General features: G+C 43.1%; 2 protein-coding genes and 1 long non-coding RNA gene across 4 annotated transcripts in view; 2 read left to right on the top strand and 1 right to left on the bottom strand.

The window, feature by feature from the left end:
• The first annotated feature begins 2,801 nt into the window (after positions 1-2,801).
• On the top strand, positions 2,802-32,720 carry Rpp30 (ribonuclease P/MRP subunit p30). Its single transcript, XM_042262851.2, has 11 exons — positions 2,802-2,955; positions 4,407-4,462; positions 6,087-6,143; positions 6,521-6,595; positions 8,824-8,895; positions 14,355-14,444; positions 28,063-28,179; positions 28,713-28,742; positions 29,106-29,143; positions 29,673-29,752; positions 32,275-32,720. The coding sequence occupies exons 1-11, from the start codon at positions 2,874-2,876 to the stop codon at positions 32,382-32,384; spliced, it is 807 nt and encodes a 268-aa protein (XP_042118785.1). The 5' UTR covers positions 2,802-2,873; the 3' UTR covers positions 32,385-32,720.
• Positions 32,721-40,218: 7,498 nt separating this feature from the next.
• Positions 40,219-48,436, bottom strand: Ankrd1 (ankyrin repeat domain 1). Its single transcript, XM_006989014.4, has 9 exons — positions 48,282-48,436; positions 47,542-47,721; positions 46,477-46,614; positions 46,123-46,230; positions 45,096-45,194; positions 43,855-43,953; positions 43,591-43,689; positions 43,369-43,467; positions 40,219-41,066 (listed from the first exon to the last, which is right to left on the bottom strand). Exons 1-9 carry the CDS (start codon positions 48,306-48,308, stop codon positions 40,956-40,958), a joined length of 960 nt encoding a protein of 319 aa, XP_006989076.1. The 5' UTR covers positions 48,309-48,436; the 3' UTR covers positions 40,219-40,955.
• A 77,728-nt stretch (positions 48,437-126,164) lies between these two features.
• Positions 126,165-144,179, top strand: part of LOC121823498 (uncharacterized) — a 20,987-nt gene continuing 2,972 nt past the window's right edge. Inside the window, exons 1-2 of one of the 2 annotated variants that reach the window (XR_013048270.1) lie at positions 137,647-139,102; positions 140,714-140,848. This is a non-coding gene — a long non-coding RNA (uncharacterized LOC121823498). Of the gene's footprint in view, positions 126,965-137,646; positions 139,103-140,713; positions 140,849-144,179 lie in introns of those variants that run through there. The other variant, XR_013048269.1, reaches the window with a different exon arrangement.

Consider the following 144,179-nt stretch of genomic DNA (forward strand, 5'->3'; position numbering starts at 1 on the left):
CTTTAAGTACAACATGTTATTCACTATCACAGGGAAGCCTGTGAGCTGGATGAGTCTGGAGTAGAGGACACTGTGAGAAGAGCCAGGATGCCAGCATGGGCTCTGTAACTGGTACTTGAGACGCTGAGACAGTCTGGAGGCCAGCATGCACATTGGTATGCTAGTAGGCATCACAATTAGCTATTTGTTCCTGTTTCTTTTGGACCTGACACTAAGTTCCACTACGGAAGAGAAATGTATTTAATAGGCACTATCCTAAAGCCTAAGATAACAGGAACCACCCTCACCACACCACCACCACCATCATTACAGCACCACCACTACCACCACCACCACCACCACCACCACCACCACCACCATCACCACCACCTCCATCACCACCGCCATCACCACCACCACCACCATCATTACAGCACCACCACTACCACCACCACCACCACCACCACCACCACCATCACCACCACCTCCATCACCACCGCCATCACCACCACCACCACCATCATTACAGCACCACCACCACCACCACCACCACCACCATCACCACCACCTCCATCACCACACCACCACCACCATCATTACAGCACCACCACCACCACCACCACCTCCATCACCACCACCATCACCACCACCTCCATCACCACCACCATCACCACCACCACCACCACCACCACCACCACCACCACCACCACCACCACCCCCTGTGGGCATCTTTTGAGAATTAAACCAGCAAGCATACAGTACAGTTGTGTTCCATTCAGGACTTCCTAATGCTTTCTTCAAACTTTGCATCTTGCAGCCTCTGCCACCCACCCAGACTGAAATCTGACATTTTATTCCCTACCATTTCCCTACCCCATCCTTTCCCATCTTCCCAATCCTGCCTCCTCCTCCTCCTCCTCTATCTGCTTCTCCTTCCTTCCCACTCCCTGCTTCCTCACTCCTTCCTTGACCTCCTTTCTTTCTTTTCCTCTTCTCTCCTTCACCTGCCAGCCACAACTGTCCTCTCTGCTTGCTTTTCTCAGGAGACAGTATCCTAGGCAGCAACTGGACCAAAATGCTTCAGTCCACCATTGTATCGCCTAAGCCTTCAGTTGCTCAAATGTCAAAAAAAGTGGGTGTTGGTTTTTAAAAAACAATACTTAATTGTTTTGAAAATTAGTAACACACACATAAGTAGTTGCAGGTGGTCTGCCTCATTATAGTGCTCAATGATATCTGTTCATTTATTTCTCACTCTTTCTTTTCCTCTTCAATTAAGCTCAGGGTATAGAGCAAAGAGATTTTAAATGGTGAAGTCCACAGCAACATCATCATGACTTTAAAACAAATATGTCCTCTTCAACCTAATCTTAGCATCAAATAATTAAAAATTTTAATCTTAACTAGGTCCACTACACAGTGGCCATACTACTAACCAATCTAGATTTTTTCCATCATGAAGATGCCTCTCTATGCCTACAAAAGTTAGCATTAAACATTCTGATGAAAAGCAGAAGTTGTTTTGTTGTCGTTTTGTTTGGGGGAAATATCAAGTATTGGAAACAACCAAATATTTTTTTCTTTATGTAAAGTAACCAAAGCTAGGTGTGGCAGTGCACAGCTGAAATCCCAACACCCAGGATGCTGAGGCAAGAAGATTGTGAATTTGAGCCCACCCTAGGCTACTGAAAATTCCCTGCTTCAAAATAATAATAACAACAATAATAATAATAATAGTCTTTCTGAAATCAGTAAGAAACTAGAGACCATTATGTTGAGGAGTATTACTTAAAGTGTGATCTGAGGGGGAAGACTGCATACTGTTTGTGATCAGTACAGAAACTGAAAATGTTTCTAAACATTTTCAGCACTTTGTTATGGTCCTGATGGACAAGTTCCTGATCAGTGGACTTTTCTTATTTGAGAACCCGGCAATTCAGATATCATATTAATGAGCTGCACGAGGCTGGAGCTGCTTATTGGTAAAGCATAAAGGATTCCCATGCTGGCCAACTAGAGACTGAACGGAAAGGAGTAAAGGACTGGCATTCTGCATCAAGTAGATTGAACATCAAGCCAGTATTTTATGTTGTCGGATAATTGACCTGTCAATATTCAAGAGTTAATTTTTAAAGTTGAAGCACCAAGTGATATTTGTATATTTCTCATGAAGATTTGTAAACACAAAGAAAAGTTTTCATTTTTGCTCCTTCCCATCAAACCTCTGGGCTAAAAGAATGCTGGCGGTAGGCGTTCATCTTTGAGAGCACCCTGCCATCTTGTGGTTGTAGATGTCGGCTGTAACAGACACTTAGCCCCAGAGCAAGCGCTTTTGAAAGGATGGAAAGAATGTTAGAGAACGGAAAGAAAAACAATTTCCCCTGTCTCTTCATTTATGTCACAACTCATCTACTCTGGAGACTTATGTAACGCGCACTGTCCTGGAACTCACCGTGTAGATCAGGATGGCCTCGAACTCACAAAGTCTCCTCACCCTTCCAAGAGCTGAGATTGAAGGCGTGCATCACCACACCAGGCTCTCCCAGCTCTTCAAATGGGACTTCAAGACCTTAGATGTCTGCTTGATCTCAGAATGCTCCACGGTTGTGTTCAAAATGTATCACAACTGTTGTGTGGTAGGATCATGAGGGAGCCCCTGCGGAGTCTACCAAACATAATGGTTCAAATCTCCACAAAAGTGAAGCTGTAGGTTTGAGCACACTAACTTTGGCTGTTTCCTAGAAGATAGGGAAGTCTCTGCAGAGACCAGACGATTGAGAAGGAAAAACCACAAATCCCAGGATGCCCAAGTGACAGCCTACAACTCCCAGCATGCTCTAGGGGTAACACGGCGGCGTCGCACACAGGCGCGCGGGTGCTCCTGGGCCGTCGGCATGGCGGTGTTCGCAGATTTGGACTTAAGAGCGGGCTCGGACCTGAAGGCTCTGCGCGGACTGGTGGAGACCGCTGCTCACCGTGAGTTTGCTGGCCTCGCGCTGCGAGCCCTGTCCCCTCGCTGCCACCCACACCGTCCAGTTTGCTTGGTAGTTTTTCCAGGTGCCATTCCGGTCTCTCGTAGACTCTGCCTGATTTCCCTAGAGGCAGGTGAAAGCTGCGGTGTCGCCCGGATCCCTGGCGTGGGAACCTCAGAGGCTCCTGAGGAAGCTGGTGTTGCCTGGGCTTGCCCAGTCTTTCATGCACAGGGAGAGAGCAGAGGCCAAAGGGGTCGAGAGATTGGCATAGGGTAGCTGCAAGCTGGTGAATGGTAGAAACTGGGACTGGACTCCAGGTGTACAGTCCCCTAAGCCGGTGCTTTTAAATATCAGTCCTTTTTGACTCACACGACATCTGTCAAATACAAAAAAAAAGCTGGTTCGCAGGCAGGAACTGCTGTGGAAGCTTAGAGGGTGGGGAGGGTCTTGCCTTATTTCTCTCGTGCATTGTAAATTCCTTGAGGATGAGCATTAATCATGTGTGCTCTCCCTCACCTGGCATAGGGCCTGTCAGATAATGGATGCTCAAATACCTTCGACAGGAAGGAAACTAGGGAGTTACGGGAGTAAGAGATAAGAGGAAAGACCGCTATCTTGTCATTACCATGCATTGTCTTTTAATATTAATACCCTATCACCTTGTTGGTATTTAGACAACTTGAAGACAGGAGCTGTGATTTAGATGTACTGGAGACATAGACACTTGTCCAAACGGTGCTCACTGTTGTGATGATGAGGCAAACCTCTAGTGTTCCCTGTCTCTTACTGTAGAGCACCTCAAAAGAGGTATAAGGGAGTCATCCCTCCATTGCGCCTTAGGAAAGGGAGGAAATCGAAGGAGCCTCGCAGAAGAAGTGAGTGATAATGAGGGCAACAGACACTTAAACTTGATGGAATAAAAATGAACAAAGGACCGGGCACGCCTTTAATCCCAGCACTTGGGAGGCAGAGCCAGGCGGATCTTTGTGAGTTCGAGGCCAGCCTGGTCTACAGAGCGAGATCCAGGAAAGGCGCAAAGCTACACAGAAAAACCAAAAAAAAAAAAACAAAAAAAATGAACAAAGGGAATGTTGTCTGGAAAGCAGAAGCAAGGTGTTTTTAGTATGAATCACAGCCTAACTATGTGCCTGGCAAGAGCTATTTCACTTAATTTCCCTGAACTTGAAAGTGCTGTCTGCTGTTAACATCACTTGACAGATGTAAGACCTGAAACCTAACGTTAAGTATCAGGAAACAATCGTGCTTAGATTTGCCCCCTGCCCCACCCCTTTATTTTCTAGGTGTGGGAATAGAACCCAGGGCTTTGTGTATGCTAAGCAATCATTCTAGCACTTAGCTGTAGCCCCAACCTCATCTCATACTCTTGAATCTAAGATCGGAAGGATCATTGTGAACAAGAAAGAATATTTTTTAATTAATCTATTTTTTTTTCAGTTGGATATTCAGTTGTTGCCATCAATCATATTGTTGACTTTAAGGAAAAGAAACAGGTAAAATAAGATTTCTCAGATTAATTAGTTAATAAATATTAAGAATTTACAAATGTTTGTGTCTGTGTTGGCAATATGGAACTAGAAATAAGTGTCAGTTACTTATCTTGTTGCTACGACCACATACTTGACAAAAGCATCGTAAGGATGGAGGTGTGTATTTTGCTTACACTTTGAAGGTACAGTCATCATGGCAGCGGAGCAGGAAGTGGCTGGTCACAGCTTCTCAGTCAGGTTCTCCTTTTTAGTTAGTTCACTCAGGACCACAACCCATGAAATAGCACAGCTCGCATCAGGGTGGGTCTTCCCTCCTGGGCCAATTCTTTATGGAAACACCATTATAGAAATACAGAGATGTGTTTCCATCATCGTTTCCAAATCCAGTCAAATTGCAGTGAAGGATAAGTCATTACAAGCATGCTTCTTACCAGCCCCCACCCCCTTCAGTTTTTCGAGACAGGGTTTCTCAGTGTTGAACTCACTCTAGCCCAGGCTGGCCTCAAACTCACAGAGATCCGCCTGCCTCTGCCTCCTGAGTGCTGGGATTAAAGGTGTGCACCACCACCACCCGGCACATACTTCTTTTTTTTTGAGACAGGGTCTTATACTTCCCAATCTGGTCTGGAACTCACTGTGTTGCCAAGGATAACCTCCTGCCTCTGCCTTCCAAGTGCTGAGATTACAAGCCCATGCCCAGTTTATGAGATGAGTTAGAAGCCAAGGCTGTGCATTTTAGAAAGCACTCTACCAGCTGAGCTGCATTGTAGTGAGTCTTTCTCTGTATCGCCAGCTCTCAAATAATGACACGGAGACTTATTATTAATTGTGAAAGCTTGGCTTTAGCTTAGGCTTGTTTCTAGCTAGCTCTTGTAACTTAACCCATTTCTATTCATCTACATGCTGCCACATGGCTTGTGGCTTTTTCTTCTCCTGCATGTCCTGCTTCCTCTGCGTCCTCAACTCTCCCTTTCTTCTTCCTAGAGCTCTCTCTGTCCAGAAGTCCCACCTATACCTACTGCCTTGCTATTGGCTGTTTAGCTTTTTAGTAAACCAATCACAGTGACATATCTTTATACAGTATAATCAAATATCTCTCAACACTGCATCTCCAACCTTTCTATCAACTGAGCTGCATCCCCGACCCTCAACTATATTTCTTTAAAACATCCTTATTATTATTATTGTGCTTATTATTTTACATTAATAATTGAACTGATATATATTCATACAAATTCAAAGATGTTTACAAGTACATTGCTGTTAAATGAACTGTAACCACAATATCTTGTTGTTTACTTTGTTGCCATGGTCTTATTAACTCGTTTACTAACTTTTTTTTCCTCTTCAATAGACTATCAAATATATATATTTCTTTTTAGATGAACAATTGTATCTTATAGTCATTTCTGTCTTCAAAATTGGTTATTTTTATTTTCTGATGTCCTTAGCAACTTCTCAGTTCTTTAATTTCTTTCCTTAAGAAAGAAAGAGAAAAGCTATTTAGTAAATTTGAATATCAGAAATTAGCTTTCTTTGATTTTTTTTTCTGAGATGCCCTTAAAGTGTTTTGTTGTACTTTGTTCTTTAACATGTGACTAGAAGTAGTGTTTATCATTTGTTATAGGAAATTGAAAAGCCAGTAGCAGTTTCTGATCTCTTCACAACTTTACCAATTGTACAGGTAGGCATTTTATTGTTTAAGTGTAGTGTCTGTTCATGTAATCCAGCACCTTCTTTGGTGTTCTCTAACTTCAGCGGCACCTGCCTTCGGCCAGTTTCCCCTTTCCATCGGGGCTCACCTCTTCACCAGTGTCTTACTGTCCGTCAGTACTTGTTTGGCATCCTCCTTTCCAAAAGTCCTATGGCTGTTAAATTTCTCATCGTGTAGTTTACTAGATGTACATAGTATTTTCCTCTGCTCTTATAAATTCCTGTGGAAAAGCATGCTTTGTTGAGCTTTACTGTTCTCTGTAACTTTTACTATTTTCCATTGGTTAAAAAAAAAATTGATCAATCAATTGTGTTTTATCTTTTTTAATAATGTGTTTTTGTTTATAGGGAAAATCAAGACCAATTAAAATTTTAACTAGATTGACAATTATAGTTACAGATCCATCCCACTGTAATGTTTTGGTGAGTTCATTATTTTTCTACATTTGGCCTTCTAAACTATATTAACTAATATTGTCCCATTTTATCTCACCCCATTCTTCCACCCCCTGTATCCCTCAAATCCATGACACCTTTCCTGCTCTCCCTGTGTGTAGAAGCTACACATATAATGTGTCTCTTCCAAAAAGTTAGAAGGTGCCAATGGACAGAGAAATATCATACATTTTTCCAGCATGCAGAGATTATATATTTTGAATATATTTTTCATTTTCATATACAATGTCAGGTTTGAGGTTTTCCCTGTAAGCAGTAACTGTGATTTACTGATATATTCTCCTGTCCTAGAACAAAAATATTTTCTTATACATCTGGCATTAATTTATATTGAGCAGTATTTTCATTGTGAACTTGTGTGTTACAGTCATGTGAATTACCCACAACACATGAAATAGTCTTATCTAGCAATGTCTAGGGGGGAAATGCTAATTCCATTGAAGGCTGTCTTAGTTAGGATTTCTTTTGTTGTGATAAAACATCATGACCAAAGCATCTTGGGCAGGAAAGTTGATTTCAGCTTACAGTTCCACATCGTACTCCATCATTTTATTAAAGGAAGTCAGGGCAAGAACTTGAGGTAGAAACCTGGAGGGAGGAACTAGTGCAGAGGCCATGAGGAACACTTCTTACTGTCTTGCTCCTCATGGTTTGCTCAGTCTGTTTCCTTATAGCACCCAGGACCACCAGCTTAAGAGTGGCACTGCCTATAATTAGCTGGCCCTCCTACATTAATCATCGTTCAAAAAAAATGCACCACAGGCCACTCTGATGGGGGCATTTTCTCAGTTGAGGTTCCCTCCCCCCCAAATGCCTCTAGCTGTCAAGTTGACATAAAATTAGCACAATTGACCTCTTGTCAGCTTCACACACAAACACATCGCTGTTAAACTATAACCTTTCCTTTCTTGTTCATACCCAGGATCTCATATATGTAATAGTAATCATAATATAAAACATTCCAACTTTTAAAAGTCCCACAGTCTTTAAAAATTCAAACACTTTAGGAGTTCAGTTTCGATGGGCAGTCGTGCTGCACTTCTTTAATCCCAGCACTCAGGAAGGAGAGGCAGGTGATCTCTGTGAGTTCAAGGTCAGCATGGTCTACAGAGTGAATTCGTGACAGCCAGGGTTACACAGAAAGACCCTGTTTTGAAAACAACAAAAAGCCAGTCTCATTAGGCAGTGGTGGCCCATGCCTTTCATTCCAATTGTCAGGAGGAAGAGGTAGGCAGATCTCCAAGTTCGAGGGCAGCTTGGTCTACAGAGTGAATTCCAGAACAGCCAAGGATACACAGAGAAACCCTGCCTCAAAAACAAAAAACAGGAGCTGGAGATATGGCTCATGGGTTAAGGGGCTGCTCTTCCATAGGTCCTGAGTTCAATTCCTAACAACCACATGGTGACTCACAACCATCTATAATAGGATCTGATGCCCTCTTCTGGCATGCTGGTATACATGCAGAGCACTCATACAAAAAATATAAGTAAATTTTTTTAGAAAATTTCACTCTCTTTAAAATATTCAGTCTCTTTCAAAGTTCAAGCTTCTCTAAAATATCCAAATTCTCTGTAAAATTCCAGTCTCCTTAACTTCAAAGTCTTAACTGTGGGTGCTGTAAAATAAAAAATAAGTTACATTCTTTCTTACTCCAAGAAACTTGGGATGAGCTGTCTCCATGTTCCCTTTTCCCATACACAGAAGGCTGCAAGCTTACAGCACTTTCTAGAGCTTAGTCATATTTATTATCATGGGAAAAAAAGATTAATATAATAATATAGATTAATAACTTTGCACAATATAAAGCTGTCTTGGGATTTACTCTTAGTTCTATTTAAAAAAAAAAAAAGAAAAGAAAAGAAAAACAAGTAACAACATTTCTCTGTATTCTCTGGTTTCAGATCTGGGTTAGAAAGGACCTTTGTTCCCTAAAAGGCTCCCACTTTTGTTACTTTTGAGTCAGTCATGAAAATCTAACCATGATCAGTGACTTTCATGTTTATGCTCTCCTGTGTCAGCTCTTGAGTGAGTGTTGTGAACACAGAGACTTGCAGCCAGATGTGGTAACTCAGACCCCAGGAGGCTGAGGCGGGAGGATTGGTTTAAGGTTGAGGATATTGGGTGTTGCTAGATGACCAGGCATCTGTTTATATTTTTTTGTTACTGTGTGATAAACATTCATTTTGTCTTATAGAGAGCAACTTCTTCAAGGGTCCGGCTGTACGATATTGTTGCAGTGTTTCCAAAGACAGAAAAACTTTTTCATGTAAGTGACAGGCGAAAGAGAATAATGGTTTCTCATGGTGTAAGTCTGTTGTTCTACCACAGTAGATGCCCTGCTCCTCTCGGTTCTAGTTTCATTTCTGTTGCTGGGATCAAATAACTGGACAAAAAGCCACAGGGAAAAAGGGCTAGTTACTGTTCGTCATTATGGAGAAGCAAAGCAGGACTTTCAAACAGCTGCTGACAGATGTCTACAGTCCAAAGCAGAGAGGAATGCACATATGTACACTTGGTTGCTTGAACTCAGCTCGATTTCTCCATTCTTTAACAATCCAAGACACTACCATCACCACACTACCACCTGCCTGGGGAATGATGCTGCCCACAGTGGGTTGGGTCTTCCCACATTGTCTTAATTAAAATAATTCCTTATAGACACAATCCATGACCAACTCAATGTAGATAGTCCCTCATTGAGACTGTCTTCCCAGGTTAAAGAGTTTATCTAATTATTCTTTATCAATAAAAACTTGTGAGTCTGATATCAGGGTAAGAACCTGAATGATCAGAGAAGCGGCAGAGACTTGAACAGTGACCTCCTCTCTCTGTGCTTCCTCAATCCAAAAGGGCTAAGACTCTTTCTAAGCCCCACCCTACTACTTCCTATGTCTCTCTATATGTCCTTGGTCCTCTAAAATCTCTATAGTTAATTTTTGTCAGCTAGTAGCTAGCTCCACCCTCTGATTCAAAGTAAACTTTGTCAGTCTTGGGAGTGTCAGGATGTGATCAAACTATCCCCACCACCAAGTGATTCTAGGTTGTGTAAAGTTTACAATTAAAGCTACCCATCACAGGCCTCATCTGGAAACTCTGTATTTTCTGTTTGCACCCAAAGTCATCCTAGTAGACATTTGATGGATTCGGTGTGAAAGAGTTCATGAATTTTCTCCCGTTTCTTTCTCTATACTTTGTTCATTTGAAATTTCTCCTTGGTAAATTCATTCCTTTCCACTCAGTAACCACTTCAGTTTTTGGCTTCATCTCCTCCTGCCTGTGAGAGAAGAAAAGGGCAAGCCCCTCTCTGGGCCAGCTTCCCCCTTTGCAAGCTCTGAGGTGTAACCCGTATGGCAGTGTACATGTCAGCCCTTAGTCCTCCAGACACTCCTCAGGGTCAGCCATGTACTAATGTGATTCCCCTTCCCATTCCTGAGAGCCTTGGGGACGTGAATTCCTTTTGTTCTTTTAGAATTGACCTGTTGCTTTTTCAGAAAAGAAGGAGCTTAGCACATGGGCTCGTTTTGTCTTCAAGATAAACTGTCCTGTTCTTTCAAATGATTGCAGTGGGGGTGGCGGGGGGCTGGGTGAGGGGGACACACTGAAATGTTCTTTTAAGGAATGGTTTTTTTAAGAAATACTGAGAAAAATGAGGTATAATTACTTTTAGGTAGAGTTATGAATGTTTTCCTAACTTAGTCTCAAAAAAGATCCCTCTGCCAAAACAGTATTGAAGGAAAAAAATAATAGTCATACATTTTTAAACTTTACACCCTCCCCTTTTTTTAACTATAGTATTTTCTTTTGTTGTTTATTTTTGAGATTGTGATTTAATTAGGTTTTTCTCTTCCCTTTTCTCACTGCAAAACCTCCTGTATACCCCTCCCCACTCTCTTTCAAATTAATTTTTATTGCATACATACATGTATTTGTATATACATATATATTCCTAAATATAACCTGTTGCTTCCATATAATGTTGTTTGTATGTATGTTTTCAGGGCTGACCATTTTTTTAAGCAAAATTTGTCCTAAAACTCGACAGCTCTTTTTATCCCAAGTTTATCCAGTAGAGGGAGCCATTGACTAAGGAGACTGATGCAGTGTCTCAGGGTTTAGCATCGATTGCTAATTATGTTGATAGAGAAAAACACCACAGAACCACAGATTATCTGGGATGCCTGTGTGTGAACACATAGACACACCACACTACCCTGGTTTTTGTGGCTTCTTTTATGAAATGAAAGATGATACTAATTCTCAAGTATTTTGTTATAGATTAAGGAATGAGTAGAAGCAAGTACTTAATCATCAAAGACCTGTGGACCAGGTGTGGTGGCACAGGCCTTTACTTCCAGCATTCCATTACCAGTGCTTCAGAGGCAGAGGCAGGTGGATCTCTGTATCTGAGGCCAGCTTGTTTACAAAGTGAGATCCAGGACATCCGCCATACCAGCAGAGAAGTAGCGTTAAAAAGTTGTGGTTTTGTACTGCTCCTGAAATCTTTCAAAGCTGGCCTTTGCAGGATGCTGTTGCAGAATGTCGGCATGAAGGCAGCATCTCTCAAGATATGGTCTGTGTCTTTCAGCTTCAGATTTATCTGGGACTGTTACTAAGTTACAGATTATTAGGTCTTAGTACTGAATGAACTCTTGGAAATATAGCCTAGCCAGCCATTTGTGATAGTTTTTAGGTGAATTTTGTACACATGTACAGTTGAGAGCTACTGTTTATGGGTATGGGTATGGCTACCTCTCTGCCTTGGCAAGCCTGACTTTTTCTTGTGTGGTATGATAAGTGCTGGCATCAATGAAAGACCTCCAGGGTGCCGGGCGGTGGTGGCGCACGCCTTTAATCCCAGCACTCGGGAGGCAGAGACAGGCGGATCTCTATGAGTTCGAGGCCAGCCTGGACTACCAAGTGAGTCCCAGGAAAGGCGCAAAGCTACACAGAGAAACCCTGTCTTGAAAAACCAAAAAAAAAAAAAAAAGAAAGAAAGAAAGAAAGACCTCCAAGGCAAAGGGATGGCTGAACCCTACCTTCCTGTGCCTTGTGTTCCCCAACAGTAAAAATATGCATATGTTTGTACATTTTTATAGGGACAAAGTTCTCTCAAACCATCATAGACATCTCTGCCCCTCCAAAAAAAAAGTTAAAGAAGGCTAAGTAAATTCATATACAATATACAGTCTGCCAATTTTCAGAGAGAGCTGAGATACTTAGCTCTAAAACTATTTTAAACATAATTCAGTCATTTTAATGATTTGGGGGAATATTAGATTAAGCCTCCCCAGTGCTGGGAATATGGGCGTGTGCCCCTGCTTCTCATAGTTCTTTGAATGACAGTTGAACGCTTAGATTGACGGGAAGGTAAATCAGAATACTTTGGTTAGGAACATTTTACATTCAAGAGGTCAGAGGAGCCAAAGGAAGCTGTCCTCTGTGGCTGAAAGTTCCTTACGATGCCACCCTTCGGCCAGTGCCGATTCCTTGTTTATCTGCCCCCCCTCCCCCCAGGAGAGAGGAAGAAAACAAAAATGTATGATGAGAAGAAACCCAGTTCAGCTTCATCAGGGGAGTCATTTAAAGCCATCGTTTCATTAAAACTAATGGTGTTCATGATAATAAATTCAAACACCTCGGAAGTGTATGTGTAAAAAGCATGCTGAAGTTTCTCCAGAGGCAGCCAATACTGACTTTCCTATGCATCTCCTCAGAAATGCCTTCCCGCTAAATTCCTTGCTTGTTCACTCCAGAGGCAACCACTGCAAGCATTCTATGGTATTTTTTCAGAAATGCTTGCCTGCTTCTTTGACTCATTGTCCCCTGTCTCTCCCTCTGTCCTTGTTGTCCCCATGCTCTTTGTATCGTACAGTATGTGAGTTCCATGATTACAAGTGTTCCTCGTCCTTTAAAACACTGGCACATTCCCACCCAGGGGATGGTAATGAAGTGAAATAGAAGTGTTTGTCTTCTGTCCTCTCTCGGTAATTGGCCTGGCAATGACTGTTCTCACACTATTGTCCCTGACCTGTGTGGAATTTATAGCTGTAGAATATAATAAAGTCCCTATAAAATATGTCTATAAGTGATAGTGCTGGTATGAACATAGGAATTATTAATGTTTACTGGAGCCATGGCTCGGCATTAGAGCATTTGGCATTCTCAGGACCCTGGTCTGGTCCTCAGCAGCAATGAAGTAAAATGTTGGTGGTCTTGCCATCAAGCTCTTTACTGTGCTCCTAAAAATGGACAGATGCTGAACTCAGCTCTGTTCCTCTGCAGAGCTTTTCTTCATTCTTAACAGTCTCTGTCTTTGTGAGGTAGACAGCTGGAGCAGTTGGATGGGCAGGTTCTTTAGGAGCCAAGTGCTTCTGCCAGAACAACATAGTTTCCCAGGCTTACCATATAACTATGACCATCTCCAAGCCAGATGGTCTCGGGTGACCACTGAGCCATGGGGCTAGGGCAAGAATGACCTAAGTTGGCATTCTGAGGAAAATGGGTGAGATGTGACATCTGTCACTGCTGAAGAGCTGTGCCTGTCCTAGAGGCATTACCAACACTTAGCTCCCCCTTGCTTCTTACACACTTTCTCCTCTTCTTGCTGCAGACACTGGCTTACCAGGTTTGCTCATGCAGCCTGTGTGCATCAGCATTCTAAGTAGGGGTGGTTTTCTCATCTACTTTTTCCTACGTCTATGAGTATTTGCCTGCATGTATGTATGTGTGTCACAGTTTGCCTGATGTGCACAGAGGACAGAAGAGGGTGTTGGATCCCTTGAAACTGGAGTTACAGATGGTTGTGAACCATCACGTAGGTTCTGAGAACTTAACCCAGGTCCTCAGAAGAAGCAACAAATAAATGTTCTTAACTGCCAAGCATCTCCCCAGCCCCAGTAGGACTGTTTTCAACATGGTACAAAACAGTCAACCTTTTTCCCTCTAAATCAAGTAGTAGCTGATTGATTGCTATCCAGACCTGTCCTGGCACTGTCTTCTGACTTGTGCTCTATAATCTGTCCACTGATTTGCTTCCTCCCTAATTTTTCTGTTTCTCCTGGTTGCCTTATCTGTTTTATTTATTTTGTATGTAGTTTATACAGTTACTTTCCAAACTCTTTTAGAGGTGAGTGCAGGGAATTAATCAACCAGCAATGATAAAAACGCATGCTCATTTGATTTCTCTCAGCTCTGCTTTAACCCTCTGTTAAACTATTTCTGTTAGTCTGTGAACAGAAGGCCAACAGCCATATCATGCTACTTCTTAGTCACAGTATAGTCTGGTTGGAACAAGAACCCTGGACAATTCCTGGTAGAAATGTGCTCACTAAATAGCTTGTGGAAAAGATGGACCATGCATGCATTCATTTTGGCTTTCCAATTCCTTGGATTCTGTCAGAACAGTTACTTTCTGCTTTCTGAAATAATTAAAAGTAATATTCTAGATACTGATCCTAACTCACCAACTCATTCATATATAAAAAAATTTATGAGTTAGAGGGCCTTCGGGCCCTGGCCTTTGAGAACTGAACCATCCAAGCCAAGCCTGAAAGAATAGTAAACAACTGGCCTTCTAATAGGTTGTTACAGTTCAACACAGAACCATCATGGCACCTATGGAATAAGCCATACTACTTATGTTTCTGTATATTGAGTATGAATGACCATGTTTCTCATTCCAGTGCATGCCAATTTTCTGTTCATCTGTTTTTTTCTTGTTAACAGGTTGCTTGCACGCATTTAGATGTGGATTTAGTCTGTATAACTGTAACAGAGAAATTACCATTTTACTTCAAAAGACCCCCTATTAATGTGGTAAGTGCTGTTTTTTCTACTCTAAACTTGAATGTGTAGAAACTTGTGTCTGCAGACTAGAAAAGAAGCAGGAGGAACATGTGTTCCTAGAGACCAGTGCCTGGGTAACTGGTAATTGGAGCAGATTCAGAAAAGAGAATTTTGGTTTTCTAAGCTGACTAAAAGAGAAAGTTAAAAATAGACAGTGTCTAAGCTGGGAGCTGGGAGGTGGCTCAGTGATAAAGTCTTTGCTGTGCAAGCCATGAGGCTAGGAGTTTGGATCGCCAGCATCCACACTAAAGCCAGGCAGCATGGCAACCTGCTTATACTCTCAGCATAGGGGAAACTGAGACAGGAACAATCTGGTAGCTAGACAAACTGAATCAGCCAGCTTTGGGTTCGAGTGTGGGCCCAAAACCCAGTGTTTATCCCTGGCCTCCACACACACTGTTCATGCACACATACACATATATGAACACACACACACACACACACACACACACACACACACGAAAGGGAAATATCTAAGCTGATTGCATTTGTACTTCCGGCTACTCAAGAGGCACTTGAGCCAGAAGTTGAAGACCAATAGTAACACACTGAGACCTTGCCCCCCCCCCCAAAAAAAAAGGTTTTATGAAGAATATTTCTCAAGTTGATATTTAATAATGATAGATATTTAAAACTTCAACATTGCATAAAGATGGAAAGAAAAGGTTAAAAAAAAAAGCCAGGTAGTAGTGGCACATACCTTTAATCCCAGCACTAGGGAGGCAGAGGCAGGTGGATCTCTGTGAGTTCGAGGCCAGCCTGGTCTACAGAGTGAGTTCTAGGACAGCCAGGGCTATACAGAGAAACTCTGTTTAAAAAAACAAACAAACGAATGAAATAGAGAAAAGGTTTAAAAAAAAAAAGATAGAGTCCTTGAGACACCCAAAAATTGAGATACAAAAGGCAATGGTGTGAAGTCAGCAGGGAATGGTGAATGGAATTATAGTATGCACTGTGGCATGCTAGCTCCCATAAAGAACCATTACAGCAGGGTAACCATGTGTTCAGAGTTCCTTTTATTTTCCCTCTTAACAAAGACTTTTGCTGTGGGCCGCAGGAATATATCATAAGAACTCAGCTGGTTATGGCAAAGTCACTACCTGGAGGAATCAGGGAATTCCTCCAGAGCAAGCCAAATCCCAAGGAATTTTTGGTGTTACTTGGCTTGTTATATATCAGCTGTATTCTGTTATGAAAATCATGTGTGCCTTCATAGTTTTTTCAATTGACTTTCCCTAAGAAGGACTAACAGTGTAGACTGATCACTCTCTGGACATACACATTCCAGGTATTTGGAGAACAGCCTCAGGAAAGGCTTTCTCTGGAATCAGATTATCTCCCTTGGCCACTTTCAAGGACTACAGGAAACACCACCCAGGTGGGTGCCCATTGTTAGTCCCAGGTGGACTAACAATGATAACAGCCCACATGCAAGTCTCCTGACTTACAATAAATTCCACAAGGAGATGCCGCCTAGGAGAGGTGGACGTTAAGTAATAGCTTTACATAATTTAGCTTGGACCCTCCCTTTTTATACCGGGACTTCCAGGGCACAAGGGAGAGAAGAGAAAAGAGAATGGAAGAACTAGATGGGTAAGAACTTGAGAGGAACAAACTGAGATGGGGAAGAACTAGAATGAAGGGCTAAAAGAGAGGACTAGAGGAATGAGATGGAAGATGAGGAAGAGCCAGATGGGGAAGAACAAGATGAGGAAGAGCCAGATGAGTGAGAAGGAGACGGGAGAGGAGCTGAAAAGGGAAAGAAATAGATAGATGAGAACCTAGAAGGAGCAGAACTAGATGAAGGAATTAAGATAGAACCTAGAGGGGACAGTAGATAAATATAGAGAAATTAGGCAAGAAAGGAACTAGACATGAGAACAGAACTGAAGCTGTGTATAAAGGATGTTATGCCAGAGGAATTAAAGCAAGTGGACTATAGAGCTCGGTGTGCTGAGATTCTATTTCCTGAAAATAGTCCTCGCCGTTAGTAGTTCTCTCTCCTGAGCCCCTGGGATGTATAATATTGAGGCTGATTCCTCTAATATTATACAGGAGACTTTTTCTCATTACCCTATCATAAGAATTTCTCTTTTCCTATGCCTTTCATCTTCCATCTGCCATATTGCCGTCTAAGTCTCACACCTACTCCACTCCACCTACCCCAGCCCCATTCCCATTATTGAATGGTAGTATTACCTCACACCAGCAACTGATTTATGAGGTCACTGCAGCTGGTAACTGTTTGCTTTGCTAGCCAGAACATGGGAATATTGTTTAGCATAGTGACTTCCAGAACTCAGTTATGTTATCAAAAACTATTACCCAAGAAAAAGTTTAGCAAGCAGTCCAAATCCCATGTCAGAATTCAAATATTGTTTTCAAAGTGGGCAAGTCCCTTATTCTTTAGCCTTTGTAGAATTAGATCTTCCTCACTTTTGTCTCCCTTTTTCACCTAAAGTATTTTGGCTTAAGCCGGGCGGTGGTGGCGCACACCTTTAATCCCAGCACTCAGGAGGCAGAGGCAGGTGGATCTCTTTGAGTTTGAGGCCAGCCTGGGCTACCAAGTGAGTTCCAGGAAAGGTGCAAAGCTACACAGAGAAATCCTGTCTCAAAAAACAAAAAAACAAAGAATTTCTGCTTGTTCCTAGGTATTAGGGGCAATAGTGAGGGGAGTAAATTATTTGTATGGTGTAGAAAAATGTAAGATGACTTAGGTTCTAACCCTAGACATATACTACTAAGATGGTTTTTGAAAAGTACAAAAATATGTAGGGAAAACTATGGAAGAGCTCTCCTGAGTATGCTGCAGAACCTGAACCCCAACTCTGATGGTGGGAGCACTTCTAGATAATGAAGTGAACATCCTCAACCCCAGGCATCACACCTCAGACTCGGGGATCTGTTATTCAGCAGCTCACTTCTCAAAAATGAGGAATGGTGGCTGTCAAGTCATCCGGCTTCAGTCACAGGCTTCAGACAGGTCTGATTGTGCCTGTCGGGTAAGACCTGTGTGTTCCACACATGGGAATAGCTCCCAAGCGCTTGGTACCTAGATACTGTTAGGTACAAAGGACCTAAGTTTATGGTCATCTTATTGACTTCTTGTATTCATTTTTTGTGTTGAAAAAGCCATCTCTGCCTTACAAGTTTGCATCTACTTACCAATGCATCCCACAAAATAGCTAGAACTAGACAGCCCAGCCACTGTGTATATTTTTTGTTACATTTAACAACATTTTCACCTTAATAAACTAGGAGGCCTATTTTCTAGGTAATTTGCCTGAATAAGCTTATGCACAGTTCTGTGTTCTTGGCTGGGAGGAAATGGTGACATGTGGTCAAAATATGGAAAGGAGCAACACATACCATATAATTCCTCGTGGCACATGACGATTGTCAGATTCCTAGAGACGTATGTTAGTGAGAGTTTATAACTGAGTCTCTTGTGAGCGTGCCTTACTATGAAAGCAGCCTCTCAGCTTCCATAGTACACCAGCTGTGGCAAGGCTTTTCCAAATACCCCAGTGCTGGCCTATGAGGCCTTCCTGAAGTAGACTGTTGAATTGGTGTATCTAATTTAAATTAGCAGTGAGCATTGTGGGCAGTCTGGCCAAGGTGCTTATGATTAGTCATTAGGAAGTTGTCAGTGTCGCGCAGGAACATAGGCATGAGAGAAGTGGGGTGGGTACTAGGGTAGATTAGGAGAATGACTCGCAAGGCAGGCACCAGGACACCACCATCTGCCAATTCCGTCTGGAAGTGCAGAAAGGTTGCTGATAAGTGTTTGATATTTCTCACATGATTCCCACATTTTCACTTTAGAAAATCTGAAAAGTTAAAAAAAAAATTGACAAGTAAAGGGTATATGCAATATTTAACACAGTATCTATTTTTTTTTTATTAAAAAAACAAACAAACCTCCAGTATGAGCATTTTGCATACGTTGTTTAAAAAGGCTAGATGGAGGTATGGATAGAAAGGCTGGCTGCACTGGATTACATTTAGTCTTCATCTGGTGTATAAGACTGCAGTGTGAGCTGGCCAGGAAGCAGGAAAGTCCCTGTTAATTTATTCACTTATTTTCATGAAAGAGAGAAAACTAGAAACAAGTGCCCATGTTTTTGTGTGGGGAAAATTGTACTGTAAGGTGTGTGCAGTGTGCAACATCGTAGTGAGAGCAGTGTGCTGCATGCACATCATACACACATTTAAAATGTAATAAAACAACTCTCACTTTATGATAGCCGGAAGTTTGAGAGAAAGAAAGGACGAGGACAGGGTCCTGACATTCTTCCCAGTCACATACCACAAAAGACATTTGCTCCTTCCTTGAGCTTTGTATCAGTTACTTTCAATGCTGAAATGTAACAAAAGCAATGTACTGGAGAAAGGGTTTGTGTCTGCCAGTTTGTGGGGATACAGTCCATCACTGTACTGGGAAGGCGAGGCCGCAGTGCAGCTGCGGCATCTTACGTGGAAATGCAGAACAGGAAGCAGGGTGGTCTATAAAACCTCAGTGACCCACTTCCTCTAGCAGAGTTCTGTAGCGGTAACGCCCGCTGCGGATTAAAAAATAGAGACAAGAGACAGCGAGTCATTCGTACGTTTGGATGTCGAATGCCGTTTATTGAAAGAGGGGAGAAACCTTAAATACGTACAGGCTTACAGCACAAATGGAGGAACCCCCGGAGGGCAGAAGTTCGCTGTCAATGGTCTACATTCCAGACTCAATGTTCGACCATCTAGCATCTAAGTAGTTAACGCCCAAAATGCAGGATACACAACAAGGAACTTCCCTCAAGCATTCAGAAGGGTGGATACCGGCAGGGAATCCGAATAGGGAGGAATTCTGATCAAGGTCAAGCAAGCAAGGCCGCAGCCACTCCCAGTCGGGGGCCAGGGCCCATGGCGCCCACAGTTCCCCCCTTTTTATTAAATGAGCTTCTGACTTAGGTTGTGTGGGACCAGCAGACCACCTTACCCGTCATAGAGACACTTGCCCAGGCCACACAAATGCTCTGTCTTAGGTTGGTGGCAGCCGCCCAAGCATTACCCGTCTCTGAATACTCATTATCATACAGACTCAACCATGTGAGCTGTAGAGTGACTGCTGCCAAAGATCTCAAAGTGGCACTGGGCTTGCAATCTGTGCGGCACAGAAAAGACCAACAGAAGTCCGAACCCACCCATAGCCAGGAGGCTAAAGGCAATTGAACCACTCCCTTCTAAAACGAGCCTTGCTGTAAATAGGAGTCCTTGTAAGGTGGTATCCCATAAGCAAATGGAACTTGAGTTTTAATAATTTTTTACAACTTACAAAGCCAATTATAATGTATAAAAGTGGAATTAAATTTGTCATGCCCAATAAGAAGAAAGATTAACTAACTGTGGTAGCTACTTTTGCTGCCAGGGTCTCCATTGTGCTAGCTGTAGTAACCAATTATGAAATAGCAATCCCAGAAACAATAGCAGCAGTGACCACCACTGCTAAAACAGCAACAACGGCAACAGCGATGTCAGAGTCTCTTCTGGAGCGTGTGAGCATCATCTGTGTCTAGCTGCCACGGTCCACTGGCATGGACACAGCTCCAGGAACACGAACCACCAAGGCTCATTTTTCTTGATCCCAGCACTACTTAGGCTGGCAGGTCTGCAAGAGAACAACTGAGAAACAAAGAAAACAGAAAACAAAAACAGCAAACAAGGAGTAGAACTAATGGCCTCAATAATGGCCACATTCAGGCTCACAAATTTTGAGGTATCTTCAAAAAGGCTAGATGAATTTCAGGAGGCAAATAAATGTTGCACAGAGCCATTCCTGAAAAGTAGGTACTACACCAGCTTGAGGGGGGTTGCAAAATGCGAAAAAGGCTTAGCTGGTATGCTACTGTTTACAACTGAAGTTCATTGACCTTCAGAGTTATCCTTAATCTCCAAGGTGTGGTACATTCTCAATGTTTTTTGAAAAAAGTTACCATACATTACCTTCTGAGGAATCCAACCACATGGCTACAGTTCCTAGGCTTAGAATGTTTGCCAAGGCTGGCCATATTGGGCTCTCAATCCCCATTGGCATAAGAAAGGGAGAGGTTTTTACGAAGGCCCAATAGGTCTCTGCCATGTTGGGATTCAGCAGCAGCCACAGGGCGCACACAGCGTTCAGGAACCCAGAGAGGAACTTCATTGTCCTGTGGAAAGACACAAACAGATCCCCGGGCCCACACCAACACCGGATCGGGTCCCCTCCGAGTGCCAGTAGAAAGATCTTTCCATTGCACCAGAGGATGATTTGCAACAGGAGCCCTCCAGTGCTTATCTGCAGCAGATACTCCAGCAGAATCCACCGATAAAAAAATTAAAATATATAAAACAAGGGAAAGAATAGAATGTGGAGAGGAAAGATGAGCCCCTAACTCCCCCTTTTTTACTTTAGCAATATAAGTTTTTAAGGTACGATGGCAGCGTTCTACTATAGCCTGCCCTTGAGGATTATAAGGAATACCAGTCTTATTAACAATAGAAAAATCTTGGCAGAATTTTGAAAATCCCGTACTACTGTAGGCGGGACCATTATCAGTTTTTATGCATTTTGGCACTCCCATGTAAGCAAAAGCATGAAAACAATGATTCTTTACACAAATACAATAAGGGAGAATTATGATCTATATACTGTACGTGAGCCTGTTTTAGGGCCTCTTGTACACGTTGTAGGGCTACACATCCTTCAGCTGTTACTTAACTGGGAGATGAAGGGTCAGGGTCGCCCTTTAAGACATCATACAAGGGGCGAAGCTGACCTCTTGGAATTTTTAAAGTGGGCCGAAGCCATTGAATATCTCCCAGAAAGGTTTGGAAATCATTAAGTGTGTGTAGCTGATCCATACGCAGAGTAATCTTTTGTGGGCGTATGCCCGTGCGTAACAATTCATGACCTAAATAATGATAGGGAAAAGATACCTGTACCTTTTCTGGGGCTATCTGTAAATTAGCCAAGCTAAGAACCTCTTGTAAATAAGAAAAGGCATCAAAAACAAGTTTTTTATCTTTAGCAGCCATTAATATATCATCCATATAGTGAATTATATAAACACCTGGAAAAGCTTTTCGAACTGGAGCTAGGGCCAAAGACACATAAATTTGACATATAGTAGGGCTATTGGCCATTCCTTGAGGCAATACCACCCACTGATATCTCTGATAAGGTTCCTTAAGATTTTCTGAAGGAACACTGAAAGCAAAGCGAGGACTGTCCTCGGGATGCAAAGGAATGGTGAAGAAACAATCCCTCAAGTCAACCACAATTAAATGCCAATGCTTAGGAATTGCCACAGGGGCAGGCAAGCCAGGCTGTGTTGTTCCCATGAGAAGCATGGTTTTATTTACAGCTCTAAGATCCTGTAATAGCCTCCATTTTCCTGATTTCTTTTTAATAACAAATATAGGTGAGTTCCAAGGTGAAGTGGAAGGAATGATATGTCCAGGATCTAACTGCTCCTTAACCAATGCATACACAGCCTCCAATTTTTCCTTAGCAAGGGGCCATTGCTCCACCCATACAGGGTCATCACTTTTCCAAGTGATTTTTATCGGTTGTATTATTGAAGGCTGCTGTGCAGTGCCCTATGGAAAAGACCCTAATCCTCTAGTATCGCCAGGACCCCTAGTGACACAGTTTTTGTCTGCCACAGGTTGTGGGCCTCCTTGCAACATTTTCCCTAAGCCTCTGTCCGGGCAGTAGCCCTGACTCTTTAGCATCTGTTGTACATGCTGTGTAGTAAGTACAGCTCCAATACCATCTAACATATCCCATCCCCACAAGTTTACTGGAATGTCAGGTAGCACAAATGGTTGAAAAGTTCCTGCATGACCTTCCTCATCCTTCCAATTTAAAAGTAGCTTGCTCTGTAATGGCGTCTGAGCTGTGCTGATACCTTGTAGGTTAGAGGTAGAATTTTTAAGGGGCCAATTGGGATCTCAGGATTCTTGTGAAATTATAGATATATCTAGCACCAGAATCCAATAATCTTCCCATCTCAATCCCACATAATTCTATTTTTAATTTAGGCTGTTTATCATTGATAACTGTTTGTTAAAACACCTTTTTCCCTGTACTTCCAAAGCCTCCAGTTCTATATATCAGCGCCATTTTGAATTTAAAATATTAAAGTAATAATAATTGAGAAATTTTATCAGCTTTTGTTTCCATGGTCCTTTTTACATGTGTCAATTATAAAAGCATTAAATATAATCTCTATAGGATTTGAAAAGGTAAAACTTTAGGTAATACTCTTGACTATTTTTATAAAATCTTAAAAAGAGGATCCTTTTTTATAGATCCCAAATAACACATTAGCACAAATAGCCAATTATTAACAATGTGGACCAAACAATTTACCTGCATTTTATTTACTGGAAAATTAATTTTGTAACCTCTTTATCAGTAAGAGATTATCATTTATGGGTTTATCTTAGTAACATTATTTAATAAGCTAACAACCCAAACCATTTCAGGTGTTATATTTTTTGTAGAATTAAACCAAGAATTTTTAGAAAGCAACTTAAATTGCAGAGCCAAATTTTCAGTAATGATGAACAGACAAGAGCATACCTAATATATAGTTCAAAATTATGAATCCTGTTCCTTAGTTTATCTACCATGAAAATCCAAACATTTATCAAGACAATCAAAAGAACAGAACATCCTTTATTCAAACAGCATTGACTTAGCATTCAATGTCCTGACCGAAACCATTTTTCACTAGAAATTAGGCCCGGTTAAACTTTTAGTGCTAGTCCCTTCCCGGCCTCAGCTCGCTGGCTCTGCCCAGTGCTCAGGCTCTATTGCCAGCGCCTGCCTGGGCCGCACTCCATCACGGCCCTGCCTCCCACCGGCGTGTACCTGTTTCGGGCTATCTCGTGCACGCCTTTGTCCGCCACAGCCACTGGGCGCGCCAGGCACACACAAACTCACATTTAAACTTCCTACTCCCATGAAGGGACTACCTAATAACGAGTTATTCCCACCATAAGGGAAAAACAGAAAAACATTTCCCACAAAGGGATCCTAAATATTGAATTATTCCCACTCTGAGGGAAAAAATAAAAAACATTTGAACCAAAATTAAGCAAACAGACAGCAAAACTTTAAGCTCTGGGTTCTCTTGCTGTTCAGCCAGCAGCAATGAGGCCTACCTGTCGATTCTTTGTAATTCAGATGCTGCCGCTCTGCACTGGCAGAGAGAGCTCAGAGTTTCAGCTATCCTGAAAACTCTACAACTGGAAACAGTCTTTACGTCCTCCATTACCACTGGGAAGAGGCTTCTCTCTTTCCTTATCTTTCCTCTACAGGGCCCCAATCTTTAGGCCTAGTTTCAAAAATTTTTCCCCTTTTTACCGGGAAAATCCTTTTTTCTTGATTAAAATTTTTCCCCCATTTTTAACGGGAAATTTCCTTTCCTTCCCTCTTCTCTATTGGGAAGATTTCCTTTTTCATTTAAAATCTTTAGCTGTCTTGCCCTTACTTAACTTTGGTGCCTTCCTGCTTCAACAGTCCAATTAACTGACTGTGAGCTACCTGCACCCATTTCAACATTTCAATCCACTCTTACCTTTAAAATGCCGGCCGGCCTTCCAAGAGTGTCCATCAGCTGGTCCTTCTTTCTCGGATCTCGGTAGGAACCTCCATTTGTAGCGGTAACGCCCGCGTTACCGCTAACCATTCACCATGTCCGAGCGAAGGGCTGCGGATTAAAAAATAGAGACAAGAGACAGCGAGTCATTCGTACGTTTGGATGTCGAATGCCGTTTATTGAAAGAGGGGAGAAACCTTAAATACGTACAGGCTTACAGCACAAATGGAGGAACCCCCGGAGGGCAGAAGTTCGCTGTCAATGGTCTACATTCCAGACTCAATGTTCGACCATCTAGCATCTAAGTAGTTAACGCCCAAAATGCAGGATACACAACAAGGAACTTCCCTCAAGCATTCAGAAGGGTGGATACCGGCAGGGAATCCGAATAGGGAGGAATTCTGATCAAGGTCAAGCAAGCAAGGCCGCAGCCACTCCCAGTCGGGGGCCAGGGCCCATGGCGCCCACAGAGTTCCACCTCCTAAAGGTTCCACAGCCTCGCAGAACAGCACCACCAGCTGGGACCAAGTGTCCAACACGTGGACTCGGGAGAGACATTTACACATTCCAAGTACAACGTGGCTGCAGGTCTGCAATCAAGGTGTGAGCAGACTGTCCTTTCTCCAAAATCTATGAAGGGAGCCTTTCTTTGAGTCTTCCGGGCCGGTGGTGACTTGTTGACAACCGGTGCTGTGCATTCTTTGTCATCAGTGTGGTTTCCTGTGAGCCTCTGGCCATCTCATAAGAACACCAGTGAGGTTAGGAGCCTACTGTTTTCAGTATGACCTCCGCATCTTGGTTACACCTGTACTGACTCTCCCCAAAAAGGTTACAGTCTGAGATCTGAGATACTGCGGGTTAGGAACCTTTTTTGGGTAGGGACACAATTCAGCTCACAGTACCCAGCTGTCCCACCCTAGTGTTTATCCTGCTGATAATTTGAAACAGCCCTCATCTATTAGTAAAGGCTTGTTAAACATTGTACCTGTTGTACCCCTACAAGAAATGCTAGGCAGCTGTAAAAGAAAATAAAATTTACAAGCTGACATGGGAAAACTTTCAAATCAGGCAAGATAAGAACATAACAAGCCACCTTCTAGGTAAGAAAAAGGAAACTATGGTTTGTATTCACAGTTGCCTGTATTTGTGTGAAGAAACTGGAGGAACACATAAGAAATAAATGAAAGCAATTACAGCAGAGGGGTGGGGCAGTGAGAGCAGGTTCTGGGAGAACTTCTGTGGCTTTGATCAGTGAGTCAGGAGATCTTAACAGTGATATGCTGGAAGGCTGTCTACTGCAAGTTCAGCGTGGGCACTGATTCTTAAGGCAAGCAATCCAAATGCTGCCCTGGAATCAACTCTTGGTTTCCATTCTTTCTCCTCCAAAGCTTAGCTTAAGTTTTTAGTGCTTAGAACTTTATTATCATTATTTCCTGATCCAAGTTTCACAGACTGCCCTTGGTGACATCATTGTGACTATTATTTCTTCTTAGTAAGAAAAAAAAATCTCATCATCTGCCTATTCAGGCACGTCTGTTCAGACGTGAGAACAAAAGCCAATCAGGCAGACACTGTCATTCTCTGTAAAGACATTATTATGAACAATCATATGATGTGCTTACAACAATTTACATAAAAATGCTCTTAGGAGCAGGAGACCAGGTAATGACTGTATTTTTTTCATCTAAAACAGTAAAGTTTTATGAAAGAAATGCTCACAGCCATCAATAGCACATTATCTTTAATCTCTCTCTCAAGATTGTTCTTAGCAGTTTTAAAGTGAACCTGATTAATGTACCAAGACCGGAATCATATGTGAAAGAAATTAAGCTGGCAATTCTATCCTGTTTTCCCCAGTTCTCTCCCTCAGAGCGGTTTTGATTTTGTTGTGATTCCCATACAGGTGTGGAAATTTAAATGGACTCAACTAGAAACACTTAGGGATCCGATCATCAACACCACATTGCTCACATCCTTTATTCCTGTCTTCATCCTACTGCCCTGTGGTTTACTTCTGTAACTAACTAGAAGGGCGGGGAAATGGGAGTCAGGCTCCTTTGTCCAACTAGCTTTAGCAAAAGAAATAGCTGAGGAGTAACTTGAATTGGCCAAAGGGATGCTTTCATTTATCTGAATCTCCTTACCAAGTGCATCCCAGTTCCTAGATAATCCAGAGTGAACAACATTGTCATGTGGCCTCTTTTCCACAAGCGGTCAATCACTCAAAATATACTTGCTGTTGATGATGATGACGATGACGATGATTTCAATTACAAAGAGGAGTTGTACCAGCTGTAAGAAGTGGAAAAGCTAGGCAGGGAAATGAGGTGTTTGTTGAATTACACTGCCAACATTGTGGCAGCAAATGCCATTCCTAGAAGGAATACAAGCTAGAGAACTACAAATGGGAAAATAGATGTCCGGAGAGTGTTTGGAAAGTGGTGTTTAAATTCCAGCTAAACCTAGAGATGGAGGAAAATCTAAACGCTGCTGGCTTTAAGATCAGAAGGAAAAGGAAAGAAAGTAGCTGGGGCGGGACACGGACAAGGAAATCTTTCAAGAAAGGACAGAAGGAATCATCAGTAACTACCTGTCGAGACTTCAGGTCTGTGAGATCAGTCCCTCCACTCCCGGGGACCCTGAGTAGTGAGGCCTGTAGAACCTCAGCTACAGAGACTGAGACTGTCCTTCCTGGACTGAGCCATCCACCCTCCCTTTACTTCAGAGGGTCACCATAACCTACATGACTTTGGCAAGTTTCTGTCTGATTCCTGCCTCCAGGGCAAAAAAAAAAAAAAAAAAAAACCTCACATATTTCCTCTTGCTGGCAAGACTGATTAAGTCTTGTCACCAGCAATTAAGATCTACACACTGGCCCTTCCCACTCCTTGTAGCCTTAGTTCCCACCACAGGACTCGTGCTCATCTTCTCCAGCCTCTGGCCTTCTCTCCATGCTCCAAGCCCAGAGCCTGTTTGTGTTCTTCTGCCCTCTGAAAGTGCTCTTCCATCCACCATGCAGTTGCTAAATTTCTCTTCCTCACACTCCCCTTGCTCTCATGTACCAGAGCTCAGAGAAGGCCTCGGCTTTGACAAGTAGTGAGTGGTTTAAAACGTGTCTGTTATGAATGGACAAGCACTGCACCCTTTAACCTAGGAAGCTTGGATTACGTACTGGTGAACTACAGTCCCACTCATGTGCCTTGCAGACTTTCCAACCTTAAGAGTACACTAAATGAGAAAGAACTTTTTCCCTCATGAAAAGACCGAGCCCATGTGGCAAGCTGGGCAAAATCCTGAAGGGCCCAGACCTCTTTCACCTTTTCTCCTGAGCTGCAAGGAACTTTAAACAATGTTACTTAAACAGAATGGGCTGAGGGATGTATTCGAGTCTCAGCCACAGTTCTTTTCCAGGTACCTCAGCCTCAGTTAGCATGCTCCTTGGACTTCAGTTCAGTTAGCCATGGCACTTGTTCTGTCATTCAGCAGTGTGCAGTAAACGACTTAGCTGTAAGGTTTCCCATTCCTGCTCCCCAGACCCTTCAGATCTTCTCCTCCTTTTCCTTCGTTCTTGGGTCAGGTTGCTCGGCTCCCTGTTGACTCAGTTTCCCTGCACATGGGAAGCACATCTTTTTCCTTGGACCACTGATGGAGTAGTAGCCCTCTGGGCCACTGCACTGAACTGACTTTGCTGTCCTCAGCTTCTGTGATTCCTGTTTTTAGAGTTAGCGTCCCACGGCTAACTTAAGCTCTGTCAATCAGGTAGAGCCTCGAGTCTATTCCTCACTTTGGACAGGGTGCAGAGGTGGGCCCACCACCTCATTTAAGCCAGTCTCTTGCTGTGTAGGAGGTGTGCATAGAGGGGAAGGAGGAAGGTGGAGAGAGGCTTCAGTGGAAAGGAAGTAGTTTCGTGCTTGTCTTTGACAGTTCACAGTGTCTCTTCTTTATCTCTGGTGAAGGCAATTGATAGAGGTCTGGGCTTTGAACTTGTCTACGGCCCTGCTATCAGAGACGCGACGATGAGAAGGTATACAATTTCCAATGCCCTCAACTTGATGCAGATCTGCAGAGGAAAGGTATAGTTCCGGAGCCAAGGACACTTTTTACCTCTGGCGGTCACTAGTAATGTGCGGGTGCTGTCAACTCTCCCATAGCCTTAAGCAGAAAGTTCTACGACACTCAATTCCTCCATTTCAGTGAGTCCTACAGAGTTTTGTGATGAAAACTCCCAAGGGAGAAGTAAGATATGGAGGGAAAAGCTGTGCTGAAAGCCTTCATTTTTGATGAGGGTTTGCAGTTGGCCACAATGAAAAGACTCCTAGATAACAGTTGTTTATCTCTGAGTGAATTAAACTTACAGCTTTTAAACTTCATTTATCTGCGCTAAGATTCCTTCTCAAGGCTTATTCTGCTTTTTGAATTAGCTGCCTTGAGTGTGACATGAGCATTTTTAATATTTTCACATTAAGTATTTACCTTATCTTTAAAAGAAGTTGGTATTTGAGCCTGAAATGTTGGGAGGGGAGTGGTTGCTGGTCATTCGTATTATACAGTTCTTCAATTATTTTATCATTTATAAGATTAAAGTTGCTCACTTTCTGTTTTATAGAATGTAATTCTGTCCAGTGCTGCAGAGAGGGTAAGTATGGCGTGTGGTATTTGTCTTTGTAGTTACTGAAATAGCAGTGTGATGTATTGCCTGTCTGTGCTTTTACTGCATTTTCCATAGCCATTGCTAAAATGTATCCCATTCATGTGGGCTTCATGTTGGCTTCATGTTTTGCCTATATATATTTTTATTTGTGGGTTAATTAGAATAAAGTGATTTTATTTTTTCCTTTACCTTGTTAGAAATGCTTTACATCATTTATTTATATTTTTAGAAACCTATCACAATTATAAGAACCTTATGAAATTTACCTGTCTTTGGATACTTAGTTGTATCTTATTTATTGTAAATAATTAAAATGTTAACATTTTATTTTCCATTTTCTTATTTTAGCCTTTGGAAATAAGAGGACCGTATGATGTGGCAAACTTGTATCCTCTCAGTGTTCATTTTAAAAGCCTACGTTCATATTAGGTGGAAGGGTGCATGTGTCAGTCAGAAAACGACTTTCAGGAGTCAGTCCCCTCCTTCATCTTGTGGGTCCTGAGCATTAAACTCAGACCGTCGGAGTTGGCAGCAGGCGCCTTTTCCTGCTCAGCATGACACTGGACTGGAATTTTCCCTTAGAAAATTGAATCAGGAGTGATATTAGAGTTTAGGCTTATGTCTTCTTACCCTTTAGTTGTAAGTTTACTATCAGTAGCCTCAGAAGCAGATTTGAGCAGGCTGTAAATGTCTTCATCCTTGTGGTTTGGGATTAAGCAGCAGGAAAGAGAAACAAGGGACTCTGCATGATAAACAGTTAAGTGAGACTTCTCAGATGCAGGTTTCCGTTGTGCTAAGAATTGCTGTAGAGTTAACGTGTCTGCCACAGACCAGGTGAGCTGTCATTTTCGTCAGTGTTTGTGTGGTCTCTTTCTCTTGGCTGACTCTGAGTTGAAATCCTTAATAAGCTATCAGAGGGCTGCTGTTTGGGCTGTCTGAAAGCGAAGCCAAGGCTGCCGTGTCCACAAACTGCCGAGCTGCATTTCTCCATGGAGGTGAGCATGTTACTAGAGTCAAATCTGAATGGTCATGTTAGAGTCAGGCTACTGCCAAACAATTGACCTGTGCCTGCTTTATTATCCTCACTGCAGAGTTCCTACAAGACTGTCTTTTCTCAACCCGTTCTAACCACACACTCTGCTCCTTACCCTCACTTAAGTTTTACTTTCTATAGTGTGTACATTATATATAGTTTGCATTACCGGAATGACCATTGAATGTGTTCTTTCAAACAACACAGTGTCCCCTGCCTACATTTTCAGAGGCTTTTAACATCCATCCTGTTTGCTTCTCTCTGGATAGGCTTGCTCCCTGCTAAAACCAATGAGTCAGAAACAGAAATGGGAATAGCGGTGTTAGTTTAACAGGATCTAAAAGTGCCCAGCTTCGGATTCTTTCGTGAGGGGTTATCTAGACTACAGTTAACCCTGAGAATGTAAGATCGGGTTAAAGGGTATGAGAAGACCCACAGTGGATGGGACCACTCCGTGGGTGGGAGAAATGGGGAAAGCAAGCTGAGCACCAGTGTTCCTAACCTTCTGCTCCCCGACTGTGAGTGTGATGTGGCCAGCTGCTTCCGGTTCCTGTCTCCCTGAGCTCCCCTCCGTGATGCTCTCTACCCTTGAACTGTGTGGGGGCCGAAATAAGTGGGAAAAAATAAGTTGCTCTTAGTAGGGCATTTTATACCAGGAACAGAAAAGTAACAAAAACAGTATGTTAAACCATTAAGAAGAAAAACAGAAACAGATTTCTTTTAGTTTTTTTTTTTTAATCAAAGTATCTAAAGTCAGTCTATAACTTTTGCTTTTATTATAACTGAGAATGTTTCATTTCTTATTTTGGTTGACATGATCATGTATCTACTGATCATATATTTTGGGTATATTCCCCCCCCCCAGGTGTTTTGTTGCTTATTTGAATGTATTATACTAAGTTACATAAGGCCGTTTCTTTGTAACTATAATATATGTATTTTGAACATATTCCTCCCATACCCCTCTACCCACCTTTTTCTCACCCCGTTAGTCCTTTTTGTGCACATTACCCACCACTAAAACACACACACACACACACACACACACACACACACACACACACACACACACACACAGCTATTAGTTCCTTTTGCTCACATTCCCCCCCATTAGCCCTCTTTGTGCATAGTCCCTCTGCTGTCTCCCACTGTCCTCTTTGTTCACATTCTCCTGCACTAACCCCACTGGTCCCTTTGTACGTATCCCCCTCGTACCCCCATTAGTCCCCTGTGCTCCTTAGACAGTGTCCTTAGATCCCGGACTTCCACTTCCACGTGGTCTGCACAGGTATGATGTATGTGCCCACCCGTGTGAAATGGAAGGCCCACAAGGGAGGCCGAGCCCGCATTGCCTTGCAGAGGCTGCTCCTCCTCCGTTTCCTTGCTGTGGCCTTCTGGTGTCACTTTTCACGGTGCTTCACTAGTTAACCCAGGCCGTTGATCTCCTGGGTGCCTTCATTTCTAATGTCTATTTCTATGTACTTATCCCAACAGTCTGAACACTTAAAAACCACTGTTAGGAATTGTTATATTCCCTATATGGCAGTGCCTGGTCTGTTAACATGTTTTAACACAGATTAACTAAATTTAAGTTCAACTCTGCTGCCAAACTGACCTGAGCATTCAAAGTACCTCTTTAACAGTGATGAAGGATGGATAGACCAGAGTTTGATTTTTTTTTTTTTGTTTTGTTTTGTTTTGGTTTGGTTTTTCGAGACAAGGTTTCTCTGTGCAGTTTTGCGCCGTTCCTGGAACTCGCTTTGGAGACCAGGCTGGCCTTGAACTCACAGAGATCCGCCTGCCTCTGCCTCCCGAGTGCTGGGACTAAAGGCGTGCGCCACCACCGCCCGGCCAGAGTTTGATTTTATTGTTCACTCAACAGCATTTGTTTGGTGGATGTTGTATATCAGGCCATTGATGGTCAATACTATGTAGTGTTCAGAGGAACATTATCTACTGAGAGTGAATGGCATGTGCTGTAAAGTAAGGTCAGCAGAGCCCTTGCTGTGGGAGCAGTGCAAGTGATTTGGCCGTCTTTTTACCATATATAAGCAGTTGCTAGACCGGTACCTATGGCTGGTTCTGACTGCATAAGATGTCATGGAGAGAGCAATGGAGAAGCCCTGCTCTGCAGTTTAACCTAAGAGGTAATCCCTAGGAATGGACTGGATGTTAAAAGTACTGCTTTTTGTGTATGTTGGGAAAAAACAACCATTGTAAATAGTATCAACACTTGTAAAAGCTCTATCTATGGTTTTCTTATTTACTATGCTATAGGACAAAGAAATGGGGTGATGCTGGTTAAACCACTTCTCCTTAAATCGTATCTTACACTAGGTATGGGGATGCACGCCTGTAATCCCAGCTCTCAGGAGGCTAAAGCAGGAGAATCGGAGTTGGTTGGACTGTAGAAGGAGTTCAAGGCCAGCCTGGGCTACATAGTGAGATCCTATCACTTCACTCAATGTCATTTCTATTTTACAGAAACTAGAAAAACTGCTTTTGGAATTATTTCTACAGTGAAGAAACCTCGGCCATCAGAAGGGGATGATGATTCTCTTCCAGCTTGCAAGAAAGCTAAATGTGAGGGTTGATGAAGCCCCAGTCTCCATCAGCTGCCTGCTCCCTTTACAGCTCATCAGTCACAGTGAAAGCAAACTTCTGCTGAGTTGATACTTTCATTAAACTAGAAGCCAGCAGTCTATAAAAACAGCTTTATATTCAGACCATTAAGACAGCAAATAAAACACAGTGAGGCATTTTCTAAAGACGAACAGTTTAATTAATTTAGATATACTTTAAGAAAAAAAGCTATTTTATCCTTTATGTGAGTATAACATATGTATAACAGTATGTACACCAAAACAAGATGTTTCAGTATTTTAAGACATTGAAGATAAATAAATTAATGTTTTTCTACTTGATAGATACATATGGATTTTTGTATTTTACTATCCAAGAAAGTAGTTATTTTGAAGACTTAAACCCTATTATGGGGGTCACTTTTTATTGAGTTAGAGTTGTTCTAAGGACTGCTGACCTTGTAGAAGCAGAAGGGACACTCACATGAGGTTGCTTGTCCCCTCCATTTGCTACCTTCTACCTTCGAGCTGTGCTTTAAATAGCTTCCTCCTTTTAGGTAGAAACTCCCCATACCTAATAATGATTTTCCTAATTGCTATACAGTTCCAAGTATTTGACTCAAAAAAAAAAAAAAAAGGCTTTGGAATAATTTATTTTTAATAACAAGTTCACCAGGCTAAGTAGAAGTTGTTATTTTTGTAAAGATCTGCATTTATGCTATATTGATGAAAGGACCCCCAAGACATAGCGCAGTTAACTTGGGGGAGGGGAGAATGCAGAGCCCTGAAGATAAGGCTAAGTAATTGCTTACTCACGGGAATAGGTGCTGAGAGCAAACATTAGCAGCAAGCAGATCATTAAGATGTGAAGCTTTAGTCCAGGGATGTAAGGATATCTCAGTTTAAACAATTGGATCTATCAGTTCTTTCTAACGCATTATACTTTACCATGTTAATAGGAGAAATGAGAGGGAAAAGAATATTCAAATAGATGCCCAAAAATGTGATAAAAATCAATCTCTACTCTTTAATTTTATACAAAGCAATGAAAACCCTTGACAAGTTCCAGGGGTGGAGGTTCCCAACTGTAATCCCAGCACTGGAGAGGCTGGAGCAGGAGGATCACAAGTCTGAGGCCAGCATGGCCTACATAAGTACAATAAAAAAGCAAGATTGGTGGAGAAATGTCATCTAGGCACCCCCGTGGAGTTTGTGCACACATGTAAAGCGTGATGACGACTGTAAAACCAACATCAGTGACTGTTCACTGCATACTATTCACAATGACCAAGAAGAGGAAGCAGCCTAGACACCCATCAACAGATGAGTGGATAATGTGGTACATTCATTATGATTGTTAACATCGATAATCAACTTGACAGGATCTCAAACCAACTGAGAGACAAGCCTATGAACATGCCTAAGAGTAAGTATCTAGTTTGTTGAGAAAAGTCACCCTGCCACGAACTGAAACCTCAGATCTTCATAAAAAGGAGTTATAATATATATCTATCTATAAAGGTTAGCACGTACAGGCATTCATCACTGCCTGCTTCCTGACTGGATGCAGTTGACCAGTAGCCTCATGCTCCAGCTGCCATGCCTTCTCCTCCATGATGGACCTTCTTCAAGTGCAAGCTAAAATAAACCTTTCTTTCCTTAAATTGCTTTAGACAGATACTTTGTTGCAGCAATGAGAAAACTAATAAAGACATACAGTGGAATTTTATTCAGCCATGAAAAAGAAGGAAATCAAGACTCCTGTACCTGCTGCTAGTCCTGATGACCTGATGTGGGTCCAGGACCCACGAGTTAGAGGCAGAAAGCTGACCTGTGACCTCCACATAAAAGATGTTATAAGACAAAGAACCTCCAAAGATGTCATTGGGTTCATTTTCTGTTGGCCATCTGTGGTGGTATTGTGTTCCCCAAAATATTGTGCATCCTAATAAACTTATCTGGGGTCAGAGACAGAACAGCCACCTAGATACAAAGGCTAGAAAATGGCATCTCCAGAGGTAGAAATCCCTCTGGATCTCTATGAGTTCAAGGCCACATTGGAAACCGCCAGGCATGGTGACACACAACTTTAATCCCAGAAAGTGAGCCTTTAATCCCAGGGAGTGGTGGTAGAAAGCAGAAAGGTATACAAGGCATGAAGACCAGAAATTAGAAGTATTTGGCTGGTTAAGCTTTCAGGCTTCTAGCAGCACAGTTCAGCTGAGACCCATTCTGGATGAGATCTCAGAGGCCTCCAGTCTGAGGAAACAAGACCAGCTGAGGATCCAGCGAGGTGAGGTAGCTGTGGCTTGTTCTGGTTCTCTGATCTCCCAGTTCACCCCAATACCTGACTCAGGTTTGATTTTATTAATAAAAACTTTTAAGATTCCTGCTATAGCCATCTGCTGCGGGGCATGCAGTCTACTCTTGAGAGTAGTTTATCTCCCCAGTGAAACTCCTTTGGAGAAAACTATTTTTTCATTTGCAAGTGGCTATGAATCAGAGATTGCTTCTGGGTTAGAGATGGGGGCATGTGTTCATTTCTTTTAGTTCTAGGACCCCATCTGGTGCAGAACCATGCAGGTCCTGTGCATGCTGCCTCAGTCTCCGTTTCATATGTGTGTTGGTCCAGTTGTGTTTAGAGGGCCTTGTTCTCCTGGCATCCTCCATTCCCTCTGGCTCCTACACTCTTTCTGCCTTCTCTTCCACAGGGTTTCCCGAGGCCTAAGGGGAGGGATTTGATGGAAACGTCAAGTTTAGGGCTGAGTCTTCCAAGGCCTCTAGGTAGTGTCTGGCTATGGGTCTCTGTATTTGATCCTATCTGCTGCAGGAAGAAGCTTCTCTGATGATAGTTGAGCAAGGCAATGATTTGAGTATAGCAGAATATCATTAGGGGTCATTTTATTGTTACTTTTTGTTAAACAGTAGTATTTGGTTTTACCCTAGGTCCCTGGGCTATTCTCAGAGTCTTGGCCACCCAAGTAATAGGTTCCATTTCATGGCATGGGTCTTCAGTCAAATCATATATTGATTACTCCACAAGCTTTGTGCCTCCATTGCCGGAGCCTATCTTGCATGCAGGACACCATTGTAGATCAAAGGATTTGTGACTGGTTTCTCCTTTGGTAGCATGCAGAGTACCTTCCTGTACCAAAGTCGCTGTCATCTAGGAGTGAAAGATCTATATAGGCACCAGCTTGACTTCTCCATGTTCAATGAGTTGTGTGGGTGTTGTCTTCAGCAGTGAGGCCTCGCTGTCAGTTTGTGGAGAGTAACCTATAGTCTTGGCAACAGCCTGGATTGTTTGAAGATCCCTTGGGACCTCTTTGGCCAAGAACTCAAGTAGATGTAACTCAATTCTGGTATTGGAGGCTTCAATTGGTGACGAGAGATGGCCAGTTGGGGCTGTCTTCCTCATTATTTGGCAATTTCATTCAGATCACCTTCATATATGTGTATATTTCAGAAAGCTTCCACTGTATTCAGTTTCCATACCACCCCTCAAATGACCCTTCATTGTATCTGTCTCTCCCCATCTCCCCTCCCTTGTCCCCCTCTTCCTTCCCAATCTCCACTTGATCCTCCCATTCCAGCCCCTACCCCAATCACATCCATAACTATTTATAACTGCTCTATTCCCCCTTTCTAGGGAGATTTATCTGCACCACCCGCAACTCCCTGACTCTCTACCTAATCTTCTAGCTTGATTATCATTTATTTAATAGCTAATAGCCCCAAATAAGCAAATATGTATATTTGTCTTTCTGTGTCTGGGTTACCTCAGGATGATTTTTTTTCTAGTTCCACCCATTTACCTGCAAATTTATGATTTCATTTTTTTTTTTGACAACTGAGTAATGTTTCTTTGTGTGAATGTACCTTTCCTCTGCCCAATCTTCTTTTGAGGGATATCTAGATTGTTTCCAATTTCTGGCTGTTATGAATAGACCAGCAATGAACATGGTTGAGCAAGTGTCTTTAGTAGGATGAAGCAGCCTTTGGGTATATGCTCAAAAGTGGTGTAGTTGGATTTTGAGGTGGATCAATTGCCATCTTCCTGAGGAACTGCCACGCTGATTTCCAGGGTGGCTGTCCAAGTTTGCTCTCCCACCAGCAAAGGAGAAGGGTTCCTCTTCTTCCACATCCTCTATAGCATGACCGGTCACTTGTTTTGCTGATCTTCAGCCATTTGAGTTTCTCCTTTTGAGAATTCTCTGTTTAGATAGTGGTAGTGCACACCCATAGGATGTACTAAAGGAGGTGGAGGCAGGAGGATCATGAGTTAAAGGCCTGCCTGTGTTACATTTTTTTATGATTAATATAATAAAAAAAAAATGGCCATCCTACCAAAAGCAATCTACAGATTCAAAGCAATCCCCATCAGAATTCCAACATAATTCCTCACAGATCTTGAAAGGAGAGTTCTCAGGCTTTATATGGAAACACACACATACACATGGTAGCTAAAACAAAAATAATAATAATAATAAAAAGCTACTGGAGTTATCACCATCTCTGACCTCAGATTGTACTACAGAGCTATATATTGGAAGGCCTTGCTGGCTAGTCAGAGGTTGCAGTCTATCATGGCCTGGCAGCTTTTTCCAAAAACTTTATGATACAGAGATTCACTCCCTCCCAGTGAAACTTCCTGCTCTCTACCTGCCCTTATCTGGAGAATGTCCCTGGGCCTGGAGGACTGACCTTATCTGAAAGCTGTCTCTAAGCCAGATGCCTAATTTATCTTTAGCTTGACCCTTGGCACAGATCCCTGCTCCACATAACCAATACTTGTGCTAGGAGCTCTGCTATATGGCTCTACTGCCACCTAGGAAACTTTATGATAGGAATGGTGCCACTTAATGCAACATTTGTCCCCAGGCTCATAAATCCTATATGTTTCTTATACTCTGGGATAAAGTTAAGCTGACTCACCAGCTGCCTGGAAGCACAGGCCTGTAATCCCATCTACTCAGGAGACCAAGGTGAGAGGGTCACAAATTCAAGGATTGCCAAGACTACAGAGTGAGTTAAAGGCCATCCTGGGCAACTTAGGGAGATCTTGCCTCGAAAAGCAACAAGCGAAAACAAAACAGTAGGTTGGGATGGGGATACAGCTCAGGCTTAGGGCACTTTCCTGTGTGCATGAGGCCCTGGGTTTAAGCCCCTATATTGAAAATAATAAAGATTAGCAGCAGCCAAATTTTAAAGATATTTTAAGACAAGTTAAGGAGTTTGCATTTGGTCCCAAGAGAAATAAGACACCACTGAAAGGTTTAATTGGATCAGATTTGCATTTTAGGAAACTTCTGGCTGCAACTAAAGACAACAGAATAGGGAATGGGGCTGGAGATGGCTCAGCAGTTAAAAGCACTTTCTTCACTTCCAGAGGACCTGGGTTCAGTCCCCGGCACCCACACTGGGTGGCTCAAATATCTTGTAACTCCAGTTCCAGGAGATAGCACACCCTCTTCTGGCTTCTGTGGGCTCCTGCACATGCATGGTGCACAGGTGTACACACACACACACACACACACACACACACACACACACACACACACACAAATAATTTTTTTAAAGAGAGTGGTAAGTAAACCTGAAGGCCAGGAGGCAGGAGGGATTTTTGAATAATTTTGATGTTGCAGGCCTTGCCTGGATTGGAGGGCACAGATACAGGGCATTCTCACAAGATGTCGGCATGTCTGATAAGACTTGGTCGCTAATCAAAAGGGCTGAATGAAAATAAAATCAAGAACAACTTCCAGAACTCTCCATCAGCCCATGAAGTATACCCTTCAGGGAGAAAGGGAACACACAATAACAGACCATAAGCAGAGCCGGTTCAGGGGAAAGACAGGAGCTTCTAAAATCTGTGATAGATATGGGATTTCCCCCTTAAGTATCTCTTTCCCACTCCCAAAGATAGAACCAGAGCTGGTGTCCATCTAAATGGACTCATTCTATGCTGTCTCTTGTGCCCTCCACTTCCCTATTAGGATAAATATTTAAATGGGACAATGCAAAGCTTGCCTTTAACTCTTTTTCTCCTTTTAACCTCCAGCTCTTGGGGTCAAAGAGGCTCAAATAAGACACTTTGGTCACATACTAACATATCCAAGTAATAGCAGTCAAATGTCAGCATGAGCAAGAGAAACACTGTCTGCATTGGGAGCACTTACTGGATCCCATAGCTTAGATTACTGGTTTTCAACCTGTGGGTCGCGACCCCTCTGGACCCTTTCATAGGGGTCGCTGGAGATCATCAGAAAACACAAATATTTACATTATGATTCGTAACAGTAGCAAAATTACAGTTATGAAGTAGCAATGAAAATAATGTTATGGTCGGAGTCATCACAACATGAGGAACTGTGTTGAAGCGTTGCAGGTGGAGAACCACCAGCTTAGATCTCTGGCTAGGATACTATGGGGAAGTCAGAAACAGAAGGGTTAGGAGAGAGAGTACTGAGAGAATGAACCTGCCATTCAGTTCTCGATGTGAGGGGGGAGCTTTGTGGGTTGGTAAGAAAACAGATGGAGAGGAGCCAATAACATTTCAGATCATCCTCACAACTCCATGAGTGCCCACAGCTGGGTGATTGGAAGATGTCTTGGTGACAGAGAGTGCCTGCACTCTCCCACAAAATGGCAGAGGCGTGTGTGAGAGGTTGGTGTATACAGTCCTACTTGGCGTGAGTTTCAGGGGAGCACGGTGCTGGGGTCTAACATGAGTCTTCCTCAGGCAACAAAGGTCCAAGTTCCAGGCATTCCCCACACCCATGAGCTTGTCCACTCTCTTCTGCTGCCTGCAGAACTCTAGACTTGAATAAGTCCTGTTCGTCTTTCAGCATCTCCCTCAAGCTTGACACCTCCAAGAAGTCATAAAATCCAACTCCACCACATATGGGCCTCCACATTTTAGACACTGAAAGAGCACTCTAGAGTTCCCCTTCATTGGACCTAAAATGACTGATGTGATCTATTTGTTTCTACTTACTTTAACACTTGTCTGTCCCAGCGGGGCCGAGACAATCGTGTTTCTCACCAGAGGTCTTTAGCTCCTTGCTCAGCATTTGACAACAAAATTTCCCATTGGAGGTCAAAAGACATCGACCCAGAATGTTCTCTCATGGAAGGCCTTTAGCCCTGTCTGTGCCTGTCCACAGTACAATGATTGATAAGCCCCTAATTAGTGAGTCAAGCCCTGATGAGCACTCAAGAAGTGCTTGTTTAACGTGCAGTAATCATTCTTCCCACCAGGGGTCTCTTTTTCCACACCATTGGAGCCAAACAACATCCTTTTTTTTTTTTAATCGTTTAGTTCTCAGCCTCCTACCTGGTAAGGCAGGAGCTTGTAAGAAATGCAGATTCACAGACCTCATCTGAGACCAGCTGAGGGCAATTCTTCAGTTTATCAAAATACCTGGTCAACCTGTCAGCGCATTAAGTACTGAGACTGTAGTTTCTACAGGACATTGCTTTTTTTTCTTCCCTGTCTCCTCCTTCATTTCTTATTAATTTAGATTTATTTTATATTAATCTGTATGAGTGTTTGACTGCATGTATGTGCACCATGTGCATGCCTGCTGCCTGTGGAAGTCTGAAGAGAAAATCTGATCCAGTGGGATTGGCTTTATGGGTGGCTGTGAGCCATTATTTGGTGCTGGGAACCAAACTCAGGTCCTCTGCAAGAACAGCAAGGGCTATTAACCCCCGAGCCATCTCCCCAAATCCCTAGATGTTTCTAATCTGAAAAAGCTGGAAAACCCTGATAAACAAGCATCTTCCTAAATGACTCTTCTTAAGTGAGAAATTCCCACCACTGCACAAAGAACTTAGAACAGGATTCAGAATTTGTTCGCATTTATTATGAATATAAAATAGACATACAACACAATACACATTTACACATTTACAGTGTCTTTCCTGTTGCCTTTTATTTCATCGGACTCGGTTTATCACGGCCTCCCTGCCCACTCCCTCCACCTCCCTGCACCTACACTCAGGACGGTCTCTTTACCTGGGGACCTTGTGTGACCTGGTAAACAACCGATCAAACCAAGTCTATGGGTGAAGGCGGGCTCCGTGTCTGTCCTGCAGAACTGCTTCCATTCCCTTCCCGACGCCACATGCCTTCTGTCGGTTCGTTCAAATGCCAGCGGCAAGAGTTCCGAAGAGCGCTGGCTGCAATAATCCCCCTTTGCCACTTAAAAATGCCTTGAATAGCTCTATGCAACTGAGGACAAATGTATGCAATTAGACATCATTCACCCACAGGGTTTAAGATCTATGGGAAGACTCTGAATACCGCATACAGGTTAAGTTTTACTCCCCCCAAAATGCTCGTGAAAGCCTGAATACCAGTGTTCGGAAATAAATAAATAAATAGAAATAAATAAATATGGTGAGCATCACTAAAGGAAATTTTGGCACCTATAACCCAGTGCTTTCTTGAAGCGTCTTTAAAGTCTATCTCTCTACCCTCTGGCAAACAAAAGCTGGATTTTATAACTGGTGGTTGCTCTTCCGGTAGGCAATGCTTCGAAAATGCCTGTCAACAGCTCCTGTTGAGAGTCTCCTTCCTTAGAATGTAGCTATGCGAGAGGTTTTGTAGCCATTCTCCTTCAGGCTGTCGAATATTGCTTTGGTTCCATTCTGCCAGTGCAGTACCAGATCCATGGGGGTCTTCCCAGCCTGCACAGAGAAAAGGGCAATGTGACTTCCAGGTGGGAGACATCTGTCAGCTCACACGCTCTGTATCTATGCTCTATGTTGATGAGGTATATCATCAAAGTATATGCTTTTTACTATGAGTGGTCGGTCTACTGTTTATTCAGACTATCCGGTCACTGATGTTCATGTTATTTTTATTGGCTTCTCCTTCCGCCATCCACAGAACTATTCCAGGTATTGATAAAAAAAAACCCTGGTCCTTAGGTACTAAAGTAACAAGAGCCTCAAGTTACTGTGAAATTCAAAAATGTATACAGGTGTTTCCAGGACCTCGCAGAAGAGCTCTAAAGACTGATGAGAAGTATTCTGCCACCAAGCCATGAATAACCAGCCAGTTGCCGCCTGGCTGCTGGCTGCTGGCTGCTCTGCATGTTTTTCACAACTTCTCAGAATTTTCACCAGGGCTTCTTATAAAATTTACTTTCTTTGAAATTGATGTTAGTGATATGTAAATAAATAATTTTTCAATCCCAAATTTGATCTCCCTTATGCACATGTCTCAAGATATTTACACATATTAAAACCACGGCACTTCTCAATTCTTCTCTTTACATATGAGAAGTCCCAAGTATTTCTATCTGTATTCAGCTCAAGAGTACTCTTGATCCCAGAGGTTGTAGCCTGGCAGCTTTGATATGCTAATCAACGCAGAGACTTGGTTTTGCTCAGGTAAGGAGAGAAAGAGAGGGAGGAGAGGAGAATCAAGGTATTTTCTATGTGAATTTATGACTTTAAAAAAAAAAGTCAGGAAAGACTTCTGATTCCACAGTGCCTCAAGGTACTGGATTGGAGAAGAGCCACCATCAAGTAAACTGCGCAGACTCTAGTAGCCACTCACTGATGTCATTTATGTGGCCTACCTGGCTCTGGTGACTATATATGCATACCATTCATTTCTGCTTGTAGGCCTTCATAGCTTGTAAAAAGAAATAAACAAATAAGCCCTTATCTTTTGCATCTGTGAAGATTTCCTTGAATGTACTTTAGGTTCACTTTTAAAGAGAGAAAATTTGGGGTGACACCAGTCCCAATGCCTAGCACAGGGGACCCTACTGCTAACATTTCCCAAGCCAAGCAGGCTCCATCTAACCACTTCTCATCTATTATTCTTTCTTCCAGTCCCATGTACACCCCACTCCACGTAGCCCACGCTAGCCTGGAACCTAAGATCCTCTTCCTCGGGGTGTCCAGTGCTGCTGGGACTGGGGGCACACTCAGCTTCCTTTTTAATTGTCCTTCCAGCCTCACCGTAACACAATAAGAGGAAGTGGCCATTTGCCTCAAGAAGGCCTTTCCTCTTTTGTAATGGTTCTCCAAAACCCTCAAGAGCACTTCTTTGGTGATCTATGACTGTTCCTCCTGCCGATCTTCTTTAAACTACGTCGTCTGGGGATTGCAGCCATGAGAGTAAGCTGCTTACATTCCCCATGTACGGATGACGCTAAATTAGTTTGTATACTTAGGTAGGAATTCTTGGGACCTAATGTAGGAAATTATTTCAAGACATGTGCATATAAAATGGAGAATAAATGGTAGTTATCTTTTTTTAAAACATCAGAAAAAGCATAGTGATCCCTGGAAGAGTGGCGACATGTTATATTATTGTAAGGAAAGCAGGACTATTTGGAATTCCCCAGATTGGGTATTAATTAATTTCAGTCTCTGTGTAAATTGGAGCTATTTCGAGAAAGCTGGGTACATTCATTCCTACCAACTCCCAGCTCTACTCAGCCAGGAATGACCAAGGCAGATTAGAATTATCCAATGTGCTTTTGATTTATATTTTTTAAGATTTGTTTATTTATGTACTTTATGTATATGAGGGCTCTGTCCACATGTATGCCTGCATGATAGAAGAGGACATCAGATCCCATTATAGATGGTTGTGAGCCACCCTGTGGGTACTGGGAACTGAACCCAGGTCCTCTGGAAGAGCAGCCAGTGTTCTTCTTAACTGCTGAGCTGTCTCTCCAGTGCCACAATGTGGATTTTAAAGGTGACAGTTTTGACCATCTTTTATTCAAGACCAATCTTTCAAAGAACTATTTAAGCTCCAAAGTCAGAGCAGTTCTTTGTAAGTTCCCTATAACTGACCCTGTGACCCCAGTCCTTGCCAAGTCTCACCCTGTCCTCATGGAAATAGACACGCCTGAACCATCAGTGTGCCTCAAAAGTTACTACCATGGGAATAATATTTTCAAATATTTGAGAAATTCTGGAAAGTAGGAAGCTGACCAGTGATACCCTTGCTTTGAGTACTTACACAGTTCTTGACGTTGAGGTCTGCCCCGAACGTCATCAAGAGCCGAATCATCTTATAGCGGTTCAGTCTCACAGCATCGTGCAGCGGGGTATCTCCTTCCTAGAAGCAGGGTAAGCAAGTGTGGTAAGTGTGAAGCCAGGAAGTGGGTCCTGCCAGGGTACCCCAGCTCGCCTGGGTGATTTTAAATACGCTTATGGTGACTCAGCCTTGTCAGCTACTCACTCGGTCCTTGGCATTGAGATCTGCCTCGCAAGCGATGAGGTGCTCTGCGCACTCGTAGTGACCAGTCCTCACCGCCACGTGCAGCGCTGTGCTGAGCAGCTAAAAAGTTCGAAGACGGAGAAGGAGTGAGAACAGACGCTGTCCAAAGCCTCAGGGCACGTGCAAATGGCGCGTGTGTGGCTGAGGTGTCCACAGAATGAGGGCTGGCAGAGGACCCCCGTGGGCAAGCAAGGAGCAGAAGCCTGAGGAAGGGCAAGGAAATACCTTGTCTCGGGCACTGATTTTGGCGCCTTTGTTCAACAACAGTTTCAGGACATCCGGGTTTCCTCCACGGCATGCCCAGTGGATGGCTGTGGATTCAAGCTATTTGGGAAAGAAAAAAACACAAGACAAGACAGTGTGAAGGAGACTCTTATCAGGGTGGGGGATGGTCTTTGGTTTCAAAGGCTGGGAGAATATGAGCAACGGATAGTTCTAGGTGCTCCTGGTCTTGAGAACCACTTCTGAGGGTCTTCTAACTCTCTCAGCTAACCTGTGTGAGCGTGGCTGGATTTGTGTGTGTAGTCAGGAAGCTTTTAATAAGTCTGATCACATTCCAGAATATCTTAATCTGGATCCAACACCTCATCCCAGGTAGCCTTGTCTTTGGCCATCGCCGGCTGGCTCTGTGCTGTTTTTTACACTGGCACAGCCTAGGGACCTCAGCTGTCAATCACTGTGGTCACTGTACACTGCACTTAGAAGAGATTGCCACCTCTCGGCTTTGTTTGGTTTATCTCTGGTGTGGGCCTCTCTTCATCCAAACTTTGTTATTATTAATGTCTTAAATTTTTTCAATATATTGTCCTTTGATTCAATTCAGGCTAAGTTCTTTAGATTTTTTTTATTCCTTTTCCATTTTACCATAATGTCAAATTGAGCTGCATATAAACAAATGAAGCATTTTCCAGTTCAATCTCGAGGGTATAAAATATATTGTATACTGGTCTTTATGGAAATCAGAGCGGCTGATTGTTAGGGTCTGAATAGCAGCCACTTTCCTTAGTCGTGAGTCATTTAGTATGCAGCCTGACTCCAAATCTCCTCGGTGGCAATTGGCATCCATCATATAAAGTATGCAGCTAGGAAATTCTCATGCATTGCTGGCAGCTGAGGGGCCAGGAGCAGGCTGCACCTTCTGACGGAAGGAGTGGGGTGGAAAGGCCAGGGATGCCGCTGACTTGACAATGACCCAAACTCTGGTGAGGCTGCTGAATTCTGCTCAACAGCTCTCACTTCCTCTCTTCCCTGCACCACCCCTCTCCTCTTCAGTCTGTCTGGAAAATACTTTCCACATGACCTAGTCTCATCGCCCAGCCTCCCTTTGTACGGAGAAATGAGCTTTTCACTAGTTTTCTCAGATCAATTTTCAATCCAATTGGGCCGGTTTTTTCATTGTACGTTTTCCTGAGCTTTCAGATAGTCTGTTTATTTTGGCTCATGTCCAAGCAAAGAAATATATTTACCATATCACGGAATTCAATCTGGGCTCCAGCCTCCATTAACTTCTCCACAACTGCCAAGTGTCCTTCTAAGCATGCTCTATGGAGAGCGGTCCGTTTATACTGTCAAAGATTAAAACAAGAGATAGTGGTGTGTATAAAAATGCACATAATCCTTTAAGAGCTGTGAAGCTGGGACTATGATGACCTAAGTGATAGAAAGGCCAGAATTTTTTTTCTTTTTTTTTTAATGAATCAGAAGGCCAGAGCTCACTGAAATTGCAGGATTAGAATAATTATCTGGCAGCTAACCTGAGCTTCCTGTCCTAGACCCTTCCTAAGTGCTAAAGGCCAAGGCAGAAGGATGTGGACTTCAAACCTCAAAAACCATCTCAATGCTGAAATGTCCCTTTTCAAATTTGCACATGCCAAGTACAGCAGATGGTTTTCTTCCATGCAGAATTAGTGCTAGATTGAATATCAAAAACCATTAAATCCATTTTTGAAGAAAGGAAGCTCAGCTTTGGCGGGAGCTGCCCTCTCAGCTCACGTACTGGAGAAGCAATACAAAGTTGCGATTTCTGACAAGTTGGCTTTGTAGCAAGGAGCCATTAGGCTAACAGAATGAGACTGTGCTTACAGGTGGGCTGAGAGGAAGACAGCGCAGGGAAGCTACTCCAAATCGGGTAGTGATGGAGGTAGACTGGGAATTCCATCTTCCCCTCCTAACGCTGAACTAGTTGGGTTTGATAAAAGACACTGCTAATAATATCTTTCTCCAGGAGAAACTTGTTGACCTTGCCCTTATGGAAGTCTATCTGAAGGATCTAAGAACTTAAAGGCAAAATGTCTTCAGATAAATCGGACAGAATTATATGAAGACAGGAAAAACTCCTCGAAATCCATAATGCTAATCCAGTATTTGGGGGTTGTGGGGGCAGGGAAGAACCATACATTCATGTTTATGCTCCTGGCAGATGTAGCACAGCTGGGGGAACTTAGGTGGGAGACCGTATTGGCCAGCCTACAAGAAGGCATGAGCCCTACTTACCTCATCACAGACGTCAGGGCTGTTCTTGTCTGACAGGAATTTCTCTACAACTGGCAGTTTGTTCTCCAGAGCAGCTTTCAGAAACCTCGGCACATCCACGGGTTCAGTCTAAAGTGAGGGTGGAGGAGGGAGAGGAAGAGACAGAGAGAGAGAGAGAGCAGGAGAAGGCAGAGGAGGGTGGGAAAGAAATGGGAAGGAAGTGGAAGAGAGCAAAGAAGAGAAAGAGATTGAGGAGAAAGGAGGGAAAAAAAGGAGAGAAAAGGAAAGTGGTCACGGGCTTTGCAGTCTTCCTCCACAGCGCTCAGCCCTGGAACCCACGTGGATGTACAATCCTGGAAAACCAACAGTCCTTACAATAACTTCAGGTTCCGGTTCCTTCACAACTGGAACTTTAGTTTTCTTGTACTTTTTTCTTTTCTTCAGTTGGACGATTATTTCAAGGTCCTCTAGGTTTTCAAGCTTTGATCTTTGTTCTAATTTTTTCTTTTTGAGCTGAGAGAGAGAGAGAGAGAGAGAGAGAGAGAGAGAGAGAGAGAGAGAGAAGAAATCAGACGTTTAAAAATATGGTGAGTTCTAACTGTGGTGGTGTATAAACAAAACCTGTAAGGTCTGAGGGAAGTATGTGAATGGTTTTCTCATAAAGGAAATTTAAAACGCTTTTAAGTAAATGTCTGACTTCAGTGATTTTTTTTCCATTAATGTATCTGGGGTTTAATTTTAATCTGAGTCATATTTACTTTCTTTGCTCGTAGAACTAATTCTTGACTAATTGGATGGAGGCACAATGGAGTCTCTCAGTTATCACTTTGTAATTAGTACTGGCAGAAAGAAAACTTCAGATTTCTATGGAATTTGTTTTCTTACTCTCAGAAACTAAAGTATGTTTTACCTAGGAAAGAAAATACATATTAAGTTCTCAAATACCGATGCATTCTCTCTCAAATGGCCCCCACTACTCAGAGTCTCAGAAACAGAGATCATTGCCAATGAGTGCACATCTTTTTATATTAGTCAGCTAAAACAATTTCAATAAAAACTTCAACAAAAATAAATGTCAATAAATATAGCAAACTTGTTCTGACTACGATCTATGATAACTAATGTTATCAAAAAGAAGAAATCCTGGTTCAACATTAAGTAAACAGTATGTGCCATTGGGGCTTCCCTGGTTATGATTATTTTTCTGTCTTTTGATCAAAACATGGCCATAGCACAGAAAGTCATTGATTCAGAATCCAGAGGTCATGGTTTCATCTAAGAATCATTTCCATGTATACTGATTCTTTGCATCTTTGTGGGTTAGAATTTGATGGAGACATCTTTCGAATGGTTTATTTATTTATTTTCCATCTCTTTTCCCTTCTCCTTCAAGGACCTCCACACCCCAGTCTCCCACTAGTAGATTCCATGGGTCCTCACCTCCGTCTCTCGCTGCTTCTCACTTCTCTGTTGTTGCTCCTCCAGGCTCACACGGTGGACTGGAAGCGTCTTCAGATCCTCCTGTTTCTCCAAGGCAACGGCAGTTTCATATTCTCCATCTCTGAAATCCCCAGGAAGGAATTCTCCTGTGGCTCCATTGCTATTCTTCTTCCCTGTTACCTATATGTGAGGAAGACGGTGAGGTCAGAACCAGTGCTGCCCATCCCAGGGTCACTCTTCACAAAAGATGCTGCAGGAGGTCCTCAGCCCTTCCTCCCTGAGGACCGCCACGTTCAGGCAGGGCACTGTCAGAGGCACAGAGTAAGACAAGGTGTGCATCAGGTTGTGTTTACTTTTAGCCACACAACCCACTTTCTCTTAGGAAATTCACTAATACACCCCCACTTACTTTTCAATTCTTTCATTTGAGCCTTGAGTTGTAAAGTGTCCAGACATTTATTTTTGCAGTAAAACCTGTACCCCAAGTTGTGATAACTACATTATTGCATATCATAGTAATGAAACCCAAGGAGAAGACAATAAACAAGAAAATACATTGCTGTCCAATTTGTTTTTTTTTTCCCCACTTTCACTTGTGTATCACATAAACAAACCCTGTTCCATACTTGACATTTGAAGACTTCCCTTAAATTACACCCAAAAAAGAAAGAGCATCTGAACTTTCGAATAAAAGCCAAGATGAACCGAGCTTTGTCAGGCAAGAAAGATGTCTTACATACCAGCTCCTCCACTCTCAGCACCATCATCTCGGCAGCCGTGAGTCTGCGCGGTTTTCTCTCTCGTGGATGAACCCCTGGAGCTGGCCCTGCGGAGCCCCTCCACGCCAGCTGCTTATATAGTTAGGGCTGGGTGAGATAATCTTCCAACCTGGGAAGTCAAGTATCACCCCTGCCCCCACCCGCGGCCAACTCAGAGGCAGGTGAATTTTCATTCCAGACTCAGTGTCTGGGAAGCCCAAGAGGGAGGAGATGACAAGCTGGCCACAGTGCATACGAATCAGGGGGAAATGTGAGAGGGCCATTCCTTTGGCAGTGACCGCATGGCTCAGCAATGCGAGTCATCCTACTTATCGGGAAGCCAGGGACAGCTGTCTGTTAATATTGCACCACATCGCTGCTCTTTTTCCTTCTTTGCCAGCTTTCATATGACTAACCTATCAAGAAAATGCAAGCTCTGTGCATCACACTCACAGCAATATCTTTCTGATAACTGGACTTATCAGCACTCCAGTTGGGGGAAGTGTTGCTTCAGGACATCCTATTCCTGTGGATAAGCAGCCCGAGGGGAAGGAGATGGGTTTGGGTGGCACTTGTCTATATCTGTTTGGAATTCTCTGGAGTGATGTCTCGGGCTAAAATGGCCCCATGACATGCCACCTTACCATCATTATAAGAAGTTGAAAGCATTAAGTAATGCACTTTTATTTTATGGTGTCACTGACCATAATTAGCACATGGCATGCTTACTGTGTTCTAAAACTGAAGGCTAATCAAGAGTGTTTCCCTCAAAATGGATCAGTGTGGTCCAGAGAAAGATAGGAGGTCAGTTATTAGCAGAAACACGACCTTGACACTGTCATTGAGATAAAGTTTTCAAAAGCTGTGAGGGAAAGTTTGATTGAGCCTGAGAAAAATGCAGATTTGAGGCTGGAGATTTGTGGGCTAATGATAGAGCATTTGCCTAGATGCATGAGGCTATCATGTTCTGTTGCTCACACTGAAACAAAAAACCCACAAGTTTTGCCCCTGTGAGAGGTAAAAACACGTGTTTCTGGCTTCTCATCGCTGAGGTGTTAAATTATGAACAATATAAATAGTTAAGTCTTTTTATAGTTCAAGGAAAAGATTCTATCTTCAAAGCCACTTGCAGGACTTTTTTTATTTTTTTAATGAAAGAAGAATGAGAGGAGGGTGTTAGTACTGGAGGGAAGTGTTAATTAGGACGTTATGTTTGTTATGTTGACCTTTTATGTCTGTCCTTCCTCAAATTCACCATTCATCAAACGTGGTTGCTATTCTCATTCTTCCCTGCTTAAAATGTCCATCCAATAAATTCTGTTTCTAGAACCTTCAGAATGAGACATTGTCCTGAAAACCAACACACTGACTAATACCTTGTATTCCAGGAGTTCACCTCTCCAATGTCCTGTCCTGAGAGAGCTATCGAAGGACAGCCGCAGCTCCCTTACTTTTCATGGCTGACACTGTTTCCTTTGGTCTCTTGAAGTGAAAAGCTGCTCTGTCGCTTTTTTCATTCTTGTGGCCTTCCTTATATTCCAGGCCTGAGCATGAGAGCTTTCCTGTGAGAAAGGACTCTGGGTTGTTGAGCAGTCTTGAATCCCAGAGTTCTTTGTGCCTTCCAGGCTCAGCAAAGCCAAGGATCTGGTTTTACAGAGAAGCAACCGAGGCACAGAAACACTCGGTAACTTGCTGTAAATGCCCAGCTAGATAGCGGAGTTCTCAAAGTTCCACCCCCGAGAAGCAGAAAATCACGAGACCAGATCAAACTTCCTGACACAGTTCCTACTCAGATTTACTCAGAGCCCAAACACAACTGATTAAAGGCTTTCTGTGAGCACACTACTTCCAAGAATGCAAAATGGGGAGAAAGGCTGACCCAAACTGTTGCCCTCTCCACTCAGGTGGTTTCCCCCTAGAATCAGGCTGGTCCCGAATGAGAAGCTCCTAGAAATCCCAATGAACACTTTGTAGAGATTGAACTTCAAGGGCTGTTGGAATGAGCTGAATTTCACAAAGGGGATGAACTAGGAAGCACCCAAGGCTGGCAAAGCCACTGCCAGGCTGACTTGTCCCCACTGGGTTAGGTTTGTCATTATTAAACATGACAGGATCTTTTGAGTGCTTATTCTGGTTTGGGTTTTGGGTTTTCACAGTAATGGGCATGAACACAAGGCCTCGTGATACCTGTGCCAGGGCTGTACCACTGAGTTCAACTTCAGTCCTAAGTGTAGATTTTTTAAAGCCTAGATGCAGTTAGGTCCCTAACAACAGATAAGGAAAAATTGTATTCATCAAAATCGAGGGCAAAACTTCTTAACTGGAAGAGAAAGCTCCCATCACTTGATTTTTAAGGCTCTTCCTTCCTATAAAAGTTCACATAGCAGATGTGTGGTTTGTATGTTTGGCTTTATCACAGCCTCTGGGCATAGCTTTTCTTTGCCAAGATGGATTAAAGCAACAAATCTCTTAGTTGAATCTCTAATCATTTAGCAATGTATTATCAAGCACCTTTGCTGAGGACCAGCAAGAGAATGACCCTGGAGCTCAGCTGGTGGGACTGTGCTGTCTTCTTGGGATTTATGCATTGATGGATGAAATGACAGATGATCAAAATCCTCTATAGAGCAAGAGAATATGTGAGGCAGAAAAGCATTCACTCCTAGTACTCAGCACTTGAAAGGTGCTCAGACCCACCTAGGTTCAGGTGCTATATATAGTTCAACTCCAAGGGTAATTTTGTCTTTCTGCATGAATACCAAATATTTCATTTTCGCACATCTGGCTCTATTTTTAATTGCATGAGTAACATGCACATCATTTTAAAAGATCAGTAACCTAGAGAATATTGTTCTCTTGAGCTCTTACTGAGTGTTGATTTGATGTATGGCTTTTTCCATTACTAACAGGCCTTGGAGATCATTCCCTACCAGCACAAACAAATCTACCTCATTCTTTTAGGAAGCTGGATGATTTTTGCTCTGGAAATGCATATCTTATTTGACTTCTGTTTACAAGCAGGGCACTTTTTCACAATGGTTGCTTTTATTTGCTATAATGGGAGGCATTTTATAAAGCACATCAAATGTTATTGTTGTTAACATTCCTTGACCTTAGACAACCTGACTCAACACTCAAAGGAGAGCCCCAAGGACTGTGGCCAGAGCCTGACTTGGAAGACATCTTGTTCCACTGTCGCACTTACACTTGGTTCTTTGCCTCCCAGTCCCAGCTCCTGCTCACCTTCCTTGGCTCAGACAAATGCCCTGAATCCAAGCGTCCTCACAGCCAAGGGTGACTCATTGGAAAATGCCAAAGGGAAGTCAGGAAAGCAAGCAAACAAGCTTTGAGGTTGCTTCCCCTCACCTGCCAGCCAGGAATGAAATCATCCATATATGAACAACACAAAAGTGCTAGGGACATTTTGAGCAGAACTGTGGCATCCACTGTCAAGAGACAAGCATGAAAACTGAAATGCTTCTACTCTGGGCTCTGGATAGGACTGTCTTGAGTGGACAGAGAGTTCCTGTTCAGAATACTAGATGCCTCCTGACACTAGGTAAGTAAAGGGTGGAGGTCTAATCCCAGGGGCCTTGATACAGTCTACAAAAGAAATCCCAGACAAGCCCCCAAAGTGATACAGTCTGAAAATGATGCCACAGTCTAGGGTTTCTGACTGGGTTCGTTTTCTCTGCCAGTTAAAGAATTAAAAGGTAGGAAAATTCTGAAGCACAACAGGCAGTAGTAGAGAATTCTTACCACAGACAGAATTAGGAGTAAAGGCATTTATTGGGGGTGAGGAAACACACACATGTAATAGACACACAGAGAAAAAGACTCTCTGTGAGTAAAGGGGAGACTTGAGAAACCAAAAAGATCTAGTCTCTCCTGGAGGCCTGGGGGTTTTAAAGCCTCTGAAGAGTTTTCCTCCCTTAATTTAGGGTTGGTCAGTTTGAAGATAGTCAGGATGGTTGATTGGTCTGCCCCTGTTGTATGACATGTCCTGATCCAGCCTTGAACTTGTTGAGCCAATCCATCCTCAGGGGGCCTGCTGGCCTGAGACAAAAGTTGCCAGGCTTTTGTCTTAAGTCAGGAGGCTGAGGAAGAAGCTGGCCACCTTGGAAATTCACCTTTCTTACCTAACCATGGCGCCTCTCCCCATCTGTCTGACTCCTGGTCTCTCAGCCTGGCAGCAGGCAATGTGCAAGAGTGAATAAAGCAGCTTGCTATAAATTCTGCTGATCACATAAACTCATCTCAGCCAGTGGGCACAACGACACAGACACTAGAGTCAGGGAAGTCTAGTCAATGGACAATGTCCCCTGGAAAAAGTTTACTTGAGGCAAATGCAGATAATTCCATTCTAGCTAACTTTCAAGATCTGACTGAGTCTTAGTATTCACTAAGGGCCTGGGACTTCAAAGGCATAGACAGATGCTAGGCAAGCCATGGGGCTAAATAAATATTTAGCTGAAATCCAGTGAGATCCTTAAATTCATTTCCAGCCAAACCACATAGCTTGAATTCTCCTTTTAGTGTGAAATAAATTGCACCATTTCTCATGGTAATTGACAGGTAATCCTGTAGTAGTAAAGAAAGTTAAAGGTAAATGCTTATGGCTGAGGACTCTGAAGGGGAGCACTTCATTATATTCCTTCAAATGCCAACAGACCCTAACGAGTGCAACCTCCCAGTTAGAGTCCCAGAGATGTAAGTTAACATTTCCTAGGGGGGGTGGTTCTGAGGACTAGTGCATCTTAGAGGGCCTGAAGCTTAAAAAACAAACAAATGAAAACTCACACTCAGGATTCCAGATACCCAAAATACAAATCTCTGCACTACAGAACAAAAACCAATGTTTAAGAAAACTTCCTACCTGTTTTTAATTTCCACTCAGTTTTCATAATGTTACTTTAGGATGCAGATTTACATATGGGTGTGCTCTTTATTGGACAGTCCAGCTGTCCTGATCTTGACCTCAGAATTTGATTATTAATGACTGCCTTTATGAAGACCATGGGAAACAAACAAGTTAATAAAATGAATTCATTCCAGGCTGAGAGTGTAGCTTGGTGGTTAAGTTCTCACATGTCCAGTCCCAGTCCCTAGGTCTGGTTCCCAGTACTAGGGGGAGAGAGAGAGGAGAGAGAGAGAGAGAGAGAGAGAGAGAGAGAGAGAGAGAGAGAGAATGAATAAAAAGAAAATTACTTATCTAACATTTATTTGGCCCTACTGTGTGTCATATATTTTTCTCTTCACAAGAAACAGACTTCTCTGTCCTTGTGGGGTTCATAGGTTTGCTGAATTATTTAAGAGAAATTGCACTGTAACACACTTCGTCTACCCCAACTCAAGAAGAGTGAATGAAGGCAGAAGTTATGGTGTGTGTGTGTGTGTGTGTGTGTGTGTGTGTGTGTGTGTGTGTCTTATGAGACACGGAAACTTGTTTCTCCATGTTGGCTTTACACTCTTCATCTCTATGTGTGATGTGAAAGTACTCTTCAAATCTCCAACTCCTTTCAGCTTTGTTGACTCACAACACACTTCTCTCTGGTACTGGTTCTACTCCCTTTTAGGAGTTTCCTCAGCAGGTATTCCATGACTCTGGCATCATCAGCATTTTGGGTCTTCAAGGCACTCTAGGCTTCACTTTCATAGCTTCATGCAATGGCCTCTCAAGGCTTTCATGCAGTGACCCCACTGACACATGCCTGGCCTCAGTGGCTTTCCTTAGTTGTGGATAGAGATTCCATAACCCCTTTCTTGTATCCTTAACTCTAGAGCCAGAACCACATGGCTGAAGCTGATAAGTTCTGCTGCTTGCTTGGGCTGAGACATACACCCCACCCTGCTCCCTCTGCCCCCCACCTCCCCACCCTCCCACTCCCACCCCCCACCCCGCCCCCATTCAATTACATCTTCACCAGCTTTGTTTTCAATGGTTTCCTTCACTGCCTAAGTGTTCTGTAACTTTTTCTGTAAACCAGGCTGGCCTTGAACTCTGGAATCTGCCTGCCTCAGCCTCCTGAGTCCTGGGATTAAAGGTGTGCACCACCACACCCAGCCCTAAACTTTTCATTAATCCCTTTTCACAGCTTGGAAGTTCAGCTGGGTGGGACCTTGCCCTGAGGTCACCACCCCCTTTATTCCATTTAACAACAGGCTTTTCTTTAATCGGTCTCTCTTCTCGAACACAAGATTTAGCTCTACTTCACTTCCTGGTGCCCCTTTCTTCCTCCAGCTATACATTGCGTGTTCTTTCTTGCTCAGCTTGTTCCTTTTCATCATAGGTCTGCATAAGAGTGGAACACTAATAACCACATGACAGTCAATACTAGGCTGTTTCGAGATTTCTTCTGCCAATGTCATTAATACAAAACTCCTCAATTTAGCCTCCAACAGACTTTTCAGATGAAGGTGAAAAGCATCTTACCTAAAACATCAGAAGAGTATGTATGTGTCTAGAACACATACAAATACTCTTCTCTGAAACCTCTTGAGCCAGCCCCCCATAGTTCAAGTCACCCTCAGCACCACTGCCTTCCATGTTTCTACTAGGATGTCCCATTAAGCCCCACTTAAAGTGTTCAATTGCTTTTCTAATCTGAAAGTCCCAAAGTCCTATCCTCCAAACAAAACCATGGCAGACTTATTACAGCAATACCCCACTTCTGGTACCAACTTCTGTCTTAGTTGGGGTTTTATTGCAATGAGGAAACACATAATAACTCTTACAAAAGAAAACATTTAATTGGGGCTGGCTTACAGTTCAGAGGTTTGGTCCACCACCACCACCATGGTGGGAAGCATGGTGGCACACAGGCAGACATGGTGCTGGAGAGGGAGCTGAGAATTCTACATCTGGAGCTGCAGGCATCAGGAAGAGACTGCTACACTGAGTATGGCTTGAATTTTTGAGACCTTAAAGCCCGCCCCAGCAACATACTTCCTCCAACAAGGCCACACCTCCTAATAGTGCCACTCCCTATGGACCTACAGGGGCTATTTTTATTCAAACCACCACGGGGGTCTAAAGTTTAATTGAAACCTTAGAAATCACAGAATCAAAAAATGGAAATAAATGCCCATAACTGCAACATCATGTATTGATCACAACAGTAATTTTCCAAAACCTCAAAAAAGGAACATGGTTATAAGGCTTTCACCAGCCAAGAGAGCAGCCAAGGCCAAACCCCTCCAATTGGAGTTTTTTTCAAGTCACACCTTCTATTGACATGAATTAAAATATCAACATCAAGCTGACACCCAAACCAAACCAATCATAGGGATTACTTTGAGTATGTCTGTTTTCTCAGGTTTACTAAGTAGCCCAAAAATTGGAGAGAGGAGGAGGAGAGACAAAGAAGAGGAAGAAGGAGAAGAAGGAGGAGGAGGAGAAGAAGAAGAAGGAGAAGAAGTCATTGTCTCACTGTGAGGTCCATACTGGCCTTGAACTCATGATCCCCCTGCCTGATTCTCCTTGAGTGCCAGGATCACACTGCAATTAGATATTTTGATCAACCCTCCAATTTAGTGTCTCTGCTCTGCCTCTGCAAAGTCCTTTCCTTTGTGATAAGAGTCAGAAGGATTGCCTGTGACTTTCTATTAAAATTCATATTTCCCTCCAAACAATAGGTTATTGTTTAGACGTCTTCACTAATTTCCATAGTTTTAGAAAGGCAAAAATCCTTAAGAATCATTCTCAGGCCATGATAAGGATGACTTTACTATCTATTGCAACTTCAAGAAGAATCAGTTAAAGTATGATTGCATAATTATTCCCCCTCAACTTTTTGAAAGGCCAAATTTATTGTGGATGGTGAAAAATTGGTAATGAAGCAAGGCTGTTTTTTTTTTTTTTTTAATTATATTTTCAAAAGAAGTAATTGTCATAGCAACGCCCTGAAGAGATTCTGATGCAACTTTGGAATTACTTCACACCCAATTACATAGGACATCTGCTTGGGGTGAGAGATAAATGCTTCTGTGACTGCAAACATAGAAAGAAAATCCATCTTAACATTTTTAGCCATTTATTAAAGCAGGGGAAAATCGTTTTTAAAATGCAATTTCTGACTTCAAGAAAGATTATTGCAAAAAAAAAAAAGTGTCTTGGTGCAGTTTGTAGTTCCTAATAAAACAGAGACTGCCATAACTCATCTCCACTATAAATCTTCTGCAGTCAAGAGAGACACTGGCAAGGCGTTGTCTAGCCACAGGCCCTTTGGAGTACCCAGGGGCAGGCAGGTAGACACCAAGGACTAAGACCTCTGACACATTACGGCTGTGTTGTGACACAAGTTTCTTGTGGCTCACCTAAATCTTGGCAGTTAGTCTGTTGGCCTCAACATCAGGGAAGACTATCACCATCAACAACGATTTCTACAGTGATTAAAAGGATTCCTGCTAGTCAAAGTAGAGAAAAATTGAAAACTGAAGTTCTTGCCATGGGATCTGTGAGAACTACCACGTTCCCTCCATGGAAGCAAAACTTTCCTCAGAGGTTACACCTGCTGAGCTTTAGGTTTCGGAAGGTAAAAAGGGCTTTGATATTGTCACATCTAGTCCCCTAATTTCACATGTTGAAATAAGTGACTCCTCAAGAGATCACACAGAGACAAATTATCAACTCAGTATGTGTTTACTTAACTTATTCTTGTCACATTTCCCAAAAGCACAAATTTCTGAAACTATGACAACTAAGAAACACAAGCTATTGCTTGTGCAAAATCCTTGCAAAATTGTCTAACCTGAATCTGACCGCAAGGGAACAGGCAGACAAATGCCAGCTGCAGGACGTTCCATGAGACAGACAGACGACAAGGGTTCTTCAAAAGGCTCTGTGATGGGAAAGAGGGATTTTCCTAGACTGAAAGCAACCAGCCTCCACTAGATCTTGTCACTTAAAACAGAAAAGCCATAAAATGTGTTCTTGGAACAACTGAGAGCTATGGGTGTCATTGCAGAGAGCATGGTTGAACTAAAGAGAGCCCCGCTTTTTTTTCCCCCCAAGACAGGGGTTCTCTGTGAATGCTTGGCTGTCCTGGAACTTGCCCTGTAGACCAGGCTGACCTTGAATTCAGAGATCCACCTGCCTCTGCCTCGCAAGTGCTGGGATTAAAGGTGTGCCACTGCCTGGCCAAAGAGAGTCTTTCTTGAGCATGACAATGGCTTTGCTGGTGATGGAGGAGAATCTTATGCTTCCAAGATGGTATTCTGAGTGCTTAGGAATGAGGTACTTGCTCTAAACTTTCAGAAAAAGAAAACTGAGGAAAAAGTGAGTGCACATGAACACCACACCAAAGGAAATAAAATCACTAACATCAAGGAATGGCAAAGATGGTACAGGCGCACTTAGTACTTTTTCTTCGACTTCCTACATGTTTCAAAAATTAAAAAAAAAAAAAAAATCAATAAGGGACCCTACGACTTGGGTTCCCTGAAGCAAGAGTATCCGTTTCCCTCTACACCGAGCTCTTACAGCAACAGTCCTGGCACCCACTAGGCACTTAGTGCTTAGACTAAAGAGAAGATGGTCCCATTGGATACTCATTGGAAGGGGCAAACCGGTGAGTAGCCAGTGTGCTCTCCCAAAGCAGCAGTCACGTTCCCGGAGGCACCACGGAGCCACAGCAATGGCCAGAATCAGGCTCCTCTGGGCACTGGGCTCTCTCTGTGGCAGGACAGCCAAACGGATTAGGAGAAAAGACCCATCAGACCCGCCATGACCTGTTTTCTTGTCACTCAATGAGGCTAGAAATGGTGTGGGGAGAATTTTGAGGATGGTACAAGGACAGCACACTGACTTACCCGACCACTTTATATTCAGGAGAACATTTGACTCTTAGCCCTCAGGGACCATGAAATGCATCATCCCCAGTGCAGAGGCTAGAGCTGAGTTCTTTCTACATTTCTTCCCACCAAAATGACATCTTATTTTAAAAGGCCAGTCTTCTGAGATCCTGCCAGGTGATAATTAACCAGGCCACTTTCTGGGTTAAAGGAAAGACATATTTTAAAGATTTACTTATGAATATGGGTGTGTCCAAATCAGTTTACATACACCCAGTGTGGGCAGTGTCTGAGGAGTCCAGAAGAGGGCATTAGAACCCCTGTAACTGGAGTGACAGTGGGTCCAGAGCCAGCGTGTAATGCTGGAAACCAAACCCAGGTCCTCTGAGAGATGAGTAAGCACTCTTAAAACAGAGCCACCTCTGCAGCCTAAGGAAATGTATGTTAATTAACTGCTAAGCTGGAAATAAAATGTTCAGGAAGGAGGGTAATGGGGGGAGGTGTGAGCTACACAATCAACCTTTCTCCTATTATTTATTTTTCTCCCGCCCACCCCCTTTTATCAGACAGCCTCTCTCATTATGTAGACGAAGGTGGCCTTGAGCTCACAGAGATCCACCTGCCTCTGCCTTCCAAGTGCCGGGATTAATTATCTGGTGTCCCACCTCTAATCCTCCAGCTCAGCACTTGGAGGGCACATTAGCCTCCCGGGAAGTGGAATTGGGATTCATCTTCTGATAGTGACTGGGTTCAGATCCTTTTAACTGTTCCCCTCCCCCTGATACTCTCCAGCTTGTCCTTTTCCCTCGGTAGATCTGCAAGTGCGAAGTCAAGGTGATCCAGTCTCTCTCTTTGAAGGAGCCTGCGTGAGCTTTCTAAGCTGAATCCAAGAAAGGAAGGGCCTATTTGCAAACACAGACTCTCCTGATGCCAGGAGCAGAACTTTCAGGGAGGAGGGAGCCTGAAGCCCCTTGGGGATTTCTGCTCTCCTCTGGAGACAAGGATCTTGGGTTTCACAAAGGAATTCACAGAGCCATTGATGCCTGGGGGGGTTGGATCGGCTGGGGACGAAGTGGAGCATCTGCCAGGCGCCCCTCTCAGCTGTGGCAGGCCGGGGTTGTTTATCAGGGATGAAAAAAAAAAATGTCCTCTCACTGAAAAGGAATGCTTGGCAAGGAAACGGCCCCTGGAAACCTACCAAAAGGCTCTCCGGGGAGCCAGTTTGGCTTGGCAACAGATCAGAATCACCAACCTGGGCTAGTCACACTTGGGCGGGGCGGGGTCACCGGAGCTTTGGGAAAAGGACAGCTGTCCTCTTTTTTAGGTTAATGACGAATGTCAACAGAAGGAGGAGGTAAGAAGGGAAAGGACAGAAATCACGGGAAAAAGGAGAGGAGTGTTTGATCTGTTTGTTTCTTGGCTGCACCTCTCGGCTCAAGGCAGCACCTAGGTCTCTTCCAAACCATGTTTGGGGATGCTGCCGTGAGTGAGGCAAGTCGCTCTGCTCACTGGCATGCACACAGATAAGGTGGAGAAAAATGATGTCCTTCCTTATTTGGTGGCCCTCAGAGCCACCGTGCTTCTGCCTCTCCTGGCCAGCAGCAGAAGCCTGCAGACTGCTTAGCACTTCCTTATCTAGGAATTCCAAGGCCCACCACAGTCCTCCGGATGTGCTTCAACCAATGGCCTGCCACTTGCCTCCTCTCATGATGACAAGCAGATTACATAGCTCACATGCCTTCTGCATACCAACCAGATCCCAGCTATGAAAAGGAAGCAGCCACAAAACGATGGGGACGCATTTTTTTTTTCCCCACAGACGTGGCTCAGACTCTGCACTGAGCCTAGACCCAAGGGAGAAATGCTTCCGGCTCCAGGTGAGCTCTTCAATCACTCTGGTAGCTTACAAATGAGGAAATTAGCAGGTGCAGAGGCCAATTAAATACTCAAACTCACACAGCGAGAGAATGTGGAGGGAGGGGCTACAATTCAAAGTCAAGCTGACTCCTACCTAGTGCAAATGGCAGTCGCTAATCAGAGAGCTTTGTCAAAGTCAGCCTTTGTTGACTTGAAGACAAGGTTCCTTTCAGATATTGTGTCTAAAGGTGCACTTGGACTGGGCATCAGCATCACCATGGTTACAACCAAAACTCATTTGCAGTCTCCGAAGATCCTGTATCTGAGGATAAGAGAGTGAAGAAAATACATTTACTGAATATACCAGTAAATACATGAATATAATATATGAACAAAGGGTCCAGTGAGATGGGTCCAGCAAATAGAGGATGAGCTGCCCATGCCTGATGACCTAGGTTTGACCTATGAAAACTACATAAAGGAAAGAAGAGAACCAACTGTGTAAACCTGTCCTCTGACCTCCACATGCGTGCATAGCAAATGTCCACAACACACACACACACACACACACACACACACACACACACTGACCCCCACATGCGTGCATAGCAAATGTCCACAACAGACACACACACACACACTGACCTCCACATGCATTCAATAGCACATGTCCACCACCACACCAATAATAATAAATACAAATTTTAAAATATGAATTAAAGTGGAAGGGATATAAGACAGATCCATTCATAAATCTCTAAACATAAATGAGTTACATGAGCCCTTTAAGTGACAGCTAGTCTTAGGAACTAGCAATTCTACCTCTGGCTATAAACCTAAGAGGATTGAAAACAGGATCTTGCAAATATTTTTGTTTTTTTTAAACATTTATTTATTTATTAAATATTTATTTTATGATTGTATTTGCATGAGTATTTCACTTCCATGTATATATGTGCTCCACATTGGTGCCTGGTGCCAAAAAAGACCAAAGAAGGTGTCAAACACCCTAGGACTGGAATTACAGACTGCTGCGGGTCACATGTGGGTGTTGGGAATGGAATCCCTGTCCTCTACAAGAGCAGCCATTGTTCTTAACCGAGAAGCCAACTCTCCAGTCCCTTGAATAGATATTTATACATTCACATTTATAGCAGCCTAGGCTAACATGTGGAAACATTCTAAGTGTCCTCAAGAGAGAAAAAGAAAAGACCTGAATAGTATTTACATATAATCAAATATCATTCAACCTTGGGAAGGAGGGCTCTTCCAGCATAGGATACAATATGGATGAAACTTGACAACTTTATGCTGAGTGAGGTAAGTCCCAAAGACAAGCACTTTATTATCTCACTTGTCTTTGGCACTTAGTTTAAAACAAAACCATGGAGTTGGAAAGTCAAGTGTACTCAAAGACTGGGGAAAAGCCAAGTAGGGAGTTGGAATATGGAGTTTGGTTTTACCACGTGTCAGGAGTCATGGAGGTGAGTGGTGGTCACAGTTGCATGCTATGACTTTAATAGCACTAACTAAACTGTACACTTACCCAAAGTCAACGAGTAACTCTCATGTGTGTCTTACCATAAAAAATCAAGAGGAAAAGTGAACGAAACACAAATTATCTTAAGGACATAAAAAAATACTCTTATTTACTGTAAAACAATGAAGTCCCAAATCTATGCTGTTTATGAGATGCTTATGCCAGAATGACACTGAGGCCAGGCTTGGTGGCTCACGCCTGCGATCCCAGCACTCAGGAGGCTGAGGCAGGTGGCCATGAACCTTGAGGTAAACCTGGGCTGCAGAGTGGGACTCTTGTCTAAAAAAAGAAAGAAAGAAGAGGGCTGGAAGGAGATAGCATATAAATGCTACTAAAATATATAGAAAGGACAATAATAGGACCAGGCAGAATGAAATCCAGAGCAGAAAGCGGAAGTGCTACACTAATTATTCTTTATCAATAAAAATTCAAGAGTCAGCTGTTGGGTAAGAGCCTGAAAGATCCATGAAGCAGAGAAGCCACAGTCCTCCCTACCTGCTCCCGTTCCTTCCTCTAAACAGAGAGCCAGATCCTTTTCCGCCCGGCCTTACTACTTTCTGCCCTAGCTGTCCTCGGTCTTCCAAAGCCTCTGTGGTTAATTTAGGTCGGCCAGTGGCTAACTCCACCCTCTGACTCCAAGCAAGCTGTATTTGTCAGAACACGATCAAAACACCACACAACAAAAAGCAATACATAGAACAGCAAAGAAAAGACACAACACTGGAAAATGTTATACTAGTAGCATTTTTTTTTTTTTTTTGCACAACATACAATACAGCATCAAAATATCTTCCAAATCCATGTAGCCAGGCATACTAAGAATGAGTAAATATAGTAAAAAGTACTGCTTTAGCCCAATAGGAACTTGCTGTCTTGGAAAAAAAAAATCGTCTGTGGTTTATTTAAAGCAGAGAGCTCAGGCCAGATTTCCAGATTGGAAAGTTCTGGGGGATCATGGGGAGGAGTTATTTATGCTGTATGAGTATTTTACATCAGGGAAGCATTACATTACAACAAATAGATCATGGAAGTCACACAGCATCATAAGGAAAGAGACAAAAACCCAGAAGATTCTTGGAGTTTCCTTTCAGGAAATCCCCAATACTCGGGGCTCTTACCAGAGCAGGTGGTAGGAGGGCGGGAGTTGGGGGTAGGTGGGGAGTTTCCATAATTTTCCCCTAACAAACACATTCCAGCATCAGAAAATGACAAGTCAACCGAACTTTAGGGGATTAATAGCTGGACAGTTTCGGAACTACAGGGCATGATTCAGGGAAAGAATTCATGCCAGAAAATCGAACCCTGTTCTAACCAAAAGACTAAGAAATAAAGACAGAAACGACAACAAAACAACCAGACAGGTACTTTCAACTAAAGCGTACCGCAATTTAAGCAAAAGAGTTGGGGTGATGTTTAGAACTTTGCACTCGTGAGCTGAAATTCCCAGCGAAGGTGAGGCAGGATCTCTGTATTTGAAGGGGTGTTGATGTAGTCAAGCTCATTAGTGTCTCATATTCTATATGCAAACTACACAAACCAAATTACCATGTCCACACTCTGTGCCAATATGGTTCAGGTCTTTCTGGGGCTGCCGTTATGTTGGTGTGTGTGTGTGTGTGTGTGTGTGTGTGTGTGTGTGTGTGTGTATGTGTGTGTTACTTTTTTTTGGTGTGCGAGTGAGTTGAGGACACCCACACATTCTATACTAATGTACCTATGTGGATGGATAAGCAGATATTAAGCTCAAGCCTCTGTCTTTCTGTCTTAAATTGGCCTTTCCTTTCTTCCTCCCTGGTCTGGGTAGTGGTTTTGGGGTCTCATTTCCTTTGTACCCCTGAGGAGGGTGTTCTTGTCTCTCTAATGGGACTCAGTGTGTCTCTATCTCTCTGGCGTCTGCCCCTTTTTCCATCTCCCACCTTCTTTTTTTTCTTTTTTTTGCTTTCTGTGTTGGCTGTGGCTGCTGCTTGCTGTCTGCTACTGCTGCTCGGGTGCATTTTCTGTTGATGGAGTGAGCATTACAGAGGCCCAAATATGGTCAGAGGTTTCAGTCAGGGCTGAGATCACCATAGATGAGCAATGCTTGCATCCTGCCCAGAACTAAGGAAACCATGGGCTGTCAGAGACGATGGTCCACTGAAATCCAGACACCTCAGGTCAGGAAGGAAAGGGATGCAGCCAGAGCCCTGTTTATAAAAGGCAGCAGAGGCGTTCTGCTGGCAGTTGCCTCTTGGTGTGATACAGTCAATTTTCCATTCCACATCAATTTGCATTCCTGCCTGTATTACGATCACTTTGCTAAGCACACGCTGTCTTCCCCAGCTCCCCTTAGATTAGTAGAGCAGATACGACAATGAAACTATTGAAAGATTTTTTTTTTCTGACACACTCTCTTTTTCAAAGAATGTCCAAAGAAATTGGCTACCTCAAGGTTCTAAATGTCAAAAATTCCTATTATTTCCTGCTGTGGCTATAGCCAAGAACCTTCTAGAATGCTAAGATTTCTTATTCCGTGGAGTAAAAGATAAAGGATAATTTTATTTGCCCGAGACTTAACCCACATGAGAAATATTCCCCCCCCCACCCCCGTAGTGATCTTTGAGTAAAAGGCTGCTTGAAAAATTTCTAACAGACCATGGGGAAATCATTTTTTTATTAAAGTATTTTGATTAACTAACTAAGCACTCAGAAGGCAGACTATTAGAATGTACAGAAAACCTTCTGAACTGAGCCAACTTCAGCCACAATGGACAGCTGCCTGCTGTTGATGGACATGGGAGAGAAGCTACTGAACAGTATGTTGGGACTACCGCCCAGCTTTCTTTTTATTATTATTACTGTGTGTGTTGTACATATGTGTGTACATGTGTATGTGGGTGTGCTTGTCCTGTGTGAGCATGTGGAGGCCAGGGGTCAATATTGGTGTTTCTTTATTGCTCTCCATCTATGGTGATGATGATGATGATGATGATGATGATGATGATGATGACAACGATGATGTAGGGTCTCACCTTGTATCTCTAGTTGACCTGTAACTCACTATGTCGACTAGGCTGACCTTCAACTCTCAGAGATCTGCCCACCAAGGGCTGGGACTAAAGGCATGCACTATTATGCCAGGTTCTCAGTGAACCTGGAGCTGACCATTTGGGCTTGACTGGCTGGTCCGTGAGCCTCCGGGATGTTTTAGTCTTTCTGTCCCACCCTCAAAACTCAGTACTGGGGTAACAGGATCTTGCTGCCATCAGATGCTTTTATGTGTGTGTGCTGGGGATCTGAACTTGGGTCCTCAGGCTTGCACAGAAAGAGCCTTAACCACTGAAGCATCTCGCCAGGCCCCCAAAGCCTGGTTTTCTGTTTTCTTTTTACAATTTTTCTAGGGCAATCAAAGCCAGAAAAGCAGGGATACTTTCCTCTTCAATTCACAGCTCATGAAATGGATTAGAAAAGGTTTTAAAGTCTTCAGCAAGGCTCTGTGGGGATGTAAAAGTTCCTACCGGAGACAAATTCTAAACAATATAATCTGACTTTCTCAGCCCTGCTGGTTTCATGCCATCGATGGCCACTTGCCAGGTGACAAGCTTTGGGATGTTTGAACGGTTCATTTTAAGAACCTCAGCGTAACCCTTTAATTTACCTCATTTTCCATTTTATAGATGAAGAAACTGAGTTCAGTACTTTAAGCCAATTTGCTCCAAGCCTCCCAGCTGGGAGGAAGAGATCTGTGATTCAAACCCCGGTGTGCTATCCTTGCCATCTGCCCTTTCAAGTCCTGTGCTTATGGCTAAGCCCCCAACTCTGAACGCAGCTGGAGAGAAAACTGGCAGCAAATGTCATCTGTCTGCCTTCCTCTGAGTGTGTACAGTCATCTACACAGCACACAGTCTGGGCAAGACTTCACCGAGACCACAGGAGCAAGAATTGGTCAGATGTGCCCAACCACGCCATTTGCAAAGCCTGATGTCTATGGTCTCAGATGATCATTTTAAGAACTGTGTAAAATGGGGTCATTGTAGCTGAATTTCTAAGTGGTCTTAATAAATAAAAAACATGGAGCCAAATATAGGGGTGAAAGCCTTAGAGATCAGGGAAATAGGGAGAGCCACCAACCAACCTTACCTCACCAGCTCTGCAGTTTCTAAATGCCACAACTTCCTGTCTACCCAGGCTTTTATTGCCTTGATGTTCTGCCCTCTCATTGGCTTTTAGCCCAGCTACCTCACTTCCTTGTCACTGCCTGTCTGTACAGACACCCAGGTCTCTATGATTGATACTGGGATTAAAGGCATGTGTCACCATGCTTGGCTCTGTTCCCTAGTATGGCCTTGAACACACAGAGACCCTGGATTAAGGGTGTGTGCTACCACTGCCTGACTTTTGTGTTAATGGCTTGCTATTTCCTTTGATCTCCAGGCAAACTTTATTTATTAACATACAAATAAAATATCACCACATTTTCCCTTTTTTTGTCTAATAAAAATAAAAAAATTAAAAAAGTTATTAACTAATATAAGAAAAACTATATACAATAAGTACAATAACTATATACAATATATACAAGCAATAAATACATCAACAATGTCTAGTCCATTTGCATTTGACAAACTCAGAGGAAATATTCCATTATCTATTCTATTTTGGTAAATCCAAAATGTACCTGATTCACTTTCTATCCTAACTTATATTACTAACAGAGAACTATCTTATAATGTCTTTCAAATTAAGAAATACATATTAATAATTAGGCTTCTATGATAATCAAATTTATAATCATGTTAGTTAGGTTTTCTAGGTGTACATAGATCTATTTCAATTAAATAGGTAATCTTCAAACACTTCAAAGATCTACAGAATGTGGCATTTAAAATGTTTTAAAAACTTAGACTTTCTGGACAGTGAGATACGTCTGCCCCTGGCAGCACTGATTTACTTCAAAGAGAAAGATGGGCATCGAAGACACTCCATATGGAGTTTATCTTCTTCTTGGCAAAAATAACCATTTGGGCAAGAAACTGTTCTTGCCTAGACTGCTTAAAATATGTTGTATCAACTGGATATGCAGGACCCATAGAAAGGTGACCACTGAACTTTGCAAGGTGAGATGGTCCTTTAGGTTCTTGCTTCACAAAGGAAACTTCCAGACGTTCTACAGGACACAGAGAAAAGTGACTGAGAGACTCTAGGCCTGTGGGCTGAAGATGGAGGCCCCAACATTACAGAGGAACTTTGGATAACTGTCTAGGCAGGCAGCTGTCTCTGTCATTCTAGATTTTTGGAAGTTGCTTACAATACATTTCCTGTTTACTTAGGTAATAGTATTACATCCTTCTGAGGTCTTTGATGTAGTTGAAGACTAGATAGTTATAATTATAATTTTCCTTAGTTCTCATAAAAGTTAAGTTAGATATGAAAACTTAGCCTCACAAATACAGGATAAATAGAATATTTTCTTTGAATTTGCCAAATATAAATAGACTAGAAATTGTAACTGTAATTCTTGCTTGATAACTGTTTTGTTATTTATAATTTTACTATGTTAAAGTTAAAACTTTCCTCTTTAATTAAACAGAAAAGGGGAAATGCTGTGGAATAATGCTTTTGTACACTGGTTTAATAAAACACTGATTGGCCAGTAGCCAGGCAGGAAGTATAGGCAAGATAAGCAGAAAAGGAGAATTCTGGGAAGAGGAAGGCTGAGTCAGGAGATGCCCACCATCCAGGGAGCAGCATGTAATGGCATACAGGTAAAGCCACGGAAAATGTGGTGACATATAGATTAACAGAAATGGGCTGAGTTTAAGTGTAAGAGCTAGTCAGCAGTAAGCCTGAGCTAATGGCCAAGCAGTTTTAATTAATATAAGCCTCTGTGTGTCTACTTGGGTCTGAGTGGTTGAGGACCAGGAGAGACACAGAAAAAAATCTGGCTACAGGTCGTTTTTTAGATTTAGATTTTAACAGAAAAGGTGACTAAGAGCTACAGTGGTTAAGTGATTTCTCAGTGTCACATGGCAGCTGACAGAGTTGAGACTTGGGTCTATGATGGGTCTTACTCCCTGCCCAGTGCTCATTTGGCTTCTTTGATGGTCATCTGCATTAATGGATCATGACTGGCTGGAAGCATCATGTTGATAAAGAGTCCCAGAATGTGTTAAGACTTAACAAGAAAGGTGTCACTATTGATTAAGTTTGTAAAAGAATACCAGAATTGGGAGTGGCAGCAGCACACTTGCCACAAACATCTCTGACCTATTTTGTGCAACCCCATCATTCTATAGAAGTGAAAAATGGAGGCCCACCTTAGACATTTGGAAAATTTGCTACATTCTCTCAAGAGTTAATGGCAGAGGCAAAAAAAAAACAAAAAACAAAAAACAAAACAACAACAAAAAACCCAAAAATACTCTTCCCATAAGCAAGCAAGCAAACAAACAAACAAACAACAACCAACCTATTAATTTGAAAAGTTCAGATCACTTGCGATAGCATTTAAAATATGAAGCTCAGGTTTTTCATGTTTGTGCTCATTCAGTCACAAGTTTCATGGTCTCTTATGTGTGGATGGAGGGGAGGAATAAAACTGAGCTGGAATGTTTCCAGGGAAGATGGAGATTAATCTCGCAATGCTCAGCCTTCACCAAGCATCTATATCCATCTTTCTCTTTCCTTCTCTTTTATTAGCACCAGCACTGGCCCCTCTATCCCAATCCTTGGCTAATCCTCCTGTCTTTAAAGAGTTGTACCCTAATTTTTCTTACAATCATGAACTGTTCAGTGTTGGCTGAAGACATTATCTTGCTCATCCACAGACTCTTCTTGGCTTTGCCTGACCTTGTACACATCCTCACTGCCTTGAATTAAGGTCAGCCAGGGGTCCAGCAAGATGGTCCATCTCATGAAGACACTTATTACCAAGCCTGGTGACCGGCGTTCACTCTCTGCCACTGTCACGGAAGAACAAGGGAAAACTCAACTTCCACAAGTTGTCCTCTCATCTCTATTGGTGCTCTGTTGCAAGAGTGGACACACACACACACACACACACATACACACACACACACACACACACACACACACACACACACACACACTCACACAGGATGATGTGGTTCATAGTTCCAGAGGCTCAAGAACTGATGTTGGTTGATGGCTTTCTTTCTGGCTGAGTTCCAGAACCAACAGAAGGCTATCATAGAATGAGACTCTCTCTCTCTCTCTCTCTCTCTCTCTCTCTCTCTCTCTCTCTCTCTCTCTCTCTCTCTTTCTCTCTCTCTCTCTCTCTCTCTTTCTCTCTCTCTCTCTTTCTCTCTCTCTCTCTCTCTTTCTCTCTCTCTCTTTTTCTGTGTGTGTGTGTGTGTGTGTGTGTGTGTGTGTTCTGGTCTGTCTCTTCTTGGAAAGCCAACAAAATTTAGTAATGAGAGACACACTTACGTCTTGTCTAATCCTACTGATCTCCCAAAGACTTCATCTTTAAATACCATAGTTAGATTAAATTGGCATATTTTTGAGACCTCTGGATGAGGATTACAGTCCAACACATTCAAATCACAGAAGCAAGTTAAAGCAATATCTGATATTCTGATTCTGTGGTCCAACAGGACTTAACTCCCGAGATGATTTTGTTCTACCACAGAAAGGGGGCTGAGTGTTAGGGTTTGATGATGAGGTCAAGCTTTGTCCTTCAGGTTGATTATGAGGGCACATGAAAGTCAACATTCTCATCTATAAAATGGAGGTAATAAATCCTGCTGTGTAAAAATGAAGATGAGAATAGATGTGTTTAAAAAAAAACAAAAAATGAAAATAGCTCTAACTTGAAATTAAAATATATAGCATTATTTTCCTGGGTTAAATATAAATGATGAGGAGTCATTTGAAAGAGGACCAGGCCAAGGACAAAGAGATGGAGACATTTGCATAACCCAGCTCCAGTGAGTGACCTATGACTGGAATTTTCTGGCTTTACAAAAGTCATGCATTTTTAAAACATTTTCTACCTCAGCTATTAAATGAAATAACGCCAGATGTGATCAAATGCCACTTTTTGATTCCTGAATATTTTGGTTTCTGGCTGTTGGTTTGTTTCAACTTATGTTTTCATATGTGTATCTGGGGGGGGGGTGCTGTGGGACGGTCTATATGTCAAATTGCTCTGATTGGTCAATAAATAAAACACTGATTGGCCAGTGGCCAGGCAGGAAGTAGGTGGGACAAGGAGAGAGGAGAATTCTGGGAAGCGGAAGGCTGAGGCGGAGAGATACCGCCAGCCGCCGCCATGACCAGCAGCATGTGAAGACGCCGGTAAGCCACCAGCCACGTGGCAGGGTATAGATTTGTGGAAATGGATTAATTTAAGATAAAAGAACAGTTAGCAAGAAGCCTGCCATGGTCATACAGTTTGTAAGCAATATAAGTCTCTGTGTTTACTTGGTTGGGTCTGAGCGGCTGTGGGACTGGCAGGTGACAAAGATTTGTCCTGACTGTGGGCAAGGCAGGAAAACTCTAGCAACAGGGGGGGGGGGGATATAAATTAAAATCGTGAATATTATTGCCTGGATCTCTCTTTTAGAAATGTGTGAATGATGAGGGTTCCCAGCTGATGGAGTCTGTGACTAGCACACATAAAGTCTCTCCAAGCGACTTGTAGAGTATTTTGAATCTGTCAACAGATTTGAACTCAAGCGTCTGGGTCTAAGCTTCAAGTTGTCAATGTGGTAAACAAGCCACAGGCTGGAGCTGTAGTTCGAGCTCTTGCAAAACCGGCTTCACTACTAGTAAGTTCTTGGGCTGCCACGATGAAGACCACACATTGCAGAAATTTCTCTTTTAAGTCTGGTGACTGGAAGTCTGGAAGCAAGATGTAAACAGGGTTCTCCCATCTGAGAACACTGAGAAAGTAAATTCTCTCATGGCTTTCTGGCTTATTGTAGGTTGAACTATGTCTCTATAAAAAATCTTATTTTGAAGTCCTAACCTCTCATGCTTTAGAATGTGAACTTTTCAGAGATAAAGTAGTTACGGGGCTAAGTTATAGTGAAATCATGAGGGAGAACTCTAAATCAGTATGAATGACATCCTTCTAAAATGAAAGAATTTGAATACACACTCATAAAAGGAAAGCAATATAAATACTTAGGAGACTGAGGCAGGAGGATTGCTTAATGTCAAATGTTTGAGGTCAGCCTAGGCAAGACACATGGAGGGTGATGGGGAACTGTAGATGTAAGCAACCGTCTTATTAAATAAGAAACACAGAAACAATATAAAAGAGAAAGCCGAGAAGTCAGAGCTCAGAGCTAAAATCTCACCCTTCCTCCTGCTGTCCCAGCTTCGCGAAAAGAGACCTACTTCCTGTCCGTTCGTATTTTTAAAGTATGTTGTTCTGCCTTCTCATTGGTTGTAAACCCAAACACATGACTGCCTCGTCACTGTCTGAATGTACAGCCCCCTAGGTCTTAAAGGCATATGTCTCCAATGCTGGCTGTATCCCTGAACACACAGAGATCTTATGGGATTAAAGGCGTGTGCCACCACCGCCACACTCTTGCTATGGCTCTAATAGCTCTGACTCCCAGACAACTTTATTTATTAACATACAATCAAAATAATAATTCAGTACAATTAGATTATCACCACATTTCCCCTTTTCTATTTTAATAAAAAGAAAAAGAAAGCAAAAGGTTATAACTAACAAAAGAAAAACTATATACAAAAGTACAATAACTATATACAATATATACAAGTAATAAATACCTAAACAGGTATTTGACAAATCAGAGAAAATAATTCCATTATCTATCCTATTTTGGTAAATCCAAGATGTATCTAATGCACTTTCTATCCTAATTAATTTTCAACTATAACTAACTAATCTTCAACCATAACTAACTAATCTTCAACTCCCTCAGAGACCCAAGAAGGGAATAATAGTAGCTAACAAAAATAAAAACAGGAAGTGCATGCAAGCAACTTCCAAAAAATTTTGTGAGTTGATAGAAACAGCCAGCTGCCTGGGCAGTCACCTGAGGTTTCTCCGCAGTGTTGGGGCATCATCTTCAGCCTATAGGCTTAGTGTATCTGACAGACTCATTTGTGAAGTAGGATGTACACAAGGTCAACAGTTCAACCTCACATTGGGTGAGAGCAGTCCACGTACCAGAAACACTTGAATTCCACTAGTGTCCTGTCATGATTCAGGATTTTAAATTCTGGAAATTGTTGACAGTTTTTTAATTCAGCTGTCCATTCTTCTTGGCTGTGTATATATGGCTTCATCTCAGCATCCTCTTCTTCTCCACATCCCTCTATTAAATGCCAGTCTACTTTTGAGAGGCATGAGCTTTCAGCTGCTGTTCCATTGTACAACAGAATCCATCGGCCCTCTGCCTGTTAAGCTGCCTTCGAAGAAAAGGGCACTGTACCTTTTCCGGATGCCAAGGCCACTTCAGGGGTGGGGCCATATTGTCCTGGCCTCAGAAGATGCCTTTTGATAAAGCCATAACCACACTTGTTTTGGCAAGAATCAGTAGTCCCTTGTTTCGTGATCTGTCTGTCCATTTTGTCCTGTTGATTCGAGGATACTTTGTTGTCCAGTGGCTAACTTTTGCCAGAATGAAAGTTGACTCCATATGCAGTTTCTTCAATGCCCATATTCTCTCTAAAGTAGATTGGTACTGCCAGGAGCCAACATGTCTCAAAAAAGAAAAATGTTCTAAGTTATTAAAACATTTTAAATGCCATATTCTGTAGATCTCTGAAGGGTTTGAAGATGACCTGTCTAAAACATCTCTGCTCAATTTTTAAAACATATCTAATATGACTACAAGTTCTATGATAATGTCTAACTACTAGCTTTCATTTCTTTATATCCTAATAGTTGATAATAATAACATTCAAGGATCAGAAATTTGCATTACATTGTTAAATGGATGGAATAAATACAATTAGAAATATACATATAGCATTTTCTAACAATATCAGTTTCAAATTTGTGTACAATATAAAACAATTCAATCCAATGTAAAGTATTTAAAACTAGTAATTGTCTTTTTCTTTTCTTTCTTTCTCTTTTTTTTTTAAACAAGAACCTTAAATCTAATCTCCTTTGCTTAGCCTTTTTCCTAACCCTTGACAATAACTTGTAACCAACCCCCCTAAATACTGAAAATTATCCCAGACCCAAAACCCATTAAAAAGACCAAAAAACCACCCGCCCCACACCACCTCTTTGGGAATGTGGGCGTCGTATTCTTAAAATTGCTTCCTGCTGGGTATGGGCGAAGTTTTCTTTATCCTGAAAGAAAAATTTTAGGTTAATTGTCAAATTCTAGGAGAGGTAACTATATCCTTCATTATCCAGTCTGTGTATAATGCCAAAGTTGAGGGTTTATCTCAAGTCCTTATTCAAGTAGTCTTTGAGACTGGATCATCTCAGCTAGTCATCTCAAATTCGCTCTGAGCACCTTGTAGTTCAAAGCTGATCTATGGATGATGTTTGTCAGCTTAATGATATTATTATTGTCCACGTGGAATTGTTGTTGTTGTGGGGCCCCATCTTCTTTCTGGAGACTTCAGTTGATGTTAGGCCTGGCCATGATTTCCTGCAGAAAACTGATAAGAGACTCGAACACAAAAACATATATATGCAGCTAGCCTTTTTTCTGGAATTAATTAGTACTCTATGTGACCATTCATATCTTAACAAAGTTTAAAATGTATATATATATATATATTAATCTTGTAAATTTTGATATAAAATTTATACTTTGAGAAAAGTTTAAAGAATCAGAATAGAATCAAAGAGTTGAGATTAGTAATAGAATAGTCCCTTAATTAATTTTGCTTTTGTCCTGTACCATAGCAGAAGATGGCTCTTATTCTGGCATGATACAGGGAGTTTGCATTTTCCTTTTAACAACATGCTTGATTTTAAAGAAGGAGAGAGCCATTCTCCAACTCCAAAGTCAGCTTTAAATTTTAATTGAACTGGGACTATTAGAAAACCAATAGTGTTAAATCTTTAGAGAAAAGCAGAAACAAACATTTAGGAAGACATAAAATTTTTTTTAGATAATATATACCCATACACCGTTTCACTCTGTTTCTTGGGATAGATGATTTGTCCCTTTTCTTCAGTTGTCTCATTTGTCCAGTGTTCTTCAGATTCCTTAACCTTCATTCTCCTAAAAGACAAAAACAAAAACCTTTCCCCAAGACTAATTTTGGGGATGTTCCTTTTTGGCAAGTTATTATCTGATGAAATGAAAAGGCATGTTTTATTGATACAAGTTAGTTTAAATTGGATGTTCATGCTGGTTGATGAACTATCACCTCCTCTAATTAAGAGGTCTCTCTTGTTCAAATCGAACCTTTATCAATTTTGATGGTACCCACAGCTTATCTTCTCCTGTAGAAACAAAAGCAAAACCACGTCCCCAATGTAATACATACCCTGGTTTCCATTCTGAGGTCAGCACATCCTTAAAGTATATAGGCTGATTTAATTCTGTAGTTTTTTCTATTATCCAATGTCTCTCTGCAGCTGTTGTTCCTTTCTCATTGGCATTCAGAAAATTCAAAGTTAGAAGAGCATTATGCAGTCTATTTCTGGGGGTTTTTGTTACCCATTTCTGTTTATTTAGCATATCCTTTAGAGTTCTGTTTGATCTTTCTATAACTGCTTGACCTGTAGGATTATGTGGTATGCCTGTAATATGCTTTATATTGTAATAAGCAAAAAACTGTTTCATTTTAACAGAGACATATGATGGAGCATTGTCAGTTTTGATTTGTGCAGGTATACCCATGATGGCCATAACTTCTAGCAAATGAGTGATTACAGAATCAGCTTTTTCAGAACTCAAAGCAGTTGCCCATTGAAATCCTGAATAAGTATCGATAGTGTGGTGTACATATTTCAATTTTCCAAATTCTGCAAAGTGAAACACGTCCATCTGCCAGATCTCATTTCTCTGAGTACCCTTTGGGTTACATCCTGCTGGTAATGGCGTTTGATTGTAGAAGGAACAAGTAGGACATTTCTTTACTATTTCTTTGGCTTGTTGCCAGGTTATGGAAAAATCCTTTTTTAAACCTTTACTATTGACGTGATGTTTTTTATGAAATTCTGAGGCCTCCAGCACATTTCCTATCAATAATTTATCAATCTCATCATTGCCTTGTGCTAGAGGGCCTGGCAGACCAGTATGGGATCGAATGTGAGTTATATATAAAGGATGATTCCTTTTCCTGATTGTATCTTGTAATTGAATAAATAGTGAAGTTAATTCTGAAGCATCAGGGATAAATTCTGCAGTCTCAATATGTAACACCACTCTTTCAGCATACTGAGAGTCAGTTACTATGTTGAGAGGTTCTGAAAAATCCATTAATACCAACAGAATAGCATACAATTCTGATTTTTGAACTGAATTATACGGACTTTGAACCACTTTACTTAAATTTTCTGATTTGTAACCTGCCTTTCCTTCTTTGTTGGCATCTGTATAAAATGTACGAACTCCAGATATGGGTTTTTGCTGTACAATTCGAGGCAAGATCCAATCAGCTCTCTTTATAAGATCAATTCTATTGCTTTTGGGATATTTGCTGTTAATTTCTCCCAAAAAATTACTGCAAGCTCTTTGCCAAGGTTCACTTTCTGTCCATAATTTTTCAATGTCCTCCTTAGTTAATGGTACGACAATTTCTGCTGGGTCTATGCCTGCTAATTGACGAAGTCTCATTTTTCCTTTGTAAATCAAGTCAGAGATTTTTTCCACATAAGTTTTTAATTTTTTATTTGGTTTATTTGGTAAAAATATCCATTCCAATATAATATCTTCCCTCTGCATTAATATTCCAGTAGGAGAACGCCTAGAAGGTAAGATAACCAAAATGCAATCCAGCTTTGGATCAATACGATTCACGTGTCCTTCATGCACTTTCTTTTCTACCAAGGCTAATTCTTTCTCAGCTTCAGGTGATAATTCTCTTGGACTATTTAAGTCCTTGTCACCTTCTAAGGTTTTGAACAAATTAGTCAGTTCATCATTTTTTACCCCAACAATAGTTCGTAGATGAGAAATATCTCCAAATAATCTTTGAAAGTCATTAAGAGTCTGTAGTCTATCTCTCCGAATTTGCACCTTTTGGGGTCTAATTTTTTGTAGCTCTATTTTATATCCTAAATAATTAATAGAATCTCCTCTTTGTATCTTTTCAGGAGCAATTTGTAATCCCCAGCGAGGCAAAATTTTCTTTACTTCTTCAAACATTATTTCTAAAGTATCTGCATTTGAGTCAGCTAGTAAAATATCGTCCATATAATGATAAATTATAGATTTAGGAAATTTTTTACGTATCACTTCCAATGGCTGTTGTACAAAATATTGGCACAGAGTTGGGCTATTCAACATTCCCTGTGGGAGGACCCTCCATTGAAATCTTTTAACCGGTTGAGAATTATTATAAGTAGGCACTGTAAAAGCAAATCTTTCTCTGTCTTTTTCTTGTAAGGGTATTGAAAAGAAACAGTCTTTTAAATCAATAACTATGAGAGGCCATCCTTTTGGTAACAGAGTAGGCAAAGGCATCCCAGATTGTAGAGAGCCCATTGGCTGAATTACTTTGTTAATTGCTCTAAGGTCTGTTACCATTCTCCATTTACCAGATTTCTTTTTAATAACAAATACAGGAGAATTCCAAGGGCTGGTTGATTCTTCAATATGCTGAGCATTTAACTGTTCTTCTACCAGCTCTTCTAAAGCCTGGAGTTTCTCTGTTGTTAAAGGCCATTGCTGGACCCATACAGGCTTGTCTGTTAACCATTTTAAAGGTAGAGCTGTTGGTGTCTTTGGAAGATCATCAGTTATTGTGCCCTGTTCTTGTATAATATGGATGGCTGGTGACCACTCATTAGAACAATATCTTCTAATATTTCTCTCAGTAACATGTGCTAGTTTATGATTTGTTTCTGAGATTGGAGGGATGTTAATCTGAGTATTCCATTGTTGCAACAAGTCTCGACCCCACAGGTTCATAGTTATGTTAGCCACATATGGTTTTAATTTTCCTCTCTGTCCTTCTGGACCTATACATTCGAGCCATCTTGCACTCTGTTTCACCTGAGATAATGTCCCAATTCCTAACAGTTGAACGTTTACCTCCTGAAGAGGCCAAGTTGGATGCCAAAATTCTGGTGCAATTATGGTAACGTCCGCACCTGTGTCTACCAGACCAGACAACAAAACACCATTTATTTTTATCGTTAATTTTGGTCTTTGTTCATTAATAGAAGTTTGCCAAAAAATTTTCTTTATGTTTTCTCCTGAATTTTCTATTCTCTCTGTTTCATCATTCTGACCAGCATGATTTATTCCAATAGGCATTTGGTTATTTAATCGCTCTCCAGAGCAGGCATTTCCTCTATGGCTGCCGGAAAAGTTTGAACTGGATTTGCACTGGGGGCCTGCCTGAGGCCCCTCTGGGAGTTTCCCGAAGACTGAGGCAAAGGATTACCCTGTCTGTCCTTTGTTGATCTACATTCGTTGGTCCAGTGTTTTCCCTTACCACACCTTCTGCATACTCCAGAAGGAAGGGGCATTCTGTTGCCATTGTTCCTTGAAGAAACATTGTTTCTGGAAATGACCTGTCTACAGTCCCTTTTCAAATGTCCTTGCTTTCCACATCCAAAACATCTAACACTCCTCAAACCTTTTGAAATTACTTCTCCTACCCATGTATCATCATGCTCATCAGCTTCAACATTAATTGTTTCTCTAATCCAATCTTCCATAGGTGCAGATCTTGCCCTTAATGGCCTGATTATTCTTTTGCATGCTGCATTCGCATTCTCAAAGGCCAAAGATTCAATTATTGCCTTACCAGCTTCTGAATCCGAGACCGTTCTCTTTACTGCTGAAGCCAGTCTTTGTAAAAAATCTGTAAAAGACTCTTTTGGGCCTTGCTTCACCTTTGTAAATGACTCAGATTTTTTTCCTGGTTCCTCAACTTTGTCCCATGCATTCAAGGCTGCCGTTCGACATAAAATTAGGGTTTGGACATCATATAAACATTGTGCTTGTGCTGAAGCATATTGGCCTTCGCCCATAAGCTGATCCTGGCAAACTTGTACTCCTTTATCCCTCCATTGTTTTTCTATGTTTTTAGCCTCCTCCTTAAACCAAGTCAGAAATTGAAGTCTCTGGCTGGGTTCCAGAACACCTTGTGCGAGGTCCCGCCAGTCCTGTGGTACTATCCTATTATATGTTGACCAAGTGTTTAACATTTGCTTTACATATGGGGAATGCATGCCATAAGATACTATTGCCTCCTTAAACCTTTTTAAATCCAACATTTCAATTGGAGCCCAAGTATTTTGTGTAGCCATTTGATCAGGCATCTGCTGTACTGTTACAGGATAAATTAAGGGTGACTGTGTGAAAACAGGCTTTCTTTCTGCAACCTTATGATCCCGACTTGAAACAACTTCACTGTTAATTTCTTCCGTCTGAATTTTTACAGGTTTAACAAGTTCTTCTAAAGCTGTTATCCTGGCACTTAAATTGACTATCTTTTTAAATATTAAAATGTGGATAATTATAGTGATAAGGTGCATAATTCCACCAATACTAATATTATATAGTTGTTCCATTGTCAGACTGCCTAAAATTTCGAACAAAAAACAATTTTCTTCCAATGTACACATAAAACCCATTTTTTTTTTAATGTGGAAAAAAATTCTCTTTTAGATAGTTTCCTTTAAAATATCTGATATATTATGACTTACCAAATCTGCGTAGAACAGTAGAAATCCGAGGGGATTTTCAAAGCAGCCACCTAGTGTCCCAGGTGTAAATCCAGAGAGAGAGAGAGAGAGAGAGAGAGAGAGAGAGAGAGAGAGAGGAAAGAGAGAACGCACAAGAAAGCGTAGCCGGCTAAAGCTTAAATGCAGCCACGTGTTCCCTCTTGTGCCGAGTCAAGGCTTGGGTCTGACTTCCTTAAGCTCCGACCACGTGCGTTGGCTTACAGCAGGGCCCTGTTCGGCAGGGCAGGTCTGAGTTGTTTGTAGCACCGGCTTTAGGCAAGCTGCTCACAGACCTAGGCCCGGGCTAGAAGTTGCTACCCGGACTAGGACGCCGGCAGCTCGGACTAAGAAGCCAATCGCCGCCGTGTGCCGCCGCCGCCGCGGGCCGCCTGCCGCCCTTGCGGGAAAGCGGACCTGCCGCCAAGCCAAGCAGTTTTTAATGGATTCTTGTCACGTTGGGCGCCAGATGTAGATGTAACCAACAGTCTTATTAAATAAGAAACACAGAAACAATGTAAAAGAGAAAGCCGAGAAGTCAGAGCTCAGAGCTAAAATCTCACCCTTCCTCCTGCTGTCCCAGCTTCGCGAAAAGAGACCTACTTCCTGTCCGTTCGTATTTTTAAAGTATGTTGTTCTGCCTTCTCATTGGTTGTAAACCCAAACACATGACTGCCTCGTCACTGTCTGAATGTACAGCCCCCTAGGTCTTAAAGGCATATGTCTCCAATGCTGGCTGTATCCCTGAACACACAGAGATCTTATGGGATTAAAGGCGTGTGCCACCACCGCCACACTCTTGCTATGGCTCTAATAGCTCTGACTCCCAGACAACTTTATTTATTAACATACAATCAAAATAATAATTCAGTACAATTAGATTATCACCACAGGGAACAGATCTCTCTCCCCAGAGAGCAGAAGAAGCACCTGCTGATTGACACCTTGCCTTCCAACCCGCAGGACTGTAGGAAGGTAATTTTCTGTTGCTCAACCTGAGTGTGGTCCTTTCTTCTGATAGTGCTACCATGCTAACAAACTAGCAAGGTATGGTGTTCCAAGGTATTTAAGGCATAAGGACCAGGAACTAGAGCTGCTTAAGCTTTTAGGATTTTGAGCAGCAGTTTAGCTGAGATCCATTTGGATGAGGACTCAGAGGCTTCCAGTCTGAGGAAACAGGGTCAGTTGAGGAATTGGCAAGGTGAGGTGGCTGTGGCTTGTTCTGCTTCTCTGATCTTCCAGCGTTCACCCCAATACCTGGCATCAGGTTTGATTTTATTAATAAGAACTCTTAGGATTTATGCTACAACAGAAGCTTCCAGGATGCTGGGAGACAAGGGTCTTTGTGGAGGCGACCAAAGGTGGTGCAACAACCAGCAGGCTTGTGGGTGAACGGCTCGGCTAGCAGACAGCTGTGACACAGTAGCTGTTCTTGAATGGCCTGTTACCTAAAACTATTTTATTTCATGTGTGAGTGTGTATGTGTGTGTGTGTGTGTGTGTGTGTGTGGTCTGCTACCTAAAACTATTTTATTCGTGTGAGTGTGTGTGTGTGTGTTCATATATTTGTATGTGTTACCTAAAACTATTTCATATGTGTGTGTGTGTTTACAAATACATATGCATATACATAATTTTCACAGCTTTCATCGTGAGAAAAATAAAAGGAACAATCCTATTCCCAGACACATTAAGATTGCACACAGTTCAGGTTGTAACAAACAGAGCGTTCTCAGAATACGCACTCTTCAGGCATTGTCTGATCACTTCTGTCTAAGACAGACGTGAATATTGGCTACAGAGACCGAATGGCAATCAAAACCTAATATACAGTCTGCCCTCTGTATCCTTGGTAACCACAGAATTAAAATATTAGGGAAAAAAAGTGTGTCATTGCTGAGCATATACAGAATGATTTTTTTTAACCACCATTTCCTAAATGCTGGGACCAAGCAGCTGGCCTTGGCATTTACATTGTACTGAATAAAAATAATCTACAGATTATTTAAGATGTAGGAGCGTGGACACAGGTCATATGCAGACACTATGTTGATTTACACGAGGGATCTGAGAACCTATGGGTTTTGATGACCATGGAGGGTTAGATACATTTCTCATGCAGTCCTTCACAGATAAGGTTTTCCAACCTCTGTCCTATATATAGTTCTTCAGCCTAACACAGACACACTAGTGAAATCTAGAGGAACCAGTCAGGAGTGTCCAGCCAATCCACGGCTCAGGCAAAAAGTCAATTCTGCTTTAAGTCAATTTTGCTTTAATTACTTAAGTTTAAGGATGTTTTACTATGCCATGAGACAGAATATTTTTTCATAGTTCTATTAATTTGTTTTTGATTTTGTAATGGTTTACAAAGAATTAGGCTTTATCGTAGCATTTTCCAATCAAAAATTGCAATAATTGTTTCTTTCTCCCCCTTTCTTGCCCACCTTCCTCCCCTTCTTGTGCCTTGGACACCCTGTAGCCATGCCAGAGTCTCACGATGTAACCCTGGCTGGTTGGGAACTCTTGGTATAGATTAGGTTACCCCCAAACTCACAGAGATCCACCTGCCTCTGCCTCCCAGAGTGTGGTATTAAATGTCTGAGCCACTACTAGGCTCAGGCCACATGTGACCTTTTGCACAGCACCCTCCTTTTTAAAACACACCTCTTATTGTCCTCTGGAGGTTAGCTATCTAGTTAGATGACCATCTTCTAGAGAATTTATTCACTTGATTTTTAGTTAAGAACAAAATAATTTTAATATCTGTTTTTGGAAAAAATGAGTTTGAGAACTAAATATTAACCAAATATAAAAATTCATATGAATGTCTACATTTTCCAGGTAACATATTTAAATAAAATATATAGAATAAATTATTTTTTAAAATACTTTATTTTTAAGTGTGTGTGTGTGTGTGTGTGTGTGTGTGTGTGTGTGTGTGTGCGCACAAGCATGTGAAAACAGGTGCCCACAGAGGCCAGAAGAGAGCACTGGATTCACAGGAGTTGGAGTGGTTGTAATCTACCAGATATGGGTGTTAGGAATCAACTCCATCTTTTGCAACAGCAAGTGCTCCTTACCACTGAGCCATGCCTTCAGCCCCCGATTATTTATTTATTTATTTTTAGACAATGTAGTGTGTGTTCCAGGATGGCAAACCTGATATGCACCAAGAATTATGTTTAGCTTTTGATCCTCCTGACTCTGCCTGCCAAGCATTGAGTTTGCAATTATGTTCCACTCTGCCTGGTTTACCTGGTGCTGGGGATTTAACCTAGGGCTTTGGGTATACTAGACAAACACTCTATGTGAGCTTTATTCTCAGAGAAAGTGATTAAGAGGATGAAAATTCCCCATTAAATGTTGTTAAATTCTGTGGTTCGCTTTGAACTTTATTCTAAGTCCCAATTTTCTGAATTTTGTGCTATTTGGCTAGTAGCCTAAGATTTGGACAAGATCTTTAGACTACTTATGGAAACTCTTTTCTTCTTGCATACTGGTGATGAAGTTGAGCGGCTCTGAGATGAACCTATGGAGATATCAATTGTGCTATGCTGTTTTCTAAGCAAGATATGGTCAACTGACTTCCTGTGTAAAAGACAGAGCTATGGACTAACCACAGAAATGTGCAGTTGACAGTAAGAGCTGGAACCATGAGGTCTGGGAGAACCTGGGCCTGCATCTTCTCATTTAACTTAGGATCATGTCTCAACCACAGCACTGAGGAAATCACTAAATTAAGAAATAAAGTACCTAAGTTCACATCTGGTGCCAACCGAGGCATCTCCTCCACAAACCGGGTGAAAGATGATATTTAACCCATTCTTTATTGTGCTGAATGTTAACCATGTGCTAAGCACTATGATGTCTGCAAAAACACAACCAAATCCTTAATTCCACGAAGAAGAGAGAATTCTACAGTGTGTGTGTGTGTGTGTGTGTGTGTGTGTAAACAGTAATCATATAATCAAGAATGTACTGTAATGCAAAAGTCCCAAGAAGAAAAACAAACCAAGGGATAAAGTTTTGCTTGTTTGTTTGTTTGTTTGTTTTGCAACATAGAGTGATATGGGAGGAGTCAAAGAGAGGACTGAGCAGAAATTGACTTGGGTATCTGGTGGCAGAGCCTTCCAAATAGAGCACACAGCATGTGAACAATCCCTGAGGCAGAAGCAGGCTTAGTGCTCTGAGAACGTCCAAGAGGCAGATGTCTGTAGCCCAATGAGGCCAGATCATGCAGAACATTCTAGATTATTGACAGTGTATGGATTTATTTCGAAGGACAAGACAAACACTAGGAAGCTTGGAGACAGGAAGGGCTTTTTTAAAAATTGCATCGATATTTTTATTTAAGCGATGCTTAAAGTTGTAGGGCCCTGGCCTACCATATTGAGTAAACTGTTGCCTGCTTGTCGACCTTGACCAGATGTCCTCCCTATGCTGATTCCCTGCCGGTTTCCTTCTTCCTGAATGCTCACTGGAGAATCTTTGTTTGTGTATCCTGCATTTGGTATAAACAGCTTAGATGCAAGAATGTAGAACATTGGGCAGCGAACTTCTGCCCTCCGGGGATCCTCCATTGTGCTGTAAGCCTGTATTTAAGGTGTCCTCCCTCCTTCAATACACGGCATTCGGCATTCTGCTGTGTCAAATGACTCGCTGTCTCTTGTCTCTATTTTTAATCCACAGCCCCTGGCTCGGACATGGTGAATGGGTGGCGGTAGTGTGGGCGTTACCGCAACATAAAGTTTTAAGGATCTTCTGTCATTCACATTGAGCGTGGACTGCAGGACAAGGGTGGAACCTGGGAGACAACCGAAAAGGTATTAGAGTAGGCCAACTGGGTGTTGTGACTGAGTACAACAGACATGTAAAAGGTCCATGAAAAATGGGTATGCTTGAAGGCAGAATCTAGCACTGTTAGATGGAAAACGTATAAGGTGTGAGAAAACAGAGTCTAAGATGACATCAAGTTTTTATTTGAGCCATTGGATAGAGACATGAGCTGACATTCATCAAACAGGGAAGAATGTTCCAGGTGAGAAGGAATTGGGGTTGGATTTGGGGCCCTTTGAACCTAAGGCATCTATTGGACATCAGAAAGTTATGGAGAGTATATATTTTAATTTGAGAATTTGGAGTTCAGGGGAGTAGTTTATACTTGGAGAGATACTTCCAAGTCAGTAGTATAGGGGTAAAATTTGTTGCATAAAATGTTCGGCTCCATTGGGCTGGTTGCCATTGTGAGCTACAGAATGGGTTATTTTGGGCGACAGCATATGTAGTGAACCAAGGGCTGATGTGTGGCTTTGTGGCTTGAGCAGCTGTAGTACAAGTGTCTGGGAACCGAAGACAAGGAAGTCGGTTTGGCACTGCTCACACACAGAAGAGGCGCTTGTAAGGAAACCATTCTGCTTCTGCAGAGCAATCTCCCTGACATGATGCTGCAGGAGGACCACCTCCGAGTGGTTTGGCATATAGTAGGACAAATGCCTTCCATGGTCCGTCAGATAAGACGGTATCCTCACTGTAAGGTAGGCTCATTGATCTGTGCTACATGGGGCCAGCATACTGACAAACTGGGCATTCTGTGGGACCTTAGAAGTGGTGTGTGGAGCAGTACTGGAGGCCGAGAAAAACAAACCCCATTCAGAAGGAGCAGATGTCAGTCAGGATAAGGGTGGATTACTGCTTCCTCCAGTGTGGAAGGCTCCAACAGAGCCCTTTCTAATAGACTAGTAATCACACGATCAATAATCAGTGCTGTCATCTGACCAACTGGCTCCCTCGCCATAGAGTGACATAGCAAATTCTTGGTGTCAGTCTCTGCAGCTGTCAAGAAGGGCATTTGTGAGTGACAGTGATTAGTGGAGTCTCAAGGAGAGGAATACCATTGGTAACCCATCCCTGCTGTGATGGCACTCACAAGCCCACTGCTCAAGGACCACAGTGGCTGAGAGGAGGAACAGGCTTCCTTCCACAGAATAATGTATTCCTCTGACTATTCAGTGTTGTTTTTGTTGTTGTTTTCAAGATGCAGGCAGGTTGCTCTCATTTCCACATGACTCCCAAACTCCCTTCTCTCTGGTCTTCCAATTGCTTTCCTTCTGGTATCCATGCCAGACAGACCAGACCTTTGTACTTCTCTCTGGCCAGTGTGTGTGTGTGTGTGTGTGTGTGTGTGTGTGTGTGTGTGTGTGTACCCAAGCTGCTGTTTCTCACTTTATGTAAACAGAGTCTTCTGAATGAGAAGAGTGTTCTGTAGTAGTGTCCTTTAGGGTATCTCAGAAGAATGCCAGGATATGGTCTATGTACATTAGTGTCACCCATTTATGAAACAGACTATGATTGCTTCTCCTGTATTACAGTGAGCTCCTTGGAAGTTCATAGGTGACAGCAGGAATGAGGAATCTCTGCAACACACATCGGTCTTGTACCATGACTACAAGTAGTAGTCTATTGTTTGTTGTAGATGGCACAGCCTCACTCCAGAATCCCTGTATCTGCTTTCAGCCTGTTGGACTTTGGCAGATGCTCTACAAAGGATTGATATCTAGCACTCAACAAGAAGGAATCCATGCCTGGTACTGAAAACTTTGCCACCTACCTACAGCTGATGAAGTCAAGGATCTTTAGGAGAACCTACAACCACCACTTCATTAAACCAGCATTATCCCTAACAACAATCCAAATATTTGTCTTGTGCCTACAGATAAGCGTAGTCCTTACCTCCTATCAAGGAAACTTCTCTTCACAAAAGACAGGGACCATTAAGAAAACCACAACTAAAAAAAAAGAAAAAATGCAGAGTTGTAGAGCCCCGTCCTAATTACAAAACTACTCCCATACCTAAGGATCAGGGAACATTTGAGGAGAGGGACAAAGAGACTGTAAGAGCCAGAGGATCAGGGAGTTTTCTATGAGACTGTGTCTTCTAGGAATGTCAGAAGCTATGCCCATAAAGTCTCGCCAACATGACTGCCTAAACAAGAGCTGAACAAATAGATAGGCTAACATGGATGGGAGAAAGTCCATGAGGCCTCAACTCTACCTGAAGACCTATGAGCAACTAAGGAAAGCTGAGAGCAGGAGAAATAGTCTTCCCCAGCGAAGATAACATCAACTGGTTGTTCAATACCAAACAGTCAGTTCTGAAAACATACACATGAGTAACAACATATAGACTGAGCAGGTTGTATTAATGTACATAGAAACATGCATGCATATACATATGTCTGTATCAACAACTAATGAAAAAAGAGGCCATGATTTGAAAGAGAGCAAGTAGAGATATATATGAGAGTTTGGAAGGAGGAAAGGGAAGGGAGAAATGATTATATAATAATCTTAAAAAAATAAAGAAAATAATTAAAAAAGAAAAAACACACTAAATTTTAAAGTGAGAAAGCAAAACCAAATGGAAACTCACTCATCAAGTACTGAGAAAGACAACTGTGTGAACAGATACACATTGTTTTTAGGTTTTCAATTTCACTGGAGTAGTTCCTGGTTAAAGCAAAAGGCAATAGCAGTGGGAAGAAAATGACTTTTTGGCCATGAGTAGATCCCATTCCTCCCCAAGACATGGGTCCTACCCCAAGCAATCAGAAAAAGTCCTACTGACAGAAGATATACACAAGTGTATCATGTTGTAATGTCAAGGCTAAGGGTAGTCACTAGGTTAAAAAACCCTTTCATAGAAAGGGGGCCGAAATGGACTCTCGACCTTCTGAAAGTCCACGTCCTGAACTATAACCAAGAACTGAGTTCGTCTGCATGGTTTCTCAGACCCGAGATTTTAAGAGTTGAGATAATGGAATATGCTGATGTTTTATAAGTAAAAGAAACAACTGTTATATAAATAAGTGCTATTTGGAAATCCCCTCTCAGCTTGCAACTAGAGACAGAATTTAGATTTTAACCAAAGATGATCTTTCCAATCTCTCCAAACATTTACAATTTGCTCTTTGGCTCACTGCTTATATTCCATTATAGATCAAGCCAAATGCATCTTGGCCTGATTAAATAAAAGGAAGACTGAGTACCTCGAGCAGGTAAGTGAACCCATAAAACTGGAGATGCTAGCAAAGATGTAAACTACAGACCACGGGGACAATAAAGGACTCCAGTGACACATGGATAAAGAGCAGGGTGCCTTTGTCTATTAACATGACCTCAAGACTAAAGGGACCTATAAGATCTCCCAGCACCCAAGGGCAGGCAGGGCAGCAGGCAGAATGGGGGCTGGCACTGTTCTTCTGCCAACTACTGGGCACACCGTCTCTCATTGTCACTTCTCACTGCCTCTCTACTTCCCCTGTGATTAGGAGCTGTGGGTCCCGATGGACAAACTGAGGAAAAGACCTGTTAAAAAGTACAGAAATCCCAGGGAGGCTTTGTCATAATAACATCTAATCTTTGGGTTTAGTTGTCTGTGGGTCTGCTTTTAAATGGTGTTTGCTGTCTTGGTTATGAGCTGCCATGTGGGTGCTGGGAATTGAACCTAGTACCTCTGGAAGAGCAGCCAGTGCTCTTAACCAATGAGGCATCTCTCTAGCTCCAGTGGCTTGATGCTTTACTGCTAGAGAAAGGTTGGGGACCCTGGCTCCATATCTCTTCATATCTGTGCCCTGATCTATGTAACTTAGTCTTTCTAAAGCACCCTCTTGAAAGACCTGCAACATTTGCTTCTTTTGTATGTTTATGTGTGTTCTCCTATCTCCTGTATTGTGTGTTTCTCACCCATATACTATAGCCCATAGTGTCTACCAATATGAGCACAGTAGCAGACTGTGTGTAGGAAGGTAAGTCCGTAAAGTCTCACCAATACGACGGTCCAAACATGAGCTGAACATGAACAATACTAATAGACATGCCAAAGTGGATGGGGAAAAGCCCATGAGGCCTCAGCTCTATACAATTTTGTTTGTTTTCAAAACAAAGAACTACAGGCAACTAAAGGTGTGTGTGTGTGTGTGTGTGTGTGTGTGTGTGTGTGTGTGTGTGTGTGTAAAAAGCACATGTAGTTGACATTGGGAGCCTTCCTCAATTGCTCACTATCTTAGTTTGGGTTTTTATTGCTGTGAAGAGACATCATGACCATGGCAAGTTGTTGTTGTTGTTGTTGTTGTTTTTTGTTGTTGTTGTTGTTGCTGTTTCGAGACAGGGTTTCTCTGTGTAGCCCTAGCTGTCCTGGAACTCACTCTCTAGACCAGGCTGGTCTTGAATTCATAGAAATCTGCCTGCCTCTGACTCCCAAGTGCTGGGATTAAAGGCGTGCGCCACCATTGCCTGGCTGACATGGCAACTCTTATAAAGGAAAGCTTTTAATGGGGCTAGCTTGCAGTTCAGAGGTTTAGTCCATTATCGTTATGGCAGGAAGCATGGCAGCATTCAGGCAGACATGGTGTTGGAGAGGTAGTTGAGTGTTCTACATCTGTATCAGCAAGCAGCAGGAAGAGAGAGACACAATGGGCTTGGCTTGAGCATCTGAAGCCTCAAGGCCCACCCCCAGTGACACACTTCCTCCAGTAAGGCCACACCCCCTAATACTGCCATTCTCTATGAGCCTATGGAGGCTATTTTCATCCAAACTACCAAACTCACCTTATTTTTTTTAGACAGGAGCCCTTACTGAACCTGGAACTCCCAACTGGCTAGACTAGTTTGCAAGAAAGGCCCAGGAGTCCTCCTGTCACTGCCCTCACAGCACCAAGGTGACAGGTGTATGCCACCTTTCCAGCTGTTTACATGGGTGCTGGAGATCTATACTCAGACCCTAATGCCCAGCAAGCACTCACCTTACCCATCTTCCCAGTTCCCTGGGATCACTTTGTTGCCCACTTCTTCCAAGTCATTTGTCTGCACCTCTCAGGCCATGGTTTCTACCACCTTCTTCAGGATTTGGTGAACCTGTTGGTGCTAAGCATGGGAAGTCTATCTATCTCATAGTTGTGCTTTTAAATAAAACTAGCATAGGACAGGTGGAGAAAAATGACCTATAGCCAGAAATGTCTTCCTCCCTGCCCAGCTCCACAGTTAAGTGGTTAGGACAAATCTCTCCTACCTGTGGTCCTGCAGCCACTTATAAAATAATCACACAGAGGCTTATATTAATTACAAACTGTATGGCTATAGTAGGACAGGCCCATAGGGTTGAGGAAATTGGCTCAGACCAGTAGCCAAGGCATGCACATAACGTACTCCTTAAGAGCCAACCTGGAGTCTGCCTGAAGGCCTAGCAACAGTCATTGTCAGAGATCCTAGTCGCTGTCAGAGTTCATAATCATGCCGAGTCTGCCTGAGGACCTAGCAACAGTTGATGTGATATCAGAGTTCCTGATCATGCCCAGCCAATGAGGGATGACTACACAGACTGGGTGCTGGGAGGAGGGTATATAAGTCCTTCCCTGTTATTGAAAAATGAGTTCATTATTTGCTTTCAATGGACTCCCAGTGTCTGAGTCGTTGACACCATGCTTTCTCACCCCCTCCCCCTGAGGGAGCTGTTAGAATCCAAGTAACATATGGCTATGGCCTATGGCCCAAGCTTCTTGCTAACTAGCTCTTATAGCTAAACTAAGCCCATTTATATTAATCTATATATCACCCTGTGTTCCATGGCTTTACCTGTGTGCCATCACATGCTGTTTCCTGAATGGTGGGATAATATCTCCTCCACCTCTGCCTTTCTTCTTCCTGTCTCCATCTTGGATTTCTCACTTTCTCCAAACTTCCTTGTTAGAGGTCAATGCAGAAAGACATCCCATAGCACTTCCCTTTTTCTGTCTAATCAAAAAAGAAGATTTTAACTTTAACAGTTATAATATCTAGTCTATTTTTATTTGGCAAAATTAAAGAAAATACTCTATCATCTATCCTATATTTGTGATTCCAAAGTGTCATATTTAATCACCTTTTATCATAACCTAGGAAAATTATAATTATAACTATTTAATCTTCAACTATATCCAAGACCCCAGAAAGATAAATTATTACCTAAGTAAACAGGAAATGCATTGTAAGCTACTTCCAAAAATCTAGAATGACAGAGACAGCTGGCTGCCATGTTGGGCACCAGATGTAAGATGAATTGCTTAACAGTCTTACTAATAAAAAACCTGGAGCCAGATATTGGGGTGAAAGCTAAGAGGTCAGAAGTACAGAACAAGCCACAGCCACAAGTTCTCACTCTAGGAATTCCTCAGCCCAAGAGAAAGCCACTTCCTGTATACTCACACCTACATCCTTTCTGGCCGTGCCATCTCACTTCCTCTCTCCACCCAGCTACATCACTTCCACTTTCTGCCCAGCTCTGTCCATTCCTGTGTGTCTATACTGACCTCTAGACCTTTATGATTAACTAGTGTTGGAATTTAAAGGCGTGTGCCACCACACCTGGCTCTGTTCCCAGTGTGGCCTTGAACTCATAGAGATCCAGCTGAATCTCTGCCTCCTGAATGCTAGGATTAAAGGCGTGTGCTACCACTGCCTGGCCTCTATGTTTAATACAGTGGCTGGCTTTGACCTCTGATCTCCACACCAGTTTTATTTATCAGAGTACAAATACAATATCACCACAATGACCATCAGTAGTATAGGTGACAACAGGCGCTTCAGTCACAGTAGGCCAGTTTTTAACAATGGAACACATTAGACAAAGGTAAGAGCCATGCCATGGAAAATAGTCAGGTTACTAGGTTTTTCCTTCAACATCCACAGCAAATAGCTGGAATTTCGCAAATGCCCTTCAGCATTCTGCAGGTCAGCAAGGCTCACTTAAACATCAGGACCCCAAGGCCATCAGGTACAATTGAGCAGAGCAAGTGATTTCACAGCCTACTACTTTCTTATAAATGAGATCAATATTGTGTGTCTCTTGACCTTTACCAGTTTTTGAAAGAATGAACATGTTCAGGGCTTCACATGACCTTGTTAAATGCCCCTAGGGCCCACAAAGGTCCATGTAGAGGTGGGGTGTAGGGCTCTGTGTGGACAACAACCATGGTTTCTTAAATTTCTCTTCTTAAAGCGACATCAAAGCTTGCAGAGTTTGAATTATATTACAGAGCTCTGATAGCAAAACAGTATGATACTGTGCCAAACCAGATATACAGGCAAATGGAATAGACTATAGAACCCAGAAATAAGTCCACATTGTCACAGCCACCTGATTTTTGATAGGGATCTCAGATACACACATTGTAAAAAGAACCTCTTTAACAAATGGTGTGTGGAAACCTGCCTGGATTTCCACATGAGGGAGAATGAAACTGTATATCTCTCACCCTGTACAAAAATCAACCCATAATAGATCATAGCTCTCAAAGTAAAATATGACATTTCAAAGCTTATGAATAGCAGAGGCAGGCAGATCACTGTGTTTTCAAAGTTCCAAACCAGCAAAGGCTAGATTGTAGGACCCTGTCTCAAGGGGAAAAAAAGAAAAAAGAAAGAAAGAAAAGGGCTGGTGGAAATGTGGAGAAAGAACTCTTAAACACCTTAAACACCAGTGTGAGAATGTAGACTAGTACAGCCATTGTGGAAGTCAGTGTGGATGTTTCCCCCAAAATAAAACCCCTATATGACCTAGCACACCACAGAGATACTTGCACATTCGTGTCTATTGGTGCTTTATTCACAATAGTAAAAATGTGGGACCCACCTAAAGGTCAGTTTTGTCAATGAATGGATAAAGAAATTTGGCACATATACACAATGGCAATTTATTCAACTGTAAAGAAGAATGAAAACTTGACATTTGCAAGAAAATGTTTGGAGCCGGAGATCATTGTACTCCGCAAAGTAAGTCGGATGTAGAGACAGCGCCATGTTTTCTCTTTTGTGTGATCTAGATTTAACTTTATATATGCATATACTCAAAGGTAGAGATGGGCTGTGTGAGAGGAAAAGGCCTAAGAGGTGGATAATGAATTATGAAAGTGGAATTACTTATTCTAGTCTGTATTTTAACATGGAGGGACCTGAACTCAAATGTACTGGGCAGCAGGGCGGGAATGACGCTTAGTGAGTGGGTGAAGTCCTTTACCACCAAGCATGAGGACCCAAGTTTGGATCGTCATTATGCATAAAATCAGGGTGTGGTGGCACACTTCTGTCACCCCAGCACCAGGGCTGGGAAGTTCAGGGGTGGAAAGGATTGAGGGGTAAACAGACAGGCTGATCCACTGTGTACATATTACAATTTCTTTATCCATCCATCTGCCAACAGACAGGCTAACACTACAGTGTGACTGTCATAAATAGAGAACAAACATAGATGTACAGGTATGTCTATAGTGTCTGACTTTAGAAACTTTGGATAACTAACCAGGAGTATGGCTGGCATACAGCACTTGTATTTTCAGGGTTTTTGTTTTGTTTTGTTTTGTTTTTTGTTTTTAGGAACTTCCATTAGTGGTTTCTGTAGAGGCTGGACCAGTCTCCATGCACATCAGCAGTGTACAGTTTCTCTTGCCCTGCATCCTCGCCAGCATCTGTCATCGTTCTCTTGCTGATTGACATTCTAACTGGGGCGAGATGGAATCTCAGTTGAGTTTTGATTGTCCTTCCCTGGGTGTGCCTTCATTTGCTCACTGACTGTACTCCATCTTTCCAGAGCTGTCTGCTCATTTCATTAGCTCATTTATCATGTGGAGTGTTTGCTATGTAGATTATCGAGTATTTTTAAGGTGTGTGTCTATATTCACATGCTAGGATGTGCCTGTGGAGGCCAGAGGACAGCTTGGGGGAGTCAGTGCTCTCCTTCCACCGTGTGAGTCCCAGGGATGAAACTCAGGTCGTCAGCTGGGCAGCAGGTGCCCTCACCCGCGGAGCCATCACACTCCTCATTGATTAGCTCTTTACATATTTTAGATACTAATCTCTTCTGTCAGATGTATAGCTAGCAAAATTTCTTCCTATTCTGTGAGCTGTCTCTCCCTTGATGATTTCTTTTACTGTGTGGAAGCTTTTTAATTTTGAGCAGTCTCATTTATCAGTTCCTGGTTTTAATCCTTTCAGGGTATTCTCAGAAAGTCCCTATTTTTGAATCTTGAAGTGTTCTCTTCCAACACTTCAGAGATCCAAGTCTTCGATGAAGACTTTGGACCAACTTTGAATTTATTTTGTGTAGGAGAAGAGACATAAACTTAGTGTCATTTCTCTAGATGTAGATATATATCTAGAGAAATATATCTCTATTGGCTGTGCCTTGCTCCTTTATTCCACACATAGTCTGTATCTGCTTTTGTCACTGTGGCTCTACAATGTGACTTGAAGTCAAGGCTTTGACACCTCCAGCATTATTTTCCCCGCTCAGTACACTTTTGACTATCTGGGATTTTTGTTATGCATCTATATGAATTTTAGGATTTTTTTCTATTTCTGTGAAGATTATCATTGGAGTTTCTATGGGTACTATGTTGAACCTATAGATAATTGTTATAATGTAGCCATTTTATGACATTAATTCTATTAGTCCATGAAAGAATTTTCTAGTGTAGTCTTCAATTTCCTCCTTCAGTGTTTCAAAAATTTCATGTTAGAGGTCTTTCAGTTTCTTGCTTAGGTTTATTTCCAGACATAAAAATTATTTACTTTATTATTTTCAATTATGTGCCTATGTGTACTGTGTGTGCCTGTTGAGTGTGTGTACATAAGTGCTGGTGCCCTACAAAGCCAGAGAAGTCAGAGCCCTAAGGAGCTGGAATTGTGAGCCACTGGATGTAAGTTCTGGAACTCGAACTTGGGTCCCCTGCAAGAACAGTGTATGCTCTTAACCACCAAGCCATCTCTCCAGTATAGCTAGGTGCTTGTTTGCTTGCTTATTTATTTGTAAGGTATTGTGAATGTGTTTTTTTTATGTCTTTCTCAGTTATATATGTTGATAATTTGACAAAACTGGTCATCAGTTCTAAGAGTTTTTCTGTGGAGTCTTTTTTTAAGTATAGGGTCATGCTTCCTCCAACTAGGGATATTCTACTTCTTCCTTCCTTTGTGTCTGTTTTAGCTCTTTCTTCTATATTATGGCTGTAGCTAAGAATTTAAATCCTATACTGAACAACAATAGTGAGAGGATACCCTTGCTTCACTGCTGACTTTAGAAGAAATGCTTTCAGGTTTTCCCTGTTTTGTGTATCTTCATTAGGTGCACACAGGTCATATGAAGTCTTTATCAGGTACATGCTGGTCATATGCAGTCTTCAGTAGGTACATACTGGTCATATGAAGTCTTCATTAGATACATGCTGGTCATATGAAGTCTTTATCAGGTACACACTAGTCATATGCAGTCTTCAGTAGGTACATGCTGGTCATATGTAGTCTTTATTACGTACACACTGGTCATATGAAGTCTTTACTAGGTATATGCTGGTGTGGAATATTCCTTTACACTGTGTTGTGGTGGTAATCTAATTGTACTGAAATATTATTTTGATTGTATGTTAATAAATAAAGTTGTCCGGGGGTCAGAGCTATTAGAGCCATAGCAAGAGCCGGGCGGTGGTGGCACACGCCTTTAATCCCATAAGATCTCTGTGTGTTCAGGGATACAGCCAGCATTGGAGACATATGCCTTTAAGACCTAGGGGGCTGTACATTCAGACAGTGACGAGGCAGTCATGTGTTTGGGTTTACAACCAATGAGAAGGCAGAACAACATACTTTAAAAAAACGAACCGACAGGAAGTAGGTCTCTTTTCGCGAAGCTGGGACAGCAGGAGGAAGGGTGAGATTTTAGCTCTGAGCTCTGACTTCTCGGCTTTCTCTTTTACATTGTTTCTGTGTTTCTTATTTAATAAGACGGTTGGTTACATCTACACTGTGTAAATTACAGTGTGATTGATTTAATAAAGAAGCTGACTGGCCAACAGCTGGACAGGATAGGGTTAGGTGGTACAACCAAACTAAGAACACTGGGAAGAAGAAAGACAGCATCAGAGGGGTAACCATCAAGATACAGAGAGAAAATAGGAGGAGCAAGATGAAAGAGAAGTAACGCCATTAATAGAAATGGGTTAAGAACCTGGAGAGTAGGGCACCCTCCTGCCCTAGGACACCAGCTAGTAAATACATTTAAAAAAAAAAAGAAAAGAAAGAAATGGGTTAATTTAAGTTGTAAGAATTAGTTAGTAATAAGTGTGAGCTATTGGCTGAGCATGTATAATTAGCATTGAGTCTCCTTGTTGGTTATTTGGGAATTGGCAGGCAGAAAGAGAAGTCTGCTTATACATTGGTCATACATAGTCTTCACTTTGTTAAGAAATGTTCCTTCTATTTCTAATTTCCTGGGGGATTTTAGAAAGAGATGTTGGACTTGGTCAAAAGCTTTTTCTGCATTTATTGTGATGATTGTGTAAATTTTGCCCTTGAGTCTATTTATGTGATGCACCACATTTATTGATTTACCTACATCGAACTATTGTTGCTTCCCTGGAATGAAGCCACTTGTTCATGGTGAATATCATTTTCAGTGTGCTATTAAATCCTGTTTTCAAGAATTTTATGAAAAATTTTATGAAAAAAATTGTATCCATGTCATCAGAGAGATTGACATTGTGTGTGTGTGTGTGTGTGTGTGTGTGTGTGTGTGTGTGTGTGTGTGAAAGGGAGGTAGGTAGGGAGAGAGAGAAAGAGAAATAATACCAAGTCACTTGTGTGGAGGTTAAAAGACATCTCTGTATAGTCAGTTCTCTCCTTCCATGTAGGTCCTGGTGACCAAACTCAGGTCACCAGGCTTGACAGCAAATCCTTTTATCCACCAAGCCTCCCACCAACTTTCACTTTACATATTTTTCTCATTTCTGCCTTATTAATTTCTACCCCAGTTTTTAATTATTTCTCTCCATCTACTGATGTGGAGTCTGATTTGCTCTTGTTTTGCAAGACCATGAAATACATTATTAAGTTATTTGGTATTTTTCTGATTTTTTTTTTTTAGTGTAGGCATTTATAGTTATATTTATACCTTTAGAATCTCTTTCATGATACCTCCCAGTATCTGATATATTGTGTTTTCAATTTCATTCCATTCCAAGATTTTTTTAATTTTCTAGCTTATTATTTTTTAATGACTCACTTAATAGTGTGTTTGCTCAATAACCATGAGTTTAAACATTTTCTGGAGTTTCTTCTGTTGTCTATTTCTAGTTTTATTCTGTTATGATGAGACAGAATACAAGAAATTATTTCAGGTTTTTTTTTGTACGTCTTAAGACTTGCTAAAATGTAGCCTATTACTAGAGAATGTTCCATAGTCTGAGTAGAATGTATATATTTTTTTTCCAAACTTTCAAACAATTTTTATTCCCATACAATCCCGAAACGTTTCCTTTGCTTAAAATATACACAGGGAACATGATTCTTTAATGTGAACAATAACTTATGTCCTGGCTCCACTACTTGGGTGGCTTCATGGCTGGGGTGGAAGGTATGGGGCCATCTAGGCCTCTAGCCTGGACCTCTCTGAGGCGTCCTTAGCTGGCGCAGTCCCCGCCCCTCCCCTGCGCATGTGGTGGGTGTGGACTGGAGACCCACCCCTCCTGGACCTGCCATCTGTGGATGACTTTGGAGAATGAGGATTGCAGCTGGCCCACAGTGAAGTCTTAGAGTCTGGGGGCAGAGTACAAGGTACCCTGTGGGGTCCTCACTCAAGGGGTGCAGGCACAGATCACAAGAGGGCTCACCCCACGTAGTGGTAGACAGTGCGAAGGTTCTAGAAGTCTATTGCTGCCACCGCCGCCTGCCTCTCCTGGGGAAAATGGAGAGCACAGGGACAGACACAGCACCAGACCTTCCATGTCCCTTCAAGGGCCGAGATGCGAAGGGTGAGACAGTACAGTTCTGTCTACCACCCAATGTGCAGCACAAAACCCAGCCCGGGGAGCTCTGGTGGTGTTGGGTGGCACTAGGCTGATGTCACCTCCAGGGCTGCTTTCCAGGCAGGGCTGCAGCTGGCCTGGCCACCCACTTGAGGCCTATGAGAGCACACCCACCCAAGCCCTGAGTGCTCTCTCTTCTGTAGGGCCCCAGGATGCCTTGCCACTCAGTGCCTCAAGAAGCAGGAGTGAGGTGTCCAGCCTGGTGTTTGCAAGGTGAGGATCCAGGCAGGGCTCTACTGGCCATGTATATTTTGTGGCGTTAGACTGGAGTTTTTGTAGATGATTGTTAAGTAAGTCCATTTGGCCTATTAATGTCATTGAAATCTGATGTATATGTGTTGGTTTTCTTTGGGGTTCTACATGACCTACTAGTGAAAGTGGAATATTGTGGTGGCTCATCACTGTGTTTAGGTCAACCTGTGTGCCTGCATTTACTGCTGTTTGTTATATTAAATAAGCTCACCCAATGTCCAATGAATCTATGTTTAGGATTATAATATGTTCTTGATGAATTGTTTTCTTCATATGAAGTGGTTTTATTTATCTTTCCCAACTAATTTTGATATGAAGTCTATTTTGTGAGATAACCAACTTGAAGTTCCATTTGCTTGGAATGCCCTTTCCCATCCTTTCAACCTCAGGCTGTGTTTGTCTTTGCTAGTGAAGTGTGTTTTCTCACAAGCAAAAAATAGTTGGATCCAGTCTGTTAGTCTGTGTCTCTTGATTAGAGAATCAAGATCATTAACATTCAGAGCTGTTATTGAAAGACATGAATTGAAAAATATCTATTGGGAAATAAGTTCTCACTGTACAGCCAAAGCTGATTGCTAGTTTGTGACCCTCCTGTTTCAGCTCTCAAGTACTGGAACTATGAACATGTGCCCCATGCCCAGCCTAAAACAGAAAATTTAAAGATTTTAGTTGCTCAAAATATTAAAATTTAAATTAAAAAGGTTCAGACTTCTGCTTTGGGGGAAGCCAAGTGAAAGAACATCCATTAAAAGAATGCAGAATAATGTTGCTTTCTAAACTGGAAATAATGTTAGGTTCAAGAAGCTAAACTGCTCTGAAAGACAACAGGACATTTTCTTTGAAAGACAGAAAGGTTATGTGCCTGCAGCTATGTTTTGTGGTGGTATTGTGTTCCCCAAAATATTGTGCACACTAATAAACTTATCTGGGGTCAGAGAAGAGAACAGCCACAATATTAAACAGAGGATAGGCAGTAGTAGCACACGCCTTTAATCCTAGCATTCCAGAGGCAGAAATCCCTCTGGATCTCTGTGAGTTCAAGGCCACATTGGAAACAGCCAGGCACAGTGACTCATACCTTTAATCCCAGAAAGTGAGCCTTTAATCCCAGGGAGTGAGGCAGAAAGCAGAAAGATATATAAGGCGTGAGGACCAGAAACTAGAAGCATTTGGCTGGTTAAGCTTTCAGGCTTTCGAGCAGCAGTTCAGCTGAGACCCATTCTGGATGAGGACTCAGAGGCTTCCAGTCTGAGGAAACAGGATCAGCTGAGGAACTGGCGAGGTGAGGTAGCTGTGGCTTGTTCTGCTTCTCTGATCTTCCAGCATTCACCCCAATAACTGGCCTTGGGTTTGATTTTATTAATAAGACCTTCTAAGATTCCAGCTACAGTGTTTACCTTAAATAATACTCCCCCCCTTAAATACTGTTTACAATAAGTTTTGTTATGTAAACTTTACTAAAGTAAATAAATAAATTTTAAAAAGTGAACCTGATCAAATCATGTGTTTGGTTTTTGTTTTCCTTCATTTTGGGTAGTTAATATGGCCATATTGTTTTCAATAAAAATATAAACAGTACCTCTGCAGTCAGCTCTCTTGATAATTCATTTTCTTCTCCAGCGGCAAACAATAATACCAAAATTTTGGAATTCTTCCAGAGGTATTTTATGCATTCCCAGGCAAATACAATTTTCAAAAAATGTTTTTGACACAAGTGATATTGTATTTCACACACTGTTCTGCAATTTGCTTTTTCAACTTAATGAAATTTGGGGGGGAATGTGCCATATCAGTTGATCAGTGTTCCAGAATTTGCGGCTACAGTTTTTGCCAATTCATTGGAAGTTTCCCCCTGTGGTGAAGTGTACATGTTTTGAATCGTGTGCTATTCAAAACAGTGAATAGTTTTTTGCACGTGTCATTTTTCATATATACTTATTCATAAGATAGTAATACATGGACTTGTCTAGCTATGGTTTTTAATCGTCTTTATCATAAGTGAGCAAGCTCCTACTGCTCAAACATTGAGTGGACAATTCAAACTGTGGTGCTGACAAAGTCCTTACATTCAAAGAGTCAACCAGAAAAGAAATTATATTAATCCCACTCAGAGACCATTTGTGTCTGTTCTTTGTGTGTGAGTTAAAGTTAGAAAACCATAAATCAACCCAAGAAGTAACGTACAGTGAGTGTGTATGTCCATGTGTGCATGTTCTCATGTGTGCACATGTGTGTACAGAGAAGCACATCCATGTGCTGTGCTGAAGGCAGAGGCCAGAGGAGAACATCCGGTTTCTTCCTTTACTGCTCTCTATGTTATTTCTCTGAAACAAGATCGGTTTCTGAAGCTGAAGCTTGCCATTTCTGTTAGGTTGGCTGACCAGTGAGCATTTGAGATCCATCTGTCTCCGTATCCTAGGGTTGGAGCTCCAGATACACATGGCCACACATGACTCTTTTTTCTTTTCTTTTCACGGGTGTTGGGGATTTGAATTCAAGTCCTCACGCTTACACATCAATTACTCTTGCTCACTGAGCTACCTCCCCAGCTGTCTCCCATAATGTCCATTCTTTTCAAAAGCAACTCTGTCTAGTAGAGGTGCGGTCAGTCCATACCACAAAGCTACCTGATTATAAGCAAGCTTTCTTGGAATCATTCCTTATGTTTTCTCCGCTGTGATGTTCTATGTTTACCTTTATGCTATCCATTCCTGTTGCAACTAAGATACCTACTGGGTAAGCAAAAGTAAGAAGAAATATTATCTGCATAGAATAGGCAAGAAAGCAGAGGGACAGAGGCTAACAGAAGTTGCACCTTGCCCAAATTCACCAGCAAGTGTGCGGAAGAGTCTGGAGTAAAATCCAGGTCACCTGGATCATCCTGAGCTCGTCCTAGATCTCTATTGTCCTTTCCCTCCAGCTGTTTCTGACTGACCCTACTGGGCCCAGGAGATGTCTCAGTCTGTGGACAAACATTTGATGTCACCACTCAAGAAGGAACTGGGAGTGTACTTGTACAGAAGATCTTTTTACACTGTATGCACCAAAATTCTACCAACTATTTAAATTCCCATATACAATGTGACCCAGAGGGCATAAACTAGAGAAGACGTTCAGGCTTGTAAACAGAGAAGATCTGCTGGCAACCTCAGATGATAAAGGCTGCACTGAATCAGGGCAACTCTGGGTTACAGACCATCCGTGAGAAATTTACTCCAAGTCTGAACTTTGAGTCAGAGCAGAAAGAGAAAGGAAGCATTCTTAGAAATTTCTATTCCCGGCCTCAGTCTATGTCTGAGAGATCAACATATCCCCAAAGATCTTTACATTAATAAGGAGTTACATCTTGACCAACTCAGTTCATGTGGTTGTATGGGAGGAGAGCAAGGAAGCCTCTGCTCCCTGGGGTCACTGACTTGACCTTGACCACATCTGCCCACTGGCCAGACCTCAATCAATGGCTCCCATTGACTGTGCTCTAGAGGATCAGTAGGTATGGTGGTATTGTGTTCCCCAAAATATTGTGCACCATAATAAACTTATCTGGGGCCAGAGAACAGAACAGCCACAATATTAAACATAGAGGTTAGGCAGTGGTAGCACACGCCTTTAATCCTAGCATTCCAGAGGCAGAAATCCCTCTGGATCTCTGTGTGTTCAAGGATACAGCCAAGCATGGTGACTCTTGCCTTTAACACCAGAAAGCGAGCCTTTAATCCCAGGAAGTGATGGCAGAAAGCAGAAAGGTATAAAAGGTGTGAAGTCCAGAAACTAGAAGCATTTGGCTGGTTAAGCTTTCAGGCTTTCAAGCAGCAGTTCAGCTGAGATTCATTCTGGATGAGGACTCAGAGGCTTCCAGTCTGAGAAAACAGGATCAGCTGAGGAACTGGTGAGAACTTTTAAGAATCATGCTACACAGTAGGATTTGTGAACATATAGAAAATAGAACCTCTATTCCTGAAGTTTGAACTGCCTCAGAACTAAATGATAAGAGACCCAATGGAGAGCAGCAAATATGAGAGCCAGGGTGGAGAAAGGGAGGGAGATTTGAACAGGACCAGACATTTACCTATAGAGAAGTCTTCAACAAGAGGGTTGTGGAAATTGATTCAAGGATTCTACTGTACATTATTTACAGCTTATGGGACACAGCAGTATATCAGAGTTAACCATAACAAACTGCACAGAATCATCATTTCATAGTTGCAGTCAATCATCCCCCATTAGCCCTTCTTGCTGTCTATTTCAAGTCATGGGGTGAAAAACCCTGCTTGATACTTCTACTATGAGGCATGTGGGATGGGGAAAATATTGCCAATTGAGGTCAAGGCTCCTGTTCCTATTCCAGTAGCATAGAGAAGGGACATCATCTTAAATGAAGCCATCTCTGCTGGGCTTATTCCTGTCTGATGCTTTGCACATTTCACTGACACCACAAAACAACTAGTGTCACAACAGCAAGTGTCATCTGTAGGGTCCCTGGGAAGGCTTTGTTTAAACTACACACTGTGACAAATCTCAGGGAGGCTGAAAAGCAAATGCCCTTAATCAAAGGAGGTGGCTATTATATAAAGAGATGGAGCTTCGTTTTCAAACCCAAAGTCTCATGAGCCTAGCATTAAGATAAATGTCTGTTTGCCTGCAAGTCCTAACATTCTGAAAATATTTTCTCTGTGTTTCTGAAGTAGGAACCTCCTCTGACCTCAGAAATGTGAATATCTACAAGAGAAGGGCTGCCAGTTGGGGTTCAGAGGATGCATAATACTTATATGAGGATATTTCCAGATTGATATATATTCAAAGGGTACACCAAGAAGGCAACTGGAGGAGATCCATATTTCACATGACACCAAATGAAGCACAGTCAACAGTCTGTGGAGAAGCAGGATCCACAGTAGCTGTCTCAGGGGTGTCAGACAGCTCCCAGAAGACTGGACCTTGCTGGCTCTGCAATTACAAACACCTGCAAAGCGCTCTTGCCCATAGAGCAGTGAACACCAGCCAGCTAACATCTGCTTGGAGGAAGGAAAGACAGGGCTTCACCCTTTCAAAGAAGAGAGTAGGCATCTCTTCTGTGGTCCCCTGCCACACTCAGCCACATTCTTCATGGTCCCCTGTCACCCTGTCATGAATTCTAAGGCTTTGTTCCAGAGCTTTCTATCTGCATGACTCCCAGAGATCTGTTGCCCTTACCCGTGTGCCCTCAGAGAACCTTGGTTTCTATAACAACAGATCCTACCCCTGCCCACCCATTGTGGTATGTAGGACCATCTGCCAATCCACATTGACGGAGCCCAGCCCAGCCCCTCCAGACCTGAGGCACTTGTTCAATGTTGAACAGCAGTTATTTCCCAAGAGCAGAGAGAGGGAAATGGAGAGTCGGGTAAACAATAAATAAAAGCAGAGCTTTCATAAGCCCTTCTAATCTTGATGGTTTGCATTTCCTTCACTGTGTTCTATCTAGGAACATTCAAGCTGCAGCAAGGAGAACAGGAAGGCAGCTGCCCATGCATTGCCTTCCTATGATGTCACCTAATTGTCTTCTGCAAGAGAAGTTGAACTTAAGGTTTTATTTTTAATCAAAGACAGCTGGGGTGTAGGTCAATCAGCAGAGTGCTTGCTAGCGTGCGTGAAGCCCTGGATTCAATCTCTAGCATGGCATGACACAGGCATAGTGGCTACCAGTGCCACACAGCCTAATGGCAAATGCCTATGATAGTAGCAGTCAGGAGGTGACTGCAGGAGGATCAGAAGTTCAAGGTTAGCCTTGTCCCCGTCTGTATAGAGTTCAAAGCTAGCCTTGGGCACAGATGATCCTGTGTCAAACAATAAAAATAAGTAAAATCAGGGAGAAATATGATGCACTCCTGGAGACAATATTTTTGTGAATTTTCTGTCTTCCATGGGTAGGTTTTTCTGAAAAAAAAAAACAAAAACAAAACAAATTAGGAGGAGAAAATAGATGCAGAGCTGTGCTGAGGGCTAGCTTCAGTAAGAACCCTGCACCTCAGAAGGACTAAGGGTGCAGAGTAGAATTAAGGAAAACAGAAATACATGATTTTTTTTATTGCAACTGTATTCACCTTCGCAGTCATCCTTGTAGCTGGCAGAGCCACGTGACTAAATGAACTGTGCTCTAGAGGAGCTAACAGAGCTGTGTATCCTGCTGCAGAAGCAGGCACAAGGTACCATAGATTACAAGACCTTATTGTATTTATATTACTATATTGTATTTATATTATGTATGTATATTACTGCTCCTTATAATTGCAATGCCCACTAAAGGCATCAGTCCCTGGGGTTAGGTCCTTCAGGACCAGACATCGTTGCTAAGAGCTGGTGACCTTGCAAACTGTTTTAGCAACTTTTGCTGCTTGGAAACGTTCTCTTGGGAACATCAGAAGCTGGCATGGTAAATCTTTTACTCACTATGTTTATATTCTCACTGAAAACTTCTGTTTCAAACAGGGAAGATTGTTGTCCCCCAAACAAACACAACTGACAGAAACACACTTTTTGCATGCTGCTCCGAAGGTGCCAAACTATTATGATTAATAATATCAGTTTTCATTCCGATAACCTTCACAAGTCCCGTTATACTTGAAATTCAAGGTTGCCACATGAGGTAGGCAGGGATGACCTGACTGGCCTCCCTATCAGAAGCATGTTGGCATTAAATGGCTTGCCAGTGTCACGGGGTAAGTAGTTGGCACAAACTGCAACACAAACACCCTGATAAATAAGTTATCAGACTTTCTACTCTACCATTCTGCTACACTTCAGAAATAATCCCATGGGTTTAAAAGAATGTAGTGAGTATTCATGCACACACCCCCAAGACACTTCAGTTACTGATGGCAGGACTCGGGTCTGTGATACAAGGAGGGATCATTAAATGCTAGGGGACAGGGGTAAGGCAATCAATGCAAACAAGTATGATCTTGTCACATAGTCATTTGAAAGGGATCCAATGGCAGGAGCTTTCTCCCAACAAGGGAGATGCTAGAATGTACCAGTTTGTATGCAAAGGCATGTTATATTCTGTACCCCCAGGCCTATGGGGGAACCACAGATTCCCGAAACTTGGAGATGGGGCAAACATGAAATAATGTACTGCAACTCCATGCTACAGGAGAGGGAAACAGGTTCAGTTCCTTGTTCAAAGTTATACTTGCAATAGTTGACAGAAGTAAGAAAAGACCCCAGACCCTTAGATACCACTCAGCTCAGAACGCGGTGCCTCTGAGTCCCTGGGAGATGCTCAGTCACTAAAGCACCGATACACTATGTTCAGTTCAATTTAATCACATGAGCACAGAAGGCCTTTTGGTAGGACTTAGAGCAACCAAGGCTGAAACTAAAGGTCTTCACCTGCTTAGGGCTCTTCTGACAAAAAGGGGGCTCTCTGGAATTCAGCTTCAACCCCGCTTTGCCCTGGGCTTCAGCATCAGAGTGTGCAGCCAGAGTTGCCTGGAGCTTGGTATGGTGTGATGCCTGGGACAGGGCTTGGCTCTGTGTCGCCCGTGCTTTCTACACAGCTTAGTTTATCAGTCAGGGTACAGCGAGAATCCCAGAAAACCAGGCCAAAACAATCCAAACGCGTGTAGCAAGGGGCTATGGAATCTACTCAGGGGCTCTCTCAGAGGCCTTTCCAAATCGTCCACTGGGAGGTTTGTTTTCAGACCTCAGTCCAAAACCGAACTGCTTACAGTTATGTCAGCAGCTTGTCCAAGGTGGCCCTGAGTGGCTGTCAGCAGGCTTCCAAAAAGAACACACAGGCTCGGGCTGTTACAAGCTCTGGTGGCCTGAAAGCAGGGTCAATAAGAACATTTCCCTTACGTCTCTGTTCCAAGATCCCCATCAGACATCTTGTCTTGGAAGATGCGCCGTAGTGTGGTAAATGCTGTGATGTGTTGAGTTCCTCCCAGGGGTTGTGACCTTGGTGGAGATTGCAGCCCCTTCTCTGGGAACAGCCTGCATCTGAAAACTCAGGGTTAACCTGCTTGCTCCCTCTGGACTATCTGCAAAGGGCTGCCCAGCTTCACAGACCCCAGGATAAGGTCTTTATGCCATCCATTGACGGGGGGACTCCAGCGTACGCCCAGCCTGCTTTCCTGACTCCTCATAGATATTCTCCCCAAGTCCCTGGTACCCCCCTACCCCTGTTCATGGTCAGTCTATTGTATGCAGCTCTTGATCCAGAACCTTTTATTCAGGAAAATAGATCTACCACACACAACAACATACACTGATCTAGTCTCTTTCTCTTTTGCCTCCTTTGGGACCAAATTCTTCATTCCTGCTCTTGATGGAGACTCTTTCATTGACAATTTCATATCAAAAACATAGGTGAACCTTCATAATTTCATTTGTAGATCTTTCCATTTCTAATTTATAAATACATTTGGGGTTATAAATTATAAATGTACTGTCTCCTGTCAACATTGTATACTTCTATTTGATGATTTCTGTGTCAAACATTATATGGAAATGTTTCCAAGTATTTTCTGTATTAACTGTGAATGAATAGAACAAAATAAATTGCCTGTGATGGAAAGAAAAAAAAAACATGAAAGGGTTTTTTCGTTTTTTTTTTTTTTTTTTTTTTTTTTTTTAAATCAAGACAGTAAGAGAAATCTCTGTTCATTCCCTGGGGCCTCTATAACAAATAACAACAAACCTAATCTCCTAACACTGTCTACTACTACAGGAGGCCAGAATCTACAGTCACTTTCACTACAGTCAAGGTGTCGGCAGGGCTGGCTCCTTTCAGAACTCCAGACAGAGAATCTTGTCCATACTTTTCTAGCTTCTAGAGCATGGTTTTGCATTCATTAACTCAAAGCATCCACTTTTGTATCCACTTTTCAAAGTCAACCACACAGCATTCTGCCACCAAGGCCACACTGCCTCCTTGTTCTGTATCAAACCTTCTAAATCTTCTGTGTCCTTTTTGTGACTGCACTCAGGTCCCACCTAAGTAATTCAGGATGACCAAAAAAACCCTTAGTATCCCATCTGCTAATCCTATCATCTCTCTCTTAAAAATTTTTTTAATTATATGTAGTCATTTATAGAGGAGCGAGTTGCATGTATGACAGATGTGCATGTCTCAGTCAGAAGACAATGTAATGGAGTCCATTTTCTCCCTCTACCAAGTGGGTCCCAGGGACTGAATTCAGGTTGTCAGGCTTGGTAAAGGGTGCTTTAGTCCACTAAGCCATTCTACTTTCCCAAATGTGCTTAATTTAGTCACATCTGTATTAGTAAGGGTTCTCTAGAGTAACAGAACACACTCTCTCTCTCTCTCTTCTCTCTCTCTCTCTCTCTCTCTCTCTCTCTCTCTCTCTCTCTCAGAATACACACACACACACACACACACACACACACACACACACACACACACACACACACGATTTATTAGAATAACATGCAGGCTGTGATCTGGCTAATCCAACAATGGCTGGCTGTGAATGAAAAGTCCAAGAGTCCAGTAGTTGTCCAGTCCATAAGGTGGGTCCCGCTCCATTAGTCTTCAGTGTATGCTGGAATTCCAGCAAGGCAAGGACAGGCAGGCAAAGAGCAAAAGCTTCCACTGTCCATGTCCTTATATAGGCTTCTAGCCAAAGGTGTGGCCCAGCTTAAAGGTGGGTCTTCCCTCCTCAATATCTGGATCAAAGGTATGTGTCTTCCTACCTCAAAGGTCCAGACTAGAGGTGGATCCACTCACTTCAAACCAAGCAAAAAGTCCCTCACAGGTGTGACCTCTGTTTCTGGATTCCAGGTAATTTTAGGTGTAGTCAAGTTGACAACCAAGAATAGCCATCTCAACGTCCATTATATATAAGATAACATCCATAGGTCCTAGAACTTAGAACCTGTCGACAATGACAGGCTATTATCTAACATACTATAAAACCTGTGGAGCGGGTCGTGGTGGAACACGTCTTTAATCCCAGCACTCGGGAGGCAGAGCCAGGCAGATCTCTGTGAGTTCGAGGCCAGTCTGGTCTACAGAGCGAGATCCAGGAAAGGCGCAAAAGTTACACAGAGAAACCCTGTCTCGAAAAACCAAAAAAAAAAAAGTCTAAAATCTGATCTTTTGGGAGGCAGAGGCAGGCAGATCTCTGTGAGTTCGAGGCCAGCCTGGTCTACAAAGTGAGTTCCAGGAAAGGTGCAAAACTACACAGAGAAACCCTATGTTGAAAAACCAAAAACCAAACAACAACAACAAAACCTGTGGAGGCCCACAAACATTTCCTAGTGAGATCTGAGCTTGCTTTACCCAGCAGAGCTGCATTAGAGGATTGCTTGACCATGTGCGTGGTTACCAGGTGATTGGAAGGGTCTACACTTGGCTGAGGTAGGGGGCGGCCTTTTGCTCCACCCCTTGGCATTGATGTAAATAGCCCTTTAGAGGAGGCAGAGGGGGCCCGTGGATAAGGTTCCAGGCTATCCTGTGTTTCTATTTGTTTCTCTCCCCTCTATCCTTCTATCTACTATCTCTTGTCCCTCTCTCCTCCAGAGTACCCTGTCATAAAGTATGGGAGCCGGTCACCCAGCTGGGCTCCCACAAAAACCATATGGTACATTCTGAAGGGCATTCAGGTCATATTTGCTGATCTCAACCTGTGTATCCTCTTCGCTGAAAAGTGAAGCAATCTTTGAATTTTCTCTTCTGTCATCTGCCAGTTGTTGTATCAGGATGCCTGGCCTCAGCGGGGACACCTGTGTTTTGATTGGTAATTTTATGGGGAAATACCAGAACACCAGTAATAGGCATGATCTACCTGCCATTTCTAAAATCTGTTCTTGTGTTTGCTCCCTCCCTCGCGCCCTACCCTCCAAATCCAGTGTCTGCCCTCACCCTGGAGGGGCCACTGTCTAGGACCAAATGAATGATACTCTCAGCACACAGTGGTGGTTGGGGACGGAGCAGGAGAGGGATGAATGCCCTTGCCTGCTAGCAGATTCCGTTGTCATTTCCATATATATGGCTTCTTAGGCAACTGAAACTTGACATCCCTGACCCTTCTGACGGGGAAGCTCCACAGCTGAATTGCACTCACTGACTGGAAATAAGAGGAATCTCCCATTCTGTCAATCCCAAGAAGTGCCCCAAACTTCATTTCCCCCTTTCCCATTTCTTCTAGCATGTTTTTCTTTTGCAGACCTGTGTTAGTCAGCTTTCTGGCACTACAACAAGTGTCTGAAATAAATCAACCTAATGGGGAACCAACGGTTTATTTTGGCTCTGCTTTGGAGGTCTCGCTCTATGGTCAAATGGCCTTCTTGCTCTGGGCCTGTGGCCAGGCAGCATGCCACAATGGAGGCACCTGATTAAACCATTCACTTCACGGTGGGGAAGCAAAACAAAGAGGAAAGGGAAAAGACGGGATCTCCAGCTCACCTCTTTGAGGGAGTACTCCTAATGGCCAAGCACCTTCAACTGGCCTGACTGCTTAGAGTTTCTGTCACATCCCAGTAATTGAGCTGGGGACTAGGAATGCAACACACAGGCAGATGGGGAACATTTAAGACCCAAACTGTATGTTGCAAGATGATACAGATTCATTTATATGTTGCTGTCCCCTACTTTGGCTAGACTGCCAGCTCCCTTTTTCATCTGTCTCGATACGCAATGCTCCAGGATCACCCCAGAGAACATGACCTTTGTAGACGGAGCCTGCTACTTGTAGTCCTTGAAAGATTCTGTCATCACAGCCTCCCTGGCTGTACCATGCAAGCAAGGACAGGCACCAACACCGAGAACATTTTGGCACTCAAAGGGAACCTGTGACTGCCATCTGCAGACGTGACAGCCAAGGATGTGACCCTGGGGGAAGCCCTTCCCATGGGTCTTTCCTTGTTGCATTTATATTTAGCACAAACAAAAACAAAGCCTACAGCTGTGTTTCTCAATGGCAGGTATTGCATAGCAACCCAAAATAATAAGGAGCAATCACTACCTTTCCCCCCATCAGGACAGGCTCTCTCCAGTTTCGGGGATCTTCTAGACAGCTAGCTCACCCGTGCCTGGCTCACGTGATGTGCACAAATTTTATTGTATTGAAAAAGGTTCAGAAAGAAAAGGATTGAGCCGGGCGGTGGTGGCGCATGCCTTTAATCCCAGCACTCGGGAGGCAGAGGCAGGCGGATCCCTGTGAGTTCGAGGCCAGCCTGGGCTACCAAGTGAGTCCCAGGAAAGGCGCAAAGCTACACAGAGAAACCCTGTCTCGAAAAACCAAAAAAAAAAAAAAAAAAAAAGAAAAAGCTTGAATTTTGGTCTTAAATGTTTTAGAATGATTTGTATATTCAAAGTTTTCAATAAGAAATATTTGGGCCAGTGAGATGTCTCAGTGTGCTCTTGTAACCAAATCTGACAACCCAAGTTCAATTCCTGGGACCCACATGGTGAAAAGAGGGACTCAGCTCCTGCAAGTTGTCCTCTAACTTCCACGTGTGTGCCTTGGCATGGGCATACGTGGGCCTGAACATGTAATCTAAATAAATAATGCAGAAAAGAAATATTTCAAACCTATGCAAAGGTACAGAAAATAGAACAGACAAACACTTGACCTGATTCAACGGCTAACATTTCCCCACATACTGACAGCTAAAGCCAAGGCCCCTTCCTTGGTCCCCCTACTTCCTTCCTTGGGGCCTTTGGTCTGGATTGGTGTCCGTTATTCCCTCCCATGATTCTGTCCTGTCACTACGTATTTATAAATCCCAACATTTTCAATTATTGTGTGTGTGTTTAAATAGCATAAAGAGCACACACATATATACAATCTCTCAATTTGCTTTTCTTTTCCAACCATGAATTTTAGAGATTTGCTTATGTTGCATGAATACAAGCACACTCCTTTTAACTTCAGTCTACGGTGCCACCATTTGCTAGTCTGCTTTTTGAGGGACAGTTCCTTGTTTGTTTGTTTGTTTGTGTTTGTTTTTGCATTTGCTTGTGAATGCACTTTGTACATTCCTTGACATAAGTCCATGTGGGTGGAATTGCGAGTTGGTAGGCACGTGTGCCTTGTACCCTCCCCCCCCCACCCCGCCCCGTGGCTGTGTCCATGTCGTCTTCACGGGAATAAGTTTCTAATCATTTTAATGCGCATCTCCCTCGTGACTCATGAGCAGGGCATCTTTACTTGTTTGCTAGCTGGTTCTGGTGTGGGGGTGGGGTGTGTGCCTGTGAGAGAGAGGGATTAGACCCCCTTGCTCTCTTCTCAGACATTTGTTACTTTGTTTACATGAAAATGAAGTTCTTTTTAGCTCTAAATATCCCTTCTCAGTTTTCACCTCACCTTCCACAGTTGTTTGCTCTACACTCTAGATGGCGTTTTAATCTTCATCATCAAATTCGCACTCTACTCAAGGTTTGAGAGCTTTGCCTTTTGTTTAATCATCCATTCCTACTGCACCCAAGATGTTCTCCCACTCATTTTCTGAAGATTTGAAGTTTTTGCTCTTCACAGTTAAATCTTTGTCCATTTGAAATTTACTTTTGCCTATGTGGTGAAATGGACACCTAGATTTATCAGGATAGTGCAGACTTTCCCAGTATTTGAAATTCCACATCCTTTAAGTCTGTGTTCCTGCATACAAGTTGATCCTTTGCTAGACCCATTTTACTATTCCACGGGTTTGTCTATCTGTACAGCTGTATAAGAATTCTAACGTTACTTGAGCTCAAGGGCAGGTCTGGTAGTTGAAGTGACCCTTTGCCTTTCAACCTTAAGTTTGCTTTGGACTTCATTCATCCTGACACTCCCACTATTTTCGGATAAGCCAGTGGGCTCCTGTAAAAAGCGCTCTAGTCGGTGTTATCTACGTATGTATGCGTATCTGTCATTTCCTTTGAAGCTTTACTTTAGCCGTACCTCACGTTTTTTTGCACACATACATGTTGTGTACATGTGGTTTGCACATGTGACAGCACATGTGTATGAAGCAACATGCATGTGTGTGTAGATGATGTCTATGTTAGAAGTCTTTCTCTATCAATCTCCATTTTATAGGTTGAGGCAGAGACTCTCACTGAACCTGGAGGCTCACGTTTTAGTAAGTCAGGTCTGCCAGCTTGTTCCAGGGATCCTGTCTCCATCTGCCAAGCGCTGGGATTACAGGTGGGCTGTCACGCCAACTGGTTTTTACATGGGTTCTGAGGATCTGAACTCTCACTTGAGTGGCAGGTGTTTTATTGTCCGAGCATTTCCACAGCTGCATCCCATAGTCTGATCTGCTGGTTTCCCCTCATCATTTAGGTGGAGGCATTTTTGAATTTCAATTATGATTCCTACTCTGACTCATTACTTATTTGCAAGTATTTTAAAATTTCTAAACATGGTTCTTGTTCTTTCTCTTTCATTCCATATATATATGCCTTTTGGAATGCTTCTCTAATTTAGTAGCATTTTGAAAGGCAATGTGGTCTATAAAATTGACTCATTTGTTACTTTTTAAATACTTGCTTCATGGTCAAGTGTGTAGTCATTCAAAAAAAAAACACCTCAATATGGATTCTTTGTTAGGTACAGGAAATGCTGTGTTCAAGTATTAACTGTGTTTTTTAATCTTTTTATATGTTCACTGAGAATGAGCCATTTGCTGCTGAGCATCATGGTAAGATATTTCATTGTGGTTGTGGTTTACTTTTTTTTTTTTTTTTTTTTTTTTTGGTTTTTCAAGACAGACAGGGTTTCTCTGTGAAGCTTTGCACCTTTCCTGGAACTCACTCTGTAGACCAGGCTGGCCTCAAACTCACAGAGATCCGCCTGCCTCTGCCTCCCGAGTGCTGGGATTAAAGGCGTGTGCCACCACCGCCCGGCCAATATTTTTTGTTATTTGAAACTTCATTCATGTATACAATACATATTGAATATACCCATTCACCAATGCCCTCCTCTAGCTCCTCCCAGTGTCTCTTGCCCCATCTCCCTTGCAACTTCACATCCTATTTTTAAAATTGTTATTAATGACTTGAGTCCAATTAGTGCTGCCCGTATACTATGGGGCATGAGCAATTTATGAACAGTTACATTCCCGAAGCAGAGTGACCTTCCCTGCTGCCCTCCAGCTGTGCTGAAGTTTTGACTGGTTTTATCTTAACCTGCCATGTGCAGGTAACTGTAGCTGCTATCATTTGACGCATGCAACGGCCACGTCATGTCCTGAAGCCAGCGTTTCGCAGCTCTCCCCTCCATGTGCCAGCTCTTACGTTCTTTCTGCTCCTTCTTACTAGTTCCCTGATTCTTGGATGGTGGGAGATTCGTATAGCTGACCGGTCCACAGCTAAGTGTTATTTATACTCAACCTTTTGTGCCCCGGCCAGCGGGGTCTTCAACGGGGACCTAAAGGGAGGGCCGGCGAATGAGAGGGACAAGAGACACAAAGAATGAGAGCAAGACAGGACGTCTGATCAAGCTCCAAAATTTTATTTTACTCTCAAGGCATATATAGGTAGGCAAAGGGGGTTGCGAGCAGGAAGGGACTTAGTAATGGGGGTTGCAAGCAGGAAGGGACTTAATTATGGGCTGTTCGGCCAGCAGGAAATGTTGCTCTGAAGGTTATCTATCTTGTCAAGCTGCCTAATTGCTTAACTGCAGCTCTTCACCTGATATCTGAGAAGAGGTTCTGGTATCTGTGGGAAGAGGTTCTGGTATCAGTGAGAAGAGGTTCTGGTATCTGTGGGAAGAGGTTCTGGTGCTATGGAGACTTAAGCAAGGCCTAGATCTAAGAAAAGAGGAGAGAAGCCCCAATATGGCAGCATGTGTGTCAAGGGTCGCTTAGGCTTATGGCTCCCGTCACTTTTGACCATTGTGAGTCTGCATTGATTGCTAAACATTGAAAAAGGAAGCTTGTCTGACCGACATTGAGAGCAGCACCAGTCTGTGGGTACAAACGTAAACCGTAAACCGTCAGGAGGCAGTTTGGCAGCATGGCCATTAGCAAAACAACAGCAGCTTCCCTTCAGCACCTGCGATCTCTTCAGGCGTGGGCTTTGCCTGGGTTTACAGGATCAGGTTGGATGGGAGATTATATTGTTAAATATTTAGACCCAGGTGGACAGCTAGGATTTCAGAACTCAGGAGGCTGAAGCAGGAGGATCACTGTGAGTTCAAGGCCAGTTTGGACTACATAGCAAGACCCTGTCTGTTTCCACCCCAATATCTATTGCCTCAGAAAGTTGTGGTCTTCCTGGGGGGATGGTTTCTAGCCTGCCTATGTGATCCCTTCTCTTCTGATTCTTTTCCTTTTTCCTGTCGGGCCTGAATCAGGACCCCAATACCACAGCCTACCCCATGTCTACCCATGAACTTCACTGTCCACTGCGCCAAGGAACATTGTCATTTATTTTGCAACACAAACTTTCAGCCACCAGCTAGGTTCCTAGGTTTGCCAGCCCTGGAGAATGAAGTTTATTTCTTACTATTCTTCTTTGCATTTGGATGCTTCCAAGACATGCCGATCTCTTACTGCCATCTCCACTGGCATGTTGATCTCAGGAAGCCTCACCCTGTGCTTAAGCGCACCTGAGGCAAGGCTGACTCTGGTCACTCCTTGTATGACACGGTTTTGCTGTCTAGTATTTTAGTACACTTTGTTTTAATCTGTTCAAAATTGATTATGATCCACCTGGGCTTGTTTATATTTCCCAAATATGCACTGATCCTTCTTCCTCCTCCTTTCCCCTTCTTCTTCCTCCTCCTCCTCTTCCTTCATTCCCACATCTCTTTGGTATTAGGGATCCAACTCAGGACAGCCAGGCAAGCGTTCCCCACTGATTTTACCCACTGCGCCTCACTTACCTTGAAGGTCTTGGACCCACAACAGACAAGCTTTTAGACTCAGCGTGGAACTGAGAATGGTAATTTATGGGATCTTTGCTTGCCTGAAGATGTCTTAGCTTGCTTTCTGTCTTGCATTTCAGTTTAGCTGACAATAGAGTCCTAGGCTGTCTGTTCTTTTCCCTTTAAGCATTTAGAACTCAGAGCAACACTTTGTACCAGCTATGACTAAATTGGTTGGCAATTACATTTATAGTTTCACAAACTTTGTTTCTTTCATATTTTTATAAGCAAAATTATTTTGAGTACAGACTTGTAGAATAAGTACACACTACATCTACATACATACGTGTATAACATACTAATTATGTACATAACACAACATACGTAGAATAAGAACATAAAAGATGACCTATATAAAATAGCCTAAAACTCAATTTTGTCAATATAAAAAAAAAAAAGCATATTGCAAAGCATAGTGGTACACACCTTTTACTCCAGCACTTGGGAGGCAGAGGCAGACAGATCTCTGTGAGTTTGAGGCCAGCCTGGGCTATAGAGTGAGTTCCAGAACAGCCAGAGTCACATAATGAGACCCTGTCTTTAAAAAAAAAAAAAAAGTATATCAGCTTTTGACAAATTAATACATTTAGCTAATAGTATTTTAAGGAGAAAAATGCAGACAGAAATACTATATTGGCTTGAAAACATTTGAGTCAATGGCACGTAGGCATGAAGCAGCAAGAGCAGCTAGCCGTTTGGCTCATTTCAACGCTTAGATTCAGGAACTAGCAATGATAGTTAATGATATCATTTAACTAACAATAAAAAAATCATCACCACCACACAAAACATGTGACTGCAAATGACAGAGGGTAGCTGCACTGAACAGGATGTGACGCCCATTTTCCCAGCCACTCTTAACCAAGATTGCTGTGCTCGCCAGTTTTATGTCAACTTGACACAAGCAAAAGTCATCTGAGAGGAAGAAACCGCAATTGAGACAATTTCTCCCTTAAATCAGGCTGTAGGCAGACCAGTACAACATTTTTTTAATTAGTTACTAATCCGGAAGGGCCCAGCCCATTGTGGGTGGAGCCATCCCTGGGATGATGGTTCTGTGTTCTATAAGAAAGCAGACTGAGTAAGCCATGGGGAGCAAGCCAGTGAGCAGCACCCCTCCATGACCTCTGCATCAGCTCCTGCCTCCAGGTTCTTCCCAATTGGAGTTCCTGCCCTGGCTTCCCCCAGTGAACTGTGATTCAGGATAGTAAGGCAAATAAACTCTCTCCTCCCCAAGTTACTTTTGGTCATGATGTTTCATCACAGCCATAGGAACTCCACTAAAACTCTCACAAAAGCTCTTGTGCAAATCTTACTTAAGTTTCTCATTTCCTCCAGATGTCAACCAATTGTTTACACAAACTATTAGGAACTTGTTGCGACTTTATATTTTCTCAAAGACCACAGTCAACTCACTATACTCTTCATTTGGAAGAGTTGCAGACAGATTAGAAAACTGTTACATGATGGTGTGTGTGTGTGTGTGTGTGTGTGTGTGTGTGTGTGTGTGTGTGTGTGTGTGTGTTTTAACATGCAGATATGAGAATCACCCCCTCTCCCCTGCCACTTTTCATCAGGAACGCCTTTACATCGTTTTGGTGACAAATACACTGTAACGCTATGAAAGATGTTCCATCTCTCTAACAGCTGGGACCACTTGCCTTAGTTTTCTGTGCTTCCGGTGGCAAAATTCTTCTGCTTTTTGTGTTTCTGTTCTCCTCATTTGAAAAACAAGAGCAGCTGGCAGAGGAGGCCAGGATGCCCTCCAGGTGCTCCGGCTCTTGGGCAGATTCTGTTTCGTGACTCACCACATATCCATGTGGTGGAATACTGTGCAGCCACGAAGAAATCAGGACACTTTGTGCTGCTCTGGATGAACCAATGTGTTATTTAAAGAGAACAGCAAGGCTCAGAAGAGCCTGTAAAACACAACCCCTTTGTATGAGTCTCTTTAAGATGGAGAGATGCAGAGAGTCTGATAGGAACAATTTTGGGTGTAGACTATTAGCCATCAGAGCAGTGGCTGACAGTAACAGAAAGGACCAGGAAGTGAAAGCTCATGTTGGCTCTTTCTATTGTACTTTTGGGAAATGTCTAAATTGTTTAAACACATATAACATGTATACATACTATTTTATAGGAATTCATATGTACAGTCGATCCTCTGTACCTACGGGTTTCACATCAACCAAACCTGGGTTGAAAATGTTCAGGGAAAAGGAACCCGTGTGAAGAATGTTCTACCTTTTTTCTTGTTATTATTCCCTGAACAGTACAATAAAACAACTCTCCCCCTAGTGCTTACACTGCACTAATATTATAATTAATCATAATATTAAAGTCTATTAGAGGATGTGCACGGATTAGATGAAGTGTGCTACTTTTCTATTGCTGTGATAAAGCACCAAGACCAAAAATAACTTACAGAAGAAAGAGTTTATCTGGGTGCATGGTTCCAGAGGAATAAGAATGCATCACGAGGAAGCGTGGTAGCAAGGGGCAGGAAGCTGAGAGTTCATACCCCTAGCCACAGACACCTGGCAGACAGAGCAAACTGGAAGCAGGATCACTCTATACACTCTCAAAGCCCACCCTCAGTATATTTCCTCCAGCAAGGCCACACCTCCTGAGCCTCCTGAAAGAGCACCATCAGCTGGGGACCAAGTGTTCACATCCTGAGCCTCTGGGGACATTTCCCTTTCAAACCACTGTAGGCAATTATTGTGCTGTTTTATATGGGACTTGACATCTGTGAATCTGGGTTATTTGTAAGGGTGGTCCTGGAGTCAATAGCCCACAGACACTAAGTGATAACCATATCTGTCTTTCTATCTATCTATCTATCTATCTATCTATCTATCTATCTATCTATCTATCTATCTATCTAAGCATATTGTATGCACATGTACAATGTATACATATACATACACACATATATATGTATATCAGTGTCAGTGAAGGGTTGTAAACCACCTTTCTGCTGCAGTTTCTTTATATTTTTTTCTGTTTATACAACTTATGTTCTATTTCCTCTTTCTTTATGTATATATGTATTTATTTATCTATTTATTTATTTTTGAGGCAGGGTCACACAATAGCCCAGGCTTCCAACGGCTGGGATTACAAGCATGCACCATCAGAGCCACCATAAAAAATAACAAAAACAAACCAAAGATAACTTTCAGCTGCAGAAAACCAAAAGCTTAATTGTGAAAGTTAGGTTAGTTTTCTAGAGCTAATATAACAGAGCACCACGGACAGATTGGGTCAAACAGAAATTTATTATGTTACAGTTCTGGAAACTAGATATCCAAAGTTAAGGTGTCAGGGTCCTTCTGAGGGCCAAGAGGAAGGCTTTCTCTCAGTCTCTCAGATGGTTATCTTCTCCCGGGGCCTCCATCCTATTTTCCTTCTATATATTTGCATCTGTCTCTATAGGCAAACTCCTCCATTTTATAAGGATGCTGAACATACAGAATTAAGGCTCACCCTAAGGACTGAATTTTAATATGATTATATATAAAGCCCTTATCTCTAAACAAGGATACATTCTGCACTATTGAGACTTCAGCATACCTTTTTGGGAAGTAAAACAGAACTTAACCCACCAGAGCGCTCATTATGACACTAATTGATTAACATGGAGGAAATAAAGATCTTGTCTTTCTAGAACAGGCGCTGAGTCTCATTCTTGAAGGCTAAATCAGACTTCATCCTCTGAAAGGGAGAAAAGGAATTAATTCCACAGCCTCCATCTCCTTCATCTAGAAAGCACTATGAGAAGAGAGTTGGAGAATAAGCATCCTATATGGCAGAGACACTTAGAAACCTGTCCAGAGAGGAATGATTTACTCACGCAGTGAACGTGTGGGAGCAGAACTGTGCGGCCTTGTGAAGAGATTGGATCCAATTGTCTGCAGGGAACAACATCCACAAGCCCAGAGTCAGCCAACATGGAACCACCCAGTCTACAAGCCCATCCCCAGCTCCAGGAAACCAAGGCAGAAGCCAGAGAAAGACTCTTTAATGGGTAGGCAGGTGGAGTAGGTCAAGTCACCAGACTGTTCTATGAAGTCCAGCTGGGTAGAGACATGGGGGAACCCTTCCTTAGTGGAGGACAGGAACAAAAGACACAAACTAACGCCATGTTCAGTGGGAACAAACAAACCCCTCAATTTAGAAAATCAAATTCCTTTATAAAACCCGAGCCAATGGCAGTGTGGCTGAACAGAGGGCTGGGAGAAAAGACATTTTGCCTAACGGACAGGGTTCGATTCCTCAGAGAGAACTTTGCAGCCATATTTTCTCAGAGCCATGAAGTCTATCTAGGCCTGGGACATGGGGTCAAAGAATGAGAATTTTGGCTCAAGATGAATAAACCTGACCTCAGCAGCTGCCATCCGCTCAAAATTTCTATGTTCAAAGAATGTGAGCACTTGAGACTGTTTCTAGCCCCAGCTGCTCTGAGATATTAATAAAGGTCTAATTGCTCTGAGCACGTGGAGTAGACCTGGTGTTCATCTTCCTGACGCATGGAAAATGTGGTTGGGAGGCCGAGCTGTCAGAACCAAATCACCTCCAGACCCGGCCTGCTGGGAGCACATTTCATCAGCAGGCAGAGGGACATTTCATCAGCAGGCAGGGCTGGCTAGGCTCGGCCAGGGCACTCCTTGTGGCTATTTGTATCCTAAGAGCGGAGCTGACATGAGAGGTTAGATCCGCATCACAGAAACACGGCACCAGGCTTCTTCCAGGCCCGCTTCCCAGCTAACATGATGTGAAGAAAGCCCATCAAATTATCACACTGAAGATGAAGGAACAAATTGTTCACACATAGCTTGTATTTAGAAACCGTCCTGGAGTCCTTCCCAGATCATTTAATATAGAGGATACCACCTCACCACGGGGAGACTTTGTAAACAACCAAGCTGCTGTTTCAGAGAGAGCTAGGCACGGTCAGGGAGGCTGCGGCTGATATGCACAAAGGGAAGCCTGAGGCAGCTCAGTGTCCCTAAGAGGTAGCTCCTCTCATTTCGTCCTACCCCATCCCATCTGCCAATCATACTGGCCTTCTGTCTTCCAAATTGAAATATATCTCACCACCTAACTGTTTAATGGCACTTTAATACAAATTTCCCAAAGCTGGTCATCATTTGTCCCATGTTAACAATTACAGCTTCTCTAAGTGCATACTTTTTAATATATCTTTAATTGCATCTCCTTTCCTAAATTTATTCATTCTCAGTTCATTCTTCTGCCATATAAAGAGGGCTCTTTACTAAGGCTTTGGTTCTGGTTAGGTTTCCTAGGCACGTGTTGACCTTTAATGACTTAAGTGACCCTTAAGAAGCATTTCACAAAAATTTTTCTTGCTGGGCTATGGCCTGCCCTCAGGTTCCCACTCATTGCTAAGCTTGAAAGAACTCTCAGTGTCGACAAGCTGGGTGGCATGCTTTTCAAGAGCCTAAATTCCTCCAGGTGGCACACACCTTTAATCCCAGCACTCGGGAGGCAGAGGCAGGCAGAATGAGTTCCAAGACAGGCTCCAAAGCTGCACAGAGGAACCCTGTCTCGAAACCCTCCCCACCCCAAAAAAAGCCTAAATTCCACAGTCAAGACTGAGGTAAGTTAAGTTCAAATATTGTTTCCACCATTTATACCACATGTGTTCTTGGGAACTGTTCTAAACTATCTGTCCAATGGATTGCTTATGATAAACCAGCAAAAGTAAATTACTCTGCACAGGGCAGTTGTGAACATGCTTGAGGACCTATTGTCACCACAGAGTTAGATCCGGTGAAGTGGGTTCCTGGACGTGTCCTCTTGAACTTGAATCTTCAGCTCCTACTGGAGGTTCTAGAAATGAAAGCTGAATTCACGCAGATGTTCCTCAGCAGAGCTGTGTGGGTTCCAGTGTGACCAGCGTAACCATCAGAAAAAACAAGCATGGCTCCCGTACCAGAGGGTGGATAGCCTTTAATGCAGAATGGATGGTCCAGCCCAAAAGTGGCCCTGTACCTGTGTAGAGTCCTGGCCTGCTGAGGCCAGAGGCAGCCCAAAGAGAGGCTATTAATTCCATAGCAAGTCTGGCAAAAATGCGACACTGAAAGACGAGACCATCCTTCGGCGACATGAGCAGCATGAATCTGTGTAAGAGCCAGGAGGGACAGCTCAGAAAGCTAGGTCTAAAGACTAAGCTTTGAGCCTCGGGCTGGTGGCCCTGCTGACAGACAGCTGGCACGGTTCAGGCTCAAGCTGGTACCGGCTGTCATTCCAGGGCTGTAGGAAGAGTCCCAGCACAGCCCCCGTTCAGATCCCTGTACTGGTGACTGCTGGAAAGCGGCCACTGTGCTCCCCGGTGAAGGGGTGAACCCCAGGTTCCTCATCATGGATTCGAGGTGCACTCATTCCCCAGTTGTGGCTCCCTTGGGAGTGAGTCCTCATCAGAATCACCCGATGGTCATACTCTGTCCCAAAACAGCCTGATCCAGGGTGAGCAACTGGGACAATCTGATGCCAGCACCCACGAAAGCAGCTCAGGCTCCTGAGAGGATGGCTGCCAGGTTATGCATCTCCCTCCCGCCATCCAGCCTGTTTCATCCTTTTCTTCCCCATCTAGCCAAGGACCTCAAGAGAGATGGGGATCCCTCCTCCCTTCCTGCACCCCCTCCCCCAGTGAGCTGCCTATAAATCTCCCCAACAGCGGCCTTCCCCAGAGGACAGAAATCTCATCTGGCCAGAATGGTCCCTATTTCTTTCCCAGGAGGTGGTCTGGGGCCACTTGATGGCTTTGGGGTGCCTGCAGGGAACTGGCCACAGGATGGCCCAGCACTTTCTCTTCTGCTTTGGGGGCAGTAGGAGTCAAGAGACCCACCATACAACAAGCGGGAGACTCGAGCTGGGGTGGGGGGCGAGGAGAGAGGGTGGGGGTATTCCACCTTCACTGACTCTCTGAGGTTTGGACTTCGTTTTTGCTTTTATCTTGATGTGGTTTTGTAATAAAGTCCAACTTACCCTGTCCGGGTCCTGTCTAAATTCATCCATATTCATTTAGAGGGTTTTCTAGTTCCAGTGTGAGGCAACAAAATGGTCTATAATTCTAAGATAAGACTTATTTTTCATCTGTGTCTGCTTAATGTAACTGATAGGGAGACACAGATTTTTATTTTCAGTGTTATCAGCAATGAATCATTTTATTGTGCGTATAAGTTTTATTTATTCTCCATGGCAATATTTTCTTATAAATCCTCTTTTGACTTTATAAAGCCTCGAGGTAAATGAACCACTCAACAAATAAGTTAGCAGAATTGGAAGCAACTGAGAACTGGGGCCAATATTCTGTTGCCCAGAATGGAGAACATTCAACAACCACAAACATACATAAACATATAGACACACTGATCAACCCTTCCAATAAACTAAGTATCCATGACTTGAACCACATGGTGGGACTCTTGCCTCAGGGTGAGGACTTAGAAATCTTGGGAGATGATTGGACGGTGGGAGAAGCTGACCTGTGCCACAGACTGACAACAGGATGCAGTGTGGTCGGACATGCCAGGTATACTGGTGGCCAGTATTTAGCGGACTGGGAGGACCAGAGAAGGCTCTACAGAGGTGACCCCTAAACTGTAACTTGAAGGGGCAGCTGGACTTCACCATGTGCATGAAAGAGGGGAATTCATTCTGGGCAGAAATTCCAGAAGCAATTTGACGAATTCTGGAGGGGTTTGACTCATGGGTGAGACAGGAGCCCTAGTAGCGGGAAACGAGGTTGGGGAGAAGGAAGCGGGCTGACCCCGGGCTCTCTGAGTGATGCTGCAGCATTTGAACATTTGTTGATTTTTTCCCCCCCACATACTTGTTTGTTCTGATCCGCATAGCCTACCTCTGTATAAAAAGAAGCTCATGGCTCTGGGCTCTGGCTGTCACTCACAGGCATCTAGCCCTGAGCACCCCTAGGCAAAGTTAAGGGTCCCTGGAAGATTCTTACCTCATGCATGGTACTAAGCTGACTGACTCTGTTCCAGTGTGTCCAGGACGGTGCTGATTGTATCACTAAGGGCTGCAGGGCCAGGGCAACGTGACCAAGCCAGGGTGGTCCTCCTCATGTGTCTAGGGAAATAGGTTCGGCCTCCTTATGGTTGAGTTCTTACTGAAGGTTCCTCCATAAGCTGCCAGTAAACCAGCTCTTCTTCCTCAACCGAACACCAGCTAGGGCTCTAAGGCCTCAGGCAGCTCTCGGTGACCAAGATCTGTGGAACCACGGCCACTCCCTTTCCAGTGACTGGAAGTGAGCACCCTCAACAGACTGCTACCCCTCCCCTACACTCCACCTTGCCTGCCCACAGCCCCACAGAGAGGAGCCAAGCCTCGGAGTAAGAAAGATTTGTGGGATTATAGCTCTAATTCCTGGTAGCAGCCACCCTGAGGCAGGCCTGCCAGGGTCTTCCAGTTCTCCTGGCCTCGGGGCTGGCTCCAGGTGAGAGTCAGCACAGATCTACAGTCAGGAAATTCGGGCCAACTGTCTAAGGGTTTTGAAAGTCTCAGCCTACATGCTTTCCAGAGAGGCAAATGCCACTGCTGCCATTTGAGATTTTTTTTTCTTTTTTTTTTTTGGTTTTTCAAGACAGGGTTTCTCTGTGTAGTTTTGGTGCCTGTCCTAGATCTTGCTCTGTAGACCAGGCTGGCCTCGAACTCACAGAGATCCACCTGGCTCTGCCTCCCGAGTGCTGGGATTAAAGGTGTGCGCCACCACCACCCGGCTTGCCATTTGAGATTTATTCCTTCACTTCCTTGGTGGCAGCGACTGACTTATTTAGAAGGATTTAGCGGTGGGTGTGTCTGAAGGACTCAGCAGTGGATGTGTTTGAGGGTTCCTGAAAGACTAAAGGGAGAGTCTGGCTGGGAGACTTTATCCCAACACACAAACACAAATCTCACATTTGTTATCTTTTTTATTCCTTTCTATTTTTTTTTATATCTAGGCTACAATATGGATATTATGGTTGTCACTCCTGCAACTATCCTGTAACCTTGAGAAGAAACCATTCATTAAGACTGATTAACCCGCGAGGTAGAAGGAAGCCTGAGCCTTTGGGGAGCCTTAGTAGCTATGACTGCCCACTTTCAGCCTCTCTTTTAGAAGGGGAAGTCAATCTTGTGCACTTAAGCCGCTGTTGTTGAGGTTTTACCTAATCCTGTGTAATTGGACCATTTTGAAAGGACTGGCAAGGGATTTGTTTCTTAGGGAGCAGTTCCAAACCCTACCACAAGGGGGTAGCCTTGCCCCATAGGCCTCAGGATACCGGGCAGTCCCAGCGTTCATCGGCAGTGAGTTTGGTCTCAAGCCACAGATGACAGGCCAGCTGATCTACGCCGAACTCCGTCTAACTGTTTCACTCAGATCTTTAGCTACTATACCTGATCTCCCAAAGACAGAAAATAGGCAGAGAGGCAGTTCTGACTCCAGCCACCTCCAGAACCAGGAACCACCACCCCCTTAATCACTTTCAAGTTAGCAGCAGTGTTGACTTTTCTTGGTTCTGTTTTTGTTTCTTTCAAGAAGGTACTGACGCGCATTCCCCTAAAGACACCTGTGTGGCTGTTCTGGTAAGGGAAGCCTTCCCGGAAGTGGTGGTCGGCTGGAAGTGTCACTTTCTGCAAGGCAGGAATCTGCCGGTTGCTTTCCATCGACTCATGTTTCGATCAAATTTCAAAATTCCCCAGGCAGAGGGTTACAGTGATTAAGGGTCTGGAGTCGGGGAATGGTTTGTCCAGGTCTCAAGCTGAGAGTGTGTTGCTCATGAAGGAACAGCCCTGTGTCTATGAGACCCCTTCCTCGGCTAACCCACCAAGGAGTTTGCATCAAGAGCGGTGGTCACTGAGCAGCAAGCACTCTCCTGACAGTGTCTGAGCCCACGGCTGTGCCTATGACTCCTGCTGGCCTGCCTCTGCTTCCCAGGCTAGCCCTTTGCAGCTAAGGCTTAAGGAAGGATGGAGAGCTAACCTCGTGCTCTCTTGTCTTGGTTTCCTTCCTAGATGGCCCTACATGAACAAACACGATGCCAGGAGATAGCCTAGCCAAAGTTTGAGAAGCAGCCATTCCTCTGAGACTTTTGGAAAGTTTCCACCTGGGAGAGAATCCCAACATAAAAGACTAAAAGCCCCACAAGAAAAGAAACAGGTACCCGCCCCTTAGAAGCCCCTTGAGAGCTGGACTTAGCACATATAAGATGTAGGATACCCCGTGACTATGAAATGTTTCCCATATCTTAGACAATAACCACGCATTATTTGACGTTTTTCTGAAATTCAAATGTAATGACGTTTACTGGATTTTATCTGGCCCACCCTACTTGGGGACGGAGGATCTGCTCACTGTGCAGTGCGTGGGGACACAATGATATGTCCTGGAATCCATCAAAGGGACTGTTAAAGGCGAAACAGCCCCAAGCCTCCAGGTCTTGCCCCCAGGTTTCCCGGAGCAGCCAGCTTCTGTTTTCCAGTCCCTCTGTCGTTTCAGGAGCCTGCCACTCAGGTGTGATGGAACCTGTCAGGAATGCTGAGCAGCTGGAAAGAGGAAGGGCCTAGTCCAGCCCGGAGCCTCCAGGGGGGTGTTGACGATGTTGGCTTGGGAGGCTTATCCGCCACTGTCACGGGGGCCAGGCCGAAAGGCAGCTTCCCGATGATGATGGCAGCTGCCTGGCTCTGTCTTTCAAAGCAGCTTTCCCAAACTATGAGGTGTTTCCACCACCCTCAGGTTTACCTCCTCTGGAGTGCTTCCCCCATTTCTGCCAGGAACCTGTTAGCCAAACGCTCAGTCGCAGCTCCTACTCAGAGTTCACAGGACACAGAGGGGTAAAAATATGTCCTTCTCCCCTGGGTCCTGTGAGGACACAACAATGCTCCCAGACCTGCCTTTCAGTTTGCACACCAATTGAGCAGACATAACCACAGGAAACAGAACAGTGAGTGAATTGGGGGGACATTGCAGGAAGAACCCCCCCCCCCCTTCATCCTAATTCCCTTTGACATTAACCTCACCATCCATCCATTCAAGTCAGTGATCTCACCGACTTCGGTTTCCTGGGTTACCCACGGCAGTAGTCTTGCTGGATGAGGTCCTGCCCGTGGTGTTCCTCACTTGGCTCCTCTGCCCTCTGGTTTAAGAGCGACCAACCCCTCTCATATAGGTTTCCTATTAGTTACTTTCTCACACCTTATGGAGGAGGGATTGCTCTGGCTCACATTCTGTCGTGGTGGGGAAGGGACAGCAGGCAGACCTCACTGCAGGGAAAGTGTGTGGCAGTGGCTTGTTTACATGGGGCAGAGCCAGAAGCAAGGGAGACAGGGTAGAAACAGAAACAAGTATAAACTTCAGAGGCCAGCCCCAACGTTTCCCATTTCTACCAGTCCAGCCCCGAAAGCTCCACAGACTACAAAATAGTGCTGCAAGCTGGGGCCAAGCATCCAGAACAGGGGTCTGCGGGGCACAGTCCAAACCGTAGTAGGTTTAAATCCTCAGTCATCTCACCGAGAAAAACTCCACCCTGCCTATTGCAATCAGTCTCGTGATCTGGTTCACATTCTTCTTTGAAAGCACTGCTCTGATCCACATTCTTCCAGGAAAGACTCCAGACAATCTAAAATATTTGATCCAACTTGCCTCTTAGAGGACAGGGACAGCAATGTGGCTTGGGGGGCAGTTCTTCCTGTTACACAGCCCAACAACAGAGGTTCCTGGAGGCTTCCTGGGGTCCTCATCCTCTTCAGAGCAACCTTCTGAGTAACCAGGCTGCTGTGAGGCCAGAAGATAAGACCCTCAAGCACACAAGTTCACCACGTCATTTCTTCCTCGTGTTCTTGCTTCAGAACTCACAGGGCTCAGCTCCACCCCTTCTGATGTCTCTTTCTTTGCGATGATTCTTTGTCTCTAACAAGCAACCATGGCTTCCTCCAGCTGATCCTTCTTTTGTGGACTGCTAGAACTTGGCATATACTGTCCTCACAGCCTGGAACAATCCTCTCCTACCTCCCGCCTCTCACCTCCTCTTAGCTACCCTTCCAGACTCAGGGTCAATGTTACTCCTCATCTAGGCCATGAGACGACCACGCAGGACATCTCAAAGTTCAGCGTGCTTAAGAATCTCTTGGGAGATATTTTCAAAATACGGGTTCCTTTTTCTTACCTCTGTCCCCGCCCCCCTTCACCAAATTCTAACTCAGTGGGTGTGGAAGGAAGCCTTCCATATGGCTGTTCATCACCAAAGGTAGTCAGGACAGGAACTCAAACAGGGCAGGAGCCTGGAAGCAGGAGCTGGTGCAGAGGCCTTGGAAGGGTGCTGCTTACTGGGTCGCTCTACATGGCTTGCTCAGCCTGCTGTCGTACAGAACCTAGGACCACTAGCTCAGGGATGGCACCACCCACAATGGGCAACAGCCTTTCCCATCAATCACTAATTAAAAAAATGTCCTACAGGCTCGACTACGGCCTGATCTTACAGAGGCATTTTCCTAATTGAGATTCCCTCCTCTCAGATGACTTTAGCTGTGTCAAGTCACATAAACTATCCAGCACACCACACCTCAAGTAGCTGTACTCCAAACTAAAGTACCCTCCCCTGGATCAAGGGACCTAGAATTCCCCACGCAGCTATCAAAAGCCTCGATTGGGGGCTGGGGAGGTGGCTCAGCCAGTAAAGATGCCTGCCAAGTCTGAGTCTGATGATGTGAGTCTGGACTCTGGAACCCACAGGGTAGGAGAGAAGGACTCCTCCCACTTGTCCTTTGACCTCTACACGTGCATCTCCCCACCCCAAACAAACAAATGTAAAGATTGGGCTGGAGATACGGCTCAGAGGTTAAGGGCGGGGCACTGTTGCTCTGGCAGAGTACCCACGTTTGATTCCCAGCACCCACATGGCAGCTTAAGATCATCCGTTACACTAGTCCCAAGGGATCTGAAGCCCTCTTCTGACCTTTGAGGGCACCAGGCATGTACATAATGCTCAGACATACATGCAGACAAAATACTCTTACACATAAAATCAATGAATTTTTTTTTGAAATCAATGATTGTTAATATTAGAGTCAACACTCCCAGGTAGGCTGAAAATACAATAAAACAGTTGTGTCCATATTATTAAGAGTCGAATCCCTATCAACTAGCACCAGGCTTCTTATATAGTGTATATTCAATAAATCAATGAATTTCTGAGGAGGAAAGTGGTCTCGAGCTGAGTATCTTCCACAGGTGAACAAACACGACTTTGAGGCAGTTTTCAAAGAAGAATGTACTGACTCGGGCGTTGGAGGGGAGTGTCTAGACCACGCCCCAGGTAGTTTAGAATGGCATTGTTTGTGTCATCTCTGACATCATTGTGTGACGACAAAACAATCCAGGCAACCATGTCTCCATCAAAGAAACCTTGCAAATAACCAATTCATCACCATGACAGCCGCGCCTGAGTAACAAGCTGGACGAATTCACCCACTTCCCACTGTGAGCAGCGTGGCTTGCACGGAAGAGACGATGTGGAATAACGTGGACAGAGGCAAGGCAGAGTTGTTAGACAGGTCTAGAAGTCCAGCACACCGCTCCTGGCTCTGTGACCTAACTGTTTAAGCCCCAGGCTCCTCGTCTGCAGAAGAGGATGAGATGGCGCCGCTCAGAAGCAATCGGTAGGGAGCATCAGTTAAGTACAGGCTGCCTGTGCTTGCCTTCTGTGTGACTCAGTTCTTCTTTAACCTCTATTGCCTCAGCTTCCCCGCCTTTTGTAAAACGGGTTAAAAAATGAGTATATTAGGTTGACCCATATTAAATCACTATTTTGTAGGTAAAAATGGTTGAAGACCAGTAATTTCAAATAAATTCCGACTAAAACCTACTTCATACACTTGTCTAGAAAATTAAATGAGTTGGCTGTAAGTTGATAGGTTTAAAATGATGACTGTTATACGTCAGGCTCCACAGAGAGCCCTTACTACGTATTTCACTTGACTGAGGACCCATGAAAACTTGATAAACACAACTCTGGGGCACTGCAAACATCCAATAAAATGCTGTTTCGACACCTATGTTAACCACTTCTTAAGAATCTCAACTTTAAAAGGACTCATGTTTTCAAGTGGTTCCCAGCATGCTCTAGTTGCTGCATGAGCTGATGTGATGATCAGGAAGTTCAGAAGCGAGCCGAGCCGAGCCTGGAGACTAGAGACAGGCTAGGATCATGAACCTGGAGAGACAGCAGCCCAGGAGAGTGACACTCTCTTAAGGGTTAGCCTCCTGCCTCCACAATGCCTGCTTACGTTCTAGGAAACCCATTTACATAGGACAGAGTGGTCGTTCGAATCCCATGCAGTTAGACACCATAGGTTCCCTTTGCAAGTCTGGGTCTGGCTAACTCTACTGACTCTCCACAGTGTCTTCACTTCTCACCTTTCCATTTCAACATCTGTCCACCAGTGAACATCTTAGAAATATGTGAGCCTTTAATCTGGTCCAATGTCTCTTCTTTCTGAGCAACCAGGTTCTGGTAATGCTTGTGTCCCATTTTGCTCCACACCCTCAGGGTCACAGCAGGTTTTCTCTGAGGCGGTGATACCTCTTCTTCCAACATTTACTAATAAATAGCCAGATGGCCTCTGCTTCCTGCCTTCTTCTCCTAGTCTCTCACTATCATGAAACAACCCATGTATTAACTTTCCTATGTTTGAAATAACATAACATGGGATTTCTGTGTTCCTCTCTGTCCTAACTTATGCGTGGTATACATACTAACTTGAAATGGATGGGTCAACTCAAATCAAACAGAGGGATAAGCGTTAGATGCTTCAATGAATCATCTACAGCACACCAGGCATCCTTCATTCTGTTTGTTAGTTTTACTCATTTGACGTTTATTGAAAATCTAGTTGACACCAAAAATCCGCCCTCCTACCATTGTCAAAAACCGAAAATCTGTCCTAGGGGAGCTGGGTGGGGTTGGAGCTGGGACTGCAGAAGAGACAAAGGTCACAATGTGACAAGTCCCATGGAGCACACAGCAGACATGCAGACGTTGGATCCAGAGGAGGACAGGTGAGGCTGGGGAAGCATTTCTAAGCTGTCCCAGGACACAGCCATTAGAAGGGGCCGGAAAATATCTGCAAACCAGAATGGGAAGCAAGTGCCAGGGCCAGACCAAGAGAGCAAAGGTTTGCAGGATGCTCAACTGTTGCCCGAGTCGCACTTGGTGTGGTTTGAATGCGAGCGGCCCCCACAGGCTCCTATATTTGAATGCTCGGTCCTTAGCTGGTAGAACTGTTTGGAGAGGTGTGTCACTGGGGTGGGTTCAGAGGTTTCAAGAACAGATGCCAGGCCCAGTCTCTCTCTCTCTCTCTCTCTGTCTCTCTGTCTCTGTCTCTCTCTCTCTCCCCCCTCCCTCTGGTCACGCACGTGGATGATCCGAATTCCGAATATAAGCTCTCAGCTACTGCTAAAGTGCCACGCCTGCCTGTTTGTCGCCATGCTTCCCACCACGATGGTCATGGACTCAGCCTGTGAACCTGCAAGCACGCCCCCAATGAAATGCTTTTTTTTTTTTTTGTGAGTTGCTTTGGTCATGGGTTCTCTTCACAATAGAACAGCGACTAAGACAGAGTTGAAATGTAACAACTGAAGCTGGGATGGAGGCAAGGGGTCCAGCCACACAGGGTGGCCTGTACCATGTTGACAAAACCTAGACAATAGTGTCTTGGCCAGTTGGGAAGATACTGCTTGCTGCAAAAGGAAAAACACACATTCTCTAGACTCTATCAAATGATTGACTGACTGATAACGGGGTTAAAGTGTCGATGGCTCCTTCTTTCATTCACTAAATATTTACTAAACACCAAACAGTGAGATTGTGTCTGGAGACATAAAGGTAAATTAGTTTCTTAACTCCAAAGAGTTCACAGTCCAGGGAGAGAGACTCCGAGTTAGTTGTGGTGTCAAGGCTAAGAGGGCAGCAGGGACCAACTGGAGAAAATGGAAGATTCCATAGAGAAAGGAATACTGATTTGGAGTTCATGTTAGCTGCTTTGATAAAATATCCCAATGAGCCGGGCGGTGGTGGTGCACGCCTTTAATCCCAGCACTCAGGAGGCAGAGCCAGGTGGATCTCTGTGAATTCGAGGCCAGCCTGGGCTACCAAGTGAGTCCCAGGAAAGGCGCAAAGCTACACAGCGAAACCCTGTCTTGAAAAACAAAACAAACAAACAAACAAATATCCCAATGAAGGCAACGTAAGGGAGGGAGGGCTTCTTTGGCTCACAGTTTGAGGGTACAGTCTACAGTGACAGGAACTTGAGGAAGCTGGTCACATTGTGTCCACAGTTAGAGGTGAGTATGCTAACATTCAGCTCCCTTTCTCCTTATCATTCAGTCCAGGACCCAAGTCTGTGGTACCATGCTGCTCACTGTTAAGGTTAGTCTCCTTATGTCAATTAGCCTAATCTAGATAATCCCCCACAGGCATGCTCAGTAGCTAACCCAATCTAGTTAAGTCCTCACAGGTGTCCAGAGGCCTGCTTCCTCAGTGATCCTAGATCTGTTGACAATCAATATTAAGCATTATTAACAGAGCTTGAAGAATAAGCCAGCTGAAAGGGGAGGAATAGACCTGGCAGTGAAAGAAAGCCTCAGCTGCATCAGTTGAGGAGAAAATGCTCTTAGCAGTCTTAGAGAATGACAGACTGAAGCACCCAGACCAGAGGTGTACAGAGGGGTTGGAAATAAGTCCTAAGGCCCCATTATAAACACTGAGGCACTTTGTTGACAGTGAAACATTTCCTCTAAATAACAGAGATTGACTGAAAGTTTTTAAAGGGGGTTCCAGTGGATGAAACAAGAGCTACCTTTTAGAAAAGCTTTCTGAAAAGTCATATTGAAGCAAAGAGCCCTGCAGACGGATACCAACTACAAGGCTGAGGCTGTGGTTCAGATGGATGCTGAGGAGGGTGTGATTGAGGATCAGGGTTGTTATGTGTGCTGCATCCCACTGATTCTCCTCGGTCACATCCTCCTCAGCATCCATTAACACGAACACACTCCATCCAAGCAGATGTGTTCATGTCAATGGTGCCCCAAAGACACCTTCAATATGCTTCTGTTCATCTTTCTCAAGCTTGAGAAAGCCTGTTAAACCGCTTTAAAATGCGTGCCCTAGCAGAGCAGACTGTTGTCATTCCAAAAAGTGTGGGAAGGCATCCCAAAGAACAGACTGTGCTGCTAAGTGCTGAGATGGGGATATGAGGACATGGGACAGAGTCCAACCAACACGCCACCGTGCGTCTCCAAGTGGAAAGGGAGCCTGGGACCGGAGAGAAGTGGAAATGGGGTGGGGCACTCTGGAAGCAGAGGGTTAAAGGTTGCAAAGGCAAAGACTCCAGGAGCCAGGTAGGTAATTAGAGAGGGAAGCAGGCTGATCTGAGGAAAGCAAAAATATCTGGCTTTATGGCTATTAAGGAGAGATTCATATAAGTCTCTGTCATGTGGAAACACTGTTGCCAGCTCGTGTATGTGTATATGAGTGTGTGTGTGTGTTTTCCCCAAGAGAAGCTAGACATCTAGATATTTCTGTAAAATCACTCACTAATTTTGTTGTTGTTTGTTTTTTTTTTTCTAAGTATCATGCTGACCAAAAAATAAAATACATGTGGCCACATTCAGCCTTTAGGTAGCCCTTTGACCTAGAGGAATGGTCTCTGATCCTAAAGGAATAGCCTCTGATGACTAGGCTGTTCTTTGATTAAATCTTACAAGCCAGGGCAAGTACGCTGCTTACCTCCATTAGAACGCAACTCACAAGATCTACCAGTTCACACACAAAGACTTCCACTATGCCCAAAGACAAAGTTTGGAAAGACGGTAGCAGATTACTAGCTTGTAAATTTGGCCTTGTTTACAAAAGCTACTCTAGAAGGAAGGAAACAGACGTTTTCTAACATTGTTTCTAATTTATAATGTAAAAACTTCAGGTTGGAGAACAGAATGCTGGGGAAAAAAAACACGATTTAATGTCTCCTTCAGGAACCAGTACTGGAAGTTATGTTCAATTATGTCAGCATTGATCACAGGCAGTATATAAAGAGTTTCCATGAATCAATAATAGGATACCAAATGGAACAATGACAAAGAATGTGTAGAATTCGTGCTTTAAAAGTATGCTAGATCATTTCACTCATAAGAATGCTTGACTTATCATGTATGAGAAGTCCAAGTTACTTTTCAACTGTACTATTAGAAAATGGTTAAAAAGAAAATTGGGGAATATGCTGTGTAGTATTGGGAAATTGGCACTATGACAGATCGAGGATGGACTATCTTGAATAGCATGGTTGCTAAAATTGTGAGAACCAAGTAAAATAAATAGCAAATGATTTGAAATAAACTGAATGCCATCACTGTGGAAACTTGATGATGGTACCCCACTCACTGAAGCTATTAGAAGGAAACAAACATAAATCCAACACATATCAAGCAGGAGAAGTTAAGAAGTATAAATTGTGTGCTAGGCAAGCACTCTACCAACTGAACCATGTCTACCATATAATGAGGGAGACAATGTCCCAACTAGACATCATATACAACCAAGTAAAACCTCCGATGCCAGGATTGGGTTACATATTGTTGAGTCATTGCCAAAGGAGTCCCATAAACACCTCCAAACAACACATGCTGTGCACAGTGCAAAACATGTGTGCTGTGCAATCCAACAAAGGCTTCGGTGGAGTCACATGATGTAGCAGAGGCGAATGACACCAGAAACACCTTAGATTCACTATATATTTGAATTTGAATCGATTCTTGGCAGTCATCTATTAAGAAACATTTTATGTGGCAAGATGTTTCACAATCCCCACATTCAATTGTGCCACTGTATTTTTAAAAGACCCCAACAGGACACCAAAAGGATCAACATGATCCTCTAAGAATATTTCCCTTGTGCTCATTGGAAGAGGGATAGGGTAGTTGTGGGAATGAAGCAGAGAAAGAAGGGGTTGGCCAGGTACTCGCTGTGAGATGAAGTGGAGAGTAGACAAAAGGCAGGGACTAGGGAAGGTAGTTGAATTAAGAGCTGACATCTGAAGAACTTCAGGATGGAGTGGACGACATGGGGTTTGACATCTCCATGACGATGAGGAGGTACCATTTTCATGGAGACAATAGTTTGAGGGATTTCAACTTTTCTCCAAGTTTTTCTCATTACCCTTCCTGCTTCTTTGTAACTTTTTGTTTGAATTATCTTTCCTGAGGAGCCATCAGCTCATGTGTCTTAAAAAGCTGAAATTCACCAGAGGTCTACAGTTCCCAGAGCGTTCAGTTGCTGTGACCAAAATACCTGGCAGAAACACAGAAGGAAGGATGGGTAGATGGATGGAAGGAAGGAAGGAAGGAAGGATGAAAGGGAGGGAGGGAAGGAGGGCTTATTTTGGCTCATGATTTCCAAGGGTTTTCAGTCCAGAATTCTTTGGCCCCTGAGCTTGGTCATAACATATGGCATGGGGAATGTGTGACAGGGGCTTTTCTTCACTTCTTAGCAAACCAGAAGCAGAGACAGAAATACAGAAAGGGACCAGGGCCAGACAGCCCTGAGGCTATACACCAGAACTATTTCCTCTAACTAGACCCCACTTCCTCCTTCCACCAACTGCTAAGAATGCCAACATGTTATGAATACAAGGGATTCATCCACTCATTAGGTCAGAACCCAGAGAATCTAGAAATCTCTGGAAATACAATAGCTGATACATCCAAGGTGTTCTTTGCTCATCCCCCAGGCACTGCTTCATTAAATCAAGTTAGCATTAAAAATTAGCCATCAAAGATAACATGAGACCTCTGGCCCAGTTCAAATCTTCTGCTCACCTCTAAGAAGTTAGCCAGCTTCCAAGAGATGGCTTCCCACTGCACCGGAGGACTCAGAAACTGTGTCCTGCCAAGAGGAGCCGAAGCACCCATGCCTACACTTAGAAGTATGACAGAACCAAGTTTGGATAAGAATGAAGAGCTCTTAGGAGTGCCAAATGTTGTGTGCAGACCACTTGGCCTACAACTAGTAAAACCGAACTCATCTAAGATAGACTCAAGAAGTGTTCCCATGTATAGGACAGGGGAAATGATCTCAAGGGCTCTCAAGGCCAACACCAAGGAGACAAATCTTCGTTTGTAAGAATGGAAAATTGGAAACAGCTTAAAACCCAAGAGGAGAAGGTTAACTATATTGTGTGTATTTATGAAGCAGACCGATAAATGAGTGCTGTACAGCAACATGGAGAGATTTCAAAAAACACAATACTGACTATAAAAAGCAAGTTTTGAGAGGAAATTGCCATTCATGCAAAGATTTCCAATATGCAAACCATGTTAAAAACCAAGGGTAAAGCCAGCACAAGATCCATAATCAGAAAAGTCAAGGCAATGATTACAATCAGGAGGAAGTGGAGGAAAGCTGGATTAGGAAGGGATATTGAAAGTTTCAACTGTATCTGTAATGATTTATTTCCTCAAAGAATATTAGCAGAAGGTTAAGGTCTGTCAAAACTTAGTAGAATTTCCACAGATGTATTTTATACCAACCTTTGTCTGAATACACAAAATATTTCATTAGTATTATGAAATCTTTTTGTTTGAGTATAATGTGTGTGCACATGCATGAGTGAGTGTGTGTGCATGTGGAGGCCAGACATGGAGTGTCTTCTTCAATTGCTCTACACCTTTTTTGAGACAGGGTCTCTCTGGAACTCAGGGCTAGCTCATTTGCCTAGATCAGCTGCCCAGTAAGCCCCAGAAATCCTCCTGTCTCCACCTTTCCATGGCTAGAAGGACCCCAGACTTACACATCAGACTGACTTTTTACAGGGTGTTAGGATCCAGACTCAGGTCTTCCAGACTGTGTAACATGCCTTTTTCTGACTGAGCCATCTCCTCAGCCCCTTATAGAATCATTTTAATAGCTCTATTAAAGTATCATTTATGGGCATATGTTTAAGTAAATAATTAGATCAGTTTTTATAGCTTTGAAATAATCACACCAATAAAATAATAGACATAGAATACTCTCCAAATTTTCCTCATACTCCCATGTATATTCTTCCTCATTATACATTCACTCTGTTTGAAATCCTTATAAATTAGTTTGCGTTTTATAAAACATATTTAAATAGAATCAGTCAGCATGAGCTCTTTTTTGACTGGCTTTTTCCACTTTGCATAACTATGCTGACGCCATCTTTGTTATTGTATCAATAGTCCCTTCCTTTTAAATCTTCTATTAAGTAGCTATTCCACTGTGATTGTTAATCTTCATTAGCAACTACATAGGATTTAGAATGTTCGTGGAAACATAGCCCTGACTATGTTTATAAGTGTATTTCCAGGAAGAGTTGAAAGAGTAGGGAAGAGTCCTAGGGCCAGGGTCCCAGACTGGACAAAAAAGAGAGAGGAAACAGCGCCGGGAGTCCTCTCTCTTTTTGCTTCCTGACTGTGAGAGCAATGTGAGATGTGACTGTCACTGTGCCTTCCACGTCGTGATGGACTGTGTGCCCGGAGACTGTGAGCCAAAATCAATCCCGCTTTCCTGAAGTTTGCTGGGTGTTTAGTCACAGCAACGAGAAAATCATCAATATACCCATATTTACTTACCGTTGACGGATTATCAAGTTCAGATTTGAAAATTCATGACAAATTTGAGATACTGGACCTTTATCGGGTACATGACTTGCAAACATTCCCCACTCTAATCTGTGTCTTCTTTCATTTGCTGATTGTCATCCCTGTCCCCGAGTATATGGAAGTTCCCTTCTACTGCCTTGTTGGTGGCCCTCACTCCCCTGAAGGCAGAATGGTATCTGGAAGCCAGGTTCTGGACCCGGTCATTACTCTTTTCTTTTGGACACTGCTGCTCCCATGACTTCTAGGCTGGCTGAGCTGGCAGGTCTGTGTACACATAAAAAACCATGAGATCCCTGTCCGACCCAAGGTGATGTCACGGGTCCATTCTGAGTTTGTCCCTCCTGTTAGGACACTCAGGCCCTCCCGACACTCAGCTCTCCCTCTCACCTGGACACTTCCTTTAAGCCTCTTGAACTCTGACTTCCCCAGTCATCTGCCCCTCTGGCTGCCTCCCACGCAGCACACAGGTCATTCTCCAGGTCTTTCACATACATTGCCCTAGGACACAGTGGCTCCTGCCTGACTTCCCCTTTGCTCTGACTCTGGAGAGCCTTTAGGGTAGACTTCTTCAGGATGGGAAGGAAAAGGAAGATTAGGGAATTAAGCTAAAAATTACTTTTTCAATTAAAATAAGTCAGAGGGCGATGCTGGAGAGAGATGGTTCAACAGATGAATGTCGTGTTTTAAAAGGAGTCAAACCACTCCACAGGGCCCACGTGGGAGGTTTACTGAGGGGAGGGCAGAGAAGGGGCAGAGACTGGTCTCTGGGGACGAGAGCGAAGGAAGAGAAAGAAATGGGAGGTGAGCAAGGCCTGCCTTTTATAAGGGAACATAGCGAATGTACACCAAAGGAGCTCCTAATGCCTGCAGCTGAGGATGTATCCTGTCAGGACCCTGAGGGCAGGCCAGTACAGATGCCTAAATACTCACTTCCTGCTCTTTCAGGAGACTGCCTGTGGTTCCCAGCACCCACTTAAACACACACACATAAACAATAAAATTAAATATGTATATATATATTTAAAAAAAATCCTAGTTCTGGTGTAATATAAAGTAACAAAGTGGTTTGATCTTAAAATACTCTGTGAGTGGGGCCAGGGGACATTTTGGTGGTAATGCTTTAGCAATGGTTAAGAACCTGAGTGGCAGCTGCATGGCCTTTGAACCTATGAGGAAGGAGACTGAACTTCCTGCCACCTCAGGAAAAAGAATATAAGATTGATACCGTCTTAAAGAAAGAAAGAAAAAAAAACCCACTAAATGTATCCTTTCTTAACCATCATGATTAAACATTGATATTTACTACAACCAGAAATAAAGGACTCAGGAAGCAGAAAGCTAGGAGGGGACAAGGGAAAGACGCAATTGAACGCGGGGCCAGAACTGCAGAGAAAGGTCAGCGCTGCAGGCTGTGGATTTGAACACTGGCCTGGGCGGACAGTTAAAGCCCTGCAAACAGATGAGATCCAAGGCAAAGGGAAAACAAGGACAAGGAGCAGCCTTGATCCATCTTTGCCTGCGACACGTGCAGTTGGTATGGGGGTGGAGGGGCGACACCACACACAGGAAAGACTTCGGAAAGACTTGCTGTGACCAGCCGCGTGGTGAATCCGCTGACCTCACCCATCCGGAAGTGCACTGTGGGGCTAACAGCATCCATGCCTTAGACACGAAAGCAAAATGGAGCTGAGAAGCCATTAGATCCAGTGACTTGGCGACTGCTTGGGTCCTGAGAAGTGCAATTTCAGTAAAACTGTGAGTGTCAAATTCCACTTCAGACCCTTTAGCAGGGAGTGGGGCGAGGTTGTCTTGGAATCAGTACAGACCATCTGAAGAATTTAGATGTGAGAAGGTGAGGACTGAGCCGCTGTCTCAGAGGGGCTTGTGGGGAGGGGCACACGGCATAAGCAGAGGGCTTTCCATGGGGAGGACATAGGTGTATGTTTAATAATAACCATTTTCTGTGTTCTCAACTATTACTACTGTAAAACATTGGTTGTAATCTGGAAGCCTTATTTTTAGAGCTAATTCACCCTCTTAGTGTAAAAATAAAAGAAATTTAAAATGTAAATGTTACAAGCAATAAATGTTTTCAGATCCTCTGTACAAATGGAAAACTTGATTCTTTTCAGCCAGGCTCTTGGTTCCTTTTGAATCACGAGCTAATGTCACGGTGAGCTAGCTGGCCAGAGGGCCTCCATTGCTCAGAGATGTGAGGCGAGAGGAAGGAGGCCTCTCAGGACAAACTTCAGAAAGCCTCTGCCTAGTTTCTCTAGTGCAGGAAGAAGCCTGCTCAGTGTCTGCTTTTCACAGTTCACCAATGTTCCCTCCACACAGCACAATAGGCCATATGCCCAAGATGATTTCAGTGATGCACCAAGAAAGCAAGAAGGAGAAAAATTTTGAAATTCTGTATATGAAGATGACAATCTCAACCCTCCACCAATTTAAAGCTGATTTCAGGACATCAATCCAACCAGAAGCTGGGAAACAAGAGCAGGTACAGACAAACTCCATCCCTTTGCTGAGAGGAGGAGGAAGAGGAGGAGGAGGAGGAGGAGGAGGAGGAGGAGACTATTAAAAGCTGGAGTGGGTGGGGCTGGATACAGAAGAGCTTCATAATCTCCCCATCCTTAAACATCACCACTTGGTATGTGGTGGTGCACGGGCCAGCAGCATTGGCATCACCACAGGGATTTAGAAAATCAGGATCCCAGATCCTGTCCTCCGCTGACAAAACCAGATCATGTACCGCGTGCGACTTGTCTGTTCATGCGAGTATGAAAACGGTTGTTTAAATGATCCAGGGGTGGCGAGATGCAGGGTACAGTGAGAGGTTCTCTAGAGGATCAGACAGCTGAGAGGCCAAACTGTTCCGACTGAAAGGAACTGTCAGTTACTGATGTGGGCTTACAAGGTTTTGGAGGAGAAACTGAAAGGAAGCAGAGAGCTGGGAGCTACAGAAACCAAGTGTGAGGCTGGATGTAAGAACGAAGCATAAGTCATACCATTATAGTCACATTGGCAGCATCTGTGTGCGATGGAGAGATCCAGTTCCACACTGAAAGGCTGGACCCAGAACAATAAGAAGTTCTACTAAAGCCAAGTCCCGAAAATGTCCTGAATCACTAAGTGAAGGCAGTTCCAGTGGGGTACTGGGGCTGCCGAAGAAAGGACCAGGTGCCGTGCTTTACTTGGAAGCTGAGCCAAGAGCTGTGCACACTTCATAAGCCCATCTCATGAAACGCCCCTGGAGAGGTGTGAGCTTGCTAACACTTGCAAAATATCTGAGACCATCCTATTATAAGGAGGGAAGCTTAGCTCGGCTCATGGTTTCAGAGATTTTGATCTCTGGTCAAAGGACCCTGTTACTTCGGGTCCTCTGGTGAGGCAGTATGCCATTGGTGGGAGCATGGGGCCAAAGCTGCTACCTCCTTGTGACTGGGAAGCAAAGAGAAAGAATGATGGGGCTGGTACCCCATATCCCCTCTAAGGGTACCTAATATCCACCAGGCCCACCTCCTAAAGGTTCCACAGTCTCCCAAATAGAACCATGGGTTGAAAACAAAGATATCAATGTCTGTATCATTAAAGAATGTTCCAGATATAAACTAGCAAGGGACACAGTGTTCACTGGAAATTCTTTACTTCTTTCATGACTCTGGGTCTCACCTGTCAGAGAGGTATAGTCTGAAAGATGTGTGTGGGACCCTCTGGGACTCATCCCTCCTCTGTTCTTTCCTTGGCGGCTTCCCTTTTCCAGGCTGTTCTCTCTCTCTCTCTCTCTCTCTCTCTCTCTCTCTCTCTCTCTCTCTCTCTCTCTCTCCTTCATCACTTCAGACAACCACACACGATCCTCCCACACATCTTCAGCCACACCAGCTCCCATCTACTCCAACCCCCACCCCTACACATGTCCTCCTTGCTCTCTCTACTCCCACTTTTGGATCCTCTGAGTTCCAGCCAGCACATACCTGGAGAAGAACGGGATGTGGAGAAGAATGGGACACCGAGATGGAGCCATCCACAAGCTGAGAAGAATAGGCCGCCAAATTCCAAAAACACGGGCCATTTCCAGAATTTAAAATCCTGAATCATGACAGGACACTGGTGGAATTCAGGTTTGTCTGGTACATGGAATACTCGAACCAATTGTGAGGTCGAGCTGTAGGCCTTGTGTACATCCTGCTTCACAAATGAGTCTGTCATATACACTAAGCCTATAGGCTGAAGAAGATGCTCCAATGTGCAGAGAAACCTCAGGTGACTGTCCAGGCAGCTGGCTGTTTCTGTCAACTCACATTTTTTTGGAAGTCGCTTGTTTGCACTTCCTGTTTTACTAGGTAATATTTTTTCCTTCTCGGGTCTCTGAGGGAGTTGAAGATTAGATGGCTGTAGTAACAATTTTCCTTGTTAAGAAATTTCAGAAAAGAAACTCACTAAAAGGTGTAAAGTGTATACATTTGAAAGACATTATAAGATAGTTCTCTGTTAGTAATATAAGTTAGGATAGAAAATGAATCAGGTACATTTTGGATTCACCAAAATAGCATAGATAATGGAATATTTTCTCCAAATGTGTCAAATGCAAATGGACTAGACATTGTTGATATATTTATTGCTTGTGTCTATTATATATAGTTATTGTACTTATTGTATATAGTTTTTCTTATATTGGTATAGCTTCTCTGTTTTTCTTTAATTTTTATTAGACAAAAAGGGGAAATGTGATGTTTTATTTGTGCTGAAATGTGGTGATATATTATTTGTATATTAATAAATAAAGTTTGCCTGGAGATCAGAGGAAATAGCAAGCCATTAACACAAAAGTCAGGCAGTGATAACACACACCCTTAATCCAACCACTTGGCAGGCAGGGTCTCTGTGTATTCATGGTCATACTTGGGAACAGAGCCAAGTGTGGTGACACACACTTTTAATCCCAGTACCAACCATAGAGACCTGGAGGTCTGTACAGACAGGCACTGACAGGGAGTTGAGATAGATGGGCTAAGAGCCAATGAGAGGGCAGAAAAGCAAGGCAATAAAGGCGCAGGTTAGACAGAAAGTAGCTCGCATTTTGGGAGCTGCAGAGCTGGTGAGGGAAGATGATTGGTGGCTCTCACTATTTCCCTGATCTCAAGACTTTCACCCCTATATTTGGCTCCATGTTCTTTATTTAATAAGACTGCTAAAAAAATTCATCTACATATATTCTCTTCTCTTAGCAAATGGGCTGCATGGATAGGAAGGTGGTCCACTGTATGGTCGACCTAACCAATAGGCTGCATGGATAGGAAGGTGGTCCACTGTATGGTCGACCTAACCAATAGGCTGCATGGATAGGAAGGTGGTCCACTGTATGGTCGACCTAACCAATAGGCTGCATGGATAGGAATGTGGTCCACTGTATGGTCGACCTAACCAATAGGCTGCATGGATAGGAATGTGGTCCACTGTATGGTCGACCTAACCAATAGGCTGCATGGATAGGAAGGTGGTCCACTGTATGGTTGACCTAGCAAACAGGCCGCATGGATAGATAGGTGGTCCACCTTGTGGTTGACTTAGCATGTTAGTTTACCGACTGTCACGACCAGATCCACAAGTGAGAACATGGTAAGAATTCATCTAAAAATCAGCTTCCGTTGCTAAGTTCCCAGCTGCATTCCCCAGGGAAATACTTTTCCACGTTCCCAGCTCTCACTCCTCCCCCTTTCTCTGCACTTCAGGTTGGATTGACCACCTCTAAATGAAGGCAAGATACAGCTTTCAGGAAGGTGTTAGCTCATCATCACTGTGACAAAATGCCAGAGACGATCAGCTTATAAGGAGGGAAGGTTTAATTTGGCTCCATCAACTCTAACGTAAGTTGTGTGGTCACCGGAAGGGAGGGAGAATGTTTGATTGACATCGTGTAGCTCCCATTAAAAAGATGTAGCAGAAACTGCTCAACAGCGTGAGTTGGAAACAATTTCTTTTTAAACACTGGGAGTATGGAGCAAGGTGAAATTTAATCCTACACGCTGTGCTCTGGTGCATGCTCATTTTGAGCCACTGAACCCCACAAGCCCAGCCTGGAGATGGAAACTAGATTCCAAAGTGGCAGTCAGTCTCCCTGTTTTCTTTGGGAGTGAGCCAGAAAGAGATAAAGGAAGTGTTGTCTCGGGGCAGCAGTAAACAGGCGAGGAACCAGAGGGCTTTTAATGAAATGGACCTTTATTGGATCTAAAATGACCCTAAGCTGACCCCACCCTAAATTTTGACAACGTCCAACTACAGGAATTTAAAGGAACAGGCAGGCGTCACCCGTTGAATTCCTGCACACAGAGCAGGGCAGCCAGAACCTACAAGCAAAGAAAGCATATACACATCTCCGGCATTGCGGCCCAAACGGTTTTCAGCCCAGACACTGGTGCATTTCTGCCTCGAATTTCTGTCCTGTGACTCACAGGGAAGGCCTGAAGACAATAAAATATCCCAAGGACCGAAAATAGGCCCTCCTCCTCCCCTCCACCATCGGGGTGAGTTCCTCAGGCATTTCTTTCTTCCTTTATTAGCCAGGCATGAATGGTAACATTGCCTGAGCTGAAGAAATCATCTTTGTCACTGGTAAATATATATATATATAAAAGAACCACATTCATAGAAAAGCATGCCAGCAGTTCATTGATTAACATCCCATGCCACAGCCTCTCTTTGAAATTAAAAACACTTCCAATGACACTGAATGGAAAAGGCATTGTAGGAAAAATATTTCTTAGACAGGATTGTCATTTAAGCGTGCCAAAAATAGAACTGTTTTTATTTAAGCATCCTCACTCCTCCAGCTTCCCCTTCCCAGCAGCCCTCCCTGGCAGACAGCAAGGCTCTGCACAGGGAAATCACCAGAAATAGAGAAAGTGGCTCCATCCATTTACATTGGAGATGTTTCAGAAGCAGACCTGTGAATAAGGCCTAGGTAATGTGTCCATCTCCCCGTCGCCAGCGACAACTAAGGGAGACAACCAGATTGAAAATCCACTGTTCAATAATCTCCGGGTGAAATGTCATTTTCCCCCCATTTTAATTGCCCCCCCCCCCCCCGCCGCCGCCGCCAGTTTCTTATGTCAACCCTTGTTTTCTTCCACCTCACAAAGAGCCGGAATTGGTCTCTTCGCCTCCAGCTTTGAGCTCGTGTTTCATGAGGACAGGACTGCTTGCAGAATTTGAAAACTCGTCTTCCTGAAGGCCAGGCTCATCTGGCTGTGTGGTACCGAGGAGTGTTTGCTCTGTTTTGTTTTGCTTTAGGTTTTGGACTTCTCATCTGACTTGTTAAACAGTAGGAAAGACTGCAGTGAACCAACCTGTGAGCCATCACACTCATGGACACTATTAAAGATTAAAATCTGGGGAGCTGGCTCAGTGAATAAAGGGCTTGGCCACACACGCATGAGGACATGAAATCATATCTCCACCCCTCACATAAAAGTCAGGCGTGGCGGCATGTGCTTGCATTCCCAGCATGGGAGAAGAAGACAGGAGGAGTTCCGGGGCTTGCTGGCCAGGCAGTCTAACAGAAATACCGAGTCTTAGTTGAGCGAGAGACCTTGTCTCAACAAAGGTAGGAGAGAGCAATCGAGGAAGACGCTCAATGCCGACCTCTCACCTACACATTCACGCATGCATGCACACACATATACAATGAGTTATATTATTGAAGGTCATGAAAATAGTGCTATCTACATACATGATTAAACTGGCTATCAACATCTGTGGAGTATGTTCTGTGTACAAAGCAGTCACAGTTACTGTTCTTTTAGACTTTGAGTATCTCTACATGGGGTCTGTGTGCTTGCCACCCAGAATCTTTATCATCATTCTCCCTTCAGACTCTAAGTCAGGATCAGAGACCATATCTGCATAGTTAACAAGTCTCTCTCTCTCTCTCTCTCTCTCTCTCTCTCTCTCTCTCTCTCTCTCTCTCTCTCTCTCTAACCTATATTATCCTCTGATTTTTCTAGCCAGCTCATCTGCCTCTGCATTAGGCCAATACTTGTCCACTGTTGAGCTCCAATCTGCCTCCAAACCCTTCTTTCAAGACTAAGTAGAAATGTCATCTTCTCTGAAAGTGTTCATGGTTCACTGCAGTTAACTTTGCTGAGACAGAAAAAGCAAGGACTCTGGCAACATCCAGACCTGAGTTCAGATCCTGGCTCTTTCTTGTATCAGGTATGCGAATCCAGTTATCTTCATTATTTTGATGTCCTGGAAGCTCCATTTAGTGATTTCTAGAGTAAAAGTTATTCAGATAGTTAGCAAAGGCTTGTTGTGAATATAAAAAGAAACTATTCACATTCAAGTACATACGTGATTTCTAGAACAGCTATTCATGATGATTTTTGTGTGTTTCTCTGCTTTTATAGAAGACAATGTGGCAATTTCTCCCTTTGTCTTTTAATGAAGTATTTGAGTCATTGTCTTCCTTCTCCTCTCTATCATGGAACAGGAGTCTCTTTTGCTACATCGTTATGTGCCCCAGCTACCTCCTTTCTTGGTCCTCAGTGGAGGCTGATTCTCTCCATGTGTGCTCAAACTGCCTGCCCTGATTTAATGAAACTAACCACTGTTCATTAATTCTCCATGGGAGAAGCAGGCTTGGAAACCTTCTCAATTCATATGATTTTAGATTTCTTTTCTCATTTCTAGATTTTTTTCCCCACTTTATTTGGATTTTAATTCTCTGAATTATAATAAACAGATAATGCTAATAATTTCTTGCTTATGGGTTTGTGCATATATACGCACATCTATATACACATATATGTGATTTTCCCTTATAGTTACATAGTATTTCCTATGTACCAAATATAAGGCTACTTGCCTCCATATGTTCCTTGCATAACCCTCATAACAAATCTAGGAAGGAGATACCATTTTAGTCTTCCTATTAAAGATGAGAAAATTAAGGCTTGATTGAAACCTTGCAGCAAGCATGTGATGAACTTGAATTCCAATCAGAAAATCTATTTCTAGAAACCAAGATACTTAACATCACCCAGCACAGCCTCTAACTGTCCATCTCTGGATAAACCAGAAATGGAATTACTCCAGTTAGGTACCATTTCACAGACAGTATGACCTAATCCAAGTGATGTTTTGATTGGCTAGCTCCAGAGCCCATGTGTAAGCTAGTGTGTAATTGAAAATGACTGACAT

Source organism: Peromyscus maniculatus, chromosome 1, assembly GCF_049852395.1.
Source record: "Peromyscus maniculatus bairdii isolate BWxNUB_F1_BW_parent chromosome 1, HU_Pman_BW_mat_3.1, whole genome shotgun sequence".
Lineage (NCBI taxonomy): Eukaryota > Metazoa > Chordata > Mammalia > Rodentia > Cricetidae > Peromyscus > Peromyscus maniculatus.

Coding starts and splice junctions, on each gene's coding strand:
- Ankrd1 (XM_006989014.4), bottom strand. CDS start 48,308: ATGATGGTGCTGAGAGTGGAGGAGCTG. Junction 45,195..46,122: donor GCCCTGACGTCTGTGATGAG/GTAAGTAGGGCT, acceptor AATCTTTGACAG/TATAAACGGACCGCTCTCCA. Junction 43,954..45,095: donor AGATTGAATTCCGTGATATG/GTAAATATATTT, acceptor TTTCCCAAATAG/CTTGAATCCACAGCCATCCA.
- Rpp30 (XM_042262851.2), top strand. CDS start 2,874: ATGGCGGTGTTCGCAGATTTGGACTTAAGAGCGGGCTCGGACCTGAAG. Junction 28,180..28,712: donor TGCAGATCTGCAGAGGAAAG/GTATAGTTCCGG, acceptor TCTGTTTTATAG/AATGTAATTCTGTCCAGTGC. Junction 28,743..29,105: donor TGTCCAGTGCTGCAGAGAGG/GTAAGTATGGCG, acceptor TTCTTATTTTAG/CCTTTGGAAATAAGAGGACC.